This window comes from Chiroxiphia lanceolata, chromosome 1 (genome assembly GCF_009829145.1).
Source record: "Chiroxiphia lanceolata isolate bChiLan1 chromosome 1, bChiLan1.pri, whole genome shotgun sequence".
Lineage (NCBI taxonomy): Eukaryota > Metazoa > Chordata > Aves > Passeriformes > Pipridae > Chiroxiphia > Chiroxiphia lanceolata.
Genome location: NC_045637.1, coordinates 105,326,057 through 105,470,235, shown reverse-complemented (window position 1 = coordinate 105,470,235; position 144,179 = coordinate 105,326,057). Strand labels below are relative to the sequence as shown.

Genomic DNA, 144,179 nt, shown 5'->3' with positions numbered 1-144,179 from the left:
TGCTATCACTGTCACTGACCTTTATATCGCATTCATTTATGTGAGACTCAGATGTTGCAGTTTATATCACAGCAATAAAAAGTTCACTAGAATTTGCTTTATAGTGTTTTAGTAACTAATATGCTATTAATTGATACTGCGGATGACTAATAAAACCAGCCTATAAAATTTCATCTGAAACCTAGCAGTTGGATACAAATTTTATAGGTTAGAAACGGTATGAAGAGAAGGAATTTTCTAGAAAAACAGTCTTCACACTTTGTGTCATTTTTGCTTCCACACATAGAGTATAAAGACTTGCTGTCAAAAATGTATGTTGAGCTGAGAGTTACATTTAGTAGGAATTTATCTACTGATCTAATGACAGGAAAGACAGCCATGAGATGTAATCAGCAGAGCTCGCTGACACATTCTTAGTGGACTCCCAAATACTTACAATCGGAAAGTCCTAATGTTTAGAAACTAAAATTTTAAGTTTCATATCTCCCCTCAATTCACAACAGCTTATTTTTTTGGAGGAAAGTCTTTAATATCGACCTTTTCCTACATTTCTTGTAACAGTATGTGTGCAGCCTTCTCTTCTTCCACTCAAAATTTGTGACCTCCAGGATATTTCTGGGAAACAATAAGGTGAACTCTACTTGTCAGGTGTATGTACTACCCCAAGATATGTACAAGCCTCCTAGCTAGGAATGAAACTTGGTCATTGCTTGTGTTTGAAAGTCAGGTTGTCGAGGCTTCTTAAAATAACATTGACATTGTTGTACCTTCAGAGGTTTGCAGAACTGAGTCACAGTGGGGACAGGGGCTGCACTAGCAGGGTTAGCAGAACATTTAACTTTCACCCCTCGGTGTGTCTGAGTTCAACAAAACAACTGGAACACAACTGGAACACATCAGAGCAATGGGTTTTAAGCTGCTTGTACCCAATAGGAAAAGTAATTAGAAAGTCTAAGAAATAATACTCCATAGCCAAATCCCTGTGAAATGGAGTGTATCAGCAATTAAAGTGGATGCAAGGAAAAGAGCTACGGGCAATGACAAACAGAAAATAACCAATATGCTGTTTATGTCTAGAGATCCCTATTCACTCGCAGCAGCCAGCTTGGGATGACTCTTTGCAACAGGAGAGACGTGTCGGGAGGGGTGGCAGGGATGTATGGCATGCTGAAATGAAGGAGGAAACTGATCCTTCGTGTAACTGCTGTGGGGGCCCTGGGGTGAATTCTGCTGGGTCTCGCTTATTTAAGAGGTTTCTTTAAAAATGGGTATGCTTGCCCAGATGATGTGGCAAGTGGGAGGGAGAAGTGGTTAGAAAACAGAATCAAGATTGGGTTTCCAAAGCAGGAAAACCAAAAGAAAACTCCCTGTGAAAGCAGAGCAGAGGAGGGTCATATACCGTAAAATAGTAAAAAAAATATTAATGCATCTGGATGCAGTGATGGGTAATGTAGGCATCTTTCCTGCAGGACTGTGGGGAGACTGGCAGTGCCCAGCCAGGGCCAAGAAGGTGGCTGGGATGGAATGGGGCAGGGAAGAGAAAATGGCATCAAGTCTGACTGATGGGAGCTGTCAGCAGGACGTGTGGGCTGCTGGTACCAACAGGGAGGAGGTATGATGGTGAAAAAAGCCAACGTCAAAAAAGAGGAGGATGCTTCCTGCACCTCACAGAGAGACCCTGCTTCCCCTCAGCTCCCAGATGGCCACACATGGGCCTGGCCATTGAGGGCAAGAAGGGGTTTTCCCCAAGACATTTGCAACCCTTCCTCCCTGAAAAGGCACTAAGTTGAGTTTGGAACCAGCTTCATAATATGTGCCCACTTGGCAAAACGCCTTCCAGAACACCTGTTACTCAAAGGTGGTTGTCTCAACATTGAGGGAACAGGTGGCCTCCCTGCAGAGATCCCAGCAGGCACGGCTAGTGAGTGGCTTGGCAAGGGAATGGCTCATATATTAACTCTGATCATTTAACCAGGCTCTTAGTGTTGATGTGCAGATCCCTTGGAATACTGAAGGGCCACGTCCCTGCGGTAGGGATGGGATGGCTCGTCTTGTGGTGGAGAGGGAACTGAGCGTTTACAAACACCACACCTACTGCTGGGCCAGGAAAGGGAGCACAATTATTATTATGGTGATTAACTGCATTAAGTTAAATATTAATACGTGGAAAGGAGAGTTATTAGAAGATTATCTTTGGCCCTCGTTAAGAAAAAGCTTCCACACCCTTGGAGAAGGGATGTAGTGACATACATGTAGGGGAGATGTTTGGAACCAGTAAAGAAAATCCTGAAGGTGGGGGAAAAAAAATGCCTATGATTTAAATCTGTGACAGCATGCAGGTTTCTACTGGCATATCCATGTAATTTAGATTTATGAAGAGGTATATGCCTCTTGATTTCCAGAGCTGTGCCTGCAGAGCTCGTGGTTGCAGTCCCACTGTGTGAGCACAAGAGAGCTGTCATCGCCTTTGTGTGTTCAGCCTGCAGACACGGTGAGAGGCAGGTTGTGGAGATCATGATAGGAGCACGTAGTCCAACTTTGCCTCTCAGCTCAGTCCACAGAAAGAACCTTTTGTTCATAGGCTATGTATTTATAAGGCTGTAAGGCATTTGTAAGGTAGTTGTAGCTGGAAGGAAGGCAGTGGAAGAAACCCAAAGGGAAATGGAAAGGAAAGGTAAACAGGAAAAATAGCATTTTAGCCAGAGGGCTTTAATAATTGAGCAATAAATACAGATATAAAATCGATGAGAAATGCTGATTAAAGAATGTACAGGAAAATGAATCTGTGGTGGCTGAGGATATATTACTCTCAGCACAATTAACAACTCACAGCTGACTTTAAAAAACCCACAAAACACAACACATTCCTCCAAGTCTAGAAAGAGGGGGCTGGGATGGCTCAAGGCTATGAGCTTTGAGCTGCCATCTGTGGGAGTGATCATTAAAGAAATATTTCAGGCTCATGGTGACTAAAAATTAAATACCTTTCTGCACAAAACAAGGGCCTCCCCCTTGCTCCGTTGCTCTGATACTTGAATGGCACTTTAGCTTGAAGCACCTAGAATGGAAATTCTTGTGTCTGCTATGTGAAAGGTTTAGGCAGTCATCACTTAATTTTTGCTATTTATCCTTTTGACTATTTCATTAATCTCTGAAAAGCATGCTTTGTATTAGAAATGAAAACCATATAATTAAAGCAGACTCTCAATTAAGTGATTCCTCTTTCCTCCTCTGCCCCCAACAGTGAGTAACACTTTCAAGTGCTCTTGCACAAATGCCTTTGGAATACAGTGCCTGTGTTGTTAACAATGGTGAAAATCAAGTAAGCAGCAGGCACTGTCTGTTCAATGAGGGATTAAAATTAAAATATGTATTCTTTACTTGATCCTCATTTGTTCCAGAAAATCAGAGGCTAAAAAAAAAGACTGTCAGCTTGCAAATTGAAGGGAACAGGACCTACAAAAAAAATGTTCAAGTCACTAAGGCACTTGAAAAAGCAGAAGCAGAATGAGGAAGGTTGAATTATATGTGTGTAATGCTGGAAATATTCCTGGACAGAGGCAGCTGCATCCCTGCTTTGCCCCGCCCATTGTGGAGCTGTATATGAATGCTATTTCTATAACGTTAGATTGTAGGTGATATTTAAAAAAAGACCAAGCAGACATGGAATTACAGCTGCAAAAGACTAGTCAAGTGCAGCAGTGGGTGTGGAGAAAGAACAAAGAAATCTGTAACTGACTGTGATCAATTATAAATACCACTGCCATCGGACCAGCCAAGAGCACAAATCGTTAGAAAACCATTTATAGCTCTGAGAACGGCACGCTGTCCATGTTATGATGGTGTGCTAGCACGCTAGTCTCGCAGACGAAAAGGATTGTGAGTTTCTCTTTTAACAGCAATGCAGATGTCTCTCTCCTAAAGCCCAATATGTTTTATATTGCGAGTGGATGTTTTCCCCTGAGCAGCGCCGGGAGCCGCTGCATGACGGGTAAGCGGTATGCAGATGAGCACCCTACAGCCAGCAATTGGGAACTGCTGGAGAAGGGAGCTGTTGCTTAGATTTTTTTTCCAAGTAGCGAAGCACACATTACAGGTGATCTCTGGCACTAGAAAAAAAGCTATTTGCAGATAACCTTTAACAAGGGAAGTGTGCAGGGTTTACATGAGCAGTACTGCATTGTGCCTGCATTTCTGCAACTGCAGTCCTCCAGAGACAAACAAGCAGTGTCACAAATATCTCTGTACTAATACATTATTTCAGTTACATCTGCTGTAGCTTATAACAGCACACAGCTATTTCTCTGTTTGAGAGGGGCTGCTGAAGCCTTTAACTCCCTGCTTCACAGCACATCTAAGCTGCACATGAGATGGAAAGACCGGTAGCAAATGGGCATGGATAGAACATGGATCTCAACAGCTACTAAGAAACTATTGTCACAAAATAGAACTTTTTTTTTTTTTTTTGGCCTCACAGTGCTAGAGCCAAAGGGCATAAAAAAAAGAGCAAATCCAGAAGGCAGAGTTTCAGTGAAATACTCTGCTTTCAAATGAAGTCAGGTGAAGAAGAGTCTTCCTCCCGTCCCAGACATTCCCATATCCACCTGCCTCTCAGCCTGGCTGATAACTGCTTCTGCAGCAAACCCCCACACACCAGGAGAAAATGGCCTCAGTTCCGCAAACCAAAGAAACCCCATGTAATATGTGGTGGGTCCTGGTCAGTGCAGATCAGCTCAGCCAAACAGTTTACAGTGCTAAAGAGCACAACTGCGAGGGCAGTGCACCACAGCACTGAGCGTACAGGTTTGGACTGGGATAGAGTTGATTTTCTTCCAAGCAGCTGGCACAGTGCTGTGTTTCGGATTTAATATAAAAATAATGTTGATAACACAGTGATAGTTTAGTTGTTGCTGAGCAGTGCTTACCCTAAGTCAAGGATTTTTCAGTTTCCCATGCTCTGCCAGCGAGCAGGTGTCCAAAAAGATGGGAGGGAGTTGGGTCAGGACAGCTGATTCAAATTGACCGAAGGGATATTCCATAGCATAGAACATCATGCTCAGCAAATAAACTTGGGGACATGGCTGGGAACTGTTGGTCACTGCTCAGGGACAGGCTGGGCATTGGTCTGTGGGAGGTAAGCAATTGTACCATGCATTAGTTGTTTCTCTTGGGCTTTATTCCTCTCTCTCTCTCTTTCTTCTTTTCCTTCTAATTTTTACTATTATTATTTCAATTATTAGGTGGTTCTTATCTCAGTCTATGAGTTTTACCTTTTTGCCATTCTCCCCATCCCCCGGAGGGATGTGGGGGTGGGTAGTGAGTAGGCAGTTGTGTGGTGCTTAGTTGGCATCTGGGGTTAAACCATGACACTGGGGCAGGGGTTCTTCGGCCCTCCAAAATCAGCATCTCACTCACTGCTGTTTCACTGTGCTGCAGTTCTTTTTACCGTCCCCTTTCTGATTGTCCAGCAAAAGAGAGCTTGTGAGCAGCTGTACAGGCTCTTTTGTTGACCTAAATCTAAGCTCCTGAGGTCACACCTTTGCTCCCTGATTGCGCAGTCCCACCCTCTTCCTTGTATCAACACAGTTTATTTTAGAAAGTGATACAGTGGCAAATAACAGTTCAAATGTTACATTTTTCAGACCAACTAGCACACAGTGGCAGTGATGAAACAAGGAATTGCCCTGGAAACTCATTGGGAGCCTGATTTTAGATGGTCTTCAAATTGCTTTGCGTGCAGTAGCTCACTGTCTCATGTGAGGAGTAGGCTAAATAATCCTAAAGAGAGTAAATATCACTCCTAGTGATTTCAGAGAGATTGGCTTACAACATTCCAGAGACTCTGTTCAACCTGATGTCTGTGATCTGTCAGGCTTCTTTAGGCTATAAAAAGTGAAAATACAGACATTGCTTGCTCTAAAAACAGAGTAGAAAATTTAATTATTTGCAAAAATTTGGAATAATGTCTGAGTTTCAAAATTCAGGCTATTTGGCCTCTATATTTATAGCACTAAATTGGAACTAAAAGAAAATATTTTAGGTTTTTGTTTGGGGTTGTGTTGGGGGCTTTTTGTTTTGTTTTGTTTGTTTGTTTGTTTTTAGGGTGTTTTTTGGGGGGGGGTGTGTTGTTTGCGTTTTTGTGGGTTTTTGTTTTTGGTTTTGGTTTTTTGTTTTTTGGGGTTTTTTTGGTAGAAGAATGCTGTTATCCTGATGGGACCATGATTAATGGATTAATTTCTTCAGAATAATGCTGCATTTAGTTTTCATTCCAATACCCATTAAGTGCCAGAATTGTGATGTTCTGAAACCAGAAAAACCAGGAAGTAGAAATTCACAGCTTCATCTAAATTGTTCTTCCTGAAGGCATAACAGTCTGTTGTACTTGAGATCCAGCAGGTTCATCTTGGGTCAGAGAAAGCTTAGTATTACACAAGTAGGGGTGCTGCAGTAGAGTTTCTTTAATGGGAAAGTAGTTTCCAGCCAGCAAAGTTGTGTGTTGGTTTGTTTTGGGTTTTGGTTTTTTTAATTTTGTTTGTTTGTTTTGGAGGTTTTGTTTGGTTTTTGTTTGGTTGGGGTTTTTTTGTTTGGGTTTTTTTTTTCCTCCTGCAGAGTCCTTTTGGCTACATAAACCTACTGACCATAAAAGCAGGCAGGAAAACGAAAGTGTATCATTGTATAAAATCAGTTAAAATGAATGCACGGGATGCACATACAATTTGGCATGACCCCTGAGATTATTTTCTACCCCTTTTGTCATATCCATAGGTAATGCTGTAAGTATTTTTGGTTAGGGATTTGTTTATGAAACACAGTTCATTTACATGTTTTGCATCAGTAGTATTGTATCCAGGCTTTTTCAAAAAAGTTCCTAATCTGACAACATCTTTTTGGACTTTATCACAGTTGGAATCCATTTCACTTGCTACTACTTCAAAATCTGGGAATTTTTTTTGGAATTTTTTTCCTTCAAGAAGTTCCAAAATTGTGCCACTCTCAGCTGTCTCTCAGTGTTTTTGAGCCGTTCTTACAGCAGGCTCCAGCCAGTGAATATGCATTGGAAGTAATCTCTTTTCACCCTTAAAAGGGATTGTATATTTCCCTTGAGTTTTCATACCCCTATTTTTATGTGTAGTGTTTTACAACAGAGCCCTACTTACCTTCACAGGTACATCTTTTACCTCTTGCAGAGATTTTCAAGGGATGAAATCCTCGGATTAAGTAATCCCTTATCATAGTAAAGACACAAAATATTTGAAAGCCTGGCAGACAATGGGAAGACATCAGTTATTCCCATGGCTTCATCTTTGCCTTTTTTCCAGCCACATCTCTGCAGGCCTCAAATGTGGTATTACTTTAGCACACTGATTAGATACCCTGCAGCATGGACTGAGCTTCAGAGCTAAAGTCAGGGGTATATGTCATCTTCTATACAACCTTTTTGTATGTACACGTAACAATAAAGGCTGGAGCCTTGCTACTTGTTCCAGAAGACCCCATCTACAGTGGAGACCCACTTCGAATGTAATAAGAGAGTTTGTTTTTTTTTTTCATAAGAGCTAAAGAGGATTTCTTTATGTAGCTTGAATTTGTTTGTTGTGAACCACTGCTCTCCTGACTAGTGCTGTTAAGTTCAGTGCTGGCTTCTTCTCTCTCATTACCCACTATCTCTGTGTTTAGCTGTGTCTTTAGAGACATAACCTACAGTCAAAATATTTGACCTGTTAAGTCAGAGAGTTAGTGTTGCTACAGAAACCCTATGAATCCTTATGTAAGGTTACATTGAATTAATTTTTATAGACTGAAAAAGGTGATGATGATTTTACAATGTGCTTCAAATATAACGTGCTACACAGCACTTAAATATCTAACGTTATTGATATTTAGGGTATTGGGGTACAGGGGTATAGACGTTAACTAAAAGAAACAAATTACCTCATTTGACACTTCAACATATATTGTGCACAACATTCCTAAAAGTGTTTGAGGAATGCAAGAAAACACACAATTTGATGAACATCTGACGATGTAAAGAATAAGACGTGTCTCCTTTTGTTATGTAGGAAGGGAAAAGTAACTTACATTAGTCAAAGTATTTTATTCAATGAAAGGAAATTCTTGAGAAGAAATATTTGATCAATATTGCTGATTTTAGCAAATAGTAGTATAGCTGACATGTCAGAAAAGAATTTTGTTCATCAGGTTACTCATTCAAAGTACTGAAAATTAAAACTTCCTGGATTTCCATACAGCCCTAATCTAGCTAAAGAAAAGAAAGGCGTCTCGAGCCAACAAATGACCCTTCCAAGTGATTTAATGTGGACCCTTCCAAGTGAATTAATCTGGCCAGAGGGTGCAGTGGGTGGAGATAAGGTCCCAAAAACATCCTTTTTCTCCTCTACTTTATACTTCCTGAGAGAAATATGATTTATTTTTTATAATGTTTTCCTGAATGTCCCTGGACTCATAAAGTTTTAAAAAGCATCATAACTGTGGCCAAGAAGCAGTAGTAAAACCAGTTTTTGATGTTGCAAATTTCATACTGATGGTTGAGCTTCCTGGTCAAAATCAACCAACTAAATATGACAGCATAATATTAATTTTCTTTAAAATAACTTCTTTTTGTTCTCAGTACTATAAGCTCTCTAATTCATTATAGACTTGCAAGTGTCCACTGAAGACAAAGTAATGTAAAAAGTAGTTTAATTTCTTATTCTGTGTAGCAGCAGAACAACTGCTTTGCTGTTCTGCTTTTGCTTTGTGTCTATAAGTGCAGTGGTAAATGGCAGGATATTTCAGAAATTGAAGGACTGATCAGAGAGGGACATGATGAGTTGGACAGGGAGTCTTTGTTGTTTCACCTGAGGGAAAGCCTGTAAATTGGTATTTATGTAATTAGAAATCTGAACATAAATACTACCTTTCAAGTATTCCAGACATGAGGAAAAATTATTTTCTAATTTCTCTCTTTCTGTTTTAAAGGTACAGCATGATTTTGCAAGCTGAATAAGCTAAATATTGCAATTTATTGAGATTACTAAGCAGAGCAACAAGCCTTCCCACCTCTACAGGTAAAAGATCATGAGCAAAATAGCTAAAGGCTTGTGATGTTTGTGGTTATTAGCTTACTTGGAAATGATCTGTTCAGAGATTAAAGCTAGTTTTAATTAATCCTGTTCAGACAAATTTAGGAAAAGTCACATAAAAATTGATTTCTATCAATTTCAAACAAGAAAATTATCTTGGTTTTTATTTTGTTCTGACAGACCTGGCCAAATCCATTCAATTTATATTGCCCACCAAGAAGTCTCTTGATAGTCTCTGTAGTTCACCTTTCTAATCCAACTTGTTCTTCCAATGCTAAGTTTATATTGCAATTTCCTAATTTCTGATGTCATGTCATATTATTCAGGAACTCACAGACACTGAAATTTTAATACAGTAGTAAAGTTATGCCCTGTATAAACTGGTATATCAATTACATTTTTCATTTGGAACATCTCTGCTGAATTGCTTTTGGTAGGCCTGAGCAGGGAATAAGACTTTGTCGTGTAAGAGTAGAGATTTAAATATAAAAATACAAGTGATTGGCATGGGTGCCAATATAATCATGTTCCGATATTATCTCTGTTCTAGCTAAAAAAGATTTAGGGCTGTCCTTGAGAAGTGATTACATCATGGTTCTAACACAGTGTTTGAAATAATCTTTATTATCATACTTAGAACTTAGCTGGCCTTCAAGTAAAAAAAAAAAAAAAGATGCCTCTTTGCATTTACTTATTTATTTATTGGGTTTTTTTACATTGCATATTTTTTTTAAGTTTACCAGCTTGTCCTATACAGGCAGTTTATGATCAAATGCAAGCAGTTCAGTGGTTTATGGCAAAGCACTGCTTATTTAAATCTCGTTTATCAGCAGTGTCAACCGAAGTCCTGATCCAGCAAAATATTTAAATATTGACAGTATGTAAGCGTGCAGTTATTTCTTTCAGTATTGAAAATATTGTGCATAAGCTTAATGCTGAATCAATGCCACACAGTGTTTCATCAGTGCTGGTTGACTAGACTCTGTCACAGATATTTTCCTGCAAAGGCTTTGGCACACTGCATGTTTGTGCTACAAGTGGAAACCAGTCCTCCTCTTGCTGTTTTCACAGTAACTCTCCCCAAAACGATAGTGTTAGAAAAGGCTGAGGCTTAGAGACACAAGAAAATCAGGATAATTCAGTCTTTGGCGAGCAGATGTGGATTGCCTTCTAACTTTTTTATGCCTAAGTGTCTCTGCAAAAGTGAGTCTCAATGATTTGCCGATTGGCTGTAAAGCAAACAAAATAAAATTAACTCTTATTTCCCCTTTCCTCTTATCTCCCCTGCAGCTTAGGTTAATGTTGATGTAAAAAAATAAGACATTTGATATTCTAGAAACCTAAACAATGGCTACTTTCTACACTTCAAAAATACACTATGGAATATCAAAGTAGTTTATTTTGACAGACTGCAGCACACTAGGAAGGAAGGATTCAAAGTTTGGAAAGATACTAATGTTTTTTGTATCAGGGGAAAAATAATAATAATCAATATGCTGCCCTTAAACCAACAGCTTAATGTAAAAAAATATTATTCTAAGGTGTTAGTCAAGGCTAATGAAGAATTCTAACTTTAGTCGAAGGTCCTCTGAGAAAGATGAAGTAAAGTTATGTGATACTTGAGAGTGTACTTTAATAAGGAGTTGAATAGCACTGGGCAAGCACATACACACACATTACTGGATATATTCAAGCACAAGTAATGTTTACGTTGCTACAACATTCAGGAATGACCTAAGGAGGCCACATTTGGATTCAGTTTACTTTTATAGTAATATAGACTGTTATCCAAGTTTGGGCCAGAAATGCTCATTCTGAAGGTTTTCCTTCCAGACTTTCTCTCCTTGTATTGTAAATATTTTTTCTTTTTTCAGATCAGTTACATTAAAATGGCATGAGAAATTGAAGTTTCTTCTGACTTTGGGTTCAACCCACAGCATTTAGGTAGGTTTCAGTACAAAAATCCTATGTGTTTGTGGTCATCTTCTCCTCTTCTCAAAAATAATATTCCTTTTTGTTAAAAATGTTGGATTCTTGCCTGTAACAACATATTTTATTACTTTTATTCAAGCTAGGGTAAATATCTGGAAACGTAGCTCTTAGATTATCAGCTACAATAGCAAACTGTCTCTGCTATTTATCCTTTAGTTTAAAATTTGTATAGAAACTTGTAAGAACTGGCTTAACTTACAGTTTGCCATTGTTTTTTTCTAGGCCATTCACAAGGAAATAACCAAAACTTCACTGAAAGACATAATTTGGATTTTCATATGATTTTAACTTTTGACACAGTCACACTCTGAAGTCTTCTAATACGAGACACAATATCCCTTTCTTGGTTTGCTCAGCCTTGCTCAGACTGTGACCCTAGACAGTGCTTACCTGATAACTTGAGTGTCAGTCAGGATGCTTATCCTTGACCTATCTTCCTCAGTTGCCAGTCCAGAAATCTAATGAAATAAAAACAAATGAGATGATGTAATTTACTCACTTTGCTGAGTACAAGTGCGGAGGAACTGTAGGTCCAGCTGCTAAATTCACCATCGCTGTCACTACAGCTGAACCTTGGCCAGAGGGGTAGACATGAGCCCTGACACTTCCAGAAAAGCAGCCAGGTGAAGAAAGGGCCAGCACTTTTTATTGTATTTTCGCTTGTCTTAGATATTATATAAAGCAGCTGTGATGGTTTGAAAGGCAATCTACCTCACAATCTAGATCAAAATAGCATAAATGTTAAAACAAATCTAAATTACGGCTTTTGGGGCAGACACTAGCAACTCCTCTGTAGTGTGAAAATAAAAATAAACCCTTCATTTGGATTTCAGTCCTCCTGCCCTAACTGACCTTTTCACAGCAGCAGAGATACAGAGCCAGATAACACATGGCAGCAGATACAAGGTGGATAATTTGTCACCGTGAACACATTGGGAAAGCTACATATTTACAATTGTTTCTGTTAGACAAGAATACTTTGGCTTACTGCTCCTTGTGGATGAAATTTACATAAACTGCTCTGATTTTCACTAGGACTTATTACTTAGGTCTTGTCTTAGTGAACATAACCCATCACATTTTCACTGTCCTGTAGAACAAACCCCATACCCTCATTATGCTCAGTGTCAGGGAGAATTGTATCAAAGTAAAGGGGATTTTTTAGACACTCAAGATATTACTATACAAATGTTTGACATAATGGTTAAATTACTCATCTTGGATTTCTGGAGGTATACCTTTCCTTTATGAATTCTGTTCACTTCAAGATTAAGGCTTACAGCACTGTTTAGCTTTCAATGACAAGAATTTTTTATCTTTTAATTTTTTTTTTTTTAATTAACTGTCATGTACTTTTTTCCTAGTCACCCTTGCAAAGATAGAGAAATCAGCCTGTAGTCTTAAGAAATCTGTCTTTAAATTGATCATGCAGGTGTGGCCTTTCCTACAAAATATTTTTCATGAACATCAGTAAATCTCACTGAAGAGCAGTGCTTCTGCAAGTTGTTTACACTCCTTATGTTTACCCACCTTTCACTGTCTCCCATCTGGGTGCAACTTACATTTTTCTACTGCAGTATTTACTTTCCAGTTCTCCTTGGTTTCTTGAAAGAAATGGTCTTTGCTTCCTTTGTTCTATTTTATTCTCTGCAGGTTAGGTAACACTGTCCACCTAAATCTTAGCTAAGTGTAAATATTATTTTTTTCCTGTTGCTTTTTGTTTAAAGCCATCATCAGTATAGTTTTTTATTCAAGAGAGTAAAACATAAAAGTTGTACTTAAAGGAGATTGTAAAATATTGCTGAGGTAACAGTTTGTCAGGAAGTTGTTGCATAATATTAATAACAAGCCAAACTTTAGGGAAAAAAGTAACAAATGGCAGAGGATGGCAAAATCCCAGGTCTTTGTGGGGTATTGTACTATATTATCCCCTTATAGAAAACGTTGGCATTCATTGACTCCAGTGGGATTCACCTGTGTGCTCAAGTGAAGCTTTGTAGGCCCAGACGTGACTCTAAAGACATCTTGCTTTCCCAGGCACTTGGAGTGCAGAGCTTCCTGTGGTACCTGGGAATGGCTTGGCTGCATATATCAGTGCTGTACAGTCACTTAGGAACCTTTTGAAATGCCCAGGGATATTGTATGAATCAGACAACTAAGGTCAATCACTAGGATTCTACTTTGGTCACAAAGCCAGATTCATCATCTCTATTTTTAGATAGTCTCCTTTAGTGACTATTATGGCCCAAGTACCTAGAATCACAGATCTATTACTTCTGCCAAAAAACCCATACAGATTTAAAAACTCAATGCTCTGTACATCATACACAGAACTATTACTCACTTTTGTTTCAGAGGTAAATGCACCATGTAGCGAACTATCTTCTGTAAAAATTACACTAGGCAGTGAGAATTGACAGTCACAGCACAAAGGGTTTATCTGAGAAGCTACGGGTCACTTTAACTGAGACTGATAAATGTGCCCAGCAGCTGTCAGTCTGTCAGAAACAGTAGGTACCTAAAAGGCTTTAAAAAGACCAGTCAAGGTTAGCAGTGGGGTGGAATATAGAAAGGTTAGTGTAACTAACAGTAATAATTTCTGTTTACCCACTACCATCGGACCAGCCAGTGTTAGAGCTGCCTTGGCTTTTATATAACTCTCTCAAATCACTGTTCCACTCTAGTTAGGATGATCTATTTAACTAATCCAAGCAAAGGAGGCAATTAATGTTGAGTATATACTTTGTGTCATGAGCACCGGTAAACAAGGTCTCTGTCCCCTTACCACATTTCTGTGGCAGTGCAGAGAGTAGAACTAGGTCTTGGCTTGCAACTAATTTGCATGATGGGAAATATAAGCAAATGACTGAGCTGTAAACTCTCCTTTCTGTGCTATAACAACATTGTTTGAGTTGAGCAACTATCGAGTGAGAGGTTTAGTTACTGAATTAAAAATAATATAGGCTGCCTTGAAACTGGTGCAGAGAGATGGGTTTTGTGAGGCTAGTTCTACTTTCTGAGCTCTTGCGCATATAATTAAGAAAAAACCCCACTCCACGAGCCTGCTGATAAAATACAGCAGGTGGCAGTAATGTACAAAGGAAACATGGTCATCGGGTGATCTCAGGATTAATCTGAGCACACAGACTTCACCCTTCCTCACACCGACTGCCTGGCCTAGAGCTGCTAAATGTCTCCATTTTACTTGTCTGGATTTCAACTTGCTTTAGTCTATATGTCAGCAAATGTCTTAAGTCAAGAATCAGACGGGAAGATTCAAAGCTGAATGCCTTTAACAAGTTTAAAAGAACATCACTGGGATGTTATGAGCATAAATAAATAACCTGAAAAGAAATAGCTGCTGATCTTAGACACATCTGCTCAGAAGAAGAATGTCATCTTGACTTTATTTTAGCAATATTTTTAAAGCACCTGTGCCAGCAATTAAAAGGGTGATTCAGAGAAATTCAGTTTCATGGATTTTAAGAAGCAGTAATTCATGGATTCATCCCTATTTGAAAAAGAGCAGTACGACTCTCCTCAATTCTGTCAGTTACAGTATTTCCTGCAAAAAATTATAAAAACTTTAAGCTAAAATAGGGCATGTCTTACTGAGAAACATTAAGTATTATTGACAGTTGTTGAGAGATTATTATAGAATTTTAGCAATATTTGACTAAAAAGGGAGAAAAAAAATCCTCCCTTTTGATGCCACTAAGAAGACCTTCAGCAGGGAGGTCTCCCAAGTCCTTCCCACTCCCAACTTCCGTGCTGACCCTGCTCATTCTGTATTCTGTCAGATTAATAATTCTGGGCTCCAACTCACAGCTTGCACTGGAGCAGTGCAAGACCCAGCTTTATGATACAGACAAATTTAGAAGAATTAGCTGAAAGGTGTTGCATCTGATTTTCAGCCACTTCTGAAATATGTATCAAACCTGAGATCAGTGATACTCTTAGTTAAAATGTTGGGCTGTGACCTGTGACAAGGGGGTTGTGGCTGCCCTGGTTGTAGGCTAGTGAGAGCCAGCATTGCCAGAGGTGATGAACTGCAAGGTGGCTTGGACATGAGTTGTTAGAAATAATGAATTATGGGCATATGTGTGCAGAGATTTCAGCCACCCTGTTGCTGCCTTTTCAAGTGGACACGATTTACACTCAGGTGAATCTCATACAACAACTATGATCTCAGTGCACATTGAGGCATGTGCTTTCAGCAGCAGCCATGGCTGAAATTCCCCACAGAGAGATGCCTGTGGCCAGTGCCAGAAACACAGCCATCACCAATCTGTCTCCAAAAGAAGCATGAACATGGCTTTGAGATTAGGAGTTAGGAAGGAAACAGATTAACTGTATATACTTCGCTTTTCTGACCTCTTTGGCTCCATGATTTTATTTGTGTTAAGGATAGAAACGAACTGTTGTGAATTGGGAAGGCCCAGGCATCGCCAAATGTAGGATATTGAAGCTCCCTTGTTTCTCCCCAATGAATCTGCCCTTGATTTTAACCAAGAGGTCAAGAAATGAGCTTTAAAAGAAAAGGCAGATGAGATTCGCTGTTAATCACAGATCTCGTTAAAAGGCACCCATAAGGAGTTCATTTTTTCTCCCTGCCTTTCATCAGCATTCTTTCAGCCCACCTGCAGGGTTTGCTTAGACTTTCCTCTCTCTTGGAAATGCCAGCGGTGGCCAGTGTTTAAGTAAAGTACATTAGTACCTAGAACTGAAGACAGTTTTGGTTACTGTCTTTTTGAGATTTTTTAATTTTAAAAAGGAACAGTTATTCTTTCTCTTTTTTTCAGTGGCCAAGAACGTAATGAACCAAAAATAAATTAATAGAAAATAAAAGCTTTGTTTCTTTCTTTACTTTCTTTTTTTTTTCCTTTTTTTTTTTTTTTTTTGTAATGTATAATTACATCTAGACATTTTTTGGCCACAGCCAACTATCTCCACTGCAAAACAAACAAATAAAAAAAATACCATCTCTAGATGATAATAACAACGGTTGTCTACTGCAAGCCAGTGCTGTTAACCACTGACTAGCAGAACCTATGGTGCAGATAAAACTTATGACCATACAGCCCATTTTCATTGGGGCTACCAATGCTAATATGTGCAATACTTAGTACTAAGTTTAAGCAAAAGTATTTTGATAAAGAGAAGCTGATCTAAGAATAATCTTGCAGAATTCATTGCCTTTCAGAAGGGAAACAAGCAGAGTCCAAGTATGACTGATTTGATCCAGAAACCTCAACACAGAAAACTGGGTATCTTTTCTGTCTGTCCGGCGTCAGCCCGGATCACACACAGTTCAGCTCATCGTGGACTGTGACACTTTCCTTTTCACAATGAGAAGATGATGTTCTTAAAATGATTCCTACTTTTTATGTATCTACATATTTGTTGCTAGCCCTCAGAAAAACAATCTGAAAAAAACTACTCAAGAAAATGAAATAATTATTTCATGACTAACAGTAACCTGGAGGCCAGCGTCTTGTTTGTATGATATCTTTTGTTCTTCAAGGGGGTTATTTGCTTAAAAAGTTCACTGTAACATTATTCCCACTTAGAGAGAAAGCAAAACTCTAATTTCTGCCACTATTGTGATGGATATGAAGCAATACTTCTGGCCACAAAATAAATTAATTGAAATTATGTAAAACCCCATCTTGTTCTATGCTGTATTTGGAATGATTATCTAAGCATTTATTTACAATCATCTACAGGCTTTACAGTAACTATGACAGCAGCTCTTTAGTCTTTAAAACAAAGATGTTACTACACCATATGTATCAAAAAACCACAGAGAAGACATGAAGATTACTAGTATAACCTCAGCTATCTTGGATATGTCCTTAACATAAAATTTAATCTTCTCATTTTTTGCAGCCAATGAGGCATATAGAGCTGCTTCTGGCAGAATGCTTAGGTACACCTGTGTTTAGAACAAATGTTCTTCCTTTATTTTGTGGATTTAATTTCAAGCTATGCCTGTCACTTTAGTGTCTTTTTATGGCCTATTTTTTATTTTTATGAGGAGAATTACACAATGTTTTCTCAGAACCCCAAACCAATTATATTAAAAGAGGTATCTGAGGCAAATTCATAATCTAAATACTCTTTCTTAAAAAAAAATAATTCTAGATTTAGGTTTTCCTTTTATTATGGCAAAGCAGAAATAATCTGACAGTGATTAACCATACTGCAGAGTTGGTTCTTTGGGTCATTGTGTGTGCAAGAAATAAGGCAGTGCTCAATCTCCTCTGCAGATGAATGCAGAGATATTGGAAAGGATTATGACAAGAAATAGTGATACTGGAAAGGATAATTATGTTAAATAGGTAACTCAAAGAGAGAGAATATATTCTCTTAAAACCAGCGAAATACCAAAGGACAAAAAAAGAAAAACAACAAATGTAAAAAGTAAAAAAAAAAAGTAGGATCCTAGAGTTACATATTCTTCTATGTAAAATTATCTATTCCTGGTCTGTAGGAAACAGGAAAAGATAATAAAAAATGGGAAATGCATTGGATTACAAGAATTTTTTTCTCTGTGTGTAAAAGGCATGCACCATTCAGAAATTTTATCTGCTTATTTTATTTCAGGTTTAACTGTTTTACTTTAAATCATGGCATGTACTATTTATACAAGCTTAAATAGAATATTAATTAGAAGTGACGGTTAAGCCTGAATATAAATCAAGATGTTAAGTGAGTAGTCTCAGTGGACATTTATAATTAGCATTTGAATGTATAAGTAGATATTAATTGCAAGCAAAGAACTGTAGAAAATTCTGTAGTTTTGAGTATGGAGGGGATTGGATTTTATATGACTGCATTTACTAAAGCAACACATTTGGATAAACATGGATTCTCTCATCTCTCATTTTCCCTGAACCTACAGCAAGCAGATTTTCTTCATGTTTGTCAAGACAATGGCTGGGTTTTTTTCTCAGTCAAAAAAGAAGCTGGCTGGGATTTTCTTGACCCCAGCATGCTGGATGGCCTTTTTACAAATCCTCCACTGAGAGCAGCTGTGCACGTGCCAAGTGGCATTTGAGCAACACGTTTAAACAGCGCTCAGCCAGGAGCACCCCAAGAAAACCGTAGCACAAGTGGAGCCTCGCCTTGTCCTTCTCGTCACAAGGCCCTGCTAACTGTGGCCTGACAGTGATCTGAGAACTCCTTCTGCTCCACATATTGCCTCTGGTAGGAAAGGAATTGGAATTTTAATGGTAATTTCATTAGGGATTCATAAGTCTCAACAAACCCCAGCTGACTCTCCATCAGCTGTGCAGCTCTGGAGTGTTAACAAGTCGTTAAGGGTCTACTTTTGTCAGCAGTACAAGCATACAAAATTCAGGGAGAGAAGACAGAGATCACGTAGTACGATAACATTTTTTAAAATGTTTAAAACAAAGACTTAAAATCCTTTCTATTTCTAAATATCAATATGTTATAAATACAGTATTTTAAAACTAATACTTTAATTATGAATACAAACATCTTAACTGCATTTTTTTGGTGAGAGTATTTTTTTTCTAACTAGAAACCTGCATCCAAATCAGTGGCTGTACACTATGTTTTTGTCTGCACTCAACAGAACTCAAATCAGAAAATAACAGTATTATTAATTTAATCCCTTGTCCTCATTACCAGTGCATAACCTGCAGCAATATATTGTGTGTGTTAAAAGTACTACATAATCCATAAGGAATATATAACATGCTATTTAATTTTCCTGCATAAAGCAGTAACCCAAAACTTACATGAAGCCAATCTGAGCATTTGCATTCTGACATCTATTTAAATTTTACTTCCATAAGAAAAAAATCAAAACAACAATAAAGAGTGGGGAAAAAAAAATTAAGTACTGTGAGCTGCGAATTTTCGTCATCGTCGTCATCATTGTTATCATCATTGCCATTATTACTACTACTACTACTACTACTACTACTACTACTACTACTACTACTACTACTACTACTATTATTTTAGGGAATGTTTGGTATTTTAAAATCATGTTGGGAAATTAAAATAATTTTTAGCTAATAATTGGGTTATTTTTCAGCTAATTAGGTTTATGAAGTGTTTTATGAAAGTCTGCATCATCAGTATTCTCTGATAAAAAAATAAATAAACAGGAATAAAAATTGTGAATTGCTCCAAACACCATGATACAGCTGGAAAAGCAAAGAACAAACACAAAGCCTCCAGATTCCTATCCATTTTTCTCTGTTGTGTCACCAATGAAACAGAGTACCAGTGAGACACGAAAAGGATATGTAGGCTTTGAGGGGATTTGAGTGGATTTAAATAGGAGGTAATAGTGAAAGGGTGTTGGAAATTATTTTGTTTATGGTTGGTAGATGAGCTGGTGGCCTTTCTAAAACCCATCAGCACCTTGCAGGAGATGGTTGGCATACACAGACATATTAACAGCTAGAGAAAATGAGACCAAAACCAAAGAGAAAAAATTAAATCACTGCTATACCTCACAAAGTAATCCCCCATGACTGAAGTCCCAAGGTGCTATATTTAGGACAGAAGTCTTAAAGGTTATTTTCTAGCTCATCTGGTCTAACGCTGGCTATCACAAGCACTAGATCCTGTAATTTGTATCACAACCCTAGCTGGATCCGTAATTCTTCCTCCTTTTGCCTGTTTACAGACTATTCAACATCTCAAAGCCTTTCCCTTCCCATTCTGTGCATCCGTCCTTTTCTCTTTTTTTTTCTTTTTTTCACTGATTTACACTCAAAGGTTTGTATTTCCTTCCTCTTTTCCGCTCTGACTTCCCGAAAGGGATGCGGAGAAATCCCTCCCTTCCTCCCACTGCTTACCGTTCTCTTTTGTCCTTAGTCCTTATTGGCTGCACCAGGGCAGCTCCATTTCAGGGAAAGCCCTGCATAATGGTTAACACTTCAGTGTATTTCAGGAACATCAGAGTCGCTTAAAAATGCTGCAACAAACTGAAACCCTGGAAATCCCCAGCTACACAATTAATTCTTGAATGTGTATTTGTACTTGACAAAACTTACCTCAGGTGGCCTTCCTTGTGCACCCTGTAGCTGAAGTGATGTCTCAGCTATCTGTGGGCTCACTAAGGGACAACTTCACGTTTACCTCAAAAAAGAGTCTTACAATTTATTAAATGAATGAATTTACTGCTAAGTAGAGTTTTATTCCATCAGCCAAATGTAGACTTTATTTAAAACTTATTTGCATTCATACTAAATTAGAAACTGGACTGCTAGTGTATCTATTAGATATAAAAATAAAAAAAGTGCATTTGTGCCACTCTTTTAATAATTTTAAATATAGTTGACCTCTTTCAGTCGTCAATTAAACAGTACATTATCACCAGTCTTGCATGCCTACATAAGCACGAGCACATCTTTTAATCTAGAGAAGAAATAAACAATACTTAGCTGTGTCTACAGTGTCTTGGTTTGCATTTATTCATGCTTTGCCTGTTTCCAGCCATTTTCACAACAAATTGTGAATTATTTTATGTCTTATTAGATGTCTACGGGTAAAGACGATTTTCAATAACTTACTTGGATACACATACTTCTCCAGCAAAGAAATCCATAGCAGATCAACTCTTGACCATATAATTCATCCACACCAATCGGTCTGGCCTGGTGTGAGTAGCAAAATTCCAGGAGTCTTGGGTACATATGAACATGATTTCTTCTGGTCTTCACCTATCACAATACATTTCCCAGCTGTAAACTTTCCTCTATACAGTTCCCTTTCCATCAAATTCTTGCTTGGAGTCAAGTTATGTAACATACAATTTACCAAAGTTTGGGGCCATTCAGTAGGCTGAGATTGACAACACACACATAAGAACCTGCAATAAGTGTCCTTTTCTGTGTATACCTTTATTGATATATACAGGGACACAAAATCATGGCTTCTTCCAAAAATAACTTCTCTGTAAGCTTAAGACTCAAGTTTTGATATTGTTCCCTGATCCTCTACAAATATGCAAATTTCTTCTCATCTCTTGATCAATATGGAACTAGCAGAGACTTAGAGCAGGTCTCAGCATCTGGAGCCCAAGGTCTGGGCATGTGAGTAAGCTACCAGATGGCTCTTTCAATGAAAGAGGTGAAGGCAAACAAACTCGATTCTTAAAAAGCAAATCAAATGGTAAATACCTCTTTCATTTTCCAACAAAAATCTGACAGTCTATAATTTTTTTTAATCAGCTGCACAGCAAATGTATGCTTTATAGTGCAAATAATCTTTACAGTTTATACACTTTGTAAAGTATCAGAAAACTTGACCAAGTATACTACAAACATCTTCAACTCTTTCTGGTCTATTATACATCTCATTGCCTATTTTGAATGTGTATACAACATGTGGTAACAAATTGGCTGTTTCAGACCATAGTGTAATCACATAATCGTGGTCTTGAAGCATCTCATTGACTTGCTAGGCCTGACCTGCAGTTCTCAAGAGCCAACTGTGAGGATACTCAGGCAAGAGAGAAAAGATAATATGTGGATTGATCCATGCTTGGGTAAGCTTAAGTAAAACAGAACAGAAGACAAAATCAGGGAAAAGTAGCTGGAAACCAGAGATTAGAAAGGACAATAATTCAATAAAATAAGAAATCAGTGAGAATAATCAGTAAATTGCAAAACTCTATCTGTCATTCTTATTAAACTGTAGAATGAATTACTCCATGAGAGTATCATGCAATCTGACAAAATCATAGCTTTCCAAGTTTCGGACCAGACTAGAATTTGTAATTTTTCTTTTTTAATGATAAATGCTGTTCCTCTTGTCTCTTCCCCCAGTACAAAATACTCTGTGTGTTTGATTTGCCCAGGTGGGATAAGCCTGCCAGGAAATAGGTCTAACAGTCCAAAAGCACTTGAAATGATTAGTATACAAAATGAAATTGTCAATACTAAAAATATTTTTCTTCATAACTGTGAAGACATTATTGTGTACACTCTACAAAAATCTTAAATAAATTTATACTTAAAAAAAAGGTGTAAATATTAGCACAGAACACTCAGACAACAAACCCCAGAAGAACTTGGATGAAATGAAGTGTCATAGTCTTACAATATAAAAATTCCTATGAAGTATCAAGGAAGACAAATGTTCTACATTGGACACAGTGTGCTTGCCATTTTCCGGAGTTTGACATTTCAGCTGATTGATCTTCAAAAACCAAGGCATTTGGAGACAATCCTTAAATTTATTAGGATTATTCTATTTACAAAACACCATGGTTTTACTGAAGCAAGGCAGATACCAATAGTGCGTTAAATTTTGAAAGATGCTGAACTGAACGGCTGCACCTATTATTGTTTTCCAGTAGTAAAGAGGTGCACAGTTCTTTCCAGGGTTTGTCTTGGTATCTTTGACTAACAAATATACTGCTTTCTTTTTTTTTTTTTTTAATTAAAAAAAGTTCTGTAATTAGAAATAAACTGCTCCGAGATATGTATACTTACAGAAAATATTATTGACCTTAAGGATAGAAAACATGCATTATTTTTTGTTATTCCCAGCATTAACATTTTGGGCTAATCCATTTTAGATCTCTGGCTAATCTCAGATATTATTTCCTAAATTAGGACACTAGCAGCTTATGAGGTATGATCACATCTCACTGCGGCATGCAATGCTAAATGAATATAATGTCTGACTGTGATTCCATGATACCATAAACTTGAATTTAACACTTAGACCAGTGCTGGACAAAAACCGCAATGGCCATTGTAATTTGAAACACTAAACCAATATAAACTCTCCCAGATGTTTCAAATGTGTTTATGGTCTCGGGTGGAGAACTTTGCAGTGGCAGGCTTTAGGCCAGAGCAGGGTAGTCTCTCTCTCTCTGAACTACTCTGACCTTGAGACACCTTATGGAGCCTCCATTTTACCATGGCTGATGCAAAGTCTGCATAGAAAACACACCTTCTGAATAAGTACACATTCTCAGTAAGTCAACAGCAACATGATCAGGGGAAAAAAATCCTGTAAAGACTTTTTTCTGCAGGCCTACAGTATCTTTACATAGCATGTCTAATGTGGCAGATTGTCACAACAAGGCCCTCTATAATTTTTCAATTACACCTAACTATCCACTTCTACACTAATTTTTGATATTATATATATGTTATTCATTTTGTAGGGTACTGGGACTAAATCTCAGTATTTTTCAAACCTAGTACCAAAGCAGTCTCTTACTGCTGCTGACATCACTGTCTAAATTTTGGCTATTCAACAACTGGAACTAAATCCTCTTTTGATCTCTCCTTCTCCTAGCATGTGCGTAGACTTTGGGTTTCTTTTCTTTCCTTTTAGTAAATGTGAATTCTAGATGTTCTTCCTCAGGGAAGACAGGATTAAAAAAGGGTCAGATTTCTGAAATTAAACAGAAGAAAATTTGTTGTAGTTGATAAATTGGTGTGCTCCATAGTCTACATATATTATAAAAAAAAACTGACTCCTTTACACACACATCATGTTTTGAAACATATAGATAAAAATTTAGAAACTATAGTATGATATATAAATGGAAAATAAATGCTCTTGTACCAATTCTTATATTGCTAATCCCATGGGAAATGGTCAGGGTTCATAAACACTTTTACTGCCATTGGTTATGGACAATGAATACTGAATGGCCAAATAACAGCTACTCAAGGTCTCCACTTGCTTCTACAAGCTGCATTCTTCTTTACTCAGCAGCCACTGCAGACTTACACAAGAAGCTTAGGAGTAGCTGTTAATTTGAAACATTCACATTTTCAAGGCAGGCTTATTTGCAAGTTAGGTTGTAAATCCAGCTCTAACATATAAGTCTGTTTCTTCTAAACAGATCAAAATTATGTGTTTCTTGGTGGACTTGACTTCAACTAGAAGACATGACTGTAAGTAGGTTTCGGGGGCAGCAGTGCAGTGTTTATCCTAATATAATCGGGGATTTTTTTGTACATGCTATTTCTACTGGTCTTTTCAATCAAATGAAATGTCTTCTAATTAATTCAAAAAAACAGTAAATAGTAAAAGTTCAGATGTTTCCTCCATTAAAAAAATTAAACAAAACTAGGGACCATGTCCCCTCACCCCACCCCCTCCCCTGACACAGAAAAAAAAAAATCTTTTTATAAATATACACTAGACCACTTGAAGTCAGAAAGATTGCTAACCACTTAACTCAGGTCCCAAACATTTATTTATATATTATTGTGTGTGAAAAATTGTTCATATAATGAATTGCCAAATGTCACACAAATGAAGAAAATGCCAATTAATACAGACCTTTAATCAGTCCTTAAAAGGATATATATTTTGAAGCTTCTTCAGCAGAGAAGTGCTGGGATTCCTCTCTTTGTTAGTAACTTTCTGGATGCTGTTCACTTTGGGTTAATGAGTAGAAGATAATTAAAAAACTCAAATCTTACAGCATAGAACTGTTCTCTAATTCACTAATGCAGGAAGTTAATGCAAATATCAAGCTTCTACAACAACATTAATTTGGTCACAATGTACATCTGGGGGTTTTTTACAGTTCACTTTATACAGAAGAAGTATAGCAATCAAAGTATTCAGTTATTTCTATTAGAGTTCTGTTTTATTATTAAGCAAGGGTCTAGTTATATTTTTCCAAACAAGTGTGGGCAGTTCTGTTGGTTTGAACCAGATGTTAGTATCTTATTCTCAAAAGTTGTGAAGTTTCTGCAGTTTGAGAGGGGCCACCATCCTGAAAAAATGTAACACAGAAAACAGTACAAGAAAGACTATCTCCATTCAGCGTGGACTGCTGACATAAGAAAATTAACGTTTGCATTTCCTGACTTTTTCCATTTTAACTGGGTAACTGTTTGTGTGTATGAATGTAGGGCTTCATTTACTTATTTTTGCATCTAATTTCCTAAGTTTTTTAAAAAAGGAGAGCAAAGGAAAACACAAAGCCTTCTGTTTATGCAGTCGAATGAAGCTGATTTGGTGCTTTTGATGTGGTATTCTCTGTGTGCTGGATAAAGCACACAGGGATAAGTGTTTCTTAGTTGTACTGTTTAGAAAAGTCCTCTAAACTGGCAGTGTCTTTTGGATACAGCTTGAATCTCGGCATTAATAAAGTTTCTCTTTACCTGCCTTCATACAGTTTCTCAGGAAAACACTGTACATACTATAAATAATCAAGTTACAACTCTTAGAACACGCAAAATTTACTCAAAGCATGAATCTGAAGCTGTTCATGTTGGACATTCCTACAATATTGTAAAAACTGGTTTTAAAGATGCAGCTTTTGCAGCAGTTTTCTAGTCCCTTGAGTCTGTACACAGAGAATGGCAGCAAAAGCTGGTGAAATAAATTTGGATACTCATAATGTGAGTCAATGAGCAGCTGTCAAATGGCAGCCATTCTTCATTATTGATCCTCTCTATCTTCACAGTAATGTGAACTTCTCGACCTGAGAGAGACACTTTGCGAAAGAGGCACTACGAAAGAGCATGTCGTGCACAAAACCTATGTGTTTGACTTCCACACTCTGAGGAAGCACAAGGAGAATTTTGTATGGGTTACGTGAAGTATGGGCTAAGAAGGCGGCAAAGTGCAGCACTACCAGATGGTAGTCCATTATCTTTAATGACCCCATGCAAAAAAGTATTCATGAGGTTCTGCTTTTGTGCACGCATCACTATAAGGGAGAAGATCAAATACAGAATTAGTAACTCAGATTTTGATGTATTTTTGTCTATTAGCCTAGTTTAAGAAACAGAGTGCAATCTCATAGCTTGTCACCAGAGGAGGAAGTAACACATACTGAAGAGGCACCACTCTATAATAAATTATCAGAAAGTGAGAAGCTAAATGCCCTGTTTACTGATGGGTCCTGTCATATTGTAGGAAAGCATTGGAGATGGGAAGTGGCTGTATGGAGACCCCTATGACAAGTCACAGAAACTGCTGAAGGAGAAGGTGACTCCAGTCAGTTTGCAGAAGCGAAAGCCATACAGCTGGCTGTAGACATTGCTGAATGAGAGAAATGGCCAAGACTTTTCCTCCATACTGACTCATGGATATTGGCAAATGCCCTGTGGGAGTGGTTGCAGCGATGGAAGCAGAATAACTGGCAGCACTGCCATTGTGGCATCAATACTGCTGTGGTGAGATACTGCTGCCTGGGTGGAGAACCTGATTTTGAAAGTACATCACGTAGATGCTTATGTATCGAAGAGTCAGATCACTGAAGGACATCAGAATAATCAGCAGACGGAAGAGGCTGCTAAGATTAAAGTGTCTCAGGTAGATCTGGATTGGGAACATAACCGTGAATTATTTCTAGTTCAGTGGGCCCATGACACCTTGGGCCATCAAGGATGAGATGCAAGTGACAGATGGGCTCATGACCAAGGGGTGGACTTGACCACGGACACTGTCACAAAGGTTTTCCATGAATGTGAAACATGCTCTGCAATTAAGCAAGCCAAGTGGTTAAAGCATCTCTGATATGGAGGATGATGTTTGCAATATAAATATGGGGAAGCCTGGCAGACTGATTATAGCACACTCCTAAAAACCCATCAAGGCCCATGCCATGTGCTTACAGCAGCGGAAGCAGCCACTGGATGGCTGGACACATATCCTGTCACTATCCTGGGCCTTGAAAAGCAAGGCTTGTGGTGACATGATACCCCAAAAAGAACTGAGTAAGACAGCAGGACTCATTTCTAAAACAATTTCATAGACACCTGGTCCAAAGAATATGGCATGGAGTGGGTGTGTCACATCCCCTATCCTGCACCAGCCTTAGGGAAAATCTAATGATACAATGGACTGTTAAAGATGACATTGAGAGCAATGGGTCGTGGGACCCTCAAACATCTGAATACACATTTAGCAAAAACTACCTGTTAGTCAACAGTAGGGGAACTGCCAATTTGGCTGGCACTGTCCAATCAAGATTTTTACATACTGTAGAAAGGAGAAAATTCCAGCAGTGTACATTAAAAATGTACTGGAGAAAACAGTCTGAGCTATTCCTGCCTCAGACAAAGGCAAACACATCTGTGCAACTGTTTTCCCTCAAGAACCTGGGTGCACTTGCTGACTAATGGGGGACAACGGGGAAGTCTGGTGTGTGCCTCAAGGGAATTTGATTTTGCATGAGAATAGCCAGTGAATTACATTATGTGATGTTAATTGCTACACAACACTGAATATCATCACTTCTATGGTGACTATATGCCATATCATGGGTAATACAGTTAATGAAGAATGAAACTTTGATGAAACTGGACAAGCATATTGGTGATGGAAACAGAACTGGCTTTAACCTGCAACAATCCAACATCACACTCCCTTTTTTCTTGCCCTGAAAGACTGTAACTAAATGGACTTTTATAGGGATGGTCCATAGACTAAGGGAATGATATCTCTCTCTGCCTATCTATCTATCTATCTATCTATCTATCTATCTATCTCTCAAAGGACTAGAAGGATGATGATGCTTAACTGGGACCTGGCATGACGTAAATGGTATGGAGTAAGGTGTGGATACTGTTGTGGTTTTGACGGGATAAAGTTAATTTTCTTCCTAGTTGTGTTTTGGATTCAGTATGAGAATAATGTTTGACAATACTCTGATGTTTTATTGTTGTTGAGCAGTGCTTATCCTAAGTCAAACATTTTCCAGTGTCCCATGATCTGCCAGTGAGCAAGTGCACAAGAAACCAGGAGGGAGCATGGCCATGACAGCTGATCTGAACTGGCCAAAGGGATATTCTGCACCACAGAATGCCACCCTCAGTGGCAACTGGGGGAGTTGGCTGGGAACCACTGATCACTGCTCAGAGACAGGCCGAACATTGGTCAGCAGGGGGTGAGCAATTGTACTGTGCATCACTTGTTTCTCTTGGTCTTTATTACTCTCTCTCTGTCTCTCTCCTTTTCTCCTGGTCTTTATTACTGTCTGTCTCCTTTTCATTATTATTATTAAATTTATTTTGATTATTTAACTGTTATTAACTCATGGGTTTTATCTTTTTTTTCTGATTCTCTTCCCCATCCCCCTGGAAAGACAGAGGGGACTAAGCGAGTGGCTGTGTGGTACTTAGGCTGAGGTTAAACCATGTCATAACTTCATGAAGCAAATGCTCTTCAGTTAACCTCCACAATCCATGGTAGACGTCAAGCCACTGCCTGACTGTGACCTTCTGAAGATCTGCAAGAATTACATGCAGACAAGCATTTGCTTGCTCTGTGGTGTAACATTGCCCTTTCTTATCTGAAAAGTTGATCCAGCTGTGGGCAAGGTTTCTCTCTCCACATATTTGGCCACCTAAAACAAATATGACATGATTTAACTCCTACTTATCTTCCAATACTGATTTCAATATTGCATTGAAATCATCCAATACAGAATGTACTTTGAAAATAATTTAAATATTTCACAAATAAGTTTCCACTCTAACAATTACATCCAAAGCTTCCTTTTCTCTTGGCATCAAAAGCACTTTACAAACATTCATTAATCCCATCTTCATTTTGAAAATGTGAGAATTGGCACATGAAAGTGCAGTAGCAAAAACACGTGAAGTAAATTAAAGAAAGAGTAAATCACATCTGTTCCCTTATCCTGAACCATCTACTCCTCACACCTCAAATTCTCAGCAACTAATCCTAAACTGAAGAACTAGAATGAAATAACCCACAAACTCTCTTCTTTGAAACACAGTCCATTTCATAGAAGTGTTGGTCAGCCCTCTGTATTCAGTAGTAATATTTGGAATTGGTAGTAGGAGACTCAGTAGAATGTTAGCCAATTTTCAGTTCTTAATAAAATAGCTGCTAGCAGTAGCCTCAGATAGGAACACATGTTTTGATTGAAGAGATTGGTTAGAAGATTTTCGTCCTTTACCAATCAGTTTAAAACATAAACTAATAAAATTTTTTCAATAATTTTAACCTTTATTTATTCCTGGGTTTTATAATTTTTTTTCATGAATGAAATACCACCCTAGTTTTACCAATGCCTGGATAACTAGAACATACCTAGAACTAGAACCCACAGAAATCCTAAAATTGCTACTCCCTGTAAAGCTAGCCACGTAGTTTAAGACATCCAAATCAAGATCAAATACACTTGGAAAAGATGGCAACATATGCAGAACATCAGCATTTTGCTAAATCAATCTGTTTGCCAAACCATGTCCTTCTCTGGAGGACTGCCATCCCATACCTGGAGGAAGCAAAAAGCAAAGGATTCCTGCTTTTTAAAGAATGGCAAAATATTGTCAGATCAAAAGATATATGAAAAAATACTGCCAGCTGCTCAATGTACTGAAACATTCTGAGAGGGTGCAGTGCAGATGAGAGGGCAGAAATTGGCTTAGAATCAGGAAATATCTTGTACTGGAACAATCAGCCAACATGCAAGAAAAAGCCTGAAAAAAAGTGTAAGATTAATTATGTAACATACATATGTTTCCCATAAACTCAATTTTCAAATTCAGAATAATTTACAATAATTAAAAGCATTCTGCAGCTCAGGTCAAGACATCAGAGTTGTTGAAATTCTGGTAACTACTAATGGTTGATATATTTTCTTTGACCTTTTGTACTACTGGAAGTTAATTTTTTTTAATCTTTTTTTAATCTTTTTTTTTATTATTTTGTTTTTGTTTGAGAAAAAGGGCAAGGTAAGCAAGTCTTCAGGAAGGAAAAAAAAAAAGCCATAGGGGGAAAACACCTCTAAGTTTTTTAAAATTCTAGACTACTACTTTATATCCCCTCATCACACCCATGATTTGATTGAATTTTAGCAGCACAGTGTTGACTGTTTTTACTTGCATGCAGCTATCGAATGAAAAGTGACAACAGAATATGATTTATATATGACATAATAGAACAAGGTTTTATTCTGCTTCTGTTTGTGCTATTTGAAGGAATAAGCTTTTAGGGTGCCAAAACTATTGCTAGCCTTGTTAACTACTTTGGAAGCAAAATAGTTGACATAAGGATAGCCAAATCTGTTCCTTTATGAAAGTGTAATAAGACAGAAAATCATTTCATTGTCAGATAATGCTTCAGTTTATACGACACAATTAGATTTGCAATAAACTACAAACAGATTTGATAATGTCACTTATAACAATAATCCTGGAAGAAGTAATAGTGTACCATTCAGCTCCCTGATGCCAATGAGCTGAAAGCAACCTGCCAGGGAGCAGCTGATTACCCAATCCAGAGTTACATAGATGAAACTGAAAACAGACTTTGGCACGCTATAGTTCAGGTTTTTTTAATTTGTCTCCCAACTAGATAACAAGTTTATCTCCAGTCTGCATGTATTAATATTCCAAACACTGGGCTCATTAGTCTAATCAAGCGATGGGAAGACCACACAAATGTATGGATTGTTCAGCAACTCTGACCCCACTCATTCACACACATGTAATAGCCCTGCCATTCACTCATGCATAGAAATGATCACAAAAGCAAACAATGCCGTGCTCACTCATTCACTTAATTAGTTAGTCACTGTTTCACTCACTTGGTTGACTCAGTCCTTCGTACTTACAGCCTTAGAATCTCATCTCACTTTCCCAGTGAGTAATGCCAATTAAAATTCACTTAAGACTCACATAGCTTGAGAAAATCAGAATTACACCCTCAGTCTGACAGATACTAAACTTCATGAAGCAATCCCTCAACGTGACTTGGAGTATTTTAAAATCTTAGGTTGAAATTTAGTGCTGCACAGGCCTTGCCTAGCCTTCTCTTTTGCTTTTTCTCTCTCTTGCTTTGAAAGCAAAAGGTTGGTTTCTACCCTTGGTGTTATTTATTTAAGCAAGCATTATTGAAAGCAAAATGTCTCTTTTTGCACATACATTATAGACAAGGTTTCAACACATATGTAGTTGTCGGCAATCTATCTTTCATAAAACACTTCTCAGCATCAGTCTGCACACTCAGTTATTTCATAATTTTCTTGGCTAAAGTCCAGTTCCCTTAATTTCTCTTAATTTTATGTTTCATACCCAGCATGAAGGCTTCAGAGAGGAAAGTGATATGTAACATTTTTAAATTGTTAAACCAATGACCTTCTTTATTCTATGATACAAGCTTGATACAAATTCAAATTGGTCATTCTTTCAGCATATCTGGCAGCATATTCAGCTGACACCTAAAATGTAATGTTATCTGTCTGTCTCTTGATCAAGACTTGCATCATTGCATGGCAGACTTTAATGTACAGGTCTATCTGTATTTGTACACACACATAAGTCACTGCAATGGTGATTCTTTCTGTCATAAAGCACAAAAAGCTTATCATCCTCTGATTTTAGAAATAGAATATTATTTTTCCAGTAACAGCTTTCTCAGACCAGCAGTTGAGTGATTTTTTTTTTTTACCATTTTGATCTTCAGAGATGTTTATATAATAAAGAACTGCACATATATGGCAAAAAAACCCCTGCCAAACAGCTAGGAAGTAAACTCACTGATACAATGTCTGAGTAGTGAAGGGGTCTGTGTAATCCTTTTTCAAAATTTGTATTTATTTGTGAATGTTTTCATCGAGGGCTAAGACTGAAAAACAAAAAACCCAGGGTGCAAATGTGATACATATTTTGTGCTTTGTACATCTTTATAAATTTTTGTGAGCATCTTACTTTTATGACTTGTATTAGACAGTTTATTTAACGGGCGGATGATTATAATTATCTTTTTACTTTCATTGTAAAGTCTTTACCGTATATCTTCTTAAATGGAAGATTTTTCTTCTTTTTTTTTTCTTCTTTTGACCGTACAACTTACCAGTCATGGCAAGATTTAGCAGTTTATCAAATCCACTTTCAGAGTGTATCTCCCATAGACGTGAGAAGACTGGGTACTTCCCATTTGGTTTAATCATGTTTATACTGTTAAACAATTTTTTCATTTTTACATTTATGAATTAACTAAGCTTGAATATGTCTGATCACATTCATATATACATAACATAATAGGCATTATTACCTTTTAAAAAATGTAGATAGGACCAGCACAACTGCAAATACCTCTTAACTATTTTAGATGTTAGGATTAGGTTATTCTAGGACAGAATAGGACAAGACTGCACCTTTACAAAGGAGGAGCTGAAAGCAGACACAACATTAATATCAAAGAGAGAATGGGGAGGGGTAAATGATGCTAAAAATGGAGGCCTTCACACAGAGATGGAAGGGTGGCTACATTTGGAGGTAATATCTCTTTTGGAGGTGAAATGATGAACAGAGGAAAGAGATTTCATAAGTGCATTTGCTTTTGCAAACAGTCTGACTTATCACTACATGTATATTGCATTTTGCTGTCTGAAGAAGTACCATTTGCAGGCAAACACGAAGATTTGATTCTAGTCAGTGAACCCTGTCTGCTAGGGTAATTTAACCACTGCCACTGAAGAATTTTGATGCATCAGGAACACAATATTCAAATAGAGCTCAGGCTTTTAATCTTGGATTTGTCCCGATGGGAGAACATCATCCATCAACACTCATTGAATACCCACTTGAACCTTTAAATTTGTGGCAAAATTTTCCCCTCTGAGTGGCACACAGCAGTATCATACAGCTACACTGCCAAAACCACCTGGAAATGGAGCCAGGGCACTGCAATTTAAGTTCTCGGGCATATGCTTTCACAGCAATTTTGCTACATAATACCATTTAGACCTTTAAGTGGTTTGAATATAAGAGTAAATGCAGGTCAGATAAGGAATAATAAAAAAAAGAAAATACAAGCACACAAGGATGAGAGAGTATTTTTCGCACACAACTTAAGCAGCTACTGTGACCACGAAATAATCAGAAGTAGATTCCTTGAAGTGAAACCATTACCTATAGACAGTTTTCAAAGTCAAGTTTATTTTTTAACGGAAGGTAGGGGAAGTCAATCAATCCCTTTCACAAATTGAAATGGATGATCATGTGCAATAAGCTTTATTTCTGCATATTCAAAAAAGAAAATTACTTACATTGCTTCTATTTTGGATAAAAACAACATGGGAGCTTTCCTTTCAGCAACATTTCTCCCTAGTCAAGGGGATACTGTCCTGTATTTAATACAGAGCCATAGTTTGAATTAATTGTTTGCATCACTCTTGCTTCCACCTGTGTTTGTCTTGCATCCCCAACAAAATCTCCTTGAACACAGTATGACAGAACTGAGGTGGCTCAGCATATTGAAAACACCTATACTCAGTATAAAATACATTACATACCTGTATCACAATACATGAGGCAAACATTTAGTGAAAGGTCAGGTAGCTTTCTGTTACTCGGGTGTGTGTGGGGGGGGGTGTGTGTGTGTGCTGATGCACTTACAGAGCTAAGAACCAGCTGCATGTGTTACCATTCACAACATCAGATGCAGGTAGCCCATAAATGGCACAGAAATATGTGCATTTTCCTGTAAGAGCACGTCATCAAATCTTGTTCAGTGTAATTACTGTTACACCTTTTTTTCCGTGCATGCAAGTCTATTTGTTTTTCATGGTGCTCTGGTGTTAGACAATATATACCTCCACTTGCCACTGTACATGTTTTGCCCCATGATTGCTTACACCTCCTCTGGTTAGGTGAGTCCTCGGGTACTGGGTCCTGTGACAAGTGCATCAAGTCAAATGGCAACCACACGCCCGCTTGCACAACAGGCACAGAGTCTACAGCAGGAGTAAGTTCTGCTGGCTGCTCATCTGATTATTAAATTCAGTTCTACAGAGAAGCATATAGCAAATGGGGAAAAAAGAGGTCAGAAGGGGTTTGTGAAAACAAGTCAGAAGGCTGCATTTCTTTCAGAGAATTTGGCCCATAAGTATCATTAAGATATTAATGGGAAAAAACATTTTAAAACATAGTTGATCTTAAAATGGCTAGTTACAAAACAGTGTCATTAACTGTTAAAAGCTAAGACAACCCTCCTGGTTTTTTACAATAATGTAACAAAAGGCCAACTCTTAAAAAAGTGTAGGATTTGTGCTGATTTCCGTGTAACCATTGCTGTGAATAACAGTTGAATGTTATTAAAGATTTACTGTTTTAGGCTGTACTTACATTTCCATGTATGTAAACATTTTGTAAAACCTTACCAAACTCACATGAATCAAAATGCAGAATTTTAAGCACATAACAGGCTGAGATATCAGGAAAAGTACAGATTAGCATTAGGAATTGAATGAGCAACGTATGGAAGGCACTTTTAAAATAAATAAAACGTATTGAAAGAAAAAAAACCCACAAAGAAACAAAGACCATGCTCCTAAACGGTCTGCTGGATGAAATATTATTTGCAGTGTTACAGGCTTTGATTGTAGGGGTAGGGATAACCATGACAGGGTGTGCATCCTCCTTCCCTCCCCATCACGGAACAACGGAGCTCAAACACGAGCAGGCTGAACGTCTTGAGGCTGTGTGACTAACATGTGGAGTCCACCAGTCCGCGCCACGGAGGAGACCCACCCAAAAGCTGCACACAGCTTTGTTACACTGCGATTCTGAAGCACAAAGGACAGCGACGCTGCGATCAGCAAGTCACCAGCTTATCTACCAGAATTCCAGACGCCGCTACCGGCATTCCTACTCTGGGCTGCTGACGGTGGGGGCGGCCTAGCTGTGCTTCTCCTTAACAAAACCAGACGGGACAAGGGGAAAACTGGTCAGCATCCGTGGTTATTTCAGGCTAAGGTAGTTCCCCGACTGGTCTTGCTTGGTTCCCCCTGCCAGATGGAAGAAATACCATACAATTCTGACCATGAGGAAATCATTAAAATAATCCGTAAAGAATAAACTGTGCTTTGGAAATACCATCTTATTTGAGATGTCAAAAATCTCTAAAAGAAACGACTCCACTATTAATTTTGCTTTGTAGCAAAATTTTATTTGTACCTTTTTTTTTTTTTCTGAATTCAAATGCTTTTCTTTTAAAAGGTGAACACAGGCACATAAGTACACCCCCACAGAAACAATCATGGTTAGGAACATCCTGTGATGTTGTCAAACAATTATTTTTGTGTCTGATTGATGTCGGTGATCTAGCACTGACAAATCCTCATTCTACTATTTTAGTCATACATACAATATGAACATACATGTTACATTACTGTGCTGGGAACATGGAAAAAGCTCTTCTACAGTGTATTAACTACAACAAAAAAAAAGGTAAAAGCTTTCAACAGTTCCAGAAGGGTCTAAAACTGATACATTTTTCCTGACCCTCACTTTATTTCCTCGTCATGTAACAAGTACATATTTCTTCAACAGTAGCTACTTTTCTCAAAAGCACTGTTACAGGCTGCCATCAGAATTCACTCCTTTCAGAATGACTCCTCAAAATACCAGATTTGGTAATTCTTTCAAGAATTATTGCACTAATTTTGCCTAAAGAGCTGATCTGAATGTCTCTGCATAACACAGATCCTTCTTTAATCACAAAGCAGTAGTTCTTTAATCACAAAAATACAGGAGAAACAGAAAACCATTTGAGTGGCTTACTCTGTGAAAACAGAAAGTCTGTACAGAGCTTGTTGCAGCGTTAAACCCCTGTGCAGAGAATCAAACAGCTGCTAAAATTCTCCTGCATGTTTGAGACAGCCTGAACTATGGATCAGAAAATCACTGCCTATTGGAGTTCCTTGCCAAGAAGTTCATCACTCTAAGAGCCTCGAACAGAGCCTTGGTGGAAAGGTTGTTTTGCTACAGTGCAGAGGAGAAAGAGTAACTCCATTCAAAATGTGTTCAGTTTTCCAGTAAGCATCAGTTTCAGGTGTAACCAATGAATAATCTTCTGTGCAAGAGAGAAAAACAATGTGATCTGTGCCGAGGTCTAGTTCACAGGGTAGGTTCTACAGCATAGGTTTTTCCACCTTGTGTCTGACTGTACCTGTTACAGAAAGTTACCCAATGCTTATTTAACAGCGGTTATTTTTACTTGCTAAGACCAGATACCATGAAGTGCAACTTGAAGGATCAAAATAAATTAAAAAATCTAAGTTGTGAAGGGACTGGGTAGCCATTTTGGTGGTGGCAGCCATCTTGGGGCAGAATAGATTCAAAATAGCTGAATTTCCAGAAATTACTAATATTTTGAAAATGTGATATTTTTAAGATAATCTTTCCAACTGTCAGCCACTCCACTAGAATATGAAGAAGGGCATAGCTACCTGCCACACTACAACACATAACTATAACAGGAAACCATTTCTACTGCACGTTTTTTGCTCATAACTCACAAAACCCCAGAGATTTAAAAAATAAAATAAGCTACTAATAGAAACCGCTTTTCAAAGCCATGATGTAAATCGAGAACATACAGTGTAGGAATGCCCACTCTTGAGTTCTCACTGCAAGTTTAATACCTGATGAAGTCTGGAAATTTTAAGTACTTACATACAGAGACACAGGCACCATAAAAGCACACAAGCACATCACCTTTGAGTAGAAGAACACCGAGCCTTATTTGACATGTAACCCAACTGCGTGATTTGGGAATGAGGTTGTGTTTGTGATTTATTTCCCCCACAAGAGACTTTTACCACTCAGGACCTCATTAGTGGCCGCTGCTCATTTTTGGAGCTTTGACTCTGAAGACGTAGCAAGGTATTCACAAGGAACAGGGGAGCTGATACTTGGTAAGGAAGGATGATGGAAGTGGACTGTAGAAGCAAGGCTTCTAGTGCACCTCAGAAGCAGCACTCGATGTGGGACGCACAGGAGAGGAATGTGGTCACAAGAGAAGGGCAAAGTACCCATTAGAAAACTTATTTTGGCAATTTTACTTTCCACTGCTGAAGGTGAAGAAAGGCTGGCAGTGACCAGAAAGCGGGATGACAGACGAGCAAGTGTGCACGAATCCTCAAGGTTTAAATAGAACCTCGGAAACAAGACTGATGAGCACGGCTCACGGATTAGAAACGGGGGGGAAGGAGGCTGTCTTAGAGGCTGGAGACAGCACGTAGCAAGCAACAGGACCTGAGCCTGATGTGGAGCGGGCACATCGCCGCTGCTGCTGGTGCTGCGATTTATGACCACCCCCCACGACAGGGGGAAACCGCGCCGGTTGCGGAGCGGCGGGGGAGAGGAAGCGGCGGGGACAGCCGCGATGCACCAGCGCGGGGCTGGTGCCGGTAAAGTTTGGGCAAGCAAAGGTCACAGACACGACACAAGGCGGCACCGCTGGAAAGTGACTCAGCCGGCCGAGACATCCGCCGGGGCTTCCCGACGGGGCGGTGTGAGGGAGCGCGGGCTGTCTCCAGCCTCGGAGGCTGCCATCGTTTCCCCTCCTTTCTGATCCGTGAGCCGCGCTCACCGATTCGGCGCATCAGCCAACGGCATCCTTTGGGAATGCGGGTGCGTCTGTGATTTATTCCCACCAGGAGAGACTTTTACCACTGGTGACCTCATCACAGCGGAGCTTTGCCCCTGAATATGTACTGAGGCACCCAAAAGGAAGAGGGGAGCTGATACTCGGTAAGGAAGGATGACGGGAATTGTGGAAGCAAGGATGCGGCGATTGCTCCAGTGCACCCCGGAAGCATCGCTCTGTGTGGGACACGCAGGAAAGGGATCTAGTCACAAGGGAAGGACGAAGCACCCATGAGGAAAACTTATATTGGCCATTTCATTTTTCACCGCTGAAGATGGAGAGAGGCTGGAGTGACCTCCACTGGCTGAGCTCCCGTGCCGGGGGAGCAACAGGCAGAGTTGCGGGGACGGACCGACGGCCGGCCCGGAGGCTCGGGGCGTTCCCGCCCCCCGGGACCGTTACGGCCGTTGCGCCTCTCCCGCTCTCGGGCCGATTCAAATTCGGCAGCGGCGCCGAGCGGGAGCGGGAGCGCGGCCCCTCCCGGGCCCGCCAATCCTCTCGCCTCCCTCCCTGCCTTCTCCCCTCCCTCTCCCCCCTTCTCCACGTGAGGCGGCCGGAGAGTTTCAAGCCTCCCCGTCGCGGCGCGACCCCGGGTCCGGCCCCGCCGTGCGGAGCAGGGGGGGGGGGGGGGCCGGGGCGTGAGGGGGTGCGAGGGGCGGGGGGGGGGGGGGCGGGAGCGCGGGGAGCGCGAGCCCCCCGTCCCCCCGCGCGGGCAGCGCGAGAACAAAGAGTTCTCCCCACCCCTCCCTGCCCCCCCCGCACGTGGGGAGTCAGGCCCCGCCCCTCGCCCCGCCTCCTGCCGCGCCCGATTGGCCCGGCGGGGCCCCGGCCGCGTCCGCCCGTCCAATGGGGGCGGTGCTCGACGCTCGCCAATGAGCGCGATGGCGATTGGGCCGGCGCGTTTGGCGCTCGGTCCGGGAGGGTGAATCCGGCGGCCGGCGGGAGGGGAGGGAGCGGGAGAGCGGGAGCGCCGGGCGGAGCTGGCGGCGCCACCAGCACCGGCGGGAGCGGCACCGGCGGCGCGGAGCCGGGGCGGCGGGGGGGCGGGTGAGTGAGAGAGCGACACCTCGCGGGCTCGCGGCGGCGGCGGCGGCGCCGGCGCCGGGAGCGGCTATTTATACCCGGGTCCTTTGTCATGGGGGAGGGGAGCAGGGGAAGGGGCGGCAGCGAGGGAGAAGGGGAGGGAGGGATGGGGGCGACGGTGGCTCCTGAGAAGCAGCCGCCCCCCCGTCCCCTTCCCTCGAGGCGCCGGCGGGAAGACACGCGCGCTCCCGGCCGGTGACAGCTGGAGGGGGGAGACATGGAGTCTGGAGTGCCCTTTGTCTAAGTTGGCTCCGTCCAGCCCGGCCGGCGGCTCCCATCCCCGCCCGGCGGGGCGCAGCCCCAAGCCGGGGGCGAGCTCGCCACCGCTCCTTCAAAGGGCAGGGGGCGGCTGGCGGGAGGGAGAGCGGGGAGAGGGGAGAGCCGGCGCTTCGCTTCCCCTCCTCCCTGCTCCTGCCGGCGGCACGCGGCGGCTCCGGCGGCGGCTCGGCGCGGGCAGACGGGAGGCGTGTGTGTGAGCGGGGGAAACCCGGTTCCTTCGGCGGGGAGCGCGGCGCTGAGCTTGCCCCGCTCCTCCCGGGAGGCTGGGACAGGTCCGCCCGGGTCCCGGAAGCCGGGGCGATCCGGGCGGGCAGGCTGAGAGCGCCCCGGGCCGCCCGCTCGCCCCTCGGGACGCCGGGGCTGGGAGGGGGGCTCCCGGCCCTGGCTTTGGAGGGCTCCGGGTTCTGGGAGCGAGTTCAGGAGGGGCGAGGGGGTAAGGTAGTCTGGCGGCGGCTCCGGCGAACTTCCCAGTCGTGAAGGGCACCGTGCGATCCCGATCTTCCAGAGCGCCGCAAAAAAGTTCATAAGGAGCTGGAAATTCTGGTGTTTCGGATCTAATGTGGTCCGGAGTACTCTCTAAAAGTACAGTGTCTGGGGAGGTGAGAAGGAGGGCACTGACTGGGCAGAGCCGTCCCTGAGCAACAAATGTGAGGTTGAATAAAGAAATAGGTGTGTTGTGGCATCACGCACGTGTATTTGACATTATCAGGTATTCATGGTGATACGCAAATTGTTACTAATAGACAAAAGAAAAGGAGTGCGTGCGTAGATACGGCAGGAATGGGATAATAAGCTTGTACATTACTCAAGATACTTATTTCTAACTTACAAAAGCACTACGCTGATTTTATTGGAACAAGAGAAAAGTTTTTTGGTTTTTTTTAACGCTGAAAGTAAAGATTCTCAGTGTCGCTGATAAGAAACATTTAACAATTTGAAGAACATAATTTAATTATTGCAGGATACGAGTGTCTTTACTGAAATCTAGCAACTGTAGTTTCAGCTATTGTGAGTTTGGTTCTTACTAATACAGATTTCAGTGAAGAGTTTTTACCAGCAGATTTAGTGTAATCTTTACTTCTAAACTGGGATTTTTCTCATAGATATGTTCATCTTTTTTCAGGGGTTGGCACATTCAGATTCTTTATGTGACGTAAAAATTTAAAGGTCGTTCTTTGTTTGTCCCCAGTGTCTATATTAAATTGAGAGTTGGGGGAATGTTTATTTGTGGTAACAATAAAGCATCTTCAGAAGGGTGAGTATTACTTGTGCATAGTGGGCTATAACTAGTCTCGCTATCGACTATTAAAATGTGAATATTTAAGAGCTACAAAGTCTTTCAGAAATATGTTTCCAGTGTTTTAGGACTCAAAAGTTTTGTGTGACATGGTGAGTGTTTTTGAGAGGTAGTACTTTATCAAGTACTGGCTATTACATAAAAAACGTTACATTTCATGTTGTGTAGTTTCCTTTACAAAACAGACAAAAAAAAAAGAGCAAAAATATTTTTTTCCTTCCTCTGTCTCCATGAGAAATGAAAGTAACAACTAAAGTTAAACAACCTGTGGAGAAATCTGTGTCAGTAAAATGTTCCATGAGATGGCAACTGCTATTTTTGTTTGGAACTTTGGAAGGATTCAAGATTTTAACTTAGGAGGAAAATTGGGAAAAGGTTTAATTTTTTTTTTCCGGAGTTTTTTTTTTTAATATACGTAATTTCACCTTGAAAAGTGACAGACACTAAAAATCTGCACCGTTTAAAAAGTCATAAAGTGTTTCTGTTCAGTTTAAAATGAGCTAAAGCAGTGATGTGTAAACTCAGGCCAGAGACTTGAAATTCAAGCTCAATTTTTTTTCCTCCCTGCTGTGTTTTTTTCCTTTCTTGCTAGAATTGCCAACAAGCTGAAATATGGTGATTTCTTCGAAGATATGCTTTTAAATTGTTTTTTGTTCCATAGCATTGCAGCATTCATAGGTGAAATGTACGTATTCCCACACTAATTCTTACCTACAAAGAAACTTTGGCTTAGGGAGAAGGGAGTACAAGCTAATGGCCACTTTCTGTAAAGCAGCTTATGTCAGAATAAGCTACGTCTAGAATCTAGTTCAGTCCAACTGTGTTCCCAGGAAAGTTGGTGCACTCTAAAATTCCTCTCACAATTTGCCAGAAAAAAGTGTTTTGTCGCCATTCACAAGATGATTCAGCTTCTTTAGGTGTATAGATCATGCATGCCTTTTAATAAGTTCACAGCTGTCATGTTAAAACTGAAAACCAGTTTTAGATAACAGTACTATATTCATGTGATTGAACAGTGAGAGTTATTTTTAAAAATGGCTGCAATACTGACAGAAGGCACACTTAATAAATGTCTGATTTACATTGTGTTTGAGCAAAAGTGCTGTGGAAAACTTTAGTGTTGGCTGTAATCTGAAAGTTCTGTAATTCTACAGTTAGTGCTTATAGATGCATCTTTGCTGACTTGTGGAGAAGTATCTGTGAAGCTTAAGGGGGAATAACATTTTTCCCAGCAGGGATGCTGAAAATCTTGTGAACAGAATCTGGCTTTTGCTAAGCAAGGAAGTTCACTGAGTCAAGTAGGTAATTTTTGCAGTATTACTTATTTACGCAAAAATCAACTTATCAGATTTTTTAAAAAGTGGAGAAAATGAACTGCATATTGTAAATACAATCTTTAATGATTTGATGTTTGAATAATACTTACATTAGAAAACAAGACCACTGATAACGGAAGCTGTAGGACAGTAACAGGAGATTTATTTTAATGTTAAAGCTGCTACCAACCTTCTGTTCATGCTGTCAGCGAGGTCCATGGAGAGCAATGCTGGGCTTGTTGGAATGGTGTCTGATTTAAGACAGCATCTGTAAATGTATCTATCTATAAATGTATCTATACATTTAACATCTCAGTATATGAAGTGTACAACTGTTCTAGAGTGGATAAGTCAATCTTTAAATGGACGAGTTGCTCAAGCACTGACACAATTTAAGTAATAATTTCAGATAAGGAGTTATGTATGCGAGGAGGAAGGCTGAGGCAAACTAAAATCTTGTATGAAGTGTATCCAAATCAGTAAAATCTTATATAAAATGTACGCAAAACAGAGAAGGGATGTTTCACAGGGGAATGATGAAAACATTGATTACAAGTTAGTAGAGTGCTTGGATTTTCTTTTTAGCTCTAAATATGTGTGCAAGAGTTTCGTTGAGCTAAAGATTAAAAGGAAAACAATATACAGAATTATTAAGTAGGTATTGTATCTGTTCTCATGGAGATCACTTAAAGACTTTGGAATGATGCTGGGTATGTCTGATTATGGATGAGGCGAAACTAAGAATGAAATTTGTTGAAGGAAGGAGTAGGTTCTGTGGACCTCCAAGCAAGAAACAATAAAGTTTTCTGAAACATTCTGCTTTCTGTAACTGATAATAGTAGGCAGCTTAATTATCGGTATTTTCTAATTGTACACCTAAATTTCCACTAAGATGGGTCAGACTGTGGACCTGAGGTCTGGAACCTCAGTGAAAGTGATAAAACTACATCCAGTGTAATTGTCAGAATATGTATTCTGAATTAAAAAGATAAAGTAACACTTGTAAACTTGGGTAGAGGGAACTCTTTAAGGAGAAGAGTGAAAAGTATAATTTGCATTTAATATTGACGAATTAATCTTCTTTTAAAAATATTAAAAAAAAGAAAGGAATTCTTAAATATTTAACAAATTATTTAGCCACAGGCTTGTAAATTGATTGTAATTTAAAAAATACTGAGAGAGAAGAGGATGTCTGTTAATGTTTCTTCTCTGTTCAGAAAAAATTGTAAACAAACAACACCCACCCCCAAATTAATGTGGGTCACACTCTTATTTTAGGAATCTTTTGGCTACCTGGCTGAAGTCTGTTTTATAGGATTTTTCATTTATTGTGCCTCTGCTCTGTTTGTGAAAACCTACTGTTGTCTTGGAATGATTTAAAATGCATACTGTACTTCCTATCTAGTGGTAAAATCAGTAGTACTTTTAAGGTGAGAAGGCCATTTGGAAATTTAGATAGATACTGCGCGTGATCTGAATGCTGTGGATAAAAATAACAGTGTAATGATGTGAGTGGATCAGCAGTGTTGTCATTTGCTTGAAAATGTGATGTACTTCCAAAGCTTCTAATTGGGATATATATGATCTCATTAAAAAATGAGGTAAAACTGACGCCTTACTGTGTGCAAATAAAGATTTCCTTGGTACACAATTACAGAATACTCCAGAATTTGCTATTAGTTTTCTTTTTTTCTATGTGCATATGGTGCCTGCTTAAATAACGTTGTGTATGTAATTACGCAAGCAAAGTAGTACAAATTGCAATTCCACATCCTAGGCTTTCTGAGCTAGGAAGTAAAAATAAATCTTTACAGGAGGGTATGATTTCTTTATACTTTTAAATTGTCTTTTAATCTAGAACCAGGCCTATTTCCCTTGTCAGTTTTTTATTGTATCTGGCTCTTTTCCATTCTGCTTTTTACGTGGTTAGTTCAGTTTTTCCTGCCATGCATTCTCTTTTCACAGCCTGTATGTTCAGTTTAAATCCCAAAGCCATCAGATATAATTTAAAGGAACAAAGTATTTGAAAGGAAGGAAACTCAAACCTTACAGCTCATATATAATTTTAATTTTTTTTAATGTGAGCTGGTTTCCTTTCCATGTTTCTTGGTGTGAGTGGATCTGGCAAGCTTCATACTTTTGGTGTGTAGTTGTCTGATTTCGTTTCTTACTAATAAGATAAAAAATTCCAGAACTGGAACTCATTTTGCTGCTTCAGTCAGAAATTGTGGAGATATGTGTTATAGATCCTTAATTTACCTGTGAAACTGTACCGTGGCAAATGGATTAAAGTTGTTATTATCATCTCTTTGTCATTGATACAGTTCATAATCAGGACATCATAAATTTTGTCCTCTGTGATAACTTTTTCCTGTTGTATGTCCACTATTTGTACCGTGTTTCAACACATTTATTGCTAATGTGTTTAGTGCAAGTTAAATCCACTAATTATTGGGAGAAGAGATTGACATATGTTGTTTCATTCTTAAAGCAGTTTAACCATTCCTGGTGTTCAGTATGTGGTTGTGAGACTGGGAGACGTAATCAATCCCAAGACCTAACTATTTGCAGTTCTCTTCCCCAGCCTAAGGGAGATGTTTTCTTTTTCACTGGAAGGTGGTAGTATTTTGAGTTTGTTTGTTGTTGGTTTTTTTTGTTGTTGTTTTGGCTTTTTTGTCTGTTTATTTTCTAAGATAAACTATTTCTCCTTAGTTTTCTCCACTTCTGGAAAAGTAGTATCTGTTTTTTTTCCCTTTATAAGCAACATCTAATGTACTGGTGGATTAATCCCCATATACCTTAAAAAATAGGGATACCGTACATTAGACCCAGTTATTCTGTGAACTTTAAAATGAGAGTTTTGTAAATAACTCTTATGGTTGCTTTCATCATTTGAAGCTCATTTTGGAGTTTTTCAGGCAACTGGCAAATACCAGTTCAGCTTCAAAGTTTGCCAGACTGTTCTGCAGTAAATTCTGCATACGTGGAAGGGTAATGTCTGAATTTCAAAGTTTAGGCTATTTGCCTATACAGGGAAAGAGTATGGAATAAATATTTAACTGCTGAATTGTTGTGTGTCAAGGTTTTTCCTGTATGGAGTGTGTGTTGCTTTTACATGCATGGTTTGAACTGAAGAACCTGTGGCTATTTTAGTTTTTAGAGTATAAAAGGTGTGTCCACAAAACAAGTTCAGGAGGAATAGTCAGTGCACTTCAAATTCACATCCTAAATTATTTTGCCTGTGGAGACATGTCTTAAGTGTTCCCAGCAAGTGTTACTTTTTCTGCCAGATTTATCCAGGATATCAAAAAGCTAAATTTTTGAGAGATGGAGGTGTTAGGCAACAGAGGTTGATTGGAATTTGCGTGGGAGTCATCTAGCTCCTCTGGGTATCTGTGAATGGGTGTGAAGAGAGAAATTTGGAGGTACGCATTTGAATAATTCAAAGATGAAGTTCAAGTTTTATGCATAAAACTTTACTTTCTCTAGACAACCATACTTACTCTGATGTGAGAAATGTGGGATGGTATTAATGGTGACTTGTAAAAGGTACAGTAAAAATTGGGCTTGAAACTTCTTGTTGCTGTTCTGCTGTTTAGAGTTTTAAAATGTTTTATTTGTTTTTTGAGCCAAATAGTCTTACTCATGCATGCAAATATAGTTAAAAATATTTATACATGCAGATATCCAAGTGAAAAGTAAGTAGTTGCATTACCTGCTGCAAGTCGATCTGCTGATATTGCCCAAACTGAAGTGAGATGACAGTCGCTTTCGGTTAGTGCCAGTTTTGGTTTAGTCTTTATAACAAAATACTTGGTTGTGATCTCCCTGTTCTCTATTCCCCCTCCCCCACCCAAGTGGACGAGTACTTGAACTTCTTATTTTTATTTCCAAACCAGTATTTTTCTAAAAGTATCAAATGTTGAAGTGTGCTGGAAGAAAGTGGTAATATAGGGAATTTAGTAACTTTTTTTCTGTGAAATGGGTCGCTCTTACTCCTTACATGGTATTCAGTAATGATTTCATGTCTGTTTTTGTTTCTCTAAATCCTGAAGTAGGGATACAGAGACAGATTTTTTTTTTTTTTGAAGGGAAGAGTAGCTTTGCAAGTTGCAGGCTTGCATATACAGACTAGCGGAACACTCCAGTAGGGATTTATCTTTTTGTTTTAAAGACTGTCTGAAAACAAATGATACTATGTTACTTTTTCTGTTCTACTGTTGTATTTGTTTAAGGAAATATATTGGAAATCTAATTATTTGTATTGAAATCTTATTTTCTTATTAACAGACATAACTCTTTAATTTTTTTCTACTGAAGAGAATGAAACTGAGAAGCACCCATACCACTATTTCTTGAAACGTAAATGTTCTAAATGAAGGACTCCCACGAAATGAGATAATGTGAAAATAAATCCAAAGGCAGTGTACAATTAAGAGAAAAGAAGTCATCAAACTGATGACTTCCTTTTTTATGTCTCATAGAAAATCAGAAATAAGCTTGATTTCTGGAACAGTTCTGTTGTTGGATCTTGCTCAGGTACTTCATGTTTAATCAACTTATAGTTAGTGCCAAAAACTTTTAAAATGATTGGGGGGTTTTGTTAGGACCAATTTTTTTTGTTATTTAAATTTCCTGAAGCAGGTTGATTAAAATGATTTTAGATATTAAGAAACACATACAATTTTGACTGTATTGTTTGAGGTACTTCTGGAAGACTAAGAGTTACCTGTAAACTCTGAGTTGCAAAGTTTTTAATATGCTGGCAGATAGGGTAATGGATATTGAATACTGGCAGTTGCCTTGCTTTTATAGTTTTCTAACCCAGAAAAATAAAAGATTCTCATTTAAAACCAGCAAGAAAATAAATTAAGATTTCTCATCTTTTTCCAGGAGGGAGTGAAGCAACATTTTTTTTCTCTTTAATATCCAGGAGCTGCTTGACTCCTCATTCTTCCCTTTCTTTCCTCCTTGTCCTTGGGAGTTTCTAATATCTGCCTGGTCAGTATTTAATAGTGGTAGAAACTCCTGAGAAGAATGTTAAAGCCACATAGCGTTAAACTTCCTATGTGAATGAACTACTAGGGGAGAAGGCAAGACATAAAATACCATGGGAGACAAACTAATATTTATATTTAAAAACATCAAACGGAGAACACGGTTGAAGAAAATGTGAATTCTGTGAGCCCAAGAGCTGACATGTTTGCTTCCTGTCTTGTGTGTCAGTAACTGAACTGCTCTGACTTACTATGTGAGGTGAGCATTTCAAATAATAAGTGGTATGAACTGAGCACATCCAGAAATTGATCTGTGGACGTGGGCATTTAGTGCTGTCACAAGGAGCTGAAAATTGAATGCCTGAGGCCATAGTTCACTGTGTCCTTAGGTGGGGCCGGAGTGGCTGGATGCTCACTTTTCTTCAGTCAAAAGCATCAAGATACTTTCAGCCAGAGGACTTCCTTGCTTCTGTCAGTGTCTGGCTGCAGAAATTCTCATGCTCTCAGGAGGGAAATGATAGCACAGGTGCAGGGACAAGTGGCAAGTAAAAGTGCTTCTTTTTGTAGCAATGCCAGCATAAAGTAGGGGTGAGGCTTGAAAGTCAGAGCCATCTGGTCTTCCATGCAGTTTTTGTCTGGTATATATGGGCAGTAATGAGAAACTGTGTTTGAAAAGATTAATTTATCTGTAAAAACCAGACTGGAAACAATAATGGATGAAAGAAAGTGCATGTTGTGATCAACTCAAGCCAAAGTCAGGATTAAATATGGGGAGGGGAAACAGGGACTCCTAACAAATCTAGACCAAGGGTTAGAATTCCTAATATCTAAGATAGGAGCATTTCCTAGCAACATTGAGGCATACAATGCAGGATTGTAGCTCCTTTAAAGACCCATATGTTATTATGTTACATACTGGAGCAGAGAACAGTGACAATGAGTTTGCCAAATTGTGGTTAGCTGCAATGGCATTGCTTGGGTAGGGACTGCTGTCTGTTGACACATCAGTGTCTGCAGCCTTAAATGGTGTTTCTCCCTGGTAATTTTTTTCTTTTTAATGACTTCCCTGATTTTTAATTATTTTTGTTTTTTATAAAATATGTACTCACACTGAAGCTTTTCGTAATGCCAGAGCACTTGTAGTCCTTCATGAAACTGTTGCAGAAAATACATGTAACTTAGTGACCTATAAGCCATGTCACATTTGGTTAATGTTTGCCATTTGCATCAGAAGTTACTGTAGGGGATGCAGAAGGATGCACGTTATCCTTCCTATGCTCGTTATCATAGGAAAGCTAAAAATCAGCCATTAAGGGAGTTCTGTTACATTGCTTAGCTCAGATCCAAGGTATTGCCTGTGTTATAATAATTTAATAACTACTCGAGTGGTAACTAGTTTTAGTTTGGCAAATAATACTGCAAATAAAAATATAGTTGTTGCAGTTAATAAGTTGGTTTCATAGTAGTACTACTACAAATAAGTAGTTTCATTGGATTAAGTAGGTCATGAACCACTTACTCTTAGTTCACTGTTAGCTATTCATACTCAGTGTAAGAGAAAAGGGTGTGTGTAGTCATTTTGTTTGTTAGATCAAGGTAGCATGTGATGACCAGGTGTGAGCTTGCCACAAAATGGGGATTTCTTTTTTTCTCTTAAATCTGTTTTGAAATAAGCTGAAATTCTTACTCAGAAGATACAGAAGAGCATCTCAGTAATCTTGAGTATTTTGAAGTATCAGTTGGGAGCTATTAACTTAAGGAGCTGCTGGGCTAGTAACAAGGTCCAAAAAACATTATGTTTGGGAAAAAATAATTGAGAAGGCACATCTTTGAAGTTTCAGGGAGGAAAGTCATAGAGTAGGTGCATATTGTGAACATGTGTACCACTTGACATGCTTAATGATTTCTTCTAGAATATGTTTAGAAATGCAAAAAAAAAGAAAGTGGAAAAAAACCCCAAACCCAAAAGACAACCAACCATTTAATGTTCCAGGGTAGAGATCAGGCTCCTAGTCTCAAGTATACCAAGTACAAGGTAAGGCTGTAGTCAGTTAAATGACAGAAAGTGAAAGGTTTGAAAAGAGTGACACTTCAAAGGCATGAAGGTTGGGCTATAAGAGTAGCAGAACCCCATTAGGATAAGAAGACACCTCATTTGAAAAAAACCAGCCCTTTAATTTAGGTTTTTTAATTTATTTTAAACATAATGTTAAGTTAAAGCACTCTAGTTAGACTACTTTCTTAATTAGTGAAGAGCTTTCCGATCTGTCTTTTTTAATTACAGTTTCTAAGACATAGAACTGAAGGTTCTAACTGTACTGTTAACCAGACAAGGTGTCTTTGAAATGAATAAACACGTGGAACAGTAGTGGGAAGGAGTGAGTGAACTACCTAGTTGATGGAGTTGTTAAAGGAGACTAACTTAATGAATGTTTCTACTGATTATAACAGTCAGTGATTGCACACCGAACTGAAGAGTTCAGTCTGATTAAGCTCTTAATCATTTTAATTCACAAATTATTGTTCCTTTATTAGTAGTGTTGTTTTTTACAATGTGCCTGTGGCTGATTGAAATCCTGAGTGTTAGGATGCAGTGGTGATTGTTTTCATCTTTTGAAATATTAAACTGGAATTTAAAAGGCCAGCAAACTCCATAGCATGAGCTTTAAAAATACTGTGGTCCTTGGTTTTGGGATAGTGGGCCCAGCTGAGAGTTGTATTGACTTGCAAAATAGTTTTGGTTGGCGGATTCATCTAGAAATCATCTGATCCAGTCTCCCACTTGGGTAAGGCCAGCACTGAAACTGTATTTTCCAGACCACTTTTAAAACGTTTAAAAGAAGCAAGATTCTAACACCTCTCTGCTTAATACATGCCTATACTGGATAGATCACACTCACTGTGAACAGTTTTCTTCCTATATGGAAATGAAATCCCTTGCTGAGTCTTGTCTGTTGCCTCTTGTACGTTCCTTTTAGCATAGATTAGTGTGTCTCAGTAGAAGGGCTAGATCAGTGCTCAAATTCTGTGATTGTCCGGGTTTAGCTCTTCATTTGTGGAACAAAGCATGCTATTTAGGGAATTAATTCTTTTATGTAGCGGTAGAAATGCTTGGAGTGACTCGTCCAAATTTGATAAGGCCCAGAAACAGATATGTTCTTAAGAGTGTGTTCAGGAGTTTGGGAGCCTACCTGAGGTATTCTAAAAGAATATTGATAAGAATAAATAGAACGTGCCTGAAGCCTTAGATTTGTGCTAGTACTTGTTGATGATTGATTTGAATATACCCAGTTGTTGTGAATGGCTGTAGTGGGATGTGTGAGGCAGAACTGAATTACACCAACCTATACTACCTTAGCTTTTCATTTGTCTTGGCTGGCAACTACAGTAGACAAGTTACAAATGGTTGCTGCTATTGTTTGCCACTCACTACATCTTTTCAGAGCAATCTTTAGTTGATCAAGAGATAGCAGGAAACAGCTTCTTGAAAGCTACTCTGCAGAAGTAGTTAACACGTTAACTGCTTTGATTGTTCAAAGTCTTGTAAAGAACAAAAAAATGACACGGTGATAACAGTGTGTTTTATATGGTATGGAAGATAAGTGTTCTAGTCTAAGGCAAGTGGATGATACACCGTGATGGTTTGCTAACATCGAAGGGGAGAGGTTTTGATGCTTTCCCATTACTCTGGTTTCATTGTTCCTCTTCTTCCTTGCCATTTTAGGTGTTTACACCTAAAGCATGAACGATTTTGGTCCAGTTGGAAAACTCTGCTTCATTTGAGTGCAGAAAAGATATGATTTGATGTAACTGATCAACTCAATTAAATTTATCATATTTGCCATGTAAAATCTGTCTGAGATGCTAAAGTAGTGTAGACAGACAATGAAGAGAGGAAATAAATGCCATTTTAAGATCCCACTTCCTTTCCTAGTTCTAGTTGAGAAGTACACTGGGATGTATTTATCAGCTTCCAAGAGCAAATAGGTAAGTGAATGTGCTGCTTAGTTTAAGTTGAAATGTTCTTCAAAGCTAAGTTCTGTTAGGTAACTGCTAACACACTAATAACCATTAATTACAGGGAGGAGAAAGCACACTGGCCTTGGATTTGACAGCTGTTCAAGTGGAGGCAAAATCTTTGGGTTGTTGGTACATAAGCAACCCCCAATATTGTAGTGACTATGCTGCTTTTAAAAGGGATGGTACTAACTGAAATGTATTTTAGTGTTGCAAATAGTAATTGCAAGTAACTAGCTGTCACAATAATAGGAGCTTAATTGTGATGAGACTACTCATAGCATGCCTATTTATAACTGCAGACCTTCTGCCTTTGGTGCTGCCATATTACCTGGAAAGCCTACTATAGCTACTATCAGTCTGTTTGGTTTTAGGGCTGACAGGAAAATATCTTGGCTATATGTGTTTTTTACTGCAAAACAGGCTTTTAATTCTACTTGCAAGCCAGGAGTTTTCTGCTTACTTGAAGAGGAGGAAGAGGAAATCTTCTGAAATTTGGGCATTTGATTTCACACAGTCATTGTTCCTCAGTTTGGGGTTAGCATTGGTGCATCTGAGGCTGTTGGTGGTTCTCATCCTTACATTAAATTTGTTAAAGTTAATAGTTTTCTCTTTGACAATAGCTTGTATAACAGTTTCCATCTCTTGACTAATCAAGAACATTCTTGCAGAACATGTAATCTTGTTAGAGTTGATCATGAGTGTTTTGTTAACCTACATCATCCACAACCCCTGAAGCCTGTCAGAGCAAGGAAGCACAGATGAGCTGTTTGGAGTTACCTGCTTAGGTCAGTTCATGAACCTATCCTTTTCTTTTAGATACTGCCAAACAGAGCTCAGTAGAGGTTAAACCCCTGTCCCTTGAGTGAATTCAAGAATTCATGGCTTGAACAAATTTGTGGCTGCTGAACAAACCAGCATGTGGAGCTGATTTTGTTGAAAAATTGTGTTTAAAAACCAAGTATATTCATTTTCTGGGCTGTTCGGACAGATTTTTTTTTCCTGACCTAGTTTGATTACAGAATTGTAAGCCTTTAATGATACAGTACTTCAGCTTATGGAATATCAACATGAGGTAAATTTTTAAACATATATAAGTATTTTTATGTATTTCTTGTTTTAAAATAGGTTGAACTGCACTACTAAGTTAAAATACCACATTTTTATAATATAAAATAGTAAAAAACACACCCCAGTTTACTTCCATCTATTTTTCTGTGGCTATTTCTGTAAAACATTTAATGTACTATAGTTGTTTTTATAGTGAAATATTATTGATAAACAATGCTAATATTTCCTATGTTGTATTTCGGAGATAGAGATTTTTGTTAGTTGGTCTGGTTTGATATCTGAAATGCCCAAGCTGACACTGGCCTTGGGAATATTTTTCTTCCCATGGAAATGAGAATGTGGTATTTTGCATAGATAAGTTTAAAAGAAAACCATGTTTTGTTTTACTTTAGAAAATCCTGAAAGCAGAGTAGCAACTACAGAAGTTTTAGGCATATTTTTGTGTGTCTCTGCTAATAGCATAGGTAAAAAGCCCTTAGAGGTTCCCCCACACCTACATAACTTAATGTGGAAAAAGTTAGCAGCTCTGAATTCACAACAGTGAACAATTTTTCTTACTTAACCATAGAGAATAGTATTGTTTCTTGACCATATTTTTTCCCCAGGAATCTCTCTGTACTGTTAACACAAGTTTGATACAAATGAAGGAGACAGATCTGGCAAATTACAGCACTAAGTTATAATTAACTTTCAAGTTACTTTTTTTGAAGTCTAACAATATGTATGTGTTCTACTGATAGTTTATTTTCAGATACTTGGTAGTTGTAATAAGACTCTCCTGGAAACTGCTTACTCTGGAAAGGTTTAGGATAGGTTCATAGAGAGTACTGTCTTGTTTTGCATTTAGGGTGCATGAAGTAAAATCATAAAAGGAAATTTCCAAGAGTGTATGCAGTAAAGTTTAGTTTAACATGTATGAAAAGTAATTAGCTTCAGTTGAACAATCATTTCATTTTATCGTGCTGTGTAAAATCCTGTAACAAAGAAGATTTTTTGAGGTAGTTAGCAAAAGTTAACAACTTTGTATCTGAACTTGATGCATTGGGTTTTGATACTTAAAATACCTTTTTTTTTGTTTTGCTTTGTTTGTTTGTTTGGTTTGTTTTGTTTTCCAGCAAGTATTGAATTTTTTTACAGGCTTATGAAAAAAATCTTGTTAATTCCTTTTGTTGCTAAAATTCTGGTTTTTGAGTTGAAAGTTGTCCTAAATTCTGCTGCCCAAGCAAAAATTTTTTTAATTTGTGAAAAAACATAGAAGGGTGTGGTGGGGTGTGATTGGTTTTCTTTGGTTTTGGTTTTTGATTTTGTTTGTTTGCTTTGGCTTGTTTTTTTTTCTGTAAGTTTTGTAGATGCTTGAAGAAGTTGCGTGTTGACTTCAGATAGGGTTTATTATATAATGATTTGTCCATTAGTAAGATTGCATAAGCTCAGGCTGAAAGACCTGTATGCTGTCTGGATCTGATAACAGATTGTAGCTCAAGAGCATGTCTACCACTCCAGAGCAAACTGATGTATAAAACCAATGCCTGTTTGTGGTCTCATTGCCTGCAGTAGTTTTTCTCTGGGGTTGGCCTGTTTTTCTATCAAATTCTTCCTGCTTTATAACTCTGCACAGGAAGCCACAGCTGTGGATGGGGGTCATCAAACTCATCTGTGTTTCAGAAAAAGTGACAAAAAGTGAGTTTTTATTTATCCTTGGTCAGTTTAATCCAGTTTTTGGACAGTACTGGGGTGTGAATAAAGAATTGGGAAGGGTGGGATGATTGTCAGGTGCCATTGCTGCGAAGGAAGTTACTTTGGTGAACACCTTCATTAAGTAGCATTTAATCTAATTAAGTTTATAGTATTTGAAATGAGAGTTCATGGAGCCAGCTCAGATGCATGTTTTGGGCTTCCCAGTTAGTGAAAGTCAGTCACTGTTGACAGGGCTGTGGGCATGCTAAGGGTGAGGTAGAAGAGATCAAGGAGCAGTGTGATACAGTTCATTGAACAGGGTGTTGCAGTAAATACATTTTTTTCGAGCTCTGGGGTTCTGAGAAGCAAATGTGAAAGCATTTTGCTTTATGGAAGGTAGAAGTAGTACTTCCCACTACCTGCCCATACTCTATGTGGATGGTTGTATTCCTTTCTTACTGTAGGCAGCAAAAAGCATGACTACTTATTTTATTGTTCTGTTTGCATCGGATTGCATGTGCAGTTCCTCTTGGGTTTTATATTCCCCTCCATCCCCCACATTGAAACTGTTGGTTAAGAGTGCTCTGAAGCGCAGTATTGTAGCAGGTTATGCATATATTTAAAATATGTGAATGACCTTATGAGTGTAGATTAATTCACAAAAAAAGAACTGATAAGTTATACTGTACAAAATATGTTTTAATTCATAAATATCTCCAAACAGGAATCCTAAGTGGAGGGAAGATAATGTAGTATTTTTACAGCTTACAATATTGTGTAGTATTAAGCACAATTGCAAACTAGTAGCGTTCTTTCAAAAGGGCAAGACCCCCTCATTTGTTCTCCCATGCTTTTCAGTTGAAAATTTTCATTAATTGATTTTTTTCCTGAAATTTGGCACAGTAGCCAGAGGAGCTTAAATATAGTTTTTGACAGCCGTATGACTGTTTGAATAGACTGCCTAATTTAGAGAATTATCTGTGTACTTGTCTGTCACTGATGGATATTGCCAAAACGATCAAAGAAAAATAGGACATTGTCTTTAAATAAGGCTATTTCTATGTTCCATAGGCAAAGCAGGAGCAATTTGAGCTGAAATTGTTCTACACTTCTTTGTCTTTTGTTGTGAATCCTGGGTGTGTTGAACAGAGTTTGTCTGCTGAAAGTAAATGTTGGCTAATTTAAGCTTATAGACATGAATTTTCATAAAAACTTACTATAAGGAATGTGAATCTTGTGCAGAATTATGAAAAGCTCAGCTGGCTTTATTTAAAACACAAATGTATATGCTTTAGGGGACTGCCATTTTTTGTTTTTCATTTCCAGATATGCAAGTATGAGTAGGAATAGAAAAAAATATCTATGTCTTTGTTTCTATTTTCTTGTAATTTTTTTTTCTCTCTTAAAGCAGTGTCTAGGTGGCTTCAGTGTCTCATTCCTAATAGCATAGTTCAATCCCCTTACTGTTCAAAAAGAGGGGTTAGTTTTGATATTTTTCTTGTATTTGGTGGTGGTCTGTTTGAAATTACATTGGTTTTGTCCTTAGTATAGTTATCTAATGTTCAGTGCTACCCATACACTTAGGTACATCGTGCAAGAGTATATTCTATAGCTCAGGGAATTAGGTAGATGTAATAGGACAAGTATTGGAAAAGTGTGGATGTCATGAGAGCTGGGCAGCAGAGTGCAGCAATGCTGAGCTGTATGTGTGGGATAGGCAGCATGGGGTCCCTTCAGCTCTGCAGTGCTGTGCTCTGGGAGGGCTGACTGTGTTCACTGCAGCTTTGGACCAAAGATGTTAAGCTTTTGCGTTTATGTGTGGTTCATGCTTCTCCTTGTTTGCTGTGGAATCAGGATGATTGCCTAGTGTGGAATGAGACAGTCTGTCAGTCTTTGAGTGTTGGTGCTCCAATCACTTGGGATGTCTCACCACATTTCCCAGTGTTTCCTCTTCTGCAAAGAAGGTGCAGGGAATTATGGCAAGGTTTCTTTTTTTAGTGTGATGCCAGGTGAGATCTGTTTAGTTCAGGTTCTGTGTGGAAGTCATTCTGCACTTTCGGAGATGAGCTGTCTCTAGAAACAGTATAACTGCTTTAGCGTTGTGCTTGCTTTCTTTGTATCTGTGTTGGAGATACCCTAATCTGCCCATAAATAACTGAGTTGGCTGCTACATAGTTTCTTTCTTTTGTATAAAGCTTTTCAGGACTGGGATCTTTGGCAGTTAGGTGGTTTCTGTGGACCCTTTTTATCAAAAGGATGAAAAATGGGAAAGAATAAGATTTAAAAACAATAGAAACAACTAGCAGCAGGATTCAGAAGGGGAAATGGGGACAGAGAAGAAGGACAAGGCCTGAGGGCTCTCAGAATCAGACCATTGCACTGAGACAATCCAGTATCATGTTTTATTTATTAAATGAAAACTGTTTAACACTTTGCAGTCTTAAAACAGGCTTAACTATTCTTAGACAGATGGGATTTAGCTTGTGCCACTTTGGCTATTGTAGGGGATATTCTGAAACTTTATATGAAAAGTTGGCTAGCTCTAACAAATTGATCTTAACATTGACTAACTTCTCTGCTCTGCAATCCTAGCTGATTCCCATTCAACATAATTTAAGGAAAATGTAGAATGTTCTTTTCTTGTCTAACAAAGTGAAAACTCTGTAGTTTTTTACAGCTCAAAGTACTTTCATAATTTCTACTGTTCACATTTGTAAGAAAGTGATTTGGGAAGGGTTTTTCTAACACACAGGTACTAATGCAAGTAGACCAACAGTAGGCTTGAGACAGCATCTACAACCCTGAATTTGCCTCAGAGATTGAGTTTATGTTGTTGTTTCCCTAAAGTCTTTTAATTCTCCAAATTGCTTTTGCTTGCAGGGATGGAGGTAATGTCCAGCACCCCTCTAAGACTTCATAGTTCTGTCTCATTTTTTGCCCCCCCAACATTCCCTGTCCTTGCCTGTGAAACTTCTTATCCCAGTTTCTCAGGTTTAGTTTCTTAAATGTATAGTTTTGGGGACAACCTTTGAATTGACACTGGAAATTGCCAGTGGCTTTTGTCTGTAGTCCTAATGTGAAGATGATGGATCAATTGCACTGGGAGAATTAACTCTGTCCACTATGAATATGCTCTTCTTGCCCTACCCCCTACTGTAGTACATATGTTAGCAACATTGTAATTTTACTTTGACGATGTTTAACTACCCAGAAACATAAAAGCACGGTTCACTTGGTTTGAAAAACTGCTGCTAAGAGCTCATTGTTATATCAGTTTTGAAAATCACTGAAAATTTTTTACAAACATGCATCCAGGACAGTTTTTTTTTCTCTCAGCTATATTTTTTTCTATAACCTATCTATGCATATGTTTCCTTTCCACTCAGTGCTTTTTCTCATAATATGGATTTGACATTTAAGAGGCAGTTTTTAATTTGTTTGTACTTATTTGACTTAATATATGATGTATATCCCACTGACTGTTGCACATTAATGTTATTGCTTTAACTAGAACAACTTTCTCTTGCTATAAGTTGACATAAGCAACAGTGCAATTTTTTGTTTTTCATTTTCTATGATTTGTTTTTTGGTGCCTTGAACATTAAGTCATTTTCTGTATTGTGCCCCAGATAGCAGCTTCAAACTAGTGGAAGAGGAGTGTTCTTATAAGTCACGTTTGTTTTCAGATGAATGACCTGAGTGTTCATAAGTTATGCTGTTTTAAAAGGAAATATGAATCTTCTTGTGAGGTGTTATTTTTTACCATTTTAATACAACAGGTAACAATGATGTTCATTGCTGGAAAATTGAATAGACTGTATTTTTTATTTGATGGAGGTACATATCTCTCACATCTTAAAGCCTTGTTTGTGAGGTCTTCCTGGGGCTGTATTTAAGTTGTATGAAAGAAAGATGGAAATTCTGTTGGGTTTTGTCAGTTTGTTTTGTTGTTGTTTTTAATCCAATTATATATGATTTCCATATAGATCTGCTTTTGATGAGCAGGGCTTATCTGGCAAATTAATTTCAGTTAAGAAAGCTTTTTTTAAACCTGAGTTATTTGTTATTCTCCAGGAAACTAGAACAAGAAGGGCTGTGGTTGATGCAGTATTAGAATAAGTAAATGTAATCTGTGTTTTTGTTTTATGAGATCTGTTACTTCAGTATTGTCAGCTGAGCTTTCATTTGTCTTTAGAGTTCATTGGTACTTTTTCCACTTCTTTTGGCTGAATCGTAACTGAAGCAATTTCAACGTCCTGTATTGTTTACAAATTGAGATTCTGTTATTTAAAGGCACTTATTCTATGTCTAATTTATTTCCAGTTAATGGGATGTTTTCCCATATTTTTGCTTTGCTTAGTTTAACATATAGTAGAATGTGTTTTCTGTACTTCATGGTGTTTTTATGCTGTTCTCTAATCAATATCATAGTGCACTTTGAATCACTGATTGTCTTGACCGTGTTCTAACATGCATGATCCAGAATTATTTTTTTAAATTGTTATTTTATTTTTTTATCTCTTGGTGTTGTGGCAAATAAGATACAGGTGGATTCTGCTTGCTGTCTTGTGCATGGAAGCAAACTAACCATATTTAATGCTTTACTCTATGTTTACCTCTCCGTGCTGGTTCTCCATCCTCCCCCTCTGTCTAGTCAGGTTCATTATGTGATACTTATTTGTATTCTGTGTCTTTTTTAATCAAAGGATATTTCCTATGATTTGAGCTGGCAATTCTGCCATTTGTTTGTAGATTAATTTTCATTCTAAATCTAAAAACCCAACAATTTTTCTTACAAAATATGATTATTAAGTCTTGCATGAAGATGTGTGTCAGGCTCTTATAGACTTGTTACCTTTTGTTCAGTGTAAATGAAGGTGTAACCCAAAGAATAAAAAGCCTCTGTATTAGTTTCCCCCCTCCCATCATAAAATCTGATAGAACTCACATCTGACCTGTGCAGAGCTACTGAAAATAGAGCAGCAAGCTTTCAATAACTTGGATAAAGCTGTACATATGACTACCAGGGGAGCTGTGGTGTGGGGCAGTGAAAGTAGCACTGGGCCTTTGACTCGAGCCTGAAGATGACACCTCTGTTCATGTTGACCTGCCTTGATAATTAGAAGGGCTGTAATTGTTACTGCTCAAATTAATGATGCTTGTTTGAGAATATATTAACCTTAGACAACTGGACATTTCAGCCTTTCATCCATGATGGCTATTGTGAATGATATTTTGAGCTATTTAGTGAAATATTGTAGGTTGTTACAATGTAGCTTTTGTGAGGAAGCCAGTCTTTGATGTAGTAGTTTAGTTTCAGGATGCTGTCAAAATAGTCTTTGCCAGCATAGTTGCAGAAAAGGACTGAGCAGATTGGCATATTCCAGCAATGTGCTTGGATTGTAATGTAAAAATACAACTTCATTGCCAACAGTCCTGTAACATAAAAGTGAAGCAGTTGGCACTAGGAGGGTGATCAGCAAAAGTGGAATCAGCGGACAGTTTGGGTTTTTATAGAACACTTGAGAAAAGAGCAAAGTCTCTTATTCACTCTATTTCTAGAATTTCTTCATGCTTGAGAGGCTGGGTAGAAGGACTGTACTTGGGAGTACCTCTTTGCACTTGAGGTCAACTCCAGAAGCCTGTTGTAGGAGTCGGTGTCTTAGTGAAGAGGACCACTCCTGCAAGGAGGAAGAAGTTTGTCTGCCATGAACATAGATCTCCAGAAGTTAATTTACAAGGCTGCTTGTAAGGATTCCAGTGTGTATCTTTGAAGTGGGAATCTTGATTTATTCCTCTTCACCCCTTTAAATCCATCAGGTACCTTTTTGTAGAGAGGCATTAGAAGTGGTTAAAGCAAGTGTGAAGGGTCCCACTGATCTGTAATTAAAATCACTGTTTTCCAGTGTCTCTCACTTAAATACATTTTCTTTTTTTTTCTCTGTTGAATTGGGATGGTATCGCGAGTGTCTGATTGAAAGGAATTAAAGGAATTAGATATGAAAGGTATCAAAGGAATGTCTTTGTCCTACCTAACTTCACTCCCACTTCTTCTGTAAGCAGTGGCATCAGATTTGGTAATATTAACATGACATTGTCTCTTGTAGGATAATCATGGGTCAAACCGGAAAAAAATCTGAGAAGGGACCAATTTGTTGGAGAAAACGCGTAAAATCAGAATATATGAGACTGAGACAGCTTAAGAGGTTCCGACGTGCGGATGAAGTAAAGGTACTTTATCTTTTGGTTCTATTGCTTATGAAATTATACAAATACTGATTTCCCTCTGAAGTATGAGGTGTCTTGCAGTTAACATCTGCTATAACAATTTCACTGAATACTTCATTAACCTACTGAAAACTTATCTTAAGTCTATGGTCTTATTAACAGGTGTGATACATTTATATGTAATTGGATTGAGAATGTTAAGTATCAAAAGATACTGTGGAGAACAAGTATGGCAACTTCTTTAGCTGCATACTCTTTAGAATGTAGTTCCATGCTAAACCTTTGAGTATCTAAATGTGTGAATGTGGTTTGAATTGAGGAAAGGGATAATGAACTGTATTGCATCTCACTGACATTTAAACAAAATCTGTATGGTTGAGTTTTGAGCGCTTTTTTTTTTTTAACCTGTCTGGTTTTGTTTATTTTTAATATTATAATGCCTTAGGATGCTAGCAAATTAATTTAGAGTCTTTGATTTATCTGTAATGTTGTGATTAATTTTTAGAGTATGTTTAATTCTAATCGTCAGAAGATATTGGAAAGAACTGAAATCTTAAATCAAGAATGGAAACAACGTAGGATACAGCCTGTTCACATCATGACTTCTGTGAGCTCATTGCGCGGGACCAGGGAGGTTGGTTAACATGTGTTGTGGTAATTCCACTTACAAGGTTGTTAGCACATTTTCGTTTTATTACAGGAAAATTGGCTGTTCTTCCCCCCCCCCCCCCCCCCAGCATGATATGACTTGGTAGCTTAATATGTTTTATATAAGTCTCTTAAAGAATTTATTTATTATTTACTCTGATCATATGACTTCTGGAAAACAATAAATATGTAGCAGGCTACCTAGCTTTAAATGAAACACAAAAGTGAAGCTTCTTTATTTCTGGTAATACTTGGGTCATACCTCAGCATCCTTTAATCAAAGTGTTTTGTCTCTGTGGTATTGGAAGTTTACTCTTACACCTATTGGAGTTTTCTCCAAGTTGTAAAAATGAGTGGTTACTTTGGTTCTTAGCAAGTTAAAGCACATGAAATCTGTGAACACACCCACTTGCCAAAGTCTTCTTTATATTAATTAAAGTCATTTAGCCACAGAGATCCTAAAAGGAGTTAGTTAGGTTGATGAACCCTTGTGTTGCACAAGCTAAATTGTGAAATTTGTGAAAAACATTTCCCTAATTGTGGTGCAACTTGAGCACCGAAACTGGCTTTCACAGGATCACCAAATGGGTAAGATTAGAAGGAACTGCCTCTCTATTGAAGCAGAGTCATCCTAGAGCATGTTACTCAGGATTGTGTCCTGTGTCATGTTGGTAGCTTGAACAGTGGTTTAAGCTGACTCCAACTTTCTGTATTCGGCTCAGGTTAATTTATCTTCTTTCTCAGTTGCTCTTTAGGCACTTCTTCCAACTAAGCCAGTTTGAAGGTGTTCTATCTGTAATCTGAAAAGCTAGGATGAGAATGAAAAGACCTTACTGTGAATAAGTTGAAAAAAACAAAGCACTTTATGTGCAGATTTTCCTTTTCCTCAAATTTTAGTGGAGAATTGGGGGACAGAGGTGTGTCAGAGGTGCATGTGTGTTCACATGCAAGCAGGCCAGGACCTTTCAGTGTTCTTTTTTTAAACTTTCTTGGATATGCAATTACATGTACAGCTCTCCCTATTAAATGGCACTGTGGAATCAGAACTTCTGATAATTATTGACACAGGTACAGATCCAGTTTTCACCTTTTTTTGTTAGTAAAAGATCATTCCTCGCAATTCTTCTTTCTTTTTTCTTTTTTTTTTTAAAACTTGGTGTTCACTATTCTTTATGTTAATTTCCTACCTGTATTGATAGAGCACACTAATTACTACATTCAAATCCAGTCTCTGTCTCATGAGTCAGAACTCTAATGCTTGATTTAAGATTGCCATAATTTATAGTGAGAGAAGTGAGACAAAGAATGGTGGAGACTTTAAAAGATTACTTTAAAATCTCTTTCTCTTAATATGCTGAATTTCTTCAGAGTTGCATAAGACACTGGCTAGAAATTTAGTGACTTGATTGAAAGGTTCTGTGAGTGCCTTCAACCAGTGACAATAACGTGTCCCATGCTGGCCTACTAAAACATCAAGCTGGGTTCCATACCAAAACAACAGGACAACATAACTGAGACTTAGTACCAAACATTTTGAGTCATTTTAACATAGCCTGTTTGTCAGCCTGAGATTTCTAGTTCCAAAGATAAAAGTAATTAGTTTTTTTACTTTTGTATTTTTCTTTAAAAATACATGAAAAATATGCTAGATGGCTGCTAGCTAGAAAATTAAACATTAACCTGAAATGGAAATAAAGCAGTAACATAGCATAGATAGTGTCTTGAATATTCATATACAGAGCAGAAATCTAATTTCATTTGCTGCAGATTCAAAAGAAAAGAAATAAATCTGGCTTGTGTCATTCTACCAGGGTGCTGTCTCTGTATACTGTTTGTTACATTACTTTGTGTATTTCTTTAGAAATGTGAAGCTCTGTTCATCTTTCCCTTCTGGAAAGGAGAAAGATCTTCTGTCTCCACTTTTTTCCTTTCATGTAGCTATGATAGCTGTTCTAAGCTTTGTTTTACCAATCTCCAAATCCTCTTTGTTGTACTTCTCCTAGGTTTGTATGTTTCTGTCTGCTTTTGTTTCTAGCTTTTTTTTCAGAGTTCTTCACGCTGCTGCCCAAGTATTTGAGAGAAGTTGATTTATGTCTGTTAACTGTTGATTAGCTGAAAAAATAACTTAATGTTGTCTATATTTCTATGGAGTGTTTATCCTTTGGAGGCTACATATATCTTTGAATCTCTAAAACAGTAGTCCTGTAGCTGAAAACTCATTGACTTAATACACAGAGTTGTGTATTAAGAATTAATTTTCATTTTTCCTTTGTAAGCAGTGAGCATAATCAAAGGCTTGAGGATAGGATGAAGATAAACAGAGAATGACAGGAAAACAAGGCAGGACTTAAAAAGACGTGGAGGTTTTATTTATATAAGATGTCTTGCCGGCATTAAAGTAAAATTTTATTTATTTTTATAACATAAATAATACATGATATCTGCAGTGTATTGATCTGAAGCCAGGGGAATTCAGTTGGCTCTCAAATGGCTTGAATAAATACACTAACAGCAGTGTAGCAGCAACAGGTACTAAATCTGTTTTGAGATTCCAAACTTAATTTGTATCGTAGGTTGAATAGTCCAAATAAAATACTATCACAGCCACTTAATAGTAAGTGGAAAAAATCCATCATGATCTGTTATCAAGGTATCGACATAGAAATAATTCTTGAGGTTTTTTTCCTGCTAAAACTATTTATACTATTATGCCCTAAAAAAAAGATGTGTTTTTCAAAGGTTGATGTGGCTAATTTTGAGAAACTCTTTAAATTTTGTACATTGTGGTCTGCTCTGTGTTTTATTTTTCTTTGTTTTATTTTTTTCTGATCTTACTATGTAAGTGTAACTTCAACCTCTTATTTCAGTGCTCTGTTACCAGCGACATAGATTTTCCAAAACAAGTCATCCCTCTGAAGACTCTCAATGCTGTTGCTTCTGTGCCTATAATGTATTCTTGGTCTCCCCTTCAACAGAATTTTATGGTAAGTTTAAGCAAGTGCTGGGAGGAGAAGTGTATGGAGACGACGGCAGCATTAATTTTAGAAGTAAACCAGCAAAAATCCATTGCCAACTACCCTCTCTGTCTTCGGTATTGGTAATAAGGCAGTAATAACCAGAAATAAGCCCCCTTCTCCAATAAAATAAGCCCCTCCTCCCCCAGTAAAATAAAGAAGAAGATAACTTTGATTTCAAACTAAACCTCTATCCTCAATGAACCTAAGTATCTCTAAAATCTTGCAGTAAAGTTTATTTAATTCAGGTGACCTGTTGTCTTGTGTGGCCTTTACCAAATGCTGATTTATTTGAAAGTATATAATTAGTGTAATGAGAAATGTTTTCTGAGGAGTATGAATACTTTTATGTAAGACAATCAATCAGCATACCCATAGCAGAATAGTAATTCTTATGGCGTAAAGGGAACTTAATCCTCAAATAATCTCCCCATGTAATGCTCATTCTCATTTAGCACCTGAGTATGGCCTTTTTTTCTGATTAGCTTCACTGTATGCAGAAGCCATAACTCTAGATTTCTGATGTAAGTATTTGAGTTATTTGGAAAGCTTAGCTTATTGAAAATCTTTGTCACATCATTTTGTGTATGATCACCTTTGTTGACTGGTTATTATGATAATAGTAACATAGTGATTTAAATAACCATTTTTATCAGTATATGTACAGAGTTCTTCCACACATTTTTCTACTTGCTTTCAATTCATCAGTGTTTGGATATTTTTGACTGCAGAATCATGATCAGCAGGAAAGTTTACATTTATTTTCTTAACAATAGGGCATTCTTTTGTAGTATTGGAAGATGCAGCTGAGTATCAGGGTCCATAAATTCTACTGATAAAACATGGTATTATTAATGCATTTAGTCTATATGCAGACAAAAAAAGACAGTGGAGTTCAGATTAAATTGTCAGGCATGTTTCTGCTTGCTGTTTAGACAACTTGAATTTAAAGTCTTTTTGTGGCATATTTTCTTATCTCTGGCAAAACAATGAAGGGGTGGTTTCCATTGTGGTTTCCAACATTACTGTAGAAGAGATCCACAGGAGGGCGAGTGAACTTACCAAATGCAAGCTTCCCAAAGCTAGGTAACTTAATGGGTTTCCATAGTAGAAGCTTTGTGGAAACACTGCTAACCTTGAGATTAGGAGCTAGTGTTAGTATTTTGAGCCAGTCACCATGAGCGCAAAAAATTGTTGAACATCAGTGATGGTTTTGTTTCATTTCTTCAATTAATGGTAAATGTGCTAAAGCAGTGAAGCCAGTTAGTTAATTGTCATAGCTAGACTCCTGTACCTTGTGGAAAATAGCAATGCAGAAACGGTCACTTGAAAATGCAATTTAAAATTGTTTGATTATAACTGTTGTTCCTAGGTAGAGGATGAAACTGTTTTACATAACATTCCATATATGGGAGATGAAGTGCTTGACCAGGATGGTACCTTTATTGAAGAACTCATCAAGAACTATGATGGGAAAGTGCATGGAGACAGAGGTGAGCCCAAACACTCAGGTATACAAATCACTTCTTCCTACATAAATAATTGTTGTAGTATTGCTTGTTAAGGCTTGAGGCTTGATTGTTACAGTAGTGTCACTAGAATCACTAGATTAAACATTGGGTATAACTGGCTTCCTTATTTAGATATATTGCTTTGCATTTTCATAAGGCTAAGTGTTTTAAAGTAGTAGTATGGAGAAATTAAGCACATTATCTTTTTCCCTATACCATACAGTGATTCTTGGTATTCAATTTTGTGCCCAGAACTTTGGAATAAAATATTGTAATGTCCCTGCGTGTCCTGCCTAGCAGAAGGTGGCAGGAGAAGTATGCAAAACTCTGATAATGACAACATTTGCAATTGCAATTCAGTAGAATAATCTCTTGTAGGTTTGTGGGTTTTTGTATATATTTATTCTCATGTGTAGTTTACCTCTCCTCCCGTGTGGAAGCTGGACAACCTGCAATGTAATCTGTCTCTTAGTTTGCTAAAGTCTCAGTGAAGTGGTGACCTTTCACTTGCTCTGTGTGCTCACTCAGAACTGGTTTATACAAGTTTTGTAGACTGAGTATACAAGTTTATATACTGAGCTTTACAGCTGTAAAGGTTTCTCTTGACTACTCTGGTTCCTCCTTCACAGAAACATTACCTACCCAGTCTACCCCTTCACTCAAACAGGGAATAGTTTCTTAAAATTGATTATATTCCTGTTAATGCTGAAGTGATTGAGGAAGAGAACGACATTTTTTGAGTTCGTTATGTGCTTCTCATGAAAGTTAAGCCTGTGATTTGATAATAAATGCTACACATTTGACTTGTTAATGTCCTCAGGATAGCTGGTGCCTTTGTATTTCATAAGGAACATAAAATGTTTCATGGGGTTTGGCCTTTGGATATTTTTACAGATTTACTGACTGCTGATATCCCTGTCAGAGAAATGGTTATGTCAAAATGATGACATTAGTAGTAAATGTCTTCTGTGATTTAATTTATTATTAAATGAGTCTAGCTTTAAAAGTAATCCGGTTTGAGCATCTTGAGACCCAAGTTTATGATGGTGATTATTGTTGTTATGGGATCTTCAAACCTATATATTGAAAGTAGAAAGACTTTTTTTAGTTTCCCAATAACTAGTATTCTTGAGTGACTGTAATTAAATGCTGTGGGAACCTGTAATCCAGAGGCATTCCTGTGTAGGAGTCAGAATTCTAAACTAGCTTTATAATTGCATGTTTGGGGGATTAATTTGTACTAACCTGTGTGTGTATATTAAGAGTTCTGTTTAAAACATCCAAATGGTATTTTCAGTGTCTACATAGTAATAAAACTGTTAGTTTCTGTCAAGTTATTTTGACATCCAACACCAGTCCAGGGTCAAAAGAGGACGGTGATAAGCACTGAAGTTCCTGCACAGTTCATGATTATTTTTTGAAAAATAGCAGTTTCTGTCAACACTAACTATGATTTTTCCTCTGTGCAGAAATGCCTTATTGTTAAATCTCTTCTGCCCTCTGAATGTCACAACAGAATATAAACTAATAAGTAGATCTATGCAGCATGATACCCTTCAGTTTTCTCTTGAATTTTTTATATATAACTGCATTCTTTTTTTATCACCCTGCTAATGGGGTCTGTAGGGAAGTGGATGCTAAGGGACTACCAACCAAAATCTCTCATGAGATTCCCCAGCTGATTAAGAATTACTTTATAGACTGGTAACGTGCATTTCCAGACTGGCTTAACTTACCGTGTTGGAACTGGGATTCTGGCATAAAATCTCTTAAATAGTCTAGCTAGTAATATTTTTTTTATCTTCCAAGGAGGAGAGATTTATATATGTGTACTGATATGAAGCACAGGAAGTCGGGAAAAGAAAAATGCCCACAAGTTTCCTTCTTGCCTTCCCAGTTGTCAGTCTAAGAAATGAATAATGAGTATTTTTAACTCATCTCTTGTTCATACACTGAAACTAAGAGGGGAAAACCACAAAATTCTTTTTTATGAACAACAGCATTTGCCATAATTTAATTGAAGTGTAAGGGGGATTAAAAATACTTCATATACACCTTGTGCTTTTGTGTTCACTCACAATTTTGCTGAATTTCAGAGTGTGGATTTATCAATGATGAAATATTTGTTGAGCTGGTCAATGCCCTTGGTCAATACAGTGATGATGAAGATGATGATGATGGAGATGATAATCCTGAGGAAAGAGATGACAAGCAAAAAGATCGGGAAGGTAACAGGATGGGTACGTTTGTCCTCAGGCATTAAAAATTAAAACCAAACCTTTTTATTTAACCACTAAATAAACTTGTTCAAAGCCTTCTTTATACAATACAGTTTTCAGGTCTAAAGTAGCATGATTTTCATAATTGCCTTTGTCACTTAGTTCAAGAGAGTTCATTTTGTACAGAGAATACTACAAGATACTTGTGCCAGTTTTTGTTTATCTGCATACTAAGGCAGTCAAATGTAACAAATATGAGTCAGGTAACTGTTCAATAAATGTTTTGGTACTCCTCAAAAAATGAAATATTATTCTAAAGTAGGCAGAGTTCTGAATTGCCATCTCCATCTGCTGGTGAAATAGTTGTTTCTCCATTTTTACTAGTAGAGTTCTCTCGGCAGGAAAGATCATTTAACCCAGTTTAAGTTGTCTGTGATATTTTTACATGTTAGAATTTTGGTGAAGTCCCCCTTTCTCTGAGCACCTTATTGAGGTAGCAAAGGAACAGGAATATAATTTTCTTGTTTTCCAAATGTTTTGCTTCCTTGACAGAGAAAGAAAGCCGCCCACCTCGGAGATTTCCTTCTGACAAGATATTTGAAGCCATTTCCTCCATGTTTCCGGACAAGGGTACAGCAGAAGAACTGAAAGAGAAGTAAGAAAGTATTTCTTAGGGTATATTGCTGTGTTGCTCTGTGAAACAAATATTTAGTCCCCCTTGTAGCTAGTTCTGTGGCAGTTGTGTAACTGCTGCAAGTGAAACTTGAAGGGAATTGACCATTCCCACAGAGTCAAACAATACAGAAGTGTTTATTAGCCTTCCTTTTAAACTGTTTAAAAGTGTATACTTTTGTGTCTTTAAAAATCCATGTCATTTTTTGAGGTGTTAAAGCAAAAGCTTTTGCTAAAAAAGAAATAAGTCTCCTTTTTGGAGTTAGTGAGTAATATATATGAAGAGATGATGGTCTGGAAAACAAATGCATTCTTTCCTAGTTGATTTTATATTTGTATTAATGAGTATGAAATTAAAAACTTGTCATGTCACTAAGAGATTGACCTTTTTAGCTGGCTTATATTTCTTAGGTTTTTTTTTTTTTTTTAAATTTGTCATTGAAAATATAGAGTGATACTGGAATAAAAAAAAATACATTTTTAAAAAAATGTATACTTAATAAATAACGTCCATTACTTTCTTTTAAAGATATAAAGAACTGACTGAGCAGCAGCTTCCCGGAGCTCTTCCTCCTGAATGCACACCGAACATAGATGGACCAAATGCGAAATCCGTTCAGAGGGAGCAAAGCCTGCACTCTTTCCACACGCTCTTCTGTAGACGCTGTTTTAAGTATGATTGCTTCTTACATCGTAAGTATGATTATAGTGTGTTGTATATATTTTGGTTTTGCAAGTCAGGATGCAATGCAGTAGGAAGGAAAGAGAAGAAAAAATAAAAGCATCGGTATTACTGAAGTTTATGAAAACAGTTTGTCCATGTTGACATTATTTTGCAGTGAAAACTGTACCTCAAAAAAACCAAATGCACCTCTGTGGGGTAGTTTGTTATCCTTTTTGCATTTAGGACTTTGTATAGAATTCCTGACTTGGACCAACCTGTAACATCACTTCTCTTTATATAGTCTGTAAGAAAACTACATTATTTTCTACGATTGGTTCTATGTTACACTTTCTCAGTTTATGCATGGAGAATGGAATGTATTTTTCCATAAAAATTCTTGGTTATTCATCAAACTTGTTTCATTTTGCAACAGGGAGAATAAATGCTCATGAACAGTTTTATCTTTTATTCTTTCAAGTTAATAACTTGGTTATTTGAAGAATTATTTCAGAGAGTTGAGTTTAAAAATTGCGATATCCTTTCCACTGAATTGCTTTCATGTCGCCCCATTCTTTTGGGAGAAGGATTTGACAAGAGCTTAGCAGTGATGTTAGTTTTCACTTGAAAAGTGTGAAGAGTAAGAGAGGTTCTGAAGTGCTACTAGAGACAGTTCTTGCTCAGAGAACAGAGTCAAATGTAAAGGGGAAACTAACAGTCAATTATGAAGTGGTTTTGACTTGGAGTGGAATACTATGATGCCCTCAAATTAATTTTCTCTTTTGACTTAACTGTTCATTTGCATGTTCCACTGTGAGTGCGCATGCATGTTCATTTGGAAATCTTTGTGCTTTGTCAGCAGCTCCTCATCCAGCACACATGCAATCTGCCTGTGTTTGTACTTCACACTGAAGGCTTTGCACAGTGCTGCTGCTTTTTAGTATCCCTTAGTTGCCTTTCAGTTTGAGGAGGAATTGGAATTGTTCTCAGGTGGTGGGGAGAGGGAAGCTTTTCATGTTCCTAGTTCCAACAGTATTTGTGCCTTTTGGAGCTAGGTCTGTTGTTTCACTTTCTCCTTATATTCTGTTGACAGCCCTTACTTGAAAATATGAAGAAAAAAATAAAAGGAAGCACTTACTTCTGAATGAGGTTAAAGAACAATAAGTTTCTGGAGATATAGCTTCTATCTTGTCCAACCAGTTTCAACATGATGTGTTCTGTGAAGCTGTAGGTTTTGTGGTATCTTAGTTGCCTGGATGACTCATTCCAAGAAGTGCTGTGTGCAGCCTTAGTCTGTAGGCCAGGGAAGTGAAGCTGTATGCTGCCTCTTGGCAATCCATTTATCTGGCAGGGGTTATATGAGTTATTGACACTCTCAATAGTTTAGCAGAGAGACTAAATGCCATTTTAAAAGGATTTTGACTTTTTAAGTCAACGAAAAAGCATTGTCTGGACATCATGAGAACAACTCTTTCTAGTGGCACCTTTGAAGACTTTAGGTATTTCTGCAGCAGGTGTCTTAAGTAATTTTTCTCACTGATTTTATAAACTTGTAGGAGTTTTCCAGTGAAGATGTGGATTCCTCTAAAATATGCATGTATTTCATTAGTCTGTGTAGATTTGCCTTTCACAGTCATTTTGCAGATTGACAGAAGTAGAACTGAAAAGTTTCACTGACCATGTGTTGGTACCTGCTGCTCTGGGGAGCCTGGTATTACTGGTTCACAGTTCTGAGGCATGAGCTCTGTGAGACTTCTGTTCTCTGAGTGCTGTGAAGGATGGGTTCATACTGTTGTACATTTTGATGTGTTTTTGAGTGCCCAGTTCAACCAATGGAAAAGTCCAGAGTCTTCGGTTGAAACACTCACTGGCTGCAGGACCTCAATTCTCACACTAGCAGCATCCTTTAAGCCAAAAGTGCTGTGCCTCCTTTCTCTGTGTTCATAACCTTGAGGTGGAAGACAAAGTGTTTTTGCTGAAAGATTGCCTAAGTTCTCGTTGCTGGTGAATTTTGATACATCCCTTAAACAAGTCAGTGTTCTTTCCAACCTGGTGTGTGTCCAAGGCTTCATTTAAACTGTGCCTCGTACTTAAAAATGCCCAGACTTTAAATCATCCCTTCAGGATTTCAGGGCCATAGCAGAAAGAGGGATGAATAGCGCCTTTCACTGTGAAGGCACTCAAGAGGTACCTTTGTGTCAGGGTGGAGTGTGAAATTATTGGTTATGATAATGCTGCTCATGACAGCTTATGCAGCACATGCATTGTCACTGGTAATGATGTATTTGATACTTGATCATTGCAAAGAGGTCTCTTGAAGCTTGATTTACACATTCACTATGTAGCTGCCGCACTGGACACTGAATGTAGTAAACTGATGCTTCAGTCACGCTTTCAGTCCCTGAAAACATACCCAAATTCCACCTCAACAATGACTGCTCACTGCTTTGGATGCATTGCTTCCTTTTGCTTTTGTCCATAGCAACACCAAAGAAAGAGGATTGTTTTCTGTCTGTGTCTGTCTGTCTGCGTGTTTGTCTAGAGCTAGGAATTTATCCCTTAAAAACTGAGAGAGTCAGTTATATGACCTCTTTGCTTCCTGTGAAATTTTAAGACTGTTTGTCAAAACTCACCAGGCTCATTGCTGGGAATAAGTAACTCATCAAAAAAAATGACCGCTCTGGTTATTGGAAGGCTGCACTAGCAATTTTCAACGTCTCTGCAACAATTTAACTTTTTTTAAAAGTTGATAACCTTTCTACAGTTGCCTCTGTTCTGCTTCATGCACTTCCCAAGTGCTGCTGGATGATGCCCTGGCTTCTGCAGATGACATTTTTGATGAATTACTTTGGTAATGTGGTGGGCCATAGTGATCAGATTTGTACTCTGAAAGGTGCAAATCTCTGGAGAAGGCATAGAGAATTAAAAAAAAAAAATAGAGGAATTCTATTGGATCTGGTTTTGCTTTTTGTAATTCCCCCCCTCTTAGATTCCATTTTTGTTAAGATTAGCCTTATTTTATGGAGTTTCCAATCTTTGTTTTAGAGCATTTGAGTTAAATATAGGAAAAGTTATCATTAGATTTTTAACATGTCAAGTCCCCTTGACGACCTGGCAATCCCTTTATGTGCAGGTGATGACATTACTGAAAAAACTTGTGTACCGACTTCATTTGCTGACAGCAAGGAATTATGCCTAAATGTCTGGACTAACAAAGAATTTAGAAGAAGGAAAAGTATCAGGTAGGGGGAATTTCCCAAATAGCTTGACTGTGAAGCAAATGTACATTTCAGGCTAAACTGTTGCCTGTGTACTTTCACATTATGAAAAATATGAGAGTTGAGCCCCTTGGGGATGAGACAGATAATAAATCTCAAAGACAAAAAATATGCTCAGCAAAGCAGTTTTAGAATTATTTTCTTCAGGAAATTATTAAAGAAATATGGACTCTAGTTATTTAGGAAACCCTAAAAAGTCTTTTGTGGTTTTGTTAAGAAACATTATTACTGATATTTGAAAAATTAATAATACAGCTATACAAATAGTTTTATACTTGTCCTGGGTCCTTTCTTTGTAACAAGCCTCCTCCCCAAAAAAATCCCTCGCAACAGTGGTGGTAGATTTTGACTGTAGTTGTCTTTACATTCTATGTTGGGTGTCTTTTAAATAATTGAATACAAGATATAATTCTAATATGAAGTATCAGAGCCTACTTTTGAAGTCTCTCTGGTTTAAAAATATCGAAGGTTGATTTATTTCACTACATTGCAAACTAAGCAGGTCTTCATTGTCCAAAGGAAAACAATTTTTTGAAAAAATTTTCATTCTATGGCCGCTCACAATGAACTTGTGAGAGAAGTGTTTGCATCTGCAAGTAACACATAAAAAGAATAGTTTTGATTTCTACACACTGCAGCACTCTGATATGGATCATGGCTTGCAAATGTTTTATTATTCTTTTATATTGATGTAAGATTATTTTTCTTGTGCTATGAAGAGAAAGTAAAACAGTTATGTGGAAAAAAACCCTGAATGAAATGCTATACTGTGCAAATTTGAAGATGCAGTGTTACAAAATGGGGGAGTTCCCCTCTGTTTTGGGTGGGGGACTCCCATCATTTCATTGTTCCTTAAAAGCTGGAAAAAGGCGGAATAACTTGGCATTAAATTGCTAGGTTTCTTTGTTATTTAGCGTATTTTACCTAGAGAATATATGAACACTTCAAGGTTACTTGAAACATATGAGAACTGACATACTACATAGAAGCTTTTAGCTGAAACCTGGGGGAAGAAAGTGCTAATAGCAACAATATGCATAAATTAAATTCCTATTCTTGCTTGTGAGTAATTTTCAAAGAGCTACATGCCCATATGTAGAAAATTAAAGCTTTTTTGTGTTTCCAGATTTATAAAATATGATTTTTTTTAATAAAGGGATGCAGTATTTAAGTAGTGATACTTTTATATTGTTTATACCATTTTAAGAAAGCCTTGTAAGAATATGTTGCTTCCCTGGGGTTCCCATGTGCTATTGTCATTAATACAGGCACAACGTTATAGAATTTGTGATTTGATTTTCAGCCTGCCCTCCTTTCTGGGAGGGGAGCATGAAAGGCTTGTTTCAAGACAGAGTGGTTTCATCAGAGAAGCTTTCTTAAGAAGTGCTCACCACCACTGGTCACCCTCCTCTGTGATGCTTGCAGAGCTACGCTGCAAACCAGACCACTGAAATGAAATTTAAAAACTTTGTCTGGGAAGACATATTTGGGCTCTGCCCACATTCTTTAAAAGGGAAGGAGCTGCATTTAAAAAGCTCAGTCTTGAAAGCATAGTGGATATATAGAGAGAAGCCCTGTGCATGATCTAGAAATAAGATGAGTAGGAAAGCCTGTGGTGGTTAATGAGGGAGAAGGATGTCTGTCGTGTTGGTATGGAACTGCCCTTATAGATTAATATGGGTAAGAGGGGAGGGATTTCACCTTTCAGTTTGAACATTAGCACTTATAATTAACTGAATGTTTAAAAACTTCACTCTAAGTTACAGTTGCCTAACTGCAACTGTGGTAAAACTGTAGCATAAGTGCTTTTACAGAGCCTGGAAAAGCCACATTTTCAGATGAGTGTCTTTTCTAGGCCATCATGGAGCATTAACAAACAGACAGCTAGCACTGAGTACTCTTTTTTTCCTTTTGAACTTCAGTACATTCCCCATTTTTGTTCCTTGCAGTTCTGTATGCCACTGTTAACACATTCAGAGGGACAAAGTATTTATTGATATGCATCTATTTGTGTATATATGTATATATATAAAGAAAACCAGAATAATTTTTTCTTGCACACAGGTGAATTTTTAAAGAATATTGCAGAAAACTAAGGATAGTATTTCAAAAAGCTCCTAATATAATTTGGGAGCATGAGTATATGAGTTTTGGTGAGAGTCTAGTGGCAGGTTTTCCAGGCTTCAGTTCAGTAAGTATTACGGAGAAGTTCCCAAGACTTCCAGCAAAACCATGTAAGTCAGTCTCTCTGAAAGCATCCTGCTTGCAGGGATTGCATGGTAGGACAACAGGCTCTGGCAAAGAGAAATGGGTAGGAGATTCTGCTATCCTGTTGTAAAGATGCTCTTGTTGCATGTGTAACATACCCAGTTCTGCTTTATCAAGTTACTGCTCCGCAGCTTATATAGAGCTATGCAGAGTCCATCAGATACAGGAGCAAAACTTCTCTGCAAGTTGCAGACTTAACTGTGGTTGTTCTGATCCATAGTGACTGTGCAATGCTAACTTATTTTTACCCTGAGAAAGAGTTCAGTTCCTGGGATACAGGAACAGGAACTGAACTCTTACGTCCTATCAGCTTAGTTGGAGTGCTGATAAACTAATAGAGGAAAAATGCTTATGTGTCTCTTTCTCTTTGACGAAAATGTAAAGTTGGATCCATTACCTTTCCAAAGTGTGTATGGGCTTGGATTTTTTGACAAGATAGGAATTGAACAACTGAATCTAACAGATTGAAGGAATGATCATGCATTAATAGGAGAAGCCTTGAATAATTCTTGTTTAACGTGACAATAAATTAAAGTCTGTTCTTTTATTACGAAGGGAGATATAGCAAATCTTCCTTCATACATGAAATAAATGTGATGATTGCTGATGTAAGTGGGCATAATGGCTTTAAACTGAAAGAGAATAGATTTACGTTTGGTATAAGGAACACATTCTTGACTGTGAGGATGGTGAGACACTGGAACAGATTGCCCAGAAAAGCTGTGAGTGCCCCATCCCTGGAAGTATTCAAGGCCAGGTTGGATGGGGTTTTGAGCAACCTGGTCCACTAGTGGAAGGTGTCCCTGTCTATGGCAGTAGGTTTGGATCTAGATGATCTTTAAAGTCCCTTCCAAACCATTCCATGATATGCGAAACTTAACCTATGTGCGTCTCTGTGTATTTAAGTGGTAAGTCAGATGTCACTACATGGAGTTTATTTTGTGGGGCTTTTTTCCATTTCTTAATATTTTTATTCTGGTTTTAGTAAAGTCTTGGTAAACCTTGTGTTTTGGATACTGTTTAAGGTTAGATATTGAATATATTTTTATATGAAAACTTAAAAATGTGATGTTTTGATTCAACAGCATTCCATGCAACTCCTAATACTTATAAACGAAAGAATACAGAAACAGCATTAGATAATAAGCCTTGTGGACCGCACTGTTATCAACATTTGGTAAGATAATTTTATAAGTTACAATTCACTGAGTGCTAGTGCTAGCTGCAGTATAGCAGGATACACTTAATATAAGGACACACTGGGTGTAGGATAGTGCATATACTTGTGGGCCACTTGCAGTCAAGTAGGTTTTCTTGAGTGGGTGTGAAAGAAAAGATTTAAATTCCAATCATCTTAAATAGGAATACATTTTAGATCTGTTAGATGTAGCCTGAGATATTGTAGGGAAGAAATATTATTACCTCTTAATGATGGCGTTGCTGCTGTTGTGTCCAGTCTAGTCAAGGAACTGCAGAGTAAGCTCTGTTGTAAATTATATCACAACTAAAAATTATCAAGGTTTTTTAGTTTGCCAAAGGCAGATTCCATCCAGGACTTAAAGTCTTAAGAAGCAAAAGAATGGAAATTAATAAGGTGAGATGTAATATAATTTCAAATCTCTCTCATAATTCCCCTAAATTTTTTAGTATGAAAAACTATGCAATTTTCCAATCTAAAAACTTGCTACACATTGTCATACCCCTTTCCACTAGAAAACAGATTACCAGTGCTTGCATTTTAAAAAATGCAGAACACATATTGTTGAAGTGCCATGTACCAGAAGAGTTCCTATGTTTTGACAGGTATTCTCTGTAGGAAATTCTCATTTTTTCTGTCATCTGGGAAAATAGAAATTTACTACGGAATTATTTTTCACTTGGCAGCCAAAATAAAAGGAGAACTGGAATATTGACATGAGTACTTTGTAAATGTAGATTTTTTTCGTGGTAGCATCAAAGGTATTTTATGTTCATGGTTAGAGTACATTTAACTGGAATTTCTGTGTACATGATTATTTTGTAAAATAATGCAGAGTTATGCAGTATACAAGTAGAATGTGCCCTTCCCCAAGCCCTGATCACAGGTGAAAACACTTTTTAATTATTTTACTAAAAACTGTGATGTTTTGTGTTTAGGAAGGTGCAAAGGAGTTTGCAGCTGCCTTGACCGCTGAGCGTATAAAGACACCACCAAAGCGCCCGGGTGGCCGCCGGAGGGGGAGACTTCCAAACAACACCAGCAGACCCAGCACACCAACAATAAATGTCTTGGAATCAAAAGACACGGACAGTGACCGAGAAGCTGGAACGGAAACTGGAGGAGAAAACAATGATAAAGAAGAAGAAGAGAAGAAAGATGAAACATCGAGTTCCTCTGGTGAGGCTGGTCAATGCTTCTTAATTCAGTGAGCTGCAGTGCTTGAGAAGATAAAACAGAACCAAACCAGACAAAAAAAAAACTAACAACGACAACAACAAACCCCACCAAAACAAGTTGAGCCACACAATCTTAGAAAACATGTATTTGGAATGTATGGGACTGAATGGAAAGACAGAGTAATAATATGAGTTTAATCAAACAAAATCCTGGAAGGAAATGCCCAAGTTGTCTCAATTTATGTATAGATCATGTAATTGAATAGCTACTGTTAGCTTCTGCAAGAGATATGTGAAAAGCATTGGGTTTTTGTGGCACTTAGGAAACAACGACAACAAAAAACTGGGATATTTTTAACTGCAGTTAATAATTTGACATTTTTAAGGGCTGTGTAAAATTTTTGAAATTACCTTACTCTCAATTATTTATTACAGAAGCAAATTCTAGGTGTCAAACACCGATAAAGATGAAGCCAAATATTGAGCCTCCGGAGAATGTGGAATGGAGTGGTGCAGAAGCCTCAATGTTTAGAGTTCTTATTGGCACCTACTATGACAACTTCTGTGCAATTGCCAGACTGATTGGGACCAAAACGTGCAGACAGGTAAGAAAGGAAGCTACTTGCTAGGGGCGATAGCTTTTTACTTTTAAAACTGAAGTATAGAAATACCAGTATTGATTACTAGAAGAGAAAATTAATTAATTTTCTTGGTTTTCCCAAGAATGCTATGATCCTGAATTCATACCACAAATACATAAAAGTTAGTTTTAAAAATGTTTTTAAATAAAATTTAGAGGAGGTTTAAATTAGCCTATCAGTTATTAAATGACAAAAATAATCAGCTTTAAATGTATTGAAAAAAGACTATGACTGGATATAATCTGTAAGTTGTTGGTTGAAGGAAATCATACTAACTTAGAAAATGAGCAACTTTCTACTAGTGAGAGATTTATCGTGGATGTATTATGGTATCTCTTGTTAGGTGTATGAGTTTAGAGTAAAGGAATCTAGTATTATTGCACCAGTCCCTGCTGAAGATGTTGATACTCCTCCCAGAAAGAAGAAAAGGAAACACAGGTAAATCTGTTACTAAATAACCTTAGCATAACAATAAATTGGAAGCACAGGGGATCAGAACAGAAAGTATTTTGGAGGAAAAGTCGTGCAACGTTTCTTTTGCTTCCAAAACCAAAATTTGCAGCAGTAAAACAAAATGGTGTTTTGGTTTCAGACAAAAGTCTCACCACCTTGGCAAATATAACCTTCCACTTCTCTTTCTCTCTCCCTTCTTTTTAAGCTCTTTAACAACCAGAGTCTTGTTAGCAGATTCTTGTAGGTGTATTGCTGCAAGTAGTCAAAACTCAGATTAGAAATACCCTACACAGCTTGTTGCAACGTTCAAGATAGCGTGGTATAATTTTGTTTGCAGCAACAAACATTAAAATTTAGAAGCGTTACAATGGGATTCAGTAATGGTTATACATTTAATTTTGTAAATTAAAACTCATATTTTTTATGGTAAAGTGTATTTCATTAAGATTCAGATGGTTAGTAAGCAAAAATATTGTAGCAAACTAGTAGGATTGCCTTTTTTTTTCTTTAGGAGACACTATTCCTTTGTAGCATCCTAGTTTCATTAGCAACTAGCAAGAACCAGGCTAACAAGCTATTATCTGGAATGAAGCTTCAATGAAGAACAAAATCAAGCATTTTGCTTGGGCCATTCTGTTGAAATTTTAAACTTGGTGGCTACTGTCTGTCACTAAAATGCATTTTTCTTTGAGAATACTGAGGTTCAGAATATGCAACTCTGCACGGATTTTCTTTTTTTATTGCCAGGGATAAGAACACAGGAGATAAAAAGCTGACTGAAAATAAGCAAGAGCATTTCTTTCAGCAAGCAATAAGTACACTTTTTTCCATATAGTTTCCTATGTCTCCCTTTAACGTCCCCTATATTCCCCGAAGTTCGTTATTCCAGTTCTTCTCCCATCAATTTTTCTTGCTTCTGTCTTAGCTTGTGTAAGCATATTTATTATTTCCAGGCTTAGTGAAATTCCTGATACTGGCTCAGAGATACTGTTGACGTGGAATAGAATGTTTCTGCTTTGTAGCACAGAGGCTGGCGATGTGAGCTAGGAAAAGATTCAGTGAGCATCTGGAAGAGATTCTGCTCTCAGCAAAAGCTATTGATTTTAATGCTCTTGGCAGTTTTCAAGTGTTTGGGCATTTGGTGGGTTTGGCAGTTTAAATTTAGGTTATTAGCCATGGTGCAAGCTTCGAATATGCAGCTGGGAATTAGCTTGCTGTCAGATTCATACAAGTTGCTATAAAAATGGTGCCACTACTTCTATTTAAAAAGAGCAACTAAAAGGCTCAAAGGTATTTTGAAGCTGAAATGGATTTTATGGTTACCAGGATGACATTGTTTTGGAGCAGTTTTGAGACTTTTTTTTAGTTTAGTTATTTTTCCCGAGTAAATAAACGCGCAAACCATTGCATGGGGTTTCTTGATGGTTTTTTTTGTTTTATTAGTTGGCAATATAAAAACTTTTATGGTAGCAATTTAGTTTTGAAATGCCATTTAATTCTTCTAACTCTCCTTGAAGGAAGGAAATACATTTTTTTATTTCCCAGAATATGTGGCAATCAAGCTGTCTCCATTCTCCTATGTGCAGTAGTCTTTCAAAAAAAGGAAAATAGTTTCGCCTACCTACATGCCGCTGTAATCTGAGCACTCTAAAGATGTCGCACAACCAGCAATTGGGACAAACATCTGGAAGTCTTCCTCTGTTTTTCACCTTTCTTTTAGTTGAGTTTGCTCACTCTTAGAGTAAATCCAGTCCTAGAGCTGGGAAGACCCTTCTTTTACTTTTGCACTTTTCCATTGAAAGGGTCTGACTGATCTGCAGGTTTTCCATGTGTGCACGTGGCAGATAGCCTTTGAGCAAAAGCAGTATTGACCAAAGAAAACAGCAGCAGCAGAAGGCTGCTTTTAGTGGCCTCTTGTAACTGATTGATAGCAGATTTTCTTACAAGACTTGCCTATTTCCCATGTCATCACGGTGCCCGTACAGGCATGCTGAGCAACTAGCTGGCAAGACTACACACCTGTTGGGTAGTGAAATATATTCTCTCCTACTTGCCTGTGTCATTTTTGTTAGATGACCATAATAAGGCTGATTAATGAGAGAAGGTGGCTTTTAATATAGTTGCTTTTTGGAGAAACAGGAAGTGTCAGAGCTTCTCCTATGTATCAGAAATTAACCTGGCAGTTTAGGAAAACTCTGCCTTCCTGAGGAGTAAGTACTTTGCATAGAAGCCAATAAAAAGATCTGAACCAAGAAAGAATTCCAAAAAGCATGTATGTGTGCTGGAGGGAGAGTACTTAAATACTGTTCATTCTTCTATGTGTATGTTTTTCTTCTATTGCTGGGAGCTGAATTGTATTTGCTTTAACTAATCAACACTGCTTCCTCTATTTTGGTAAAGATTTGTTACTGATTGTAAGACCATGTTCAGCTGTTTTTTGATTATTTTGGTTTTCCTCTTTTCTCTCATCTCCTATTCAGCTGCCACTTAGTAAATTTTATTTGAAAATATTTTCTTTTTTTCCCCACTTTCTCATTTTCCTCCTCCTGTCCCTGCCTTCTGCTGGGCTGCTGTTCACTGCATGTGTTTGAATAGCTGATGTAGTTCTGCCAAGAGTTCAGGATGCCTTTTTGTATGGATTTAAAGTCTCACTGTTATCAGGTAGAAGGTGCAGCTGAGGCATTGGCACAGATTCTTACGTGCCACCTGGTTGGAAGGCTGAATCTTGGAGTGGCGGGGAGACTGTGGATAAGATGATTTAGGAGACTGAAGTCTGAGTGATGCCAGAAAATCAAACATTGTAAAGACTCAACTATATATTTGACATAATTGGCATGTATTTTGAATTTTCAGTGCTCTTTCTGATAGCAGAGTATCCCTGTGCAGAGCAAGAAATGCTAGTGTAGCTTCTTCCAAAGAATGCATTTTTACTGCCTGATTAGCTGATACTGCTGCCTCCTAAAACCACTGGCAAAGTCTGGTAGGTTGTTGGGAGAGAAGAACAGTATTTTTGACAGCTTCTGTCATGATGCTTCTGGAAACACTTGTTTTCTAAACTGGCTATCCTGCAGATGTCAGCAACCAGATGTGCAAATCCACCGGCTTGCTTGGGAACCTGCCACTTGAGTTTCCAGTTTGCTTTTTTTTTAAATGAAGCTTCAAGTTGTGAGTGCTTTCTCAACTTTGCCTTTTCCTTGCCTTTGCCTCCCGGTGCATGGGACCAGATCTTGCCTTTTGTTTCTGTCTGAGATGGCAGATTATAGGGCAGATAGAAAAGTTACTCCACATTTAGTATGGTACCAGGCTTCCAGCTCTGTGCACTAACCAGGGGAACTTGCAATGCTTCCTGGCAGTTTTGGAAAGTTACAAACCAATGAATGTACTATTTGCTTGTGCTAAGCAAAGCTCCTGTCGAGCTGGTCAGTGTTGGCACCTTCTTCATGTTGTCTTCTGTCATTCCCCACAATTTATGCTGACACTGTGTGTCTCCAGCTCCTTTCTCACTGGGCTCTCCTCCTCCCATGACCCCAGTCTCCTGCACAAGAGTGGCTCAGCGGGTGCCTTTCCCATCGTGACTGCTATCTGTAGTTTTCTTTCTGGTTTGAGTTGTTAACATCAGTGCTTTGTTGATGGTGGCATTTTACATTTAAAATATTAGGATAAATAATAGGAAAAATATTAGGATTTTACCTTAGGAAAAGAAAAACCCCTACTAATTGCTAATGAAATGGTATTTTAAGAAGTCTAGCCACCCATCCAGAACAGCTTGGTGTGCTAGTAGGTCCTTATTATCTTGGGGTGACAGACAAGTTTCTCTGAAAGACTTTTTCAAAAATACGGTATGTTACGTTTTCCAGATATGAGACAGACAAAAGAGAAAGTAGTTTGATGTGCATTAGAGTAATTTAAGTTAAAATTGCACTCCTTCTTTCAGTTATATGGGAGCTGTCTTCTTACAAAGATTCAATGTCTTGTAATATATGTTGGTAGCCTTTTTTTCTAGGGTGAATCACTCTTAATAGGAATATCATCTATTTATTACAGTGCTCTGTAATGCTGATAGTCCTGGGGTTTTTTTCCTTCCCCTCAACCTCAGTTACCCGGGCAAGTCTGCCTCTGTGTGTTTCTAACATGTATGGGCTCTTTCAAATGCCTGTAAGAAAGTTTGTTGTCGAGTTAAATCTAACAGTAAAGCTTTGAGAGGGCAATTTTGGAGAGGATCTTATTTATCTGAAGCTGGGGGTGGGGGTGCAGCACACCATTTGGTTGAAGTAGAAACTGATATGCTTTTATGAAAGAAGGAACAGCTAAAAAAGTCCTATTTAAGTAGTTACAGCAGGAGATATTTCTTTCAGAGTGCAAACTTTTGAGTGTTGCAGGCAGAATAGCTTTCTAGGTGTTCTGTGGTGGGGATTTTTGAGTACCTGTGTTCATGAGTGTCCTGGGCTGCTCAGTAAATCTGCAGAGAAAGTGAGGTAGCTTGATGCAACTGGCAGTGCATCATTTGGCCAGGGGATGAGGCTTCTCCCATATTGTCTTGATGTTGCTATATGTCATACTAAGAAACTCCAGGATGTATAAACTTTGAAAATCCTTAATCTAATTTTTTTATTATGTGTGTTCACCGAAATACAAGTGCTAACTAAAATGCATAGAAGTGAAGAAAAAAGTAAAACAATTGATTTCTCCTTTAATTTTAAGGCTATTGAAATCAAAAGTCTGGTTTTCCTTTTAGGTACCTAAGGTCCAGACAGGTGTTTATGCTTGATTGTATCTGACATGCTGTTTATGGAATAGTTGACATTCCCTACCAAAGAGCTTGCAATCTGAAATGGATATAAAATAAAGGGGTAATTGTAACTTGCAAGAATGTTAAAGTGTAGTGAGTCATGTTATGATAACCAAAAGTATGTTGTTATTAAAAAAAACCCCCAACCCTAACCCAACAAGACAACAAATCCAAACAGTAAAACCCATTACACAAGAAAAGCACCACTTCTGGCAAAGGTGTGCTTAGCTAAGCTGACTGAGAAAGGGGACACTGAAGGAAAACTGTAAGGACATAAGAGAAAGGTGTATAGAGTTTGAAGTAGAAGGGGAAAAGCTTAGTGCAGTACCACCAGTCAGAACAAACAGGGAAAAGTCTGTCCGGCCAGAAATAAAATATTGAGGCCACATCACTCTGGCTGTGCCAGACAGACATCATCATCTGTTGTCTGCATACTTGGAGCTTGTCAGGTGAAGGATAGGACTTGACTGTGATCTGTAGACAACAACTGGTGCTGTGCTGGGGCCGAGTCCTGTGAATCAAACAGCTGTCAGACTTTCACTCCCCTATTTAGACATGACCCTCCAGATCTGCAATTCCGAGTCCTTCCTTCTGCTGCTGCTTCTACCTGCTAGAAGCGGCTCCAGCAGCCTGCTCTTGGCAGGTTTTCCTTCAAGGCCATCTGAATTTAAGCATTTCTCTAGCCTGGGCTGGGTGGGGACTGCTCGTCTGTACAATTCTGGGACTAGAGGAATGGTGTGGGGAGGGGGGAAGCAGCCTGCAGAGCTTTGGTCCTGTCAACCCCAAGAGACTGGGACAGGGTGTTTCTGCTGCAACCACCTCTGACTTGTGTGCAGTTGGCAGATGTTCATGTTACCAGGAGCTTTCCCATCTTGAGTTAAGTGTGGGTCCAAGATGCAGCTCCCTTTTCCAGCCCACTGCAGGAGGAGTTCCTGTCAACCTTCTTGTTTGTTTTGTGTTTTTGCAGGTTGTGGGCTGCTCATTGCAGAAAGATACAACTGAAAAAGGGTTAGCATCTTTCCATTCAATTTATGTCCTGAACTTTTAAGATTCTACTATTGCTTTTTTGGTTTTGTTTTTGGGGGGTTTGTGTTTGTGGCTTTTTTTTTCTATTTTTAATGTTAGACCATTATATACATTCTGTGGGGAGCTGGAGATTATAGTGGAATAAGAGGAAAAATAAAGTAAGCTCTCATTACAGATATTGTAGGACAAAAGGGACTCTTTGATCTACATAACTGGAAGAGTTCTGTATAATTCAATTAAAAGGGAGGGAGGCTGAGTTTACAATCTTTTCAGTATGGCCTCATCGAAGTACAGGTAAAAATGGTATTAACAATTGGAGCTGCGATAAAAACTGCTTTTGTGAGTTTTTGTAAAAAAAAAAACCAGCTTATTTTAGAAATAGTTCTCTGAAAATCTGTTGAGAATAGTTGGGACTTCTAGCAACATAAAAAATTGATCAGTTTGTCTCTCTCCTTTTTTGTTGCTGATTGCTAACTTGAGCACTTTTACAAATTCATGCAAACCCAACACCAGCTCAGTAGTATTAACAGCAAATATAATTTATACACCACCAAATTTTCCTAGCTGCTCTGTAGGTAAAGCTCTAGACTTGTCCCTGATATTTCCTTTCTTGTCTAGAAGACTTCAGCATTGTCTGTACTGGAAAATTGACTTGGGAAAGCACAGTGGTATAATAACCAGGTATTATGTTGCCAGTGTTAACCTGCTTGAAAGCTGACTGTTGTTTCACATTAAAAATTACTTTTGAGTATTTGATCAAATTTATTTTGCTGAATAATATCGGTCCTGTTATAGAACATATTCACACAGGAAATTATACCATTGTAGTTTCGTTTTTCAGTTTTCCACAGTAAAGAGCTTTCAGCTTGAATACTCAAAGCAGCTGAGTAATGGGTAGAATGAAGTGCACTGGAAAGCAGCAGCTAATGGTGTAGAACATCTCACTAATGTTACAGTTCTGGTTAGGTGTCTCAGGTTTTTAACCCCACTCATTTGTAGGTTTGGGTTTTTTATTCATGTTTGAGACTTTCTTAGTTAAATGACTAAAAGGGAATTTCTACCTTGGAGAGTGAGGGAAATTGTGTATTGTTTGTTTGCAACTTACAGCTTTACAAAATGTTGCTATTTTTATTCAGATGGGTCATCGAATCATGTTTACAACTATCAGCCATGTGATCACCCGCGTCAGCCTTGTGATAGCTCATGCCCATGTGTAATTGCTCAAAACTTCTGTGAGAAGTTTTGTCAGTGCAGCTCAGAATGTAAGTAAAACATTTAAAAGTAATCTATAAACTTCTTTCCCTGTCCCACCCTCTAGCTCGGTACCGCAGTCAGTCCGTACTGCAGACAGTGTTGCAGTAGCAGCAAATTGTATCAAATAGTGTGAGCAGGTGTTCAGTTTAATTTGGCCCTCGTAATTAGCCGTTGCATGAAGTCAGAAAGTCTTCAGACTTAAAATTGAGGAAGACTAAAATCAGGAAAGGAAAGAATTTACAGTACTTCTGAATATTCTATACAGATATCAGTAGCTGTGTTATTATTAATATATTAATATTCTGATATGCTATAATCTGCACGGTCTTAATTTTACATTGTACTTTTTCCATACCTGCTCTTTTCCATCTATTCCTTTGTAGGCCAAAACCGGTTTCCTGGATGTCGTTGTAAAGCACAATGCAACACCAAGCAGTGTCCGTGTTACCTGGCTGTGCGTGAGTGTGATCCTGACCTCTGTCTCACATGTGGAGCAGCTGACCACTGGGACAGCAAAAATGTTTCTTGCAAGAACTGCAGCATTCAGAGAGGATCCAAAAAAGTATGACCATAGTTACACAACTACCTGCCTATTACCTGGGTTCTGAGGTGGTTTTATGTTTTCAAGCCAGAGAATGGAATTTGTTTGCCTTTGTGCTGTCAAACACGAAAACAAAACAAAACCCCCAAACCAAACAAAATGACAAGGGTGGTAGCTGTCACTTGTTAGCTTGCTTATACGCTGCTGTTAAGCTCTGTCTACATTCTGTCATGTACCAATTAGTGTTTTCTGTGTAGCACTGCAGTGGATTATCTCCTTTCCCCCATTCAGGCTTCTACTTGTAATTTGCAAATAGGCTGCTGTTTTAAAGTGATACCTCAGCAGTCCTTCCCTAGATCAGCATAAGAAATTTTGTCTCAGACACAGAATGGCTGTTTCTCTATCCAGTTGTTGATTCTAATGCACAAACTTGTATCTGGTCTACTGAAGATACCTTGCAAGCTCATTCAGCTCTGGTAAATCAATCAATCAACCAAAGTTTATTTCTACTCTGGAACATCACCTCTAGAACATCACCTCACAAACTAGTTCAGTCGAGTACTGAGCTAATGAGTGAGTAGTAGGCTTTTGTCTGCAGACCTTTCTAGGTTGAAGTCTTTAGTAAATGTGTTTTTATGTAACACTCTCATTTCCAGGTTAAACTAAAATTTTTAATGCTTTTCTAATACTTGAGGTTGTTTTTCTTTTACATACGTCTTCTGATCCACAAGATGTAATTTTAGTGTACATTTGGTAACTAGAAGAATCTGTTTGTGTACTCTCCCGGAGTCCCAACATATACATTTCATAAAGTGATACAAAACAAAATGGAAAAAAACCCCTGAACTCAAACTAAACCAGGCATGTCTAAATTTTTTTTTTTCTGACCCACAGCACTTACTATTGGCACCTTCAGATGTGGCAGGCTGGGGAATTTTTATCAAAGATCCTGTACAGAAAAATGAATTCATCTCTGAATACTGTGGTGAGGTAAGGATGGAGAACGCTCATTATGTATGACCTTGGTTGGTGAAGTTTTCTGTTGACAAGGACCAGCAGATTGTCTGTAACCTGGTATCATGTTTAGACAGAGTGATGTGATTGACTAAGTGCACAGACACTGGTGTCAGAGACTCAAAACCCAGGAGCTACGTGGTTGAAATGTCACAAAAAAATCTGAAATAGGTTCTTGTGGGAATGAGAGGCTGGAATGGCATTTTTATCTTAGATATAATTTCAGTTCAGACATGCTTGGAATTTTGTGCCAAATCATTTTGTACAGTACTAAAAATCAGTAGGTGCTTTCACAAAATTATATTCTGTAGCAATAGAACCCTGAATCAGGAATGCAGTCTTGATTTTGAGATGAGAAGCAGTTCTTGTTTCTTCTGCTCTGAAAGGATTTATTTATGCTAAGAGCAAACCGTGGATGTTTTGTAAGTGCAGAATGCTTGCTAAAACCAGTACTTTATGTTTGGGAATACTTTCAATCCCAGAGAATAAAATACCCTCCACCTGTCCACCTGTTTTTCAGAATGTTTGGGGTTTTTGACCTTAAGCTGCTAATATTACAAAAGGGAAGAGTGTTCATCTCTTTTATAAAAGTACTATTTCTTTCAGATTATTTCTCAGGATGAGGCAGACAGAAGAGGAAAAGTGTATGACAAATACATGTGCAGCTTTCTGTTTAACTTGAATAATGGTATGTATGCATAAGTTTGCAACCCTTGCAGCATAAATAAAATATGTATGCTCACCATTTTGTTCAGCCCTGTTCTTTTGCAGACAGCAGGTAACACTGAGATTTTTTTTCTGCACATCTTCTATCGATTTTGATAGCTAGTGTGGTTTTTTTTTCCCCTAAATGCTAGTCAAGTAGATGTAGTGATGGAGCCTATTACTCAAGTAACTATACAAGATGAGTAGAAGTTGCATTTCATGGAGTAAAATTAGATCCAGGCATTAAGTAGACTAAATAATTTAAAAGGCTTGCTGGGTATTGCCTGAAATAATTTTACTATGACTTAAATCAACCAGTAAGTGATGATGGTAATTGTGTTGGGGGGGAAGGAAAACCACACACAGATATGTGCTATGTGGCTACTGCCACTAGCAGATAAAAATACAGACTGCAGTGTCAAGCATAAAATACCAGAAAAGAGTTGAAAGGAGGAAGAATCCTCTGCTTTATGTCAGTGTTTGCTTAGCATATTTATGGAGCTTGTCCTTGTGGAACAAAGGTATAGAAGCTTCAAATGAGAAGCTAAGGTAGTGGCCACTGTGGCAAGAAGTAAAGGGAAAGCACAGTGTGGAGCAGCAGGAATATTTTGTCTTGCAGAATGGTACATCTGTTGTAGGATGATGGGCCAGTTCTTCCATGTAGGAAGCTGTGCAGTTATCTTCTCCAACTGTTAAAATCCAAGCACACTAGGCACTAAACACAAAAACTTGTTTGTAGGTGACTCTCCATCATTTGTGGGTTTTGTTGTTTTTTCCACCCCCCTAGATTTTGTGGTTGATGCTACACGCAAGGGCAACAAAATTAGATTTGCAAACCATTCAGTAAATCCCAACTGCTATGCAAAAGGTAAGTTTTAAATTTTCTTGCTTTTCAGCAATGTATGAAATGTTGTGAGATACTTATTTAGCATGCACACTTTATCAGTATTTGTACTAACATAAGCTTAAATTTCTTTCAAACAGTTATGATGGTTAACGGTGATCACAGAATAGGAATATTTGCTAAAAGAGCCATTCAGACTGGTGAAGAACTGTTCTTTGACTACAGGTGGGTAGATGGATTTTGTAATTTCTTTGTGTCAGACTGGATTAGCTTTCAGTATCTCTGTTCAGCTCATAGTTAATTACTCCACTTGCCTGGTCCTTGCAGCCTCAGGTCTCAGCAACTGAGAAGCAGAGTCCGCATTCTGCATTGTTTTTTTAAGCCAGATATCAGAGTAAGACTGAATTGAGCAAACTTGGAACAGCAGCTTGTATAGAACAAAGTTTAGTGACAAATGGGTACAGACCTGCACAACAGACTTTAACTGGTAGGGCTCCCTAGTACTAGTATGGGCTGACTCTCCCATCACTCAGAAATGGGCAAGAAGTATTGTGTTATTATAGAGAAGTGCTTGCTAAGAATGTGTTCATACTTTCCTCTAAAATCATCCCACTTGAAGAAAACTAAGCTGTCCAGTGCCAATACAGTGCAAGCCAACCTTCAGAAATGCAGTTGCTTTCCACTAGCTAAAATGACCTTCAGCTTGGTGAGATTCAAGGTGAAAAAAAGTGTGGAATTTTAGTGGAATTTTGTTTCCTCTTAATCAAACTCCTCTAAAAGTAGTTCCTTGAGTGGTCAGCATTGTTCTGCACCTGCAAATTCAAACGAGGAGGAAAGGCCCCAGCTGGTGAGGAAACTATGGGAAATCTAAGTATGAGTATTCCAGTCTGTAGTACCTTCTGTCATGTCAGAAAAATAAAGGTGAAATGTTCAGTGATACTGGTTTTTATTTGCCTTTTTTTTTTTTTGTAATTTCAGATATAGCCAAGCTGATGCCCTTAAGTATGTGGGCATTGAAAGAGAAATGGAAATCCCTTGACGCCAGCTACCTCTTCTTTTAAACAAACAGCTGCCTTATCTTCAGGAATTTCTAGTACTGTGGGCAATTTTAGAAAAATAAAAACGATGCAATTTGAAATTATGTATTTGCAAAGTACTGTAACAGTAATTTATAGTAACAAATTTTAAAAAAACAAACAACTTTTTATTGCCTTCTCACCAGCTGCAAAGTGTTTTGTACCTATGAACTTTTGCAATAATGTGGTGTGGTACATTTTTCAACCTTGAATAAAGGATACTTGAACTTCTTCATTTTTACTGGAACTGAGTTGGAATTTTGTGTCAGCCAGTTGAGGAAGCAATGTGAATTTAACTTGTAACTTCCGAGCAAAGGCAGCTCCACCCTTGTCCCCTCTTGATACTGTTACTTTAGGTCACATTTAAGATTCATGTGAAGATTCAAACAGTGTAGGAGACATCAGTCAGGTTGAGAGTGGTGTTGCAGCACCTCAGTCAGTCTTGGTCTTGCAGTTTTTGTGCTCCCTTGGCATGGCAGCCACATTCATGTTCTCTATAGAGTAATGGCTGCAGCTGAGAAACTCCTACAATTAACCTTTACATCCCAACCTCCTACATCCTCAGCTCCTACATCTAACCTTTTGTCACAGGAAGAGTTGCACTGCGTTTTTTTAGTCTTTCTCCACTTTTGCAGAGTTGCATCAGACAAGGGGTCTCTCTATTAGCAGTAGAGACATTTAATGCAAGGGGAAAAGGGTCGTCCCCCCCCCAAACAAAAACCAGAATAGCTGTGAGTTCTGTGACAAATGCTACTTTCAAGACAAAGCTGTGGTACAGGATGCCCTCAGCAGTGGTGTCTCTGAAGCACCAACTGAATAATGAATACGACAGTAATTACATATACATTTCTCTTCTGCGTCTCTTCATTTTTTTATTTATAGTTTCATCCAAAATTATTTAGATTGCAGTTAGTCCGTTTGGGTCTCATACAGGGCTGCCACACATTTATTTCTTATTTGCCCATGGAGTGTGAGCTCTGCAGCCTATTGCTGGATGGAACACAGTGCTCTAGTCAAAACAGCTGGAGTGGGAGGGCAGGCACAGGGACACATTGCAAAACTGATTGCAAGAAATCCTGTCCACGATGACTGTGTACCTTCTTGCACCCAGGGGTCATGTTCAGCACATACTGCCACACTGTCAGGTACAGCAGGCTCTCCTTCTCTGCACTGGCCTAGGAACTGAGAATTCATGAGAGAAAAAAAGAAGTCTAACATTAAAAACTTATTTTCTCTATGCTTGGGTAGAACATGGCTCTTGGTCTCATGCTGACAGTATACAAAGTACTGCTTTAACCAGCCCTGGGTTAAGGCTTGGCTTTGAGAGGCAACTTGGAGCAGGTCATTTCTGGCCTTCCAACTGAGAACAACATTCAGGCTGTTTGTTTTTCTGTCATCATACCACTCAAATCCTGCTACAAAAATGTACTAGCTCTGAACTTTCTGCAAGAATTGTTTACAAAAACAACACAGCATATACTACTACTATTACTACTACTAAAAAAAAAAAAAAAAGCCATCCCTGAAAGCATCACAAGCTCCACTCTTCTAAATTTCCAAAAGCAATTTTAAAACTGAACAGCAAGGTGCTTCTAGTCCCCATGCTGGCAGTCTTTAGTACAATTAACATTAATTCAGAACGTGAATAGAAAGCCTGCAAAATCTCAGGTGCAGATGAACCTCCCCCCTGCTTCTTTTCCAAATCACTTTGGATCACATCTAATACTGCTCCATAATTTTTTTTAAACCCATGCATTTTTTTTAGGTCAGAGTTCAGCTGTAACCATTAGTTTCCCTCAAGAGAAAAACATTAGCAACACCAAACCTGGCTCCTTTATCTTCCTGTGAGAAGAAACACTGAACAAATCACAAATTCTAAAGGGAAAAAAGGGTTTGGCTGCAGAAGTTCTTTTCACCATCATGATTAGAAAATATAAATTACCAAAAATGAGACTTGTGAGGATGGCAGCATTTTGCTTGTAGCATGTGGAAAGCCAATATTCATTTCACAAAATGTTGTGAGAAGAATGGAATGAAGCCTGGTCAATCAATGTATGTGTAGTAACACTCAAAAGTATTTTAATTCCCATCACAGGCTGCATTTAATGGGAATTAATCTTTAGGAACACACTCAATTTTCTGTTCTAGCCAAAGAAATGGGCAGCCTAAACCTCATTTATCTCAGGCAGCATTTAAGCAAGTGTGATGCATTTTATAGCACACTGAGCAATATTAAAAACAGCTCCAATTTCAGATGACCAAGGATTGCCATGTGTATCCTAAGTATTTTCTATTCTGCAGATCTTGTGAAATCATCACAACTTCCTTTTATTTTCAAAATGCAGACCTTTCCTCTTAAAAAAGAAATAACATGCACAGATGATGACCGATGACAATTTCTTCAGAGAACAAAATGTGCTTAAATCACCAGAAAACAGGGAGGAAAAGCAAAACCAATTTCTAATAGCTTTCATAACCATTATACCTTTTATTTACATTTAGAAAGATAAGTCATGAAACTTAAAACAATAAAACCAAATGCAACTTGTACAGAAATCTTTTAATTTTTTTTTATTATTTATCACACATTAAAAAATGAAACACACTATACAAATGGTTTTTCATAGCAGATTACACATGGGTCCATTCAGACTCGCTCTCCAAGTGCTGCCAACATGTATAAGTACTGCCTGTGATGGCAGCTGTTTATCATATAGCCAATGTATTGATTTAAATGCAGTAGCATGCAACCCTTAAAGGAGAAGGGTTTGATTCCTTTCTGTTCTTAAGTTAGGTTAAATGGCATTGGTGTCCATATTTACATACTTGAAATGTATCAATCCTGAGCAGTTCTGATGTAAATCTGAGACTGGCTGATGGGAGTCCTGGTCTCAGTTATTAAAAAGGGAGGTCCAAATGGCAGCAGGGTGGCTGCTATGAAGTTCCGTCGCTTTCATCCTTTCCATCACATACCTATTTGCCGAGTGTCACACAGTCAAGTAATTGCTAATAAAAATGTTAAGCCAAGTAACTGTAGGTGTCCTTCTCACCATCTACACGTTCCAAGTACTCCTTCTCAATGAGAATGTCGATGCATTTCTGTGGGAGGAACAGAAGTCAGTGGTGGGACACTGGCAGAAAAGCCCTCTCTGTGGTTGCTACAAACTCTGAAGGATTTTGGCCCCCCGTGGGAGTTCCCTGCCAGGCCGAGGGTGGGAGTAGGCAAAGGGCACAAACCATGGCAATGTGCTCTCCTGTTTCTGACCACATCCAAGAGGACTCTGCTAATCCATTTAACTGAATTATACCTACTTGATGCTATTCCAAGGGAGTGAACCATCATCGCTCAACCCCGATCAACCCATCATCAGTATGCTGAGCAATTTCACAGTAAGACAGCAAATAGAGAATTAAACCAAGGTGCAGAGTGCTCACTGTAAGGGCACTAGACACAGCAGCTGCAGTAAGGAGCTGCCTGTGGCACTGCCTGACCAGAAGCACCTCAGTACTGGTGCCAGTTTATGCAACTGGTCTCCACTGCCTCTTCTTTGCCCCACCCATCCCTTTGGCTGTGTATGTAAAAACCACTGGTGAGCCCACTTTAACAAACTGGTGAAGAAATTAACACACATTAATTAGTAATTAATATAATCAATACAATTATTAGTAAATAATTAAATACAGTGCTTCCTATCCCAACATTTTTATCCTGAAAGAGATCAGGAAGCTGTTTCATCAAGCCAACCCAAAGGCTGGCTGCACTCCCACAACTAGGAGAGCAGGAACAAACAGTAAGCCTGGAGCACAGGCTACGGTAAGCTGGCACTGATGTGAAAAGATGTAATCAAGCTACTATTTTACTCCTGCCAACAATGTGAAACATGCATATTACCCTAAGAGAAATGCAGTATTTCTGGTAAAAACATTTCCTACTTACTTAAAACTCAAAAAAATCTGTCCTTACCCATCCCATCTCCTTAGCTTTCCTTTTTAATTCAGAAGCATGTGTTTTGTCTATATATATATATACATTCCTCACCTCCTGGAACACAGGTACAGAGATGTGGTTCTCCCATACCTTAATTACAGGAACTCGTGGCTTGAACCTTGAGGACAGCTGTGTTAGCACTTCTCCAAGCAGTTGCTGGTGTTTTAGAACCTTCCTCATTTTCATGATTCTCACAATAGCAGCCTGCACAGCAAAGTGGGAAAGGTGCGCTTAGGAGCAAAGTACTTGTCCTGGATAATGCCATTTAACATTTAACTTCCCCAGCAGATCACATCTGCTTGTGCAGAAGCACCACCACAACAAACCTGAGCACCAGACAGGGAGAAGTTTGCCCACAAATGTCAGCTACTCAGGCAGACTGTAAGAACTCAGGTTCTACACAGCACACAGGCATTAGAAGTGGCTTTGACACAAGACTTTTAAGACCTGTAATTACTGTCGGTCTTATCAATAGCACCAGCTGGTACCAAGAGCAACATGAAACTACTTGTGTAACAAAAAGCCTTCTTTATATATTTAACTTTCTGTAATGCTCTCTTAGTAGCACATGTGTATTTCCTTCCCCTGCCTCTTTGCTTCTCGAGTGGATTCTGAATGAAATGATATAAAAACACTGTTGATTTCATACTACTTGGGTATTATTAGTTTTCACCCAGAACAAGGTCTGGTGAGAGTGTGCATCCATGGAACCCAAACACTATCAACATCAGATTAGAACAAATGTGAAGAACACATTCTATCTGTAGAAATGCCCTCCTCCACTTTCTATTACAGACTCCAATCACCTTTAAGAGCAGTTTAAACACATTTTTAACTCTAACACAGTGCACTGCAATGGCATGTTGTCTTCTAATAAAAATTAAGAAATCCCACAGTAAGCTTCATTCAAGGATTACAAAGCTGTAATACTGAGATCATGGCAGCATTCTGCAATACAACTCACCTGAATCAGTAGTTTCCTATCTTCCTCTATATTTTTGTGTGTAGTTTCTTGTTCCTGCTTCTGTTCAGTCTTCATTGGCACATTGATGTTTACCCTTAATTTTTTGCTGTAAAGAAAAGCAGAAGTTAATAAAAAATTAGCCTGTTTAGAAACCAATCAAAGAAACAAAGAACCCCCCCCCAACAAAATCCAACTCCAAAATAAAAGCCACACCACCACAATTACTTTACAACAAAAGAGGACTGTGGTTCTTCTGAAAATTTTAGACACTCTTATTTAAGTTAAAAAAAATATTGACAAAAACCCCCAACCAATCATAAAACCAAAATAGCTTTTTGATTGGTATTCCTGTATTTCATGTCTTACTGAATCCAGCTAGTGACCTGCTAGGTCTAGCTAGCACTGTACAATTACACTGTATTTGAAACATTTCTATGTTTAGTAAGAAGCTTTGAGTCAGTGAACAGGACAAAGAAAAGTAAGTCGAAACAGAATGACCTTTCTGATTTACAGACTGGATTCTGACCACAATGTGAAGAAATCCATCTCTTTTGTAAAACTGAATTCTGCTTTTCTTCCACACGCTCCCTGGTGCTGATGGTTGTGCTGAAGTGAGCCCACTGCCACATGTGACCACTCTCAAGACAAGGTGTGTCACAAGTGGGGAACAAACCTCAGCATCAGAGCATCAATGTGCACAGGGCTCTGCTCAGCTTGTTGGTTGCACTGGAGGGGGAATCTGTTATTTATTTAATGCAGTGTTGTGCACCATATATTGGGAACCACTGAGCTGCAGAGTGCATCAACACTGAGCTGTTCCCATCACTGTATTAAGGTAACTGACCACGAATGCTCAAACCTTTAATTATGGGTAAAGGGGAAGAGAAAACAGGTAAACAGTGAGGTACAAGGAAAGGTTTCAAAATGGTTCTTTCACTCGATATCTTATCTTCAGGAAGTACCGAACTCACTGAATTTACATGTGTTTACATCTGTGCTGTGGTAAGCATGATAAAAAGTCACCACAAGTACTGTAAACAGCTTCAAATGCAGGACTGTTTAAAATAGGCAATAAAACCTACTGAAAATCATGTTTATTAAGTCTTCAAATCACTGTACACTCTGTGGTTCTACAATGAGCCTGATCTTCTCATGTTAGCTCTCGTGGATGAGCATTTATGACTTTGACCTTTGCTGGTCACTGAGCACAACTGTAACCTTATAAAATATCAAGTATTTTGCTGAGTGCGAGCGAGTCATGCACCTCAGTAAAACAGCAGTACCATGTCTTACCAGAAATAAATAATTCAAGAATTAGACAAGAATCAAGGAACAAAAAGGGCATATGAAAATACATCCAGGCCTTGACAGACTTTTAAGTCATAAAGCTGAAATCTTACCCATCCCCCCCATTTGCCAGCCCTCTCCCTTAGTGCTGGATCTGGATTTCAATTGGCAATTGAACCCTGAAGCTTTCATCTCAGGTATATTAGGTTTTACCCAGATTTTGAAAGCAGAGGAGGATGCTACCCATTATACATAAGCGATGCATGCTGCTCAAATTTTTCCTTACTTTTTGTAACCAAGATAGAGTTTTATTAAAGTATCTGGTTTTAACTCCACTTCATCAACATTTGCATTTTCATCTTCCAAAACCTGTAGGAAATAAATAAATAAACAAACAAATAAATAAATAGTCATTAACACATTTTGCTGTGTGTTAAGCAGGTCATAAAAAAGCAAGAGTACTTACAAGCAATTTTGATTTCAAAAGTATCTGTAGAACTTGTGCCAAGATATCCTACAAAATTACAGGAAATATTATCAGCACAGATTGCACTTTCTCTAACTTAAAAACTTGAACAAGAATGCACATATTTAGACTAAGAACTAGCAAGTGCAGAACACTGTAAAATGAGGGGGGAAAAAAAGGCAGTAAAAACATAGTTCACAGAAATAAAATACAGTAAGGCCTTTTTTGGGTGTTATGACATTATTCCCCTTGTGGTTTGGTCAAGTAACATAAAATTCTTAAGAAAGACTAATTCCAAACAGCAGACCTTTCTAGTTGCTGGTTTAAGAAGTATTTTGCAAGCAGATTCATAAGCCTAAGAAGTAATTTTTCCCCAAACCATGCAAATATATATACCATGGCAAACTTAAACTTCAGAAAGAAAGCACACTCTGCTTTCTGATTAACATCTTTTTACTTTCTTTGTTATACTAGGGATCTGTTCTGTTGATGTTGCTGGTCGGTCACCCAGATGGCTACTAGGGTCAACATTCTGAGCAGCCTTGCAAAACTGCTATTTTACTACAGTGGATATCTTCTGGGATCCAAGCACTTAGTTTTCAGCTGTATAAAGAGTTTTATTTTGATCCAGCCATAATTTGGGCTAAATATTTATTTTAGAGAAATCTCTCTCCCACAAAAAAGTATCTATAATAAAGGGCAACCCCCTAAGACTTCTGGGTTTGCTGTAAACCATCATTTGCAGTAACTTTCTAGATATGAATTTCTCGAAGTAAAGATCTCACTGACTAGGAATTGCCTAACTTTCCAGAACTTGAAGCAGACTTGATTCAAACCTACTATAAAGGCCACAGATGCTAAATAAACTGTGGGCTTTAAAGTCTACTTGGAAAGAAAAGGAGGGAACCTGTTCCACAGGAGAGTTAGCCAATGAAACTTCAGATTTTGCTATGTTCATGTATAAAAGCCTTGAGATGTAAAAGAATGACAGATACACAGATCAATCATTTAGGGATAATGCTTTTTTTGCTACAGTGTTGTCTTTTAACATTAAAATGTATGTAGTGAAACCCTGAAAACTTCCTACCAGAGCTCAGCAGGGAGCTAGACAATTCACTCCAGTCACGAACAGGAGTGTATATACACTCACTAAGATTCATCAGAATCAGGCAGTTATGATTACAGGAAAGTAAACAAGGAAAGTAAGTTGACCAAGAATAGAGCACATCTGTCACCTTCAGGACAGAAACCGACTCTGGCTTCAAGCACATGCAATCCCAGTTTCTTACGATAGCAGAAAGAGCCCTGAAGACCAAAAGATTTGTTCACAAGAGTGTGGTAAAATGTGCAAAGTCACTACCATTTTTATTTGAGTACTGTCTGTCAGCTGCTGCACGGTATAGGCATCTTCTGTGTTGTACTGCAGTAAAATCGCCATCTGGAATGTGGATGCCTAACAGATCCAAAAACAGAGAATGAAGGGGAGAGGGGGGAAATCAGAAAATGAGAACGAAAAAACACATTTTCTGAATTTGAACAGCCTGAAATTTACCAGTTAAACACACATGCTGGAATATTTGGACAGCAGAGAATACCCAACTAGTGCTAATCATTACATAATACAGAAAAATCTGATGTTGCTTACCCAACCAGAACTCCACCTTCCAGCATTATCTAAGCATAAATCCCAGGATTCTGATAATTTAGCTAGCTGCAGACACTTCATCAAATCTTATGGTGTCAAAGCACTATCCTTGTACTTGCTAATATAGTTTTAAATTATTTTCCTCTGTCACTCCCTGACTCTTACTCATTTAATCTTCATTAAAACCTACACAGACTACTGAATTCTCACAACTCCAGCAGAATAATGAAACCAAATTTATAAACAAGGCAGCTATCAGTGGCTATCACCACAAGGTTAACATATGTTCATAACATGGTCAAAGTCCGAGATTATCTTGTTTCTTCTCACTGTTGTGAAGTCCCCTCCTCTGTCGATTTTTTGAGAGAAAGCAGACACAAAAGTATAACCAGCATCAGATCCTACACAAAGAGCTTGCAATTGTCTCACACAATGCAATTCAACACCTGTTTAGACCACAGGCAATGTATTCCCTTTCTGAAGTCAATTTTCTTTTAAGCACAGATCAGTATCAGTACAGTAAATAAAACAAACACACAATAAAGGTTCTAGCAGCTGTATCCAGTCCTCTGGATGCAATCATTACCAATTGTTTTACTGGCATGACATTGTCCTCACCTGTAATGTGTATCTGTTTTTGAAACAGTTGGTAACCAACTCCCCTTTGGACAGCTGATACAACCATGTTAATTTTCTTCCACTATGACGACTGGCATAAAATGCAGTAAATCTCTGATAGCTCCGTTCTAACTGTATAAAAACAATAATAAATAAATAAATAATGTTATTCACTGTCATTGACCATTACTAAAACATGCTATGGAAGCAACAGATGAACATCATCAAATCTGATCACCCTCAACCACCGTGTTGTCTGAATAACACAAACAGAAATCCAAAGTATTCAAATTCTGCAGACTGGATGAAAATTTCCCTCTGTTACGAGTTTCCCCTTTAAAGTACCATTAACAACACAAATGTAAACCAGCATTTTAAGTTTCATTCTTTCTTTCATGATACATTAAACACAACTAGAAAAAACATGTGTTTCACACAGTTCCTTCCTACTACTTTACTCAATTATCTTGTTCCAAATATCCTCAGGCCAAACAGGCAAATACCAGAGACACTTCCCAGTCCCCTCTCATACACAACAAACCAGAAGGAGACACCAGCCTTGTAAAACAAATTTCTCCCATGATCATTTCATGTTCAGATGAACCAAGTGCAGGTGCCTCACCTCAGAGGGCAGAGCAAATGTGCAGGACTGCTGAAATGGCCACGATCCAGAACTCAGCACCTGGATGCTGAAATCCACTGGAAGAGAAGTGAAGAGGCTGAGCTGCATTATTCCCCTTGCTCCTAGCCCCTCTTCAAACACAGCCCCAGTTCTAACACAAAGGCCTTCTGGTCAAACTAACATGGTAAAGAATCATTAAGCAATAATTTTTTTTTTCAGATCATAAACCAAAGACACTCATGAAAGATGTCGCTGCAGCTGGAGAGCCTTAGATGTGACAGGCACTCAATTTTCTCTAATTTGGAGAAGTTATCCTGTTCCTATCCCCACAATGGACTTCTTTTTTAACATGCAAGTGTGAAAATTGTGAGCGTTCGTCATCACTCCACAAGACACAACTGCAAGAACAGACCTTTCACATTTATACGTGTAAGGCATTTTGGGCAAGTCGACTAAGAATAATATAGAAACTAAGTAAAATTAAAGCCTGACAATACACAACTCTAGCTGTAATCCAAGAATTAATTATCAATTCCTGGCAGAATTTGGTTCAACGTGCTTCAATTAAAAAAAATATGTATAAAAAAAGTGGTAATGCCATCTAGCAACATGGAACACCCTATACTTTTTTCCTCAATCCTTTCACACAAGTGTGAACTTAAGTCATTTTGTGTTCAAAATCAAAACTGTTTAAAGAGAAACATCTCTCCAGTCAAAAATTCAAAAAAAGGAAAAGAAAAAAAGAAAAGACAGGATTCAACTTCATTTAGTTATATACCTAAACATAAGCTGCAAAATCAGGAGGAGGCTACCCACGAAAGATATAAAGTGCTATCAGAATACAAAGAACAGACCTACAGGACTAATTTAAAAATCCCACTATCTTAGACAGAAGAACACCAACTAACTTCTGGCAGAGCAATGTCTAAGTCAAATACTTCCCTCACACAGTTAGCTCTACAGAAATAAGAGGAAGCTAAACCATGCAACAGTAACTTAGGTAAATTTATTACTTACAATCTAATGGTTCTGAGTTGGTCAGGTGCTTTTTAAACTGTTCATTCAAATCCTTGCTTACACCAATATCTTGGAACATCCGCTGCAGCTTGGAGGTATACTCAAAACCACAAGCTTGCTGTATTTTAAAAGCACAGATACATCAGCAAGACACATTTTTGACATTGGATAATGAGAAGAACTAAGTACCAGAACTTATTTCCTTAAAAGAAGTTCCCTATTTCCCTTATTCAAAGTACTGATCCCAACTAGATGAGCTCTTTAACTGTCACTGAAAACTGAAGAAAATTTAGTTTGACAATGAAGCAAAACACACAGTGAAACAGAATACTCAAAGGGCATTAGATCATATTTTGCCTGACTCTGCATGAATAAGAGTTAATGAAATTAAGCTACTTTTCAGTAGTCATTCCCTTGAACAAATATATCCATGTATTTTATTTGGATAAGAATAATGAAGTTTAACTCCACAGGACAGACATGCATTACCAGCTCCTTTGATTAAAAAAAAAAAAAAAAAAAAAGGAAAAAAGACAGAAAAAAAAAAAAAAGCTAGGTTGTGTATTTTTCTATTGTACATAAAATAAAGAAATGAAGGGACATACATTAATACTTTCCAAAACAGTCGGAAGAGGTGCAAGGAAGTAGATCATGAGACAGTCACAGAATACTCACTTTTAATTTAGAGATCATGCTTGCCTCAGCATCATCACTAGCACTGTTCTGATGTACAAGTCTTTTTGCCAGCATTTTAGCATAGAATTTTTGAAAAACATCTTTATCCTCAATGTACTTGAAGACAACCATCTGGAAAAGCCAAGATAGTTTGGAAGGAAAAAAATATTTAAACATTTGTCTTGAAAAATCTGTAGCAGTAGCTACTTCATTTGCACCTAAATTTTTAAGGTCAGGGGTTTTGTTTGGCGTTTTTATTTTTTTGAGGGGGGGAGGGAGGAGAACAGAGTGGTGGTGTGTGTTTGTTTTAAATGTGGATATGATTTGAACACACAAACTTTATATTCCACATGTGCAGCCTTTTAATATGTGCATATTTAATGATATAAAAAGACACTGTAGAAATTATATATGTATGTATACAAAGATCAACTAAAAGCATAGATTTAATATAGCCACTGTTGTAAAGGGTTTTTTTTTAATACATAAAAGAAAATAATTTTTAAAAAGCCACACAGGGATTATTACTGAAAAGCTGAAATACTAAGTAATGAAATCAAATATGTAAAAATATTTTTTTTCTTATCTGCCTTGTGTGACAATCGAATACTCCTAACTTGTCAAAGCTAAGACAGAAGAGAACTGTATTTATAGACATCTTACCACTTGATTGAGTGTATCTTCCAACTCTGCTTCTTCTGGATTCTTTGAGCTGCAGTTAAAGAAATGCATTTTTAATGAATCTCAAAACAGTAGAATTAAGCCAACACGTGGATGTATGTGGAAACTTCATAAATAAAGAAATACAGACTTGAGTAGTTCTGGGATCAGAGATTCTTTAAAGAGGAAACAATGTAATGAAATCAACACTTCACTACTCCACCTGTGAGCAATTCTGAAGTATGCAACTGAAGTCCAGGGTGAAGTCCTGGACCATGACTTGCTCGAGACTTCTTGATACCTGATACTTCTCAGGATTTATGGGCTTAAACATAGATCTGTCTCTTCCTGTTGCTAAATGCTATCTTTATTTCTTATCTTAGATAGTACAGTGATAAGAAAACAGCTCATAGAGCTGGGACTTGACTGAGTGAAAGCTCAGGTGGCACCACACTTTTCCTCCATGGCATGATTGTCCATCAGGCATATCCCAAATCTACCCTGCAGAAAGCTAGTATTTATAAAGGAGAAAATAAAACCTTTGCTCAGGGAAGGAAGGGATGGGGAAGGGAAAAGTGAACAAGTTCTTCCATTTTTGGGTTGTTTGGTGGTGGTTTTTTCCTCCCCCAAAACAATTAGAAATGTTGCCAGTGACAAAACTGACACCAATCCAGTATGAACTGAATTGATACGAACAGTATATGACCTGCTGAACCATTTGAAGCCAAATACTTTGAATTAAAATATGAACCATCAGAAATTAGAAAGCAGTTTTTGTCCTCCTCGATTTCTGCCCTGATGGAAGAAGGTATAGAGAAAACAACAGGAGGAAAGCAAGAGTTTTAATGGAAAAGGGAATGTGTCTCTCTTCATTATAACATACAACCCAACTCAAATTTTTTTGATAAAAAAACCCACCTAAAACCTCCTGCTGTTTTATTAAAAACCCAGAAGTTATATTCCTATAAGGAAAGAAAGGTTTTCTTATTTCCTCTCTTCCTTAAAAAAGAAAAGTCAACATAATCTTTAGGAATGATCCTATTGAAAGTTTTGTATCCAGAACTTGGTATACTTAATTTCAGTAGGATCATTAAGTTCTGTTTCTGAAGATACAGTATAAAACTTCAAACACTAAAACATTTTAAAACAAAAGCCAACATGAAACAATAATTTGTCTTTGAAGACGTACCTTTTCTTTAGTAAAGAGTCACAGTATCGTGCCAGTAGCTCTGGGGATTTACTGGATGACTGAGCCATTTTTGTCACTGCATTATTATTTATAAATCGACCACAAGCCTATAAATCACAAAAGACAGTGAAATTTTGGGAGACAAAACACTGAATGGAAATAAAAAAAGAAGTTCACCATATGCCACTCCATACACTTACTTTGTCTAGTGCAGCCACAAAGCCAGCATCATTGTTGAATGCAGACATAACTAAAGCATTGTATTTCTTATGGACATCCAACACTGTCTGTACATACATTTTTGGATCCTGCAATAAAGAGAGACTGGATTTTGCAACATGTTGACTTTCTACCTCCTCCAAAATGGAGCTACTCACTGGCCTACGCAAATTTTTAAGGGGGAAGTCTACAAAGTGTTAGAAATATTTTAAAGGTAAAACAGTAACTAGAGTAATTCAGGTCCTATGCTCAGGACTGACTTACATCAGTGCAAGTTTTCATTTACAGCAACTAGCGTGCACAGTGTATCACATTACACAGTACAAAAGACAACAAAATCATTTACTCAACCACTGCAACCATTTTCAAAAACTTATGCTTAATTCGAATCAGTTTATGGCACCCACAGACCGAGTCCTACATGCAATTACTGATCTTTGCATCTCAATAAAGACAGAATGGAGTCAGAGTAGGGACAGTGAGGGACAAGTAAAACACCAGGCACACAGGACAGCTACTATACAACAGACTAAAAAGTCTAGACTTCTTCAATCTGGAGATCAGAAGTTTGAAGAGAGTATGACTGAAAAGATAATTATCACTAAAAGCCACATTTTGTAACTATTGGGCATTTGATGAAAGTGCTTAAAACAGATAAAGGCCATCTTTACACATAAGGTAGTGGACTTTGGAACTTGCTGCCACAGGAAGTTGCTGGAAACAGAATCAGCAGGTTCAACCAGGCATGGAGTTACTCTTGTAACATTCCTATCTGGCAACAAGAGTTCTGGATGCTGGCAAGAAATGGTAGAATACAGGTTGGGTTTTATCAGGATCCTGAAAAACGCTTCCTGTTGCCCCTGAAGACAGACATAGACTACGTGGACCACCAATCTAATGCCGTGCTTGAGATAAAGAACTGAGATTATTGAGAACCTCATAGACAGGAAGCACAAGTGGATTTGAAGAACATTCAGAAAAACATCTGCTGATTACAAGGACTCAAAAAACCCCCCCAAAACCCAAAAGCACAAAAAGCAGCAATCTTCCGAGTGAAGAGCAGTCTTGTTAACATAGTTAACAGAGACCAGAGCACAACTCATTCTGCAGTAAAAATCTAAAATAGGTGAAATGAGTCAAACTGGTATGACTATTTCTCTGCACTGACTACAGAGAAACTGAGAAGCATTTGCTCAGCTGATTATCTGTTTAGATACAGTACGGGTAAATGAAGTTAGGCGGAATCAATCCTACCGACGTGTGACAGAGGGCTAACAAGGCAACGATGAACAGCTACACAGTGGTGTGAGTGACACTGAAGAACAGGCAAGATGGTTCCCAAGGGAAACAGCCAAAGGTACTGCTATGAATATGAAGAACAAATGTGTGAAATAAGAAAAGGAACAAAAGAGAAAGATGAAGAAACAAGGAAGAGTGTCATGAGCCGGTTGAGTTTTGTAAACAGGTGGAGTCAAAAAAACTAATATATACAAATCTCTGGCCTCCCCTCTCTCAAAGAGGAACTAATTCCTGGAGAAAGAGCTTTCATATTTTTTTTTGAGAAAATCTTCGAGGCCTAAACAGAAAAACACCTCAAGAGTGATGACCACTAGGGGGGTGTGTCAAGCACACAATCAGAGTGCATCTGACTTCCAAATTTAAGGTGATATCTACAGATGAAGCTGAAGATTCCTGAACTTGCTTCATGCTTACTTCATGATTCATAAAGGAGCAACATTGCTAAAAAGCTATGTACTTAAAACTACAGAAGTGAACCACAGACCCTACACACATCATTACAGATTACTGCTTTAAAGATTACTAGTATGAAATTATTTCAAGAATTTCTCAGGACAGCAACAGTTTAAAATGAACTTTGCCAAAAATCAAAGTTAACCATAGAATATCCTGAGTTAGAAGAGACCCACAAGGATCACTGAAGTCCAACTCCTGACCCTGCACAGGACCACCCCAAAAACCATGCTGATATGATCATCAGTGACAATGCCTGAGAGCATTCTCCAAGTGCTTCCTGAACTCCACTTTAAATAAAATTTACCAGAATCTATATTCTATCCTGATTTTGCCTTGTGCAGTGTTTAATTACTTTTTTTTTCCTGGAAAATATCATATTCTCTATATATAGGCAGAAAGGTCAGCAAAGGGTTTAAACAACGTCATGTTTCCAAGATCCAACCCTAATGAGTACAAATTAGTATTAGACATAAGTCTGAAATTACAATTATGAGATAAAAATCAAAAAAGCCAATTACATGGCTAAATGATCGCAGTGTTTCAGAAGATCTGACTTGCTCCTTATATTGTGACCTTTCCAACCACTTCAGTTCTTTTTTCTTCTTATATTTCTCATTCTTTTCTAAAAAGCATAAAGCCGTGTACCAAAAAACTCAAACCACCAGACGCTTTCTCCAGACAGCCCTATCCAAGTCAGAATTCTGTAAGATGATGAAATAAAATACAGTCCCCTGGAGATAATGTTTCTTGAAACATTGGACTGTCAGGTGTATTTGTATTGTAAGTGTTGGGTGTTGTATCTGCACAGTCAGCTTTCCAAGCAGCATGACATCCTGACAGAGAGCAAAAACTCAGACAGAAACTCACCCTCCTCCTCAAAACCAAACCAAACCAAAAAAACCACCTCACCACACAAAAACCCCTCGCACCTAAACAAAACCAAAAAACACCTCAAAACCCCCCTCAAAACTCAAAGAGTAGTAACGAAGTGATATAGTTGTTGTTCTAAGCCTACTATCAACATTTAAGAATTGCCTAGTACCTACAAATTAAATTAGTGAGAGGGAAAACATAAGCAAACTGGAAATTTTATCAGAAAGCATTCACCATCCTCTAATGTAAAACTGGCAGCAACTGCACACAGATTTAGTTTGATGGGATACTTGCATTTAGAGCAGCTTCTCCACATTTCTCAATTGCAGCTAGACCCTGATTATGAATGTGGGTTTCCAAAAGCTTTTTCAGCTCTCCAAGGCCATCCTGGATTCGAGATACAAGGTTATACATGCGACCCAAGTCTGGAAAAGGAGAAAAAAAAAAAAAAAAAGAGGAAATTTAACAATTCCCATTTGCACTGGCTATGATTCCCATTCCTCATTTACAAGCTGCCAATAGGAGTTAAACATCCACTGTCTAGCAATGATTGTTAAAATGCCCTTATTTACACAACATTCTGAAGTGTTACCATGAATTAGAGACTGTTATTAGCATTACTGCTGGCTGCACTACAAGTACAACATTCTCCAGCTGACCACTGTCCTTTAAATCTTAATCTGAACAGGACAGTTCTCAGAGATCTAACACTACCTGTAGCCCTCTGTATATTAACACTTTTACTTTGGGCAGCATCGGTGGTAATGGTTGGAAATTTAAGGCAAAATGTTATGTCTTGATATGACCTTAGCAGATAAACTGAAACATCATAAATCAGATTTCTCTCAATAAAGCATTGTTAATAAAAAACATTTCTTAAAAAAAAAAACCAACCAAACTGATTATCTGTAGAAATAATTGCACCTGAAAGAAAAAAGAGGTTATGAAAAGTATTACCACAGAACAAAACTAATAAAGGTAAAAATAAATTGGATGTCATTTCACATATGTTAAAATATCACATTAAAATCTCACCAGTTTTCAGCTAAGACTTTCCAAATCAATTGGTAATTCTGGAAAGTCTAATATTGAAGAGGGTTTTGGTTTTATTATTCAGTTTCAACAGGGTAGATGCTTTGTACTTTCTGAGTGCAGAACACTTTAAAATAAAAAGCAAACTTTAATATGACTGTAAACCAGGTACGTAAACCCACTAGTTATCTTCTTGCAATCTTGCCCTCACTGAACAGGCACTCAAGTGAAACAGTAAACAATCAGATTATTTACTGTACACTAATGAGGATATTTCACCTTGTCAATTCCATCTTAAGGTTGTCGGCTGCATCAAGCTCTTCTAAAGTGTAAGGACTTCTCTGAAGGGCTTATGAGCAATTTGTTACCACATGAGGATTATCAGATTAAACAAAACGGAGCAATAAAGAAGCTGGAGCTATAACTCTGAAATACAACACACAGTTTGATGCCTTCTAATACAGAAGCGATGACATCTCAATTTAGATCAGTTTCTGTGTAACATTTTCTGTTGCTTAGAACTTTGTCAAACTTTTGGATTAGAAAAGGAAACTTTTTTTTTTTCTACGAAAACCATGATTGCAACCTGATGTTAACCTTTTTTATAAGAACATAAGAATACTGTACAGAATTTTAGAAAAAAGATAGGAAAATAATGCCATGCACAGGTATAATAAGCTGCTGCCAGATCTATCTACAAGCAAGGATTCACAGGTTGGTCTATCAGGATGTCTATGTAAGGTGAAATAAGGAAGAGATGCTACAAAGCCTCAAGGAAGATTTGCACAATGACTCCACCTACATTGTTACAGTCTGCTCCCAATAAACATAATTATTTCCTATAGGGATCATACTGATGTGAACAGGTGATACGTGATGAATGTGTCCCACAACCTTTATAACCACTTTATCAGTTGCACAATGAGATTAAAAAGTTACAGAACACCAACAGGAGTGGCCTGTAATACGATATGCTTAAGCACAGTTCACATGGGAGTGACATGTGAGTACACACTCAAAACCAGTGTGTGCTTTCAAGAGCAAAGCAATATATATTTTAATCGAGAGCAAGAAGTTTTTATTGTAAGTTTAGGATAGTCTATAAAAGGCTATGTTAGCATATCATAAATTTGAGAATGAACTGATTAGAGCGATTAAAGAATGAATTATCAGACAATCTTTCAAAATAAATGTTTCTAATCTTCAGGCTTCGTGAAACTCAGAAAAGGGGCAGGGAACTACTGTAATTTGCACAAGTGAAGCCCGATAAGAGAAAAGAAAATATTTTGAAAAAGAAGAAGAAAATCAAGTGTTTTAAAAGATCTAATTTATCTTAGAAATAACCTAAATGAAAGTAAAACCAAAGACATACAACTAGACAGTGCCCAAGACACAAGATACTCCTTTTCTTTTTTTTCACCCTGACAAACTTACAGAATTGCATCACTACAGTAAGTGACTGTATTAAAGGCTCACATAATCCATGAACGTGATAAAAGGGGAAAAAAAAGCCTGTGAAGGCCTCCTGAGTCCAAAAAACCCCCTTTCTTGCTTATTCTACTACTACTTCGATTGTCAGAAGTCATTTATAAAGTCATTTATTCCAATTAGAAAGTAAATATTTACAAACATAAACATTTGACTCTTAAATACTAGTACAGAATATTTATATTTGAATCAGCTAGCTTTGACCTACTAATCATGCTGAATTGCCCTCTTCAGTTTTGAATCATCTCTTAGTTATCAACATGACTATTACAGTAATAATTCATAGTTGCTATTTTGAGACTGATATATAATGAGACAGTCACAGTTGCAATCCAAAACTTTCAAGTGAATAGTATCATCATTAGTAACTTAATCATAGTATCTCTTAAACCCTTAAAAGCAGTATTTCAGCTACAGAGCCTTACTCTGACTTCAAATATAGATTTAATTAATTCCCCAACTGGAAAATCAGAAACATTACTCACCCTTATCATCTGCACGATCCACAGGAATTACCTGCCCCTAGTTCTGACTTACTTTGTGCTATGTATTAACTTCCGAAGAAACTCATAAAAAGCAATACAACTGACAATTCCTTAAAGATACCTAAACTCTAATAATCTTCACTTTCGTTAGAGGAACCGCTGAAGAAGTCTTTATTCTATGTATTCTCAATGATGGTATAAACTCGATCCATTAGTAACACTTAAGACTCATTTTCACAGCTAAAATTAACTCATCAATTAGTAATTTCCACCCTTTCCTTGTGCTGATATGGGGTTTTATGTCCTTTATATAGTCTGTTTTAAAAGCTACTTATTTGCTTCTATTCCTCTTTTCACATTTCCTATACATAATTCTAAATACTTAAGATTTTAAAATTCTCACTGATGACTCAGAAAGATCCATGGATTAAACTGAAACAGCTGGGAAGAGCAATGATCTGTTTTTCATCTCCCATCTCTCTCACACAAACTTCGGCTCCTGCTCGAAGGATGGCCCCAGTGCTCCTGAAGCTCTTCCAGCCATGTTAATAGAAATCAAACTAGTGATGTTCTGCCTTAATATTTGGGATTGGCATAGGTTCCTTGAAGCAATATTATCAGACATCCCAATTTAATCAAAACCTGTTTGTCAATCAGTTTAGTGACTATCTTTTCTCTTAATCTAATTCCTGAACAAATCATATTTAGCCAGCACCAGATTTTACATTATTCACAAATCATCAGGGAGGAGAGCTCTAAGCCTAAAACCAATGTTTGAATCTCCTTACCTTCATTTTTGTCAGCATCCAACAAATTCTGAAACTCTGTATGAAATATCTCCAGATGTTTTTCAATAAGTACTTGCTCACATTTTCGTGCTAACTCATCTTGTGTGCTCTCATGGAGATATACCTGAACTCTACGCTGTTCCTCAAGAAGGCGAGCTTCAGCCTACAGAACACAGAGGGAAACATGAAACCTGCATGGAAGGCAGAACTCGAATCCAACAGCAGAAAACAGATAAAATAATCTAGAAATGGCAAAACAATCTAGAAAACAACAATAAAAAAATCAAACCTCTCACTAATGTGGTGTTATGGACCACCTACTCAAGCAGTTGTTTTTCTGGAAATCATAACATATGTTTGGAATCGATGCTTATGTTGATGATAATATTATGTACTGTTTAAATGGTGGGGGAGAATCACAGCAAGACTGTTTTCCCCTTGCTTCTGAATAAGAAGTTTACAGATGGAAATCCGCTGTCAGAAAAAGAGAAAGCTGCTGACATGAGATGCTGGCAGTTTTAGAATCAGAAAGCTCACCAGCTACAGGGGTAGTTTTGTTTAAGACAAACATGAATGTATTTCATGCCTCCACAAAACTAAAAGGCAGAAAACTACAATTTAACAGTATGCCTATGACAAATTATTTGAATGATCTCATCTACATTCTTACACAGAAAAGCTTCCCAATAAACTACAATAATTTAAATTATACTAGCATTTAATTTGGCATATGAAACGCTACATATGCGTATCTTCCTGGCAAACTAAAATTTTAAATGTCACTTGAGGAACAGTACCTATGCCAAAATGTAAAACTGAAATTGTTTATATAACAATTATCTCTATTTTGTTTGGAAAAGTGTTAAAAATTTGCTTTACAAGCCATCTCTAATTGCAGCATATTATTAGGGATAAAGTGTGTATGCCCTCTTATCAGTCCAAATTATTTAAATTAGTAGTGTCCCCAAGAAAATGACATCAGGTTAATTCAGTTTCCCAGTATGTCAGAATATCAACTAAGCATGAAAGATCATAATACGGACAATAAAAAAAAGGAACAATTCCACTGCATCATACGTAGACAGCTTTAAATAATCTCAGCCACTGTTAGCTTCACTTCTTTCTGTAACGATTTTGCACTTAAGCTCTTGAGAAATGGTCCTGGATTACTGTCTCTTAGAGCTAAACCAGTACTGATTAAAATAGAGGAAATGAAATCAACAGTTTGGGAAGGAATATAAGCTCCTGCTTCAGAGTACTTGCTAGTTTCTTACCAGTATGGAGTAACCATCTTTACTGACAGCAAATAGCAGCAAATCTTTCTGATGAACACTAGGGACTGGAATCAGACTAGTAGTTCTACTGATCTTGTATTTAGGTAATTCTGTACTTCTGTAGTTCAGGAAATTCTGCTGCTTCTAATGCTGCTTCTTAAAATATCCTTAGACCATCACTTTTAACATTAACAGTAAACTCTCAGCTCCTTTATGAAAAGAAATATTTACTCTGACTTCATGTTTGCTTGTGGTCTCATTTTTTTTGTGTTCTTATAATTCCATCTTCCTTTTAAAGTCACATTTCAGAAACAAGGGAAAAATAATTAGTTTACACAAAATATTTTCACCTGTTGTGAAAATGATCAAAAGTTCAGTTTCAGACTATATTTCGAGGGACAATCTTAAAAAATACTGACCTTTTTCCCTACAGCACATCAGGCTATGCCAGCTTTACTCATGAGTTCTGGCCTGAGAAGAAAAATTCACATTCCTTCTAAACTCAGTAAGTCTGCCTGTATAACTATGCACACAAATCCTAATCCTAATTAAGATTTCATTGAGTATTCTACAAGAAACAACCACAATTCTACTATAACATGGTAACACTGATGTTATGCTGGTGTGCACTAAGGTACTCCAACAGGTTTCTTTTTATTTTCTGATGCTATTTATGCCCAGTCAGAACTCAATGTACAGTGCTTCAGGGAGAATGTCAAGTAAGCGTACTAACAGCAGATTACTCCGTCTGCAGTTCATGCTTCCAGCAGATTACTTTTAAGATCTTATAACCACTAGTCTATAAGGAGATGCCAAGACTGCTCAAATAGCTTGTATACATCTCCACTATACTAATTTGAGCAGAGACTTAAGGCTACACATTTTCTTGCTGAAGATCTGCCCTGCCTTCTGCCAAGTTCATAAGTGCTTTCAGCTTCAACATCAGCTTCTAGCAGTGATTTGCTCTTTTGCGGATTTTTGAAGACTTGAGGATTGTTTGGGGTACTAATAAGTTATTTCTACTTGCCACTAATCTCCAGTTCTTGAAATAGCAATGACCTTCAGACAGCTTTTTACTGTCCTGTACCAAGGAAGCCTGGAGGAGCCAGTCATTCAGGTTATGAATGATTGAAATTCCCTTACTCCCTTTTTACACGTATATTAGGATGAAAGTTAAGACAAGAAATTAAAATGGAAGTCGCAAAAAATAATTAATTCAACAACAGAAAAGTAAACATAGGTAGGTTGGCTAATTACTGGGCAACTATCCCAACAGACTAAAGGCATGATTCATTTTACTATGTTATATCAAGGACTCTCCCACTTTTTCCCCTTGGGTAATTCATTGACTTTAATGCCAAGAGTCAAGAGAGGATGTGTTCTGTGGTAAAAAGCATTACACAAAAGATATTGCATGGAGGGATGTGTATCTGCGTATCACATACTCAAAAAACTCTTATTTTTTAACTAAGCTGAAAGGGAAAAAACAAGCAGCAATTCAGAAAGTAAAGAAATGTGCTGAGAAAAATATATAAAGCAGCACATGTCCAAGACGGAAGATGACCTATCTATTTCACATTCAGTAAGACTGATCCAATAACCAGGCTAGAAATAGTCAATGTTTATCCTGTTTGCTCTTAGTTGCTCTGTCTGGGATTCCCAAAAGCAGAGACTAGTCAAGACTTTAAATCTGGTCTCTGTTGATCAGAAGTAACTGCGTAAGGTTCATTACAATGAAATATTCTGAGAGAATTAAAGTTCATTAATGATCTATTTCCTTGGCCAGCTTGGTCAGGAAGAGATTCCAATAAATGTGCCAACACACAGTTCCTGTACAGGAACAGTAAACCTGTAGGTTTAAAGCAAAATTACTGTTTTAGTGTCTTGAAGTCTAACAAAATGTGAATTTATTTTAACATTCTCTTCTGTTTTGCCCATTAAGAATGTTTCAAACTTCCACTGTACTTCCTGAAATGCAGCAAAGGAGACAAACTTCAGACCAGATAAACACAGAAGCAAATCACTACAGGGAAAAAGAGCTAACTCTTCCTGTCAAAAAACCAGCATTTTAAGAAATTGATAACAAAAGCCTAGAATTTATATTATTTTACCTCTAAAAAATATCTGTACCTGGAAAAAAAATAATCACAAAGCTGATTAAGTAACTTACCTTCTTCATGTACTCTGTGACTGGGTTCTGTTGCAAGAATTCAGTACTTTCCCGTGTATAAAATCTCTCTGTGTCAGCAAGAAACTGAGATTCAAAGGATTCTTTATAGACAGTTAGTGTAGGTCCTTTTGCAAATGCATCATCTTCATTCAGCCCCAGTTCCACTACATGAAAAAAAACCCAAAAACAAAAAAACCCAAGTAATGACAAAATTGTTTTTTATGAAGTGGTCTCTTGCAAATAAACGATGTACACTCCTTCTTAGATGAAGGTAATGGATTGGGACTGTATTAATGCCACTTTTAAAAACTTTTAAAAATACACATTGATTTTGCACTTACACAATAACCAACACAAGACATTACTCACGCAAACTTCATTTTTGGATACATTTCTTAAACGGATTATAGGATTTGGAAAACTCTGCAACCTCAAAAGTTAGTTCAAATTTCCCTCCCCCTTCTTAGAGTTCCAGATTATATGCTTTTGTTTTTATTAATGAAACCTATAATCTGGATGGCAAAATTCTCAATATCATGCAAATGGGAAAAAACAACCCCACTCTGCTTTGTAAACTACTATACTTCTCCCCTTCCAGATTTAGGTTCTAAATAACAGATTTGTAAACAATGAACACTCTTGTCCATCGGTTGCACTTTCAAGTATTACAAATATGGTATGACCAACTGTAATTGTACCAAGTGTCAGTACAAATATGAAGTTAAAAAATACATAACTGTATTTAAGTTACTATAAAAAAAAAAATCTTTATTGGTCATCTGAGGAGGTGGGATGTTACTTCCAGGCTCTGATAGGGTACCTATATTTACTTATTCTTAAGAAAATAATAGAACCTTAAAGAAATCTCATTTACCATAGGATTGTACAACTCCACTGATCAGCCTTGTATTGATAGTTTCACCATTTCTTTCCTTTTCGATCAATTTCAACACCGCATTTGTTACCTTAGAAAACAGGAATTAAAAGTAAGTCAAGCACAGAAAAAGTAGCTGGCAGATCAAGCACAGTATTTAATCAGGAGTGTATTCCTATACTGAAGACAAGTCAAGCCCCTTGAAAACAACATTTAAGGAGATCTGAACACATGAAATTCCTACAGAGTATGTTACACCTTCAAGTTATATAACATAATTACAGTCTGATTAATGGTCAGATATATATGGGTATTAAAGTGCTTAGTCTTTTTGCCTTTTTTTTTTTTTTAATTTCAAAAAAGCACCTTCTAAGCCAAACTTCTTTTGTTTTATACCTAAAAGACAAGACGACTGTGGCAAGAGCTGAACTCACCACCTGTTCTTTACACAAATCAACATACATACATACCTGAAAATTGTGGTGGAAGGTCTGGTTTTATATTGTGTTCATTTAAATAATTTAAAATATTTGGTTGACCCGAATCTCCCAGGCATCAGTGTAGATTTAACAATTCACAGTAACATCAGAAAAGACCAAAATCCCTGCCTGTCACTATCTGTTCTCATAAAATCTTGACTCTCAAACCTTAAGACATGACTGTCATCAGCCCCGATTCCTGCATGGCTTAGAAACAGCTAAAATTGCTACTTCATTTAAAATGAGTCTCCTTAGCTTTTTTTTAAAAAAAGACAAGGGTCCTCTCAGCAAAGAGATTAACAGAACAGTCTTGGTTATCAAGGTTCAATCATACACACAGAGAAAGGCCTATTCCCTCAAATATTTATCTTTTTTAACATCACAAAAGAGAAGCAGAAGGCTCCCTTTTATTTTCAGGATTTGTGCCCCTCCCATCCTCCAAATTCTCTCTCAAGCAGTTACTAACAATATATAAAACTAACCCAATAAAATAACACTATAATAATAATAATATATTTATATATATACCTGCTTATTTAATGGTCTGAATAAGCAGTCTCTCCAGGTCACCAAGGCAAGCTAGAAGGAAAGGAAAGGAGGTGAAAGATGGAATAAAAATATTTACATATACACATACACATGCAGGATAACTTCTTAAAGAAAGCTGATACAGTATGCTAAATAATCAGAACTTTTACAATTATTGTATTTTGGCACACACATTTCTCAATCAACAAGACTGTTTCACACCTAAATTACCACTTGCTTTATTATTAACTCTACCTTTTCTGACAGCGATCCACTGCCAACTATGAAAACTAACAAAGCCAGGAAATTACTTTGACAATATACAGCTTTTTTTCTTGACACAGTCCCTTAGCATTAGGCTAGTAAAGTTAAGAGGAAGGGAACTAAGGATACCAACTGTTTTTCTACTATATGCAAAGTTATTTTAGTGAAGCAGTAAAACAGTACATCACTTTCCTAATGCTACACCAGCAAGGACAATAATTATCATTTCTAAAAAACCCAAACAACAAACTTTTAGTTTTCTGAGATACAGAACTTCTGCTAAGTTCTTCTCTTATTTATATTAATTTACATTACAAAAAAATTTATCAAGATCACATATCAATCTTTCGGAACTGTACCAAAATAACTTACACTACAAACCAAATGTTGACTGAATCTTAGCAGCTTGAATGCTAAAAAATTTGAAGAGATGTATTGAAGTCATCAGAAAAAAACTGCAATTTACTTCTTCATTTGGTATTTGAAACACTTGGCTGAATTCTAAATGGAATGACAAGGCCACACTGATGCACACAGACAGCAGTATAAGCAGTAAATATTCAGACAGACAACCCTCAACAGGCTAATACTGCAAGTCCCAATACATACAAGGCAGACTGAACATCTCACAGGCTGAGACCCTTGGAATTTTTACAAATATACTGGGGTGGGAGTATGGAAGGAAGGGAGATTTCCACTTTGCTCAACTTCTATGAACTTCCTACAAGATTCAAGCAGCAACCTGCAGGATGATAATGCAAACATGACAGATGGAATAGATAAATTGCTCCCTTCAAAAAGCTACTTACTGAATAAATTTCATATATTCCTTTACGACCTTCATCGCACTCACGACGAACCCAATGTCGATTGAGGTAGGCACATATCCCATTCAATACTTTGCTTGAAAACCTATAATCTTCCCACTGTTGAGTGTAGAATTTCAGCACACTCTCATCCATCAAATCTTCACCATCCTAAAATAACAACAGTTTACCAGTACTGTTGGGCAATTTCAAGGTAAAACCAAGATATATAAGGGTGTACAAACTGACTGCATAATTAATCTACACCATGCAATGTATTCATAGGAAACATAAGTGTTAATACATCTACTTCTACATTAATAAAGCAGAAAGCCAGTATGAGATTTTGGAATTAAAATGCTGGGAAAAAAAATGCACAGCATAGACAAAGGTCCAGAAGATACTCCTGTCCCTCCTGTGGGAGAGAGCATGAGGTCACTACGTTAGAATCAAGCACTGACAACTGATGGGTGCACCGGGTAAAACATGCCAGTGCAATGGTAATGCATTCAACATGACAACCTCCATAAAATGTACCACCCATTCCCACTGTTGCTCCTTGGGGAGCTGAAACCAGTGAGTGTGGATGGGAGAGAAGTAGTAATGAAGTAAATCGGTAGTAAATGAAGCTCCACATTCAAGAAAACAGGTATGGCATAATATTTCCTTTTCTTAAGAAAAAAAAAAAAGGAAAGATAAAATTTTAAAGTTCAAGCGTCTTTCCAAAGTGGACCCCTACAGCCTGAATGGACAAGGGAATAAAACCATGAGTACATTCTGGATAATGTTAAAATACAAGACAGCTTAAGATGGCATGTAACAGTACTTCTCTAAAACACAGGAATGCTGTTTTGGCTTGATGGGGAAAAGCAGCTCACAGGTACAACTTAGCAACTGAGGTAAAGCCCATAAAACATTCTAGTGGCTAATGGAGACAAAAGCAAATTTCAAGATTTTTTTTTTTTTTTTTTTTTTTGCTTCCAGTGGCTGCATACACTTCTAGGTTTGTTGATACAAGCTTTTCTCAACCTAGCCCCTATTACTTACTACAAGTGCAGATCAATCTCACGTCCCATCTTACCTTAAGGAGATTTGTCAAGTAGTTCTTCAGAAATTCTTTTAGCCGTTTGTACAACTCCAAGCCAACAAACTGAGCACCTCCAGGTGTCTGGCCCTTTTTTGATTTAGAAGGAGGTACTCCAGCTCCCCGTGCTTGATTAGACTGGTGTACACTGGTACAGTAGTTATAAACATGACTGACAGGAGCGTTAAGGAACACATATGTACCAGTGTAAGACATTAAAAATAAAATGAAAAACTACGTTCATTTCAATAAGCTGTTACTTATATGACTTAAACATAATACATCACAAGATGCATTAGGTCACAGCAAATCATACCAAAGCTAAGAAAATCAAATAATTTTCAGCAGAGTTATCTGCAGTAGAAATCTGTAAAACTGCTGAGAGCACTGCAAGTACTAACCTCAACATCAAATTTACCTAACACTTACTTAACAAAATCACCAAGAAAACAAAGCAGTGGAATTTGCTGATAAGGTTATTTTCAACATTTAAATGGAATTTATTTGATGTATTATATTGGCCTTCTACAAATACATAAGCTTTCATTTGAACTGGAAGAAATTTCAACACTAACCCTCAAGCAACGTTCAGTAGTTGAAAACAGAGAATATTTTTGCATTCTTTCAAACACAATCCTTTATAAAAGATTTGTCCACTTAACACTGGCAGACAGGGTACAAACCTGGAAAGCAGTACTGGTGAGAAACGTACATTTAAAAGATTAGTAAATAAAGATTAATAAATAAATAATGGAACCCAATTTTAGCCTACAAGTATAATCCCAAAATTTAAGTGTAAGATCACAGACTCATAGAATTGCTTAGGTAAGAAAAGACCTCTAAGATGAGTCAAACCACTAACCTGGTGCATCCAAGTCCACCACTAAACCACTAATCAGCACGTCTATGGGTCTTTTACATACCTTCAGAGACACTGATTCCACCAGCTGCTCCTCACAGGACTTGTGCTCTAGATCTGTCACCAACTCTGTTGCCCTTCTCTGGACATGCTCCAGCACCTTAAAGTCTTTTGTGTAGCGAGGGGACCAAAACTGAACACAGGATTTGAGCTTCGGCTTCACCAGTGCCAAGTACAGAGGGACAATCATTGCCCTGGTCCTGCTGGCCCCACTATTGCTGATACAGGCCAGGATGCCATTGGCCTTCTTGTCACCTGGGCACACTGCTGGCTCATGTTCAGTCAGTTCTCAACCAGAACCCCCAGGTCCCTTTCTGCTGGGCAGCTTTCCAGCCATTCTTCCCCCAAACTGTAGCGCTGCCTGGGGTTGTTGTGACTGAAGTGCAGGACCCAGCACTTCTCCTTGTTGAACCTCATACCACTGGCCTTGGCCCATTGATCCAGCCTGTCCAGATCCCTCTGCAGAGGCTTCCTACCCTCCAGCAGAACAACACTCTCACCTAACTTGGTGTCCTGTGCAAACTGACTGAGGGTGTATTTGATTCCCTCATCTCAGTCATCAATGAAGATATTACACTGAACTGGTGCTGGTACTGAGCCCTGGGGAAGAACAATTGTGACTGGCTGGCTGCCTGTTTGTTGCCCATGCTGCATGCATTGACACAGATGCACTTGGATTACTGAACCCAGAGTGATCCAGGGTGAAAAGCCCTAATTCCTATGCAACCAGGCAATTCTGTGGTTTCTAACATATCAGTGACCCTTTTGTCTTTGCTGTCACATGGATCTCTATCCCCTATCTCAACTGAAATGGCAGACTGAAGGATCTCACTAGCATGCTACCCCTTAAACATTGGTGCTGCCCCCTGGTTTCATCCTTCTCCCCCTTCAAATTTCATTTAAAGCTCTCTCAATGAGCCCTGCTATGCAAAGATACTTTCCCCCCTTTGAGACAGCTGTACCCTGTTTGTTGCCAACAGGCCTGGTGTCGTATAAACCAACCCAAGATGAAAAAAAAAAAAAAAGAAAATCAAAATTCTGTCAATGACACTGGGTTTGGAGCCAAGGTATTGATCTGCCAGCTTTTCCTGTTTCTTCTCTTATTCCTTGCAACTGAAGGAGAGAGGAGAAAAGTACTTGTACTCCTGAACTCTTAACCAGTCATCCCAAGGCCCTGAAATGTCTCTTGATTACCCTCGGACTTCTTGCTGCAACTTCATTGCTGTTTACCTGAAAAATCTGAGGACCATACCAGGGTAGGAAGTTTTCTCTTCACACCTTTAAGCCAGGCTTCACAAAGACAGCAAACAACCCTAAGAAGTGGTAGCAATAATTTTTCCTCTTACACTAATACAGCCTGGAACTGTTAATATAACATTTCAAGAAAACATTCAGTTTTCTGACCTAAAACATTCAAATATTCAGAATTCTTTCCAAGTAGTAAGTGGAAGTCACATTGCCCAAAATACTTCAAATAAGAACGCATCCTGAAAGAAATCACTCCACATGCAAGAAAAATAAATTAGCTGGGTAGCACCTAAAAGAACTTGATGAGGACTCAGATCTGACAACAAAAATCACCCTAATGACTCACATGGCAAACAATCAGCCAACAGGAACAAAGCTACTGAGCACTCATGCTTCTACTGACAGTCTAAGGGTAGGCTTTTGAATCACATCTCATGTTTAGAGAACACTGTATTAACCAATCCAGAAGGTTTAATTTGGTTTTAACTTGTGTTTAGCACAAGTGGACCCAGCTTTAACCACCAGACAGGTTTCTTCCACAGTACACCACATATTATGAAATTAATAGAGAGTTGACTTTTATCTTTCCTTTCAGAAACTCCATCAGAATGTAGTGGAAGACATCAGCACAACCAAATCCCAAGGGAACTATAAACCCCAGATATATGACACATTACAGTCACTGTGAACAGAGTTGCTTTTAATAAATAGTAAACTCAAATAAAAAAATTTCTCAGTATCCAGTTAACCTTCCTGTAATTAACTTTAAAAAAAGCTTCATAGACAAATCATACCCTTAAACTGGGTTTAATGATCAGAGTATCTTGCATGCCATCAGGAACAAGGCCCACAGTCTTCATATCAAACTGGAAGGAAAGCCTGCTCATGGTCTGTATTCACATACTTGTTCAGAAAGCCATTGCATTCTGTGCAAAGAAGCAATGCCCTTTGCCTAAGATTAACCCTTTCTGAAAACATAAAGCATATTTTCATTTCCTATCTGTTATCTCATCCAGGTGCCAAAAAACTAAATTTCCAATGGTATCAACCAGTAACATAAAGACTTCATCTGTGTTGAATTGAAGCAAGAGAACTTTTAATTAGCCCCTTATCTCTATCAGCCACTGATTTCCTGGACATTAATGATTTCTTCTACCTCCTAATCATTTGTTTGTTCAAATTCCCTGGTACTGTTGCTACTATTACCATCTACACTTTGACTTCAGAATTCCCTGTTCAAGTGAGGAACACCACACAGCACAACAATTCTTTTCTAGATAAGCAACTTACTTTCTTTCCAGAAACAAGAAAAGCAGGGCTTATCTCATAGTTTAATTTTAAAGGAGTTACTATAAATTTATCTAAAATGGAAAACCTCTCCATCATGATGCAAGGAACTTAGGGTTGATTCATAAATACCTAATTGACAGACTTGTCTCCTTCTTCCTCTAAGTCTCCTATCCCAAGTGGCTTTGAGCAAGCCTAAAAATATGAAGACTGTCTAGATGATGTGTAATTCTTGCAGCTTTGAGAGTAGTGCCTGATGAAAATATTCCTTCTGTTCACCTCTACAAACAATCACAACAACCTTCAGAAAAATAAAGACCAAGGTTAGAAGGCATAAGCCTTTTCCTAACTCCATACATTTTACTATTAAAACTCAGGATTTCTTGTAAAGTAAATACTGAGAGAGATTGAGACTTTCTGTCCATTCCTGACAGTAATCAACTCTGAGCTGAACAAAAGTAATATCAGTAATGCCCATCTCTGTCTTTTATTCCGGCTTGAGACTTGCTAGCCAAAGGGTTCAAGGCAGCACTTTTGAAATTCTCTAATATAGTTGTTCTGTACAAGTCACACTGAAGTTAGTTTGCCTGTGCAGAAGGCTGTTTGCAAGTGTAAATAACTCTTTGACATACTACATCTAAAAGAATGCTCTCTCACACTTTGTTTACAATCTGTGTCCCCATCTGCTAAAGCCAGTCACTGACAGAAAGATTGACATATTCAAAACAAAATCAGATTTGTGCTGTTACAACAAAGTATATGACAGTCCATCTCAGAATAACAAGGGGAACACTATGAGAAGAATTCTTGGTTGCAGAAGGCAAAATAATCCCCTCAATGCTTTTTATGTTACACAAACAGCTATCAGGAAACTTTTTTGTGGGTGTTTGCACAATGCTGTATAGCAATTTCCAACTACAATAAGCAGAGAAGTAAATTCATCAGTAGAATAGTTTGCACCACAGTGAAGCCGTGCTGGTCCCCAAGCTTCTGGTTGCTGAACTTCAGATTTGGCCCAGCAGACAAACCATCTATAGGAGGAACAGATTGAGATCAATGTCCTCTAACCTCTAAACCTTTCTTACAGTGAAGGAGAAATTACATTTACTTATCTAAATTAAAATTTAAGGAAGAAGACTGCAAGGAAGTTTATTAAATGATTCAGCATTGTGCTGTCCAAGATGAAAAATCTATTTCAGAATGTTATTCTCCTATAAAACTCTTCGAAATGGGATACAAAAAATAGCCAAAGACAAATTAATTTTACCACCTTTGTCATCAGTATAATTTACACTACTTTTGACTTCCTTGGCTCAGTTTCTAAAGGTGGGCAGAGCAAAGGGGAAAAAAAATCCCATGCCTCCAAGCCATCTTGTATAAGACCATTTCCACAACCCACCTGGAGAGCTTCCTTGGCACCTGCTTTTTCAGTAGCATGAGAGCTCATGCAGGCCATCAGCCATCTGGACTAGGGAAGTAACCACCACTACAACTAACTGTTGTCCCTGTTCTCAGATCCTTTGCTCAGTAGATCTGAACTTGTGTCCACACAAGGGAAGTGAAACAGGCTCTCTCAGTAACAGTCCATATATTTTTTGGGCAAGTATGCCATCAAAACACAAGCTTGAGCACGCCATGCTCAGCTCTAACCTGCTCTCCTCCCCAGAAAAGTACCAAAGTACTCCATACAGTTTTTTTTTTTTAATTTTGTCCAAGAGCAACTGCAAAAAGAAATTATATGAGGAAAATTATCAGTTTTGCAATTCAACACACAACAGGAAAGCAGTCAGACTTTACACTGATGGGTGCAAATTACTCAGTTTTGCACGAGTCCTTAGTCTTAAATTTTTAAAAAAGAAAACAGTTCTGCTGAGGTAATAACTGATTCCTCTTTCAGCAGTACAGCTGGGTCCCCACAGTTTTTCCATTTTCCTATGAAAAATTCATATAACTGGAAGAAGTCTGTTGAGGAACAGAAATGTAAAACTGAAGGAACTGAAAGGGAAGCAGAATTAACACAACATAGCACAAACTATAGTGCAGAGAGAAATGACAACAAAGCTTTTTAAAAGGAGGAAGCCCACAACAACAACAACAAAAGCTGAACGCTCTACCAAAATTTCTCTGTTTTTATGTCTAGTCTCTTTATTATAAACATCAGTTTTAGACATAAATTTGCTATTTCACAGATCTTAAGCAATAATTAACTCTATGCTCTATGTTCAATGGCTGGCCTACAGGACTAAGTTGAAATTAGTTCCACTTCTGTGAAAAATTTGTATTTTTCCTAGATCACACCAAAGGCATGCAAGAACACCATACAGAAAGTTACTGAAAATACTGATAAGAAAATTGCTAGGAACGATTATGGAAGTTTTGTATTCTTGTAAAACCACTTCTCATACAAACAATACAGCCTATTATATTTACTAAAGAACAGCTTTACATATTTTCTTTAAATTAAAGCCACTCAACTTCTGTTGAAATCCAGAAGATGAGGCTGTGTGAATCTCACAAAGCCACTTCAGGCATAAGTAAAGCTGCTAAGAGACATACCTACATGACTTTAATGTTTCATAAGCCAAATAGACTAAGGAATTTTGCAAAAGTTCTTGAAATTATAAGGTTGTCAGAAAGCAATCAATCTTCAGAACTAGTGCTTTAAACACTCACTTTAGCTTTGTGAGGAGCAGCAGTAAAACAAAAAACCCAGAAACCTTCATTCTTTTCAAGAAGGTATCATCAAGAGATTTTATGTATGTTCAGTTCATCATTCAGTAAGGAAGGGTTACCTCCACAAAACAGTTCAAAGAAAACAAACAAAGAAACAAATTAAGATCCCTTCCCCAACCCCACACATTCACCACTTGTGTTACAAAGCAATTAAGTCTCTAGACTTAATTGATACATCTAAGTATTTAGATTTGATACAATTGCTGTTCAACCATTCCATTTCAGTCAAACCATTTTAGTCAGGGAAGGACTGCGGCAGAGACTGAAGGAGCTATTACAGCATCAGCTGTGCAGCTGCTAAGAAAATCCAGGCATAACTCAGCTCAGACACATTTCTACAAGTCTGAGATCAGAGAAACTTCCAGCAAAAGCCATCTGAAGACTAACAGATAACTTCTTGTTTCCCTCTTCATGGCATAAACTCAAAAGAATCACAGAGAAGCACTGAGTTACAAGAGAAACACAAATTTTCAAAGCCAAATGAATAAACAAAGTGTACAGTCTTAATGCCAGGAAATGTAAGATCCACTGTAACTGAGGTTGCTTTTATATTTAGCTTTCGTTGCATTGACAGAGGTTGGTTTTGTACAGAATATTATTGGTTACTATAAAAAGCAAAGTAGAACAGCAAGCGATCACTGTGGAAGAGGACATAAAGGGAAATGATTAATATAAACATATTCTGCCCTTCTTTCAAACTGAAGCTGCCATTTTTGTAACTACACACAAATCTATACAGTGATACCTACTTTTCCACACATGTAAAGGCATGTTATGTACCCTTCAAACATGCAAACAAATACATTTACTTCTACCTTCCTGTTCCACACAAGCCCTAACTGGCACATGATAAATGCCACGAAATCGGGTATTGAAAGTAAGCAAGACTAATACTAGCAGACAGCAGAAGCTGCTTTGATGCACCAAAGTGACCCTAAACAATCTGACATTGAAGTGAAAGGATGTCTTAGACTGACAAACTCAAGAGAAAGTGGAAGTTTCCAAGATTAAAAAAAAAACAACCACCTAACACCTCAGTATCTTCTCAGTATGAGAAAAAGCATAATAATCTGTTCAGACAAAAAAAACCCCACAAGAACATACCATGCTGCCTGGTAACAACAGACTCATGTAATTAGAAAATAAGGATTTTCGCAGTTTTAATATGCATGTGCTGAGTAAAAATCCTACTAAAATACAGGAATTCAAGTGAAAGCCACTAGGAAAAGGATTGCAATAGAAGCAACTACAAATGGATGCCAAGAGAAGGGCTTCATGGTTTTGACTGGGCAACATGTGCTACTGGTGCTGAACCTATCCAGAAGCAAAAAAATTGGTAACTATATTTATACATTCTATTTTATGAACAGACAGATTATCCTGAGTCATCTGGTATTTTTAAAATGTAAGCATACTACACTTAATTATTTAATGTTTAACACAGCATTTTCCTTTACCACTTGCCAATATCTGAGAAAAAAAAAAATCCCACCTTACAAAACAATTACAGTAACCTTTTGTGATGTACAGTTAGTTACATTTGGTCCAATGGATAATCAGTAACTACCTCTTTGTTAAAATAAGTAAATAAGTAAAAAAAATTGAATCACAATAAGCAAATTTTGAAACAAGGATTTCATAAAATAATGAAATGTAAAAGAACAGCCTAACCTTTACCTAACCTTAAAATACTTCGAAAAATTATTTTGAAAATAATTACTAAGGATGGCTAATAACAGAATAATATAAGAAACACATTTGTAAAATCCAATTTACAGGTGACTTGAGCAAATTTTAAGTCATAGTAAATTCAGTCATTTTACTTCAAATTTTCATATAAGAGCTATATGATAATTGTGCCAAACAACTACTCAAATGTATCACTGGTAATCTTTATGTACACATTAGAAAGACCCTGAAAGCCAATCCAGACACTGCAATCTGGACACTGCATTTTATGTCTTAGCAAAACAACCACACCACACTTTCCACAGTATAGTAAACTATCCTTATCAATGAAAAGATTTTAAGATATCTTCATGTAAAGAAAAATCTTACTTGTTGTAAATTAATGGCATTTGGAATCTTTAAACAGTCTTAGTTTTCCCAATTGAATTTTCTTTAAATATTAAACCGAGTTTATGTAAAAAATGGTAATTTTGGCATTTCAAAAAAAGTACACACATACAAAACAGAAGCACAACACTGATCTTTCCATTCACCACTCATATCTGAAAATTGGTAACTTGACGTGTGCTTGGACAAAAAAAATAAGTATTTTAGGAAGTTACTAATTTTTTTTGTCTAAGTCACTGTGAAAAATTATGCTACTTTAATAGCGCAGGAAAGTTTTCTGACAGTCTAGTAATTGGTCTGCGAATCTGCTTAAGATACATAAAACAAGAAAATTAACAAAATCCTTTCGTCCTCTCCACTGCAGAGTTTAAATACAAATGTAAATAAATCCTAATTCATCCTCTCATACCACGAGGCCTCAGGAAAATAAACTGCAGGCTCACCATAAGATTAGTCTGAAAAACAGGCATCACCTTCTGGCAAAAAAAAAAAAAAAAAAAAAAAAAAGAAAATAACACAAGATGTATGACTATTTTATCATTGCCAGGTGGCATTAAGAAGAGATGGCCATAAAGACAAGTGACTTACAGCAATATAAATAAATTAAGTAAGAATAATTCTAGTAAACAAAGTAATAGGTCTTCAACTAACAATTCAGAACAGAAACTGGCAACTTGCTACACACAAACGCAGTCCTCTCTTGGACAGTCTAACTGAAGTTTCCTCCAAATAGACTAAATGCTGCTGAGAGATGTTCTGTCTATACATACTGCTCTAACATTGACTTTAACAAGGTAGTCCTGTGGCTCACAGCCTATAAACTAATTGTCACTAAACTAGAAATAGGGCACACAGGCCCTCCACTCACATTAGTAGTGCTGTTAGATCTATTATTCTGAGAAATCTAGTTAATTTTATTGACTATTTCTCTTTTCTGCATGAAGTCAATGCTTGGCATATAATTCTATGCTAGCTTGTAATACAGGCTGTCAGATGATGTTAGTTACTGCTGTAGGAGCTATCAGGCACTTCAGTACTAGAAATTACTTGTTATCTGGGTAAGGAACAGAAAAGCATCCAGATTTCATTTTCAAGAATCCCACATACAGGGAAAAAAGCCCAAACACCAGAACAACAAAACACACAAGAAAGAAACAGATGATCATCTGATCTGACAAAAAAACTGACCAAAAACCCCGCATCCTGCAATCAAAAGCACAAATAAATTTTAAATAGAAAAAGGAAGGATGACAACCTTGGTAACCACTGTTGAGAGGAAAGATTTTTGGTTCACCTCAGTATTCTCAGGTCTAGAAAAGCCCTGGAATAATCAACGTCTTTCTCCTCCCACTGAAATGAAGGGGAAAAAAACCCCACCTAAAGTACAAACTCTGGCCTGTACTCAGAGATTGACTCTAGTGTCTCACAAAAAGAGACACTGAATAAAGAAAATCAGTGCAGGTGTAATAGAGATACAAACATTTTGAATTGCATAACTATTCTAATTCTTTTCCAGATGCACTTGACCAAGGCACAATAAAACCTTCTACGTCTCCAATCAATTTTGACTGAAAAATCAATAGCAGACACAGGATTAAAGGCAAGTTTGCTTGTATGCATGGTTCTCCTCTGCTTATAAATTAGAGGGATGAAATTGAACCCATTTCATACCCTGAGAAAAAAAAAACAGGGGATGGGAAGGGAGGAAAAGGACAAAAGAGGATGAGGGAAGACTGAAGTGCCCACTGCACAAGACCTAGCATCCTTTCAGTAGGGCTGATCTTCAGACCAATTGCAGTTGCAGCTGAAACTCATCCATCTCTGCTTTCCAAACTAAGCTGTTCAATAGGCAGAACTTCCTGAAATAAAAGTCCATCAATCTACTGGACTTGCTGTACACAAAGACTGAGCAAATATGTTACAGTTACTGCATTTGAAATGAGAGTAATCTTTTAAGCACAACTTTTGAACATGTGCACATGGTATAGGATGCAAAATGCATTGTTATCTTCATAGTAGATGAAAACCTCATCCTAACCAGTGTCAAATATTCTGAGTTATCAAACTGTTATATTAATCCACAAATCAAACTTGACCAACAAAATTATCCACTAAATTAATTCACTTATGAAAGTAACAAAAACAGTCCTTAGTTTCAAACCGGAACAACAACTCCTTGAAGAAGCAATGGGAAGAAAATGAGTAGTTAGTAGATAGTATATTCCTTTTACAGCTTCATTCCAAGAATATTTGAGAACATCAGGAGAGGAAAAAAAATGTGTTTTACCATTATAATTAGTACCTAGTCTTCAGCTGCCCTGCTTAACAGACCTCACAAACAAGGATATATTAAAGGTATTCAGAAGAAAAAACTCTCTCAGAGGTTCTACCACATGACAAGTTTCTGTCAGACATTCAACTTTTGCAGACTGGTTTCACTGAGTCAAGAACAATGTTGAACCTAGCGCTGCAAGAAATCAGTAATTTTAAAGTCTTAGTAAAAGGTCTGCCCCGAAACAAATGTTATTACATCTTCCCATCACTATTAAAGAAGTATCCTAGAAACACTCAGCAGACCGATCAGGGTTCTTCCCACCACCTCCGGAAGCACAGATTGTGCAGGCACAGATGGGTAAGATTACACATTGGTGCTGAGATTACATGTACAGAAAAACTTTTCTACCTCCTTAGAAAGTCCAGGGAGCTACTGAATTGATTGCTTTATAGCCTTCAAGCTCCTCCTTCTTTTATAAAAGCTCTGTCCTTCCAAAAAAATTAACACAGAGTAAAATTTCATATGCTGCACTCAGTGCCAACAACAGCTTTAGACATTAGTTTATGTATCAGAACAACAACTTTGTTAAAGTAAAGCAACTCTAAAAATTGATAAAGAAAAATAGCAGAACTACTTAAAGGAAGATATGAAATGTATTCAGTCATCACTTCTATCATATGTCTACACACTTAGCAACCACCTTCTTACTTACCACCACCTTCTCAAGCAGTACTTACTCTGCAGAGCAATACAAGGTTACGAGAGTCAATGCAACACAACAGATTTTGCAAAACAAAGGTGGTTTCTCACCAAATCCTTTTACATGCCACTGTATAAGTGGAATATAAAAGAATTTCTCACTTTCTAAATAAAATCTTTAAGTCAAACACTGAAGCTATAGTATAGCACAAGACACGTGTCTCCTTCAAATTAGTTTTAAAAGATCCTTATGCACTACCGGACAGAAAAAAGCTTCCTACAGTCTTCCAGCACACTAATACAAGGATGTTAACCCCCCCTTTTAGCATCTTATAACCACTCCCAGAATGGGAAGGTACTGGAAAAAAGCTCTCTGATGCAAGCTAGGAATTAAAGAGAAATCCACTGGACACATTATAAAACCAACTCAAGAGTAAAGTATTACTTTGAGGATGACATTTGAAAAATTTTTCAGGTAACTGGACATTATTACCACTAAGACCTGCAGCATAATGCCAGAGACTAACATATAAAGGAAAAAGAATTTCTGTTTTCTTTGTGTGTATTGTGGACTCAAAATTACACCTATTAATAAAATCACTTTAAACATCTGCTCTATCAAAAATAATAGTAATCAAACTTGAAATACAGAGGCAGCCATAATAATTACCGAAGTCAGTTTTCCAAATAACAGAATGTTCCTGCTTATTTGCCAGTAATATTAAATAGAAAAGGCTAATCTTCAAAACAAAAATAGGTATTCTTAAAAGCCATTAAGTCCAATGGTTATGAAGCAATTTTGAGTTCTGAGAAGTAAAAAGCTATCTCTAATCTACTAGCAGGGTACTAACTGTCACAGGCATTAGGATACGTGTAGAGTTCCATGTATCTGGATTTCGCCATACTTTGTCTGGTGTAAACCTGTTGAATTCCAGCTCTAAGGTCATCCCATATCTGGTCAAGACCAATCTGTTTAAGTCCATGCGGGTTCTGACTCCTATTCGATGACATTTTGTATTTCCTGTAAAGTCTTCCAGTGCAGCAGCCTGAGATCTGGTTATTCCTCCATCAGAATCACAAGTCAAGTAACATTCTAAACTCAGTTGCGGCAACTCAGTGAGATATTCTTTACATGCAAGAAGTGATGTTTCCCAGGAAGATAACCTGCAAGAGGAAAAGAAAACATACACCTTATATGACAGTCCGAATTCATTCACATTAAGGATACAAAATTAATTATTTCAATGAAATGTTGTCAATTACATAGATGAGAAATCCAAGATGAGATCTGAAATACCAAAACCAAGGAATGTAATCTTGCAATTCAGCAGTCAACTACAAAATGGGACAGTTAGTGCCCAGAGCTGCCCAAAGGCTGCAGGTACTTAGGTCAGGGTAGCTGACACCAAAATCCTAATGCTAGTCACAAAACATAACAGTAAAAATCTTTCCAAGCAGCAAACACTATCTTATCAAGAAGTGTTTCCTCCCCATACAACAGTAAAACTCCAGTATTTCCAACTCCGGGTTCTGTGGTAGCTCATTGTTTAACAAACATCCTAATGGATATCAAAAATTAACCAGAAGATAATACAAATAACTTCTTCCTGAAAGAAAGAGTTACCAGTAACTCTTTCAGACTTGAGATTCTACTGCAGGTAACCTGAAAGTCCAAGGTATTTTGGAAGCAGAGAATTTTTCCATCTGGTAAACACATGCTTACATTGATTTCTTTGCTAAGCAAAAGAACAACACTTCCTTCATGTAATTTTAACAGCAAGAGAACATGCAGTCAAAAGTGGTGGGAAGAAGGAACTACTAAGGGAAGTACACAGAATAAATAGTGTGTGAACTGTGAATGAAAGAATCAGAAACTAAGAAAATGAGTCTTAAGTGACCATAGTTTGGGACACAGTGAAAAGATGGTTATCAATTCATCAACTTCATTAAATGACAGGGTAGGAAAACAGTCACCTGGAAGGGACCACTAAAAACATCAAGCACAGAAGATCCATTTTTACATAAGTCCATAAAAATATTTTTCCAGTAACATGGAATCATGTCTTATCCACCAAAGCAACAAAATTAAGATATAAAAAAATAACAAAGATGGTAGCACAATAAAAAAAGTTAGCCCAAAAGTAAGAGTTTTAATAAGTCAGGACCAACTTAACCCTACTGCAGCCTTTCCCTTTATATAGGGAGCTTATAAGAAAGATGACTTTTTACCAGCGACTAGTGACAGGACAAGGGTCAATGGTTCTAAATTAAAACAGGGTAGATTTAGACTGGATAGAAGGAAGAAATTCTTTACTATGAGGGTGATGATGAGACACTGAAACAGAGAAGTTGTGGACGCCCACCCTGCCAGTGTTCAAGGCTGAGCTGCACAGGGCTTTGAATAACCTGATCTAGTGGAATGCGTCCCTGCCCAAGGCAAGGAGACTGGATTAGATGATCTTTAAAGGTCCCTTCTAGCCTAAACCATCCTGTTATTCTGTACCCTAGAGCTCACTGACTCAAATACTCAGAACACAATGAAACTTGATGTTTTTCCGTTCTTCTATAGACAATACAGCTTTATGATAAACCTGTCATCAAAGGTTCATATGAACACTTCCATAATTTCAAAGATAGTATAGGTCAAGACTAGATAAATCCTATTATTTGCTTTTGGCTTCTGACAGCAGAATAGAAAGATACTCCTTCAGGATCTACAGTAAGTCAGAGGTGCTTTCTCACAGCCACTTCCAGCCTACTACATGTTCCACTCCAGGTTTCACAGAGTTTTAAAGATTAAGTATTGTGTTACACCCTCCCTGAACCCCACCCAATTATTTGTAGTTCTCTTCTGCCTTTTCTCCTGGACCCTAAAAAGACCAGCTAAGATCAAGACATTTCTTCATTTTTTTCAGCCAATGACTGTCTTACTACAGGAACACAGAAATTACCACTCCTAATAGTCCTTTACTTTCCCATTACCTGTAAGCATTTAAATGCTCTAAGTAGATATACAGAGAAATACTTTCATTATGTCAGTCTCAGCAACAAGTACTGTCCCATTTCAATCTGACATACAACTGTATATGTAGCTAATTTTTCTTTTTATAAGGGTAACAATTACTCAGAGAATTAGGTGGAAAAACAAGAATTCAATCAATATATATCTTAGAAAACACACACCTAAAATTCAACCCTGTCGTTTTCCTTCTGTAATTACAGCAAAATCATTATTAAAGACAGATGAGAGTAATGCATCATAATGCTGAAGTGTAAACTAGATGATACCTTGTTTGTATTTAACTTCTTTAATTTCTGGAAATCGAACCTGCTGCGGTACTAATGATGAAGGACTTTCACAAGTGAGAAACGAAAGCCAGGAAGAACAAAGGTCCAGGAGTTGCCACTCTCCTCCACTACGGGAAATACTCTGTGCATGTTACACACCCACAATCTTGGACTATGATCATAAGTAAGCATTGCAATGCAAAGCAAGAAAATTAATTAAATGTCTACAATCCAGGAGAGCAGAAACTTTTTGATTCCTTAAATCTGGTACTATTTGAACTCTCCACAGAAGTAAGAGAAGACACAGTTACAAATCTGCAATTCTATCATGAATGTGTGCAAAAATTAACTGACTGTTGCTCTCTTAACAATCTGCCAAAAGCAAGCAGCCTAGATTTAGAGCCCATTTTAGTGAACATATTTTGGTGTACCTAATACAAAACACTTGACTGCTGGATAAAAGTTTATAACAGAAGGCCAACCCCTTGTTAGCTAGCAGAAAGCGTAGCCAGCAGAATGACAGCATCTCACTTCGCAGGCTCAAATAATTTACCTCTTCCAGTTAATTACTAGTTAATACAATCAGGAAATAGAGCAATAGATGAAGCTACTATTAATTTTTCTGCAGATTTTTTCATGTGCAGAAAAATAGTAAGGTAATTATTAATATATTACCTTAACAGGAATAAAGTTTCAATACATAGGAATACTGTGACTACAAAAGCATATTTATGAATGCAACCATTTGTACTTAGTGGTTAAACTAAGTTATGATATTAAATGTATAGAAAGAGAAGGGGTAAAACAAGGCTATGTAACTCAGCACCACTGTTATTATATACAAACACCCAGTGAAAATCTGAAATTGTATTTAATGTGAAAAGTGCTATTTTTGTGTATCACACACACAAAAAACCCTTTCCTAGGCAAACAATTCTTGAAGGTCAAATCTGGTCCACAGTAGTAACACTGCATCTCTTAACCCAACATCCCAATGGCTAAACTTAAAAGAGGGAGAAAGAGTTCCTAAGTTCAATTTCTCAGTGCCCAGGCCATGCACAACTGCCAAGAGCAAGGTGAACTGCTACAGGTGAATTAAAACCTCATCATTAAGTCATAACCTTTACAGCAGTGGGATCTCTCACCTTGCAAAGTGCTGTTGGCAGGACTTCTGCACAAGTTGGTCTTGAACTGACCATCACTGTGCTTTCTTCCCAAACAGATCAGACTTGTTGCTGACCTGCTTCAAGGATAAGACCACCTGCCCAAGTTGCAACATGCCCTCTGTAGCTTTGGACCAGAGAATCCAGATTTCATTACAGCTTCAGGCCAACTATATTTACATGAAAAAAATTACCCCCGGAGTTTTCAGACAATATATACACAGTGTGATGCAGCAATATGACTGTTCAACACCATCCAATCTTTCAACTCTCCATTCAGGCACTGCAATTAAAACAGTCAAACAAAATAAAAGGAGGCAACACTTTAGAACAGCCTCGAAGGACTGAAGAAAATGTTATTCCCTCTTTTTCATTACTTGAGGATACACATCATGACAAGCCTCATATGCAAGGAAACACATTGTGTTAGAAAACAGTGGTTTTGTTTTCACTGATAATCTAATAATTAAGAGTATTTTTTTAGGTATCCCCTATGAGGAAAATGATTTGTATGCTAGAAGAGGCCTTTAGGAAAATGTCAAAGTTAACCCTTTTATGTACAAACATAATAAACTCCACCAGATTTACAGCATCTCAAGCCATCTGCTGAAGTATCTCATTTTTGTGTCCTAATACAACACAACTTTCAGCTTCACTGCTCCAAGGCCTATGCATCACCTGCTGTTCTCCCACAACCCCTTATTTCTAAATTACAGATTTCAAGGCAGTTTACTTCAATAATTACAGATAGAATTTGAACTTGTCAGCTTCTTGGCCCAGAAAGGTTTCCCAGCTGACCCAAGAGCCCAGATGGTATTTTTAAAAAGACACAGACAGGAACAGATCCTAGACTTAGTAATTTCCAAGTATTTTATCTCCTTCTTGTCATGTCTAATAGCATGAGCTAAGGTGACCAGACTTAATCATACTGAAAACAAACACATTAGAGAAGAGAAGCAAGATTCACTAATAAGCTATTGTGGAATGAATGTCATTAAATATAAGTTCAAAGACCTGTAGTGTTATGAAGTTTCCAAAGTTTACAGGCATGTGTAAAAAGTCAGAATTTCATCTCTGTACACTGCCTCAAATTCATTTTCTAAAACTGAATGCTAGTTTTTCAGTAACAAAAACAGAGTACTAGTTCATTTGGACAGTGGGTGCAGGTTGGTATCTTTTGTAAAGACTGGGGCAGTGAACCATGTTCACTTTAATGGTTGCTAAAAGCAAAATATCTTTCTGTGCTGAAAGAAAAAAGCATAACGAACGTTTAATCTTTGGCTTCAAAAGACAAGAAAAAGGAGTAAGTTTAATACAGTCACACCCTTAAAAATGCAGCATGAAATTCCTTTTGCAAGCTTTTTCCTCCCCATTTTTCCAGCCTGACTCCTCTAACTTACTCTATCCTGCTCTCCTGTTGCTGTATTTCAGCAAGTCTGATCCAGAAATTCAACAGATGCTCTTGTGTTCAACAAACAGCAACACTCAATAACGTTCCTGAACAGTTTTATTCCCCTCAAAGTCTCTGCTACCACTACACTGAGCCAAGGCAACTACTCAGGTGACCCAAGATATTTGACATTGATTGAATGCTATATGACACAAGCATGCAAGTATTTTCAAAAAACTAAACCAGAAGCACATTAAACAAAAACTTTGGTCTAGCACAAACTGTTTGCTTGTTCTTGTATTACTTTAAAAACAACATAAGATTCTGAATGCTAGTTTATACTCTAGCTCACATAAATTTCAAAATGGCTATAGTTGAAGTGACCCTTAAGTATTACCATATCAAAACATTTAGTTTGTTTTGCCTTAAAGTAAGCATTCAAAGGCAGATTTATTGTCTTCAGCTTTAAGCTTGAAACAAAACATACCAAAAAATTAACACCAAACCCCTCTTGTACCCAAAATAATCAATTTAATATTCATATATCCTCTCTTACCAAAGAGGGACAGTTTCACAGATAGGAGACTGTCAATGACCCATACTACAAACCAGCTTTAAGATTCCTCTTGAAGTCATGCAAACACATGCCTTTTAAAAAGGCATGCAAATGCAATGTACAGAGCTAACAACAATACACCCCCCTCTGCTGTTAGTTAGCCTGTAAGATACAATCTACAGGATTAATTAGATGTAAGCGCTGGGAGATGTATATATAAGTATATACTTGTATACTTATGTAAGTATATACTTACAAAAGTATAAATATTTAAGTACAAGGCGGGGAGAGATTTAAAACTGTTTGCTTTCACCTTTTACTTCTTTGCCTTCACAACGTATAAGCTATTTCTTGGAAATTTTTTCCAGGTTAAAAAATTGTCTCGACTCCTGAAGGATGTAACTGTCATTCCAACACATATTTGTTTGATGGGGAGGAGACATGAGAAGTAATTCTATTTTGTCCCTATAATCACTTGCACTCACAATTTATGATTTCAAAGACACTTTTCATATCCATGTACCTGCAAATTAATTTTGTGTTTACTCGATTCCAGTTGAGGTTACCATTATGAGCTCAAAATTGTAACACAGCTTAGTTGGGCCATGGTCCTGCATGCAACATTATTTAGCACTCACGTTTCTGTCCAGAGGTATTTTAGGTCACTAAACATAAATAAAATAATATAAACTAGACAGGCAGTTTATGCATGTGACACAATCCTTAAAGCAAGACTAGGAGGAAGTGCAACATCCTTAGCACTTCACATGCTACAAATGTGTAATTAATCAACATCTGGAGAATCTGTCTATAGCAGACATTTTCACAGTGCCCCAGCAAAATGACACAACTACTGTGAAAAATTGGTTATTCCAGAAATCACATCAGTACCAGAAGAGAAATATTAGAATCTTTTCTCCCTTTTCAATAAAGATATTTAAGAGACAAATTATGAAAATTACAATGTTCAGTTCCTCTGTATTATTACCAAATACTGATTTACATGTAGTGTGAAAAGCTTTAGCTCATTTTATTTTCAAGAGAGTTAAATTCAGTTCATTATGAGAAAAAGGCAGAGATGTATGCATGCATACACTCCTCCCTTCCAAAAGTTGTCTTTGGGTGATAAAAACATTCTGTGTAGCATTAAAAAAAAAAAAAAAAAGAGTAGAAGTAAGTACGTTTAATTTGCCAGTAATTTCAGACCAAGTCATGTAAATTTGTATAAATTTTGAGCAGTTATTACTGTACCTCCCAAACGACAACTTAATTTAGGGCTCCAGTGTTCTCCCCACACCCTCTCCTGTATGTGTTATAGCTCTGATCAATGGTATCTAAAGCATTATAAGGAATACATTCCTACATTACTTCATGTGCCAATGATACAGTTGTCAGCTGAAAAAATAAAACAAAAGCCTGGATATCCTTTTCACAGCCAGTAAGACACTTAAATTCACTTTTATTTTCAAATTTAAACACAATATACGGAAGTAACTTGGAATCGCAGTTTTCACACTTGCATTATTTACTTAAATTATGCATGATTGTGTTCACTAAAAGCCTTTTTAAATGACATAGTTTTAATCTGCATGCCTGACTACAAGGATTTTTCCAAAACATCAATTACTCTTCCTCAGAAGAGCATCAAGAAACTTGGAGTTTTTCACTTCTCTTTGCCTACTCTTTTATTAGCTCTTTAACATTTTTCCTTTATTTCTTCCTTTACCCTTGTCTTCCTTGACCAAAGAATTCCTGCAGCTTTTAACAGATATCTCACTACAGTAATGCAATAGCTAACAAAACAAAACCCCAAAACATGCCAAAACCCAACATGTACATGCTGCCTCATAAATGAAGGTTAGATCAAGATTAGACAAGGTCTGCTGTTGTATCCATAAAAGAAAACTCTCCCTTCTGTAATTGCTACTAAAGTAAACTTTGGTCAATATTAACAATCCCTTCAGCTTTAAAAGTTTCCTAGTAGTCTTACCACATCAACTTTGAAAACAGGGTAAGGGACCACATACTTAACTATACAGACAAAACTTTTCAAGTTTTGTTTGGCCATCTTTAAGAGAGCTCACTTTGTCATTGATGAGGTAATCCTTACATACAAAGTTTTTAGATTACTCCTAAACTGAAATGTCTTTTCTAACCCAAGGGTTCCAATATTCCTGTGCTACAAACAGGATACAGGCCCTGCAGTAATAATAAGCTTCATACCTCCTTAAAACACTGATCATGCTCAGCTTTTACACCTCAGAAAAAGGAAGGCAGCAGATTAGGAAAAGAACAACACCACGCAAAGAGAATCAAGTCAAGACATGAGTGCACTGAAGAGAAGGAAGAAAGGTTTACATAAGTTTACTGGGGTTGTTTGGCCAGGCTTTGGTAGCAGGAGGACTACAGGGGTGGCTTCTGTGAGAAGCTGCCAGAAGATTCCTCCATGTCTCACAGAGCCAATGCCAGCCAGCTCCAGCACTGATCTTCTGCTGGTCAAAGCCAAGCCAATCAGAGATGGCAGTAACACCTCTGAGATAACACATTTAAGAAGTATACGCGCTCAGAGAAAAAAGAAATGAGAATATGTGAGTGGAACAACTCTGCAGACACCAAGGTCAGTAAAGAAGGAGGGGAAGGAGGTGCTCCAGGTGCCAGAGCAGAGGTTCCCCTGCAGCCTGCGGGTGCAGACCATGGTGAGGTAGCTGTGCCCCTGAAGCCCATGGAGAGTGCAGAGATCCACCTGCAGCCCTTGGAGGAGCCCCACATGGGAGCAGGTGGATGCCTGGAGGCTGTGACCCCATGGGAATTCCATGCTGGAGCAGGCTCCTGGCAGGGACCTGTGGACCCGTGTAGAGAGGAGCTCATGCTGGAGTAGGTTTCCTGGTAGGACTTGCGATCCTGTGGATGACATGTTGGAGCAGGCTGGGCTTGATGGACTGCACCCCATAGAAAGGGCTCATGCTGGAGCAGCTCATGAAGCGCTGTAGCCCATGGCAAGGATTCATGCTGCAGAAGTTTATGTAGAACTGTCTGTTGTGGGAGGGAAGCAGGTGAAGGACTTCTCTCCCTGAGCAGTGGCAGAAACAGCCTGTGGTGAACTGACCATAACTCACATTCTCTGTCTCCTTGCGCTGCTTGGGGGGCAGGAGGTAGAGCCCAGGAAGGAGGGAGGGGTGGGGGGAAAGTGTTTTTAGGATTTGTTTTACTTCTCAAACCTGCTCTGATTTCGATTAGCAATAAATTCAATTAATTTGCCCAAGTCTAGTCTGTTTTGCCAGTGATGGTAATCGATGACAGATCTGTCCCTGTCCTTGTTTCAACTCATGAGCTTTTCACTGTATTTTCCCTCCCCTGTTCATTTGTGGAGGGGAGTGATGGAGTGCTTTTGGTGGGTGCCTGGCACCCAGCCAGGGTCAAACCACCACAATAAAACAAAAGGCCTTGAGTATTCCCATTCTCTTTCTAGCTCAAATCATATATATGATACAACCTGCATAAAAATCCAAATGAAACAAGCAAACAAAAAAACCAAACAAAGCCAAACAAAACCCAAATAAGCATAAGCCCTGAAGGACAATGCACATGAAGATACACTTCTTGAATCAGTTAGGAAGATGCAGAAAAGAAAAATGAGGGAGGACAACCCACGAAAACTCAAAGCTAGATACCCAACATGCCAAGAAGAAGACAGAATAATACACCTCGTTTTCTTAGAAAGAAAAAAAAATAAGAAAAAAAGTAACAGCATCAGGGAGCCAGTTTAGAGCCCTTAATGATCCTGCAAGGACAACTCTTACACATAACTGCTTTCCCAAAAGCTCTTACCAGCCCTCAAACTTTAACTAAACCCAAGTTAATACGCTAAAACACCAGGATCCTACTGATCTCCATGAAGAAAACCTTGGTATGTCTTACAGTTTGCTTCAGACACAGCATGACCTTCACCAGAACCCACAGCGCCTCTGAACTACAATACAAATCCCCCACCATTTTAACAGCACTCAATGCACCACAACACACACTTTTATACAAACAGGAATTTTCACTTGCAAAAATATTTCCATACAGAGTTTTCCCATGCCGTTCGTACTGATAATTTTAAACCAACACTAACATGTTGCGAACAAGCATAAAACAATTCTGGCTGGAATCTCTTCCCAACAGGTTGCTAATTTTACCGCATCTTCCATCTTGGTACTTTCGCAAGAGCTCAACCCATCAAGGCAATGCAGTTTTCCACTTCAATTTATAAATAAAGATGATGGTCACACCAATTCATCTTGCAAACAGTCTGATATTTTCAGACATTCAAATATACCACAATAGCACAGCTTAAATACTGAAGAGCTTCCTCCTATATTCACCTTCATACTAATGCTTCACTAGACTGCAACTATCAAGGACTGTTGCAGTTCCTCACATTCATTTCCGAAATCATGACCTGTGAAAGCCACCCCCTCTATATATTCTTATTTTTCTTTTGAATCAGGTCTACATTAAGTGCACAGATATATGTGCTAGCGATCTTGAGTCCTACTATGGTGTAATGCTGCAACCACTGCTAGCAAAGAACAGTACAGTTCTCATATAGTCACTCCAGACACCTAAATACTGACAAGGCACATGTACTCACTTACACAGCCAGTGCAAAAAAGAATGGGAAATTTCTCATTAAAGTCTAGAAAGGGACTTGTATGTAATTTCTATGCTTCAACTATGCAATCTGAATTGTAACAGCCCTAACTTTCAGTAAAGAATTTAGACTTCACAAAATGTTAGTTCTGCTTAAATTCAGTTACCATTTTCACCAAACTTTTAATCAGTTTTGACCTCTGATAATTGCAACAGGCACCTCTGGTACAGAAGTGAAAAAATTTGACTTAATTTCGTAAAAGTTAAAATTGACACACATCCCTAGCAGCCACATTTATATTCTCCTTCTTGTTGATTAAGCTTGCATCATTAAGTTTTAAAGCTAAGCCTGCATCAGAATCTAACGAAATCAATTTAATTACCTAAGGATACACATTTTGATTTTATACTATCCCTATTAGTGATGGCACCCTAGCAAAGGGGTGATGGCACACTTTCAGAGATAACTTTGGAATAGTTTTGTTATCTCTGAATAAAGGACAGTAAGAGAATAGTCTGTTTTCTTAAGAAAATGCAAGCGTTCTAAAAAAGCATTTTGAATTGTACTTTGAAAAGTTTATCGTTTAGCTACCAAGAAGCAAGTAGAGCATTTCCCCATGAAATTATTATTACCATGAAAAGTAAGATGAAAACACTAACAGCTAATAAAACAGTATATTTCCTATAACCCTCCTTTTTCCCTGAATTCAATCCTCCAAACTTTAGATAAAACTTTCAGATGACAGTCTCCACTGCTGTGAGACTAGAGGAGCTTGCAAATTTACATATGAAATTAAGTTTAAATTACAGAGCAAAACAGGGTGAACTAAGGTCACACCAGCAGCCTTAGTTCTGAACTCTAATCCACATTAAGATATTGTCCAAACTTAAACACACAGAGCAACAAAAAGCAAAGTTACATTGCACGCAAATTAAAAATACAAACAAGAAGCTTCTGAGTTCAGCTAGGGCTGAAATTGCATTACTAATAACCCAAATTCTTGTAGACCCCTGCTTTAAGTTTAAAAAATTAACTTTTGTCTACCTTGTACATTAATGAATCGAATACATCTGGGTCCCAGTATCAAAACCACCAGTACCTCCAAAAAAATGGGAGAAGAGAAGCATACGTGTGTCCTCCCCTGCTTTAAGTTTAAAAAATTAACTTTTGTCTACCTTGTACATTAATGAATCGAATACATCTGGGTCCCAGTATCAAAACCACCAGTACCTCCAAAAAAATGGGAGAAGAGAAGCATACGTGTGTCCTCAAAAGATAAGTACACTACTAGAGCAGAGTGAGAAGCTGCCCACACTGCAAGGACTTTACATCATCATGATCCTCACCATCCTATGTGAAATAAAGTTTCCATTTCTCCTTCACAATAACACCAAACTTGAGACATATAGCAGCATTAACCAGAGCAAATCTACTGAAATCCAAAGACAAGGAGCATTTTATATCACCTGCACGTAATTCTAATTTTAAGAAAAACAGAAGTCAACGGTATCAAACCGATATTCAAATCTAGTGGTAACTACAAAGACATCAGAGAAAATGTATTTGACTCTTTATTCTTAGTACTGATGTCAAGCAATGCCTTGTGCCTGCTACACCAAGTTACAGCAGTGAACCTTCTGACTCCAAAACCAGAACAATCAAAAGGGTAAGAAAAAGAGACAATGTACATTTTTTTCCTGAGTTTTTGGAAGAACATCACATCAAAGTTACACAGTTTATTCAAGAACCATAAAATGGTTTGGGTTGGAAGAGACATTTAAACATTACTTAACTCTCACCCCTCTGCTAAAGGCAGAAACATCTTGCGCCAGATCAGGTTGCTCAAAGCCCCATCCAACCTGGCCTTGAACACTGCCAGGGATGGGGCATCCACAACTTCTCTGGGTAACCTGTTCAGGTGCCTCACCATCCTCACGATAAAGAATTTCTTCCTTCCATCCAATTGAAATCTACACTTTTTCAATTTAAAACTTTTGCCCCTTGTCCTGTCACTACAGGCCTTGGTAAAAAGTCTCTCTCCATCTTTCTTATAATCCCCCTTTATATATTGAAAGGCCTCAATAAGGTCTCCCTGGAACCTTCTCTTCTGCAGGCCGAACAACCCCAACTCTCTCTGCTTGTCTCCATAGGAGAGGTGTTCTATCCCTCTGATCACTTTTGTGGCTCTCCTCTGGATCTGCTCTAATAGGTCCATGTCTTTCTTGTGCTGGGTGCCACAGAGCTGGATGCAGTGCTCCAGGGAGGGTCACATGAGAACAGAAGAGAGGTTGAGAATCACCTGCTTCTTTTTAAAAGTTCAGGATACAACTGGTGAAGAAAATAGTGCAATTTTGGAGAGATAAAGTATAAGAGACTCCAACTCTTGTAAAAAAATTTACATATGACTCTATACCAGTTTCCTGAAGTGCAAAACGGAATTACTATTCTCCTATTTTCATAGTAGCCTTCACTTATTTCTCTGAGGCTCATAGATAAAGAGGGGTTTGAAAAACACTGCATTGTATAAAGTGGAATGTAGTCAAAGTTTGGTTGAGTTAAAAAAATGTATTTGATTTTGACCTGTAAGGCAGCAACATGAAGAGGTTCACTCTTGTGGCATCAATGGTTCTGTGGGTAAAAAGATAAGTGACAGAAAACTACCCACTGGGACACACACTGCTTCCTAAACCAGTGCTCTTCCCAGTAGCTAGGAGAGAAGATTCCAGGTATTCCCAATTCACACAACTACTGACACCCAGGATATGACTCATCATTAAGCTGGGCCCTACTGAAATAATTGTGGCTATGCTAACCTAGGCAATACTTAAGAAACACTACAGGTGAAAAGAAGGACTCAGAGATTGTAACATGTAAGATAAAAATTTTAAGTTGAATATCTGAGAAAACTTTCTCAAAGGACTCAGTATTGTTTTCATAACAATACAGCTAAAATCCAAGAACTTTCACCAACGCTAAGAATAAGCTAAATTCAAAAAAAGTCACCCCCAAAGCAGTATCCAAATAAGGATGTGCACCCATTTTCCTTAAATGAATTTAAGTTATTTAAATTAAAGCAATGTGATTTTCTCAAGCTGACAGTCTCAGTAACAGGCCGGAGTTACAAGGCCAGTTCAAACCAGTGTACAAAGGAGTGAGGTGGAAGAAGAATCATTAGCTAAACCAGCACAACTATTTTGTCAGCCAAGAAGCAGGAAGCATATGCCTAATTTAGGTGTTCTCTACACGATCTCTAGATAGGCAATGGAAAGTTTCCTCCAGAGGGGTAATTCAGATCACAAGCCTAGTTCAGTTGTTCTGAGCTGCTGTCAAGTTTCTAGGGTCTGTGTGTAGCCAGCTGAGAAAATATGAAGCTGTTAACGCTAGGCACCAAACCTGGGTTTTTGAGTTAGGTGTATAAATTACTCCTGATATCAAATGTGTTCATCCTGCCTCCATGGGACAAGTAGGTCCAGTGTTTCAACTGCACCTCAGATACGTGGTGGTGACGTGACTGTGAAATGTAACCAATCTTCAGACCCAAGGTGGCTAAGAAAGACATAAAATAAGAAGTTGGACAACAAATACTGAGACACAAGAGAAGGTACAAAGCAGAGGGAAAAGACTTCTTTCCAGTCGAGTCACCATCAAAGACACAGTGTCGATGCAGCATGGACGGACACCTAACCATTAACACACACTCTTACAGCAGTTCATTGTGAGTAAAAACTAGGTACCTATATATTATCTTACTACTTTCCCAAAGAGGATGCATCCCAAACACATTCCATATCAACTAAGTACCAATTCACAATATGGTATTACAAACATTATTTGGCCTAATTCAAGTTACATGGCTACTACGTATTTCTGGCCCCCGCGGACCATTCCTCCCAGTCCTGCCAAAAGGATTTCCAATACAGACTTTTCCCTCCCTGACTAGCACCAGGATATGTGTGAGTTTTAGGGTGGAGGTATATGATTACATATGAACACCTATACCAGGTTGCCGAGGAAGTCAGTAACAAAACAAATTAAAACAAAATAAGGTAAAACAAGTAAGTCATCTCTGCCCTCTTAGTGCTGACAAGTACACAGATAACCTAGGGTTAAATTCCTTTCTCCTCAAAGGCACAGATGAAGGATTTAAATACAAAGTTGGGGAGACAGCATATGAGTCTACAAAGGAAAGGAGTATGTGGAAAGGAAAAAGTATTAGGTAAGATCACAGGGAAGGTTCTAATGACAGGAAAGTAAGATCAGAAGGGCAAAAAAACATGGTGAAGGAAATGGTTACTGTGAGGAAGAAAACTGAAAGGGGAAAGGTAGTAGAGGGATAATCATGGTGCTGGAATAGAACTTGAAGAGGAAGTAAGAAGGATGGGGAAACGATCCCAATAAGGACACAGTTAGATTTCAGTGGCAAAGTAACTGGGAAACAAATGAGGTGATTATTTAAAAAGACAAAAACTGCAGGAGTTGTCATCTGGATGGAGGCGATAAATGCACAAACAGACAAACAAAAGGTTACAGGGGGCACCTTCTCTGCTAAGGCCACAACAGTAGGCGGTAACACGGGGAAGCCTGGTGCACAGTCCTTCAGAGCAAGAGAAACCTGGAGAAGGTGACTAGAATGAACTGTGGCAAATATCCCCCAGCAGCCAGGATGGTGCTGGGGACACTGGGGAATCTCTCTAGGTAAAACCAAACAGCTCCTAGACAGACCTGAGCGTCACTGGGGCTCTGGGGACGGCTGGGATACAACAGGGTGAAAAGAAGAGGCACAGAAAAGGACAGGGAGGACAGAAAGCGGGTGAACACCCTTAAACACTTACGGTGAGGTTATGGACAAAAGCTCATAAGGGAAAAATGAGGGCAGAGGCGTGGGACGAGCCTGGCACGGCTCGGGTGGGCAGTGCCGGGGCCAGGAGGGGCACAGTGAGGGCATGGGGCCGCGGGAGGACGGGCCCGAGCTCTGAGAGCAGCCGGGACGGCACGGAAAGGCAGGGGCAGCCACCGGGGCCGCCCCGGCCATGAGGGGGCCGCGGTCACGGGGCAGGGCAGGGAGGGCCGGGGCAGGGCAGGAGGCAGGGAAGGAGGGAGCGGACAGGCAGATCTCTCCGGCGGGGCCGGGGCAGCCGCTCCCGCGCCCCGACGGGGGCGATGCATTCCGAATGCGCAGTTCGCGGCCTCCCCGGCCCGGCCCGGCCCGGCCCGCGGCTCCCCAGGCCGGATCCACGAGCGGGCCGGGCAGCGGCCCCCGCCACCCCCGCGCCCCGGGGCCGGGAGCGCGCCCGGGAGAAGAAAGGCGGGCGGGCGGGCCGGGCCCGGCCGCCCCTGCCCCCGCTCCCCGCGGCGTGACTCAGTGCCGGGCCCCGCTCCGCCAGCTCCGCGGCGCCGCCGCCGCCTCGCCCCGGGCCGGGCCCGGCCTCGCTGCGACACAACGCCGCGGCCTCCCCGCACTCACCAGCATCGCGCGTCCCGCAGAGTCAGGGCCGCGTCCGCCCGCCCCTTCCGCCTCCGCCGGGCCCGGATCCGCCGCCGCTGCCTCCCCCCGGCGCGGCCCGGGGATCGCCGAAGCGCCGCCCCTCGCCACCCGCCCCGCCCCGGCTCTCGGCGGGCGGAGGGGCAGGGGCTGCGGCGGCCCAGGGCTGGGGCTTGGATCTTCGGCGGAGCCTGCCTGCTCGCTGGAGCTCCTTGCGCGGGGAGGCCGGCCGCCATCTCCTCGGCCCTGCTCCGACCCCTCCCCGAGTTAGTCCAGTGCCAGAAGAGCTGAAGGATGAGCTGAAAGACTTGAGGGTAATGGTCGACAAAAAACTCAACACGAGCCGGCAATGTGCCCTCGCAGCCCAGAAAAGCAAACAAGTCCTGGGCTGCATCCAAAGGAGCGTGGCCAGGAGGTCGAAGGAGGTGATTCTGCCCCTCTGCTCTGCTCTTGTGAGACCCCACGTGGAGTCCTGAGTACAGTTCTCGTGTTCCCAACACAAAAAGGACATGGAACTGCTGGAGCAAGTCCGGAGGAGGGCCACGAAGTTGATAAGAGGACTTGAGCATCTCTCCTACGAAGACAGGCTGAGAAAGTTGGGGCTGTTGATTCTGGAGAAGAAAAGGTTGTGTGGAGACCTCATGGCAACCTTCCAGTATCTGAAGGGGACTACTGGGAAGCCAGAGAGGGACTCTTCATCAGGAACTGTAGTGATAGGACAGAGAGTAATGGGTACAAATTGAAAGGGGGGAAATT

The 144,179-nt window shown here is 38.2% G+C and overlaps 2 protein-coding genes across 8 annotated transcripts; one reads left to right on the top strand and one right to left on the bottom strand.

Moving 5' to 3' along the window:
- The first annotated feature begins 37,271 nt into the window (after positions 1-37,271).
- Positions 37,272-88,668, top strand: EZH2 (enhancer of zeste 2 polycomb repressive complex 2 subunit). Of its 7 annotated transcripts, XM_032697018.1 has the most exons (21): positions 37,272-37,573; positions 40,021-40,086; positions 59,311-59,434; positions 59,937-60,065; positions 62,947-63,063; positions 64,466-64,586; positions 66,701-66,844; positions 67,376-67,478; positions 68,025-68,188; positions 74,788-74,879; positions 75,839-76,079; positions 76,514-76,683; positions 77,063-77,157; positions 82,929-82,969; positions 84,124-84,249; positions 84,625-84,803; positions 85,677-85,772; positions 86,403-86,484; positions 87,289-87,369; positions 87,486-87,570; positions 88,324-88,668. In XM_032697018.1, the coding sequence occupies exons 2-21, from the start codon at positions 40,049-40,051 to the stop codon at positions 88,382-88,384; spliced, it is 2,289 nt and encodes a 762-aa protein (XP_032552909.1). In that variant the 5' UTR covers positions 37,272-37,573; positions 40,021-40,048; the 3' UTR covers positions 88,385-88,668. The 7 variants fall into 7 exon arrangements, with proteins under 7 accessions (XP_032552909.1, XP_032552921.1, XP_032552901.1 ...); XM_032697030.1 differs by lacking the exon at positions 40,021-40,086; XM_032697010.1 differs by lacking the exons at positions 37,272-37,573; positions 40,021-40,086 and adding an exon at positions 52,828-53,206 and having other exon boundaries at positions 59,937-60,038.
- Positions 88,669-90,889: 2,221 nt separating this feature from the next.
- On the bottom strand, positions 90,890-143,481 carry CUL1 (cullin 1). The gene is made up of 22 exons (XM_032688776.1): positions 143,406-143,481; positions 127,780-128,072; positions 115,669-115,843; positions 114,591-114,758; positions 113,518-113,568; positions 112,511-112,601; positions 111,637-111,800; positions 108,193-108,355; positions 104,694-104,824; positions 101,753-101,860; positions 101,553-101,659; positions 100,367-100,415; positions 99,704-99,835; positions 99,029-99,146; positions 98,012-98,088; positions 97,390-97,521; positions 96,487-96,579; positions 95,127-95,174; positions 94,947-95,029; positions 93,374-93,479; positions 92,500-92,613; positions 90,890-91,520 (listed from the first exon to the last, which is right to left on the bottom strand). The coding sequence occupies exons 2-22, from the start codon at positions 127,917-127,919 to the stop codon at positions 91,440-91,442; spliced, it is 2,331 nt and encodes a 776-aa protein (XP_032544667.1). The 5' UTR covers positions 127,920-128,072; positions 143,406-143,481; the 3' UTR covers positions 90,890-91,439.
- Positions 143,482-144,179: the final 698 nt, after the last annotated feature.

Bases quoted from the DNA above. Each gene is read 5' to 3' on its own strand.
- EZH2 (XM_032696991.1), top strand. From the start codon at position 53,052: ATGCCTGTTTGTGGTCTCATTGCCTGCAGTAGTTTTTCTCTGGGGTTG. The intron at 67,479-68,024 runs GTAAGAAAGTAT...TTTCTTTTAAAG, and splicing joins GCAGAAGAACTGAAAGAGAA to ATATAAAGAACTGACTGAGC. The intron at 87,370-87,485 runs GTAAGTTTTAAA...TCTTTCAAACAG, and splicing joins TCCCAACTGCTATGCAAAAG to TTATGATGGTTAACGGTGAT.
- CUL1 (XM_032688776.1), bottom strand. From the start codon at position 127,919: ATGTCATCGAATAGGAGTCAGAACCCGCATGGACTTAAACAGATTGGT. The intron at 113,569-114,590 runs GTAAGTAGCTTT...CTTTCCTTCTAG, and splicing joins GAATATATGAAATTTATTCA to CTTGCCTTGGTGACCTGGAG. The intron at 98,089-99,028 runs GTAAGTAATAAA...CTTCTCTTCCAG, and splicing joins CAACTCAGAACCATTAGATT to TGGATTTCAGCATCCAGGTG.